The 139786-nt window shown below is 54.8% G+C and overlaps 2 protein-coding genes and 1 long non-coding RNA gene across 6 annotated transcripts in view; 2 read left to right on the top strand and 1 right to left on the bottom strand.

Annotated features, from left to right (window-relative positions):
* LOC118351399 (uncharacterized) overlaps positions 1 to 21164 on the bottom strand; it is a 44380-nt gene extending 23216 nt beyond the window's left edge. Inside the window, exons 1-2 of one of the 2 annotated variants that reach the window (XR_004806834.2) lie at positions 20565 to 21164; positions 19804 to 19892 (exon numbers count right to left, since the gene is read on the bottom strand). This is a non-coding gene — a long non-coding RNA (uncharacterized LOC118351399). Of the gene's footprint in view, positions 1 to 19803; positions 20544 to 20564 lie in introns of those variants that run through there. The other variant, XR_007403448.1, reaches the window with a different exon arrangement.
* Positions 21165 to 22026: 862 nt separating this feature from the next.
* On the top strand, positions 22027 to 40188 carry DUSP8 (dual specificity phosphatase 8). Of its 3 annotated transcripts, none has more exons than XM_049096261.1 (7): positions 22027 to 22136; positions 28438 to 28735; positions 30425 to 30563; positions 35257 to 35423; positions 35947 to 36106; positions 36330 to 36453; positions 36684 to 40188. In XM_049096261.1, exons 2-7 carry the CDS (start codon positions 28547 to 28549, stop codon positions 37738 to 37740), a joined length of 1836 nt encoding a protein of 611 aa, XP_048952218.1. In that variant the 5' UTR covers positions 22027 to 22136; positions 28438 to 28546; the 3' UTR covers positions 37741 to 40188. The 3 variants fall into 3 exon arrangements, with proteins under 3 accessions (XP_048952218.1, XP_025307665.1, XP_025307666.1); XM_025451880.3 differs by having other exon boundaries at positions 28438 to 28777; XM_025451881.3 differs by lacking the exon at positions 22027 to 22136 and adding an exon at positions 22431 to 22586 and having other exon boundaries at positions 28438 to 28777.
* Positions 40189 to 73140: 32952 nt separating this feature from the next.
* MOB2 (MOB kinase activator 2) lies at positions 73141 to 133990 on the top strand. Its single transcript, XM_049096300.1, has 5 exons — positions 73141 to 73166; positions 123810 to 124111; positions 124481 to 124649; positions 132045 to 132169; positions 132938 to 133990. The coding sequence occupies exons 1-5, from the start codon at positions 73156 to 73158 to the stop codon at positions 133246 to 133248; spliced, it is 918 nt and encodes a 305-aa protein (XP_048952257.1). The 5' UTR covers positions 73141 to 73155; the 3' UTR covers positions 133249 to 133990.
* The last annotated feature ends 5796 nt before the right edge of the window (positions 133991 to 139786 follow it).

Genomic DNA, 139786 nt, shown 5'->3' with positions numbered 1-139786 from the left:
GTGTTAGAAATATGGAAAACTGAGGGGGTGGTGGGTAAAGGTGGTATATGGAAATCCTCTGTACTTGTCACTCAATATTTTCTGTAAACATAAAACTCCTTAAAAAATTGCCTGTTATTTTTTTTAAATCGTCACGTGTGTGCACTTGACTCGCCTGAACTAGTCTTCTCTTGTTCACCTGCCATTCATCCCACGGGAAACTTCATTTTACTGGGATCTGGTGCCAAGGCTTCTTGTCCCTCCAATTCGATCATCCTCTGGTGTGAGGCATGTGTCCTACTGCCCTGTGGGGCCCACTTTGCCTGCTAGGGCATCGGTAATGGCTATATTCCCACAAGATATGGAAGGTCATACCCTCAGTGAGGCAGTAGTGGGATCCACTCTGCTCCCCAGTGTCCCCATGTCCTTCCAGAGGTACAGAAGACTCATCCCACTTTTCCTCAGTTGTGTGAGGATAGAGGCAGAGAACCCTCAGGAGGGGGACAGAAACTGCTTTGCACTGTGCTCGGTGACTCTCTGTGGTCAGTCCTTGTCCAGGCCAGGGTTTTGACTCTGTTCCCAACCTCTCATCAAGCCCAAAGGGTCAAGGAAAGCCTAAACCTCATCTATCACCCCATCCATGACCTCTCTGCCTGCAGCTCTTGAAAGGCATGTGGCTGGGAGTCAATGTTGGCAGGAGAGAAGAGATGTTACATATTCAAGGATGCTCTCTTAATCTTACTTCTGGATATAGATGCAATCTTACTTCTGGATATAGATGCAAAAATGCCTAAATAGTAATCAACAGAATCCAACAGTGTATCAAAATAAAAATACAGAATGACCAAGCTGGGTTGCATCCCCAAGCATGCACGGATAGTTCAATATCAGGAACTCCAGGCAAAGCTGCAGACGCAGAGATAGCCACCTTCCCATTGACCAGCAAGCCCTGAGATGAGAGCACAAACCAGACACAGATGCTGCACACTGAATTGTTGGGTTCACTACTTAATCACTATTTAATCAAGGAAAAGGCTAGCTTCATGAGGAACAAGGTGCATCTCTACAGAAATTATCACAAACTTGCTGATTTGGAAGATCCCTTGTCAGGATCAGAATCAGAGGTAGAGACTATAAAGAACAGTGGAAGAAAAGGTCGGAGATTTTCATACCAAGGAGAGCAGTCCAGGCAAAGGTAGATGGTTGGAGGCCAGAGGAAAGAGGCCATCAGCAGGAGGCCGATGCCCAAGGGCATGGCCAAGAGAATTGAGGAGCAGTGACATCTGGTACAGATTTAAATTCTCCTTTTCAGCACAATAATCCTCTTATGCTCACCTCAAGCTTTATAACCATCCTTTCAACAAAGTAACCTTGCATTAGCAATGGTTTGGTAACTGCAGAGAAACCACCCCTTCTCCTGTGGAGCGAAGCTGAGGAGGGGAGCAGACTTGGAAGCTGGACAAAGTAGTTCATGACAAACGGATGGTCTGGGTGGAGACAGGACAAACAGGAACCAGAGACATTTGTGAGGTTTTCAGAAATAACCAAGTGGAGAAGGGATTCCTTGGCGAATACCAAGATGGGGGCTAGATTATTCTTATTTTGATAGTAAAGGAAAGTGTGTTCCCAGAAGGCTGACAAAGGCCTGGGTAAACTGAGGCAATGCAAACATACATACACTTATTCATACTTACAGAAACCAACCAAAATGTCATCTCCAGATGACAAGTCTATGGGAATTATTTTCTTCTTTAAATTTTTACTATTTCCAATAAAGAGCATGGATGATTTTTCAAATCTCAACATGTAAGACCAATGTTGAGAGAGGTCAGGCACAGGTCCATAGGTCACTTGAGGCCAGCAGAGGGCAGGTGACTAGTGCCTGGGGCTCCTGGGGAAACACAGGCATTCTGGAGCTGAGGTTCTAATTATAGAGCCCAATACAAAAGTGGAAGAGGACAAATTTAGGCCACAGAAAGTAGATGGTCACCTGAGACAGTAGGAAGGCACCGGCAAAGAGGAAAAATAGGGCTTGGAAAAACAATATAATCAGTCATAAGGAAGTGACCATGTGCCCAGCATCTCACCTGTCCCGGGCAGGTATATAAGGGGCCCTGGCCCAGGAAGCTCCACACCTGAACACCTCCCCTTGCACCTGCTCCTCTGACCTGCTCCACCCTCCACCCACCAGAACCATGACCTGCTCTGGCTGCTCTGGGGGCTGTGGCTCCAGCTGCTGTGTGCCTGTCTGCTGCTGCAAGCCCGTGTGCTGCTGTGTGCCGGCCTGTCCTTGCTCTAGCTGTGGGTCCTGTGGGGGCTCCAAGGGGGGCTGTGGGTCCTGTGGGGGCTCCAAGGGGGGCTGTGGGTCCTGTGGGGGCTCCAAGGGGGGCTGTGGGTCCTGTGGGGGCTCCAAGGGGGGCTGTGGGTCCTGTGGGGGCTCCAAGGGGGGCTGTGGGTCCTGTGGGGGCTCCCAGTCCTGCTGCTGCAAGCCTGTGTGCTGTTGTGTGCCGGCCTGTCCCTGCTCCAGCTGTGGGTCCTGTGGGGGCTCCAAGGGGGGTTGTGGGTCCTGTGGCTGCTCCCAGTCCTGCTGCTGCAAACCCTGCTGCTGTGAGTCCAGCTGCTGCAAACCCTGCTGCTCCCAGTCCTGCTGCTGCAAGCCCTGCTGCTCCCAGTCCTGCTGCTGCAAACCCTGCTGTTCCCAGTCCAGCTGCTGCAAACCCTGCTGCTGTGAGTCCTGTTGCTGCAAACCCTGCTGCTCCCAGTCCAGCTGCTGCAAACCCTGCTGCTCCCAGTCCTGCTGCTGCAAACCCTGCTGCTGTGAGTCCTGTTGCTGCAAACCCTGCTGCTCCCAGTCCAGCTGCTGTGTCCCTGTTTGCTGCCAGTGCAAGGTCTAAAGCTCTGATCCCCGACTTTGGTTTCTTTCTCAATGTTTGGTGAAACTTGTATTTTTATGGTTTCCCTGAATCAGCACCTTTCACACATCCTCTCCTGAGGTATCCTCAACTTTCTCCAACCTTTCATTCATACACATACCTCCTTCTTTGGCTCATCTCTACCTCTAGGACCTGTCTTTAACCTCCTCACTCAGAAGTGCATTTCCTGTAGATGCCTCTGCTTAGAAGCAGTTGTCCGCTGACTGTTGGAATCAGCCCTTCGGACTTGTGTGGGAGTTGGTTGAGATGCAAGGCCAAGTCCAGGTTTCTGAGTGAAAACCAAGACTGTTTTAATCTGGCTTCTCAGCCAGCAGGAGGCTGGATCTTACAGGGCCACTTCCTACTCCCCTGTGACTCTCTTCTCCCTACAAGGGTTTCCTTCCTTCCTGTGCCTCTAACTTCACCTGTTTAAAATAATAACAATTGAATATCCCTTTAATAAAATTTATTTTGTCTCTGTAAGCCAATGGTATGCTTAGTGCAGTTTTTTCTTTTCAACCTTTTTCCTGTATAGTGACAAGTTAGCAATTTCCTCGTCAATGGGCTTTTGGATGTGCTAACTATGCTGGTACATTCACAAAGAACCATCCATTGACGTCTCTGACCCCAGTGGCTACCAAATATCTTCACCCTCTCTGCTCCCAGGATAAGAGGGCTCAGACTTGGAGGAGTGGGTGTGGATATCTGCCACAGGAGGTCCAGATGCATAGCAGGTGCTGGGTGCTGACAACCATCTGAGCAGGGACTAGGTGTGTGTGTCCAGGTCAGTAAGAGATGGGCAACCTCCCCTCTCCTCTCTCCTCCCAGGTACCTTACAGATCACTGGTCCCTGGGAGGACCCTGGAGCAGACCAAGGTCAGGGAGAGGAAGCATAAAGCATCAGGATGCCCTTTCCCCTTGGGCTACTGTCCACCTTTGATACAAATACAAAATTAGGATTTTAGAATTTAAACCAAAGTCACCAGAAAGCTATAGCACTGCTCACAGTGCTGAGAGAGAGCAGTCTCCCCCAGGAGAGGTGAGATCAGCCTGACACATTTGGGAGAGTCTGAAGCTCTTTCACATTGACATACATGTTGAGACTATTCTCAGAACCTATAACATACACATGTTTTAGAAACTATGCCATTTCTAGGGAGGATGTTCTCCAGCCAATTAAACGCTACATGAAAACACAGAGGCCAGAATCACTGGTGAGCAGTAAATTCCAATAAAACATACAGCAAAATCTAAATGACTGTTGATAATGGGTTGGAGAAATCCGGCATGCCCTGGAAGAAAGGATCCTTGTGATAAAAAAAAAAAAATAAAAAAAAATAAAAAAAAAAGACATGATGTAAGAGAAAACGATAAATTAATCCAGAAATAAAATATCAGATTTTTTTTTCAACTACATTTGGGAGGCGAAGTGAGGATAGAAGGGTATACCAGACATCTCGTGTCACCAGGGAACAGGATTATTGTTTGTTTTGTGATGTCAAGAGAATATGGTTTCAGGTATTTGGGCTAAATTTTCAAAAGAGGAATTTTAGAAAACTGGAAGCACAGGGGGCTCGTCTGTATATTCTTACATCTTCACATAAAAACAGACCAGGCAGGGATCCCTGGGTGGCGCAGCGGTTTAGCGCCTGCCTTTGGCCCAGGGCGCGATCCTGGAGACCCGGGATCAAATCCCACGTCGGGCTCCCGGTGCATGGAGCCTGCTTCTCACTCTGCCTGTGTCTCTGCCTCTCTCTTTCTCTATGTGTGACTATCATAAATAAATTAAAAAAAAAAAAAAAAAAAAAAAAAAAAAAAAACAGACCAGGCAGCTAGACAGGAAAACTAAAACTCCATGGTTGAAATTTTTAACAAAATCAGCTGAACCACAAAGTACAAACTCACAAAAGTCACAAGTCCTCTGCGGTATCAGCATCTCTGCGTGAGAAAGCCAATGGAGGCAAAGGGATGTGTGACAGACCTGAGGACAGGGCAGCCTCAGAAGGGCCATGGGTATTTGTCAGAAAGCGTGGCACATGCCTGAGCTCAGCACCTGAACGTGGTAGGCTTTCCCCCCTGCTGTGGTGAGTGGGCGCAGGGGCCCTTGGTGAGTCCTTAGGGCAAGAGAAAGAAATGCTACCCGACAGACCGACAAGTAGCCTACTATTTCAAAATGAGCTAATAAACAATCATAGAAATTTATACAAGGTGAAGGAACAACATAAGTTAGAACAGAATGCTTGAATGAGGTGACACCCCTCATGGGAAAATAAGAGATAGAAAGAAAATCACTCCAGAAATAAAGAGTAAAATGAAGGAAACACAAAGCAAAGAAGAACAACACATTTTAAGGCCAAAAAAAGTGAATGAGATAAAAAGGATTAGAGACAAAATTATGAATACTAAAGATAGGCAAAGAAGATCCCACGTGTAAGCAGAGGTCCGTGGAGAGAAAGCGGAAGATGGGGAGGTCCAGTCACACGATGATGGGATGAGAAAGCACAAATCAATCCAAAAAGATGTGAGGAAGAAGAGGAAAGAAAGACAGGTTTATCCTATATTAAATATAAAGTAAGGTGTATATTTAAACCCAAATGTGCGGCAGCCCAGGTGGCTCAAGGGTTTAGGGCCGCCTTCAGCCCAGGGCATGATCCTGGAGACCTGGGATCGAGTCCCACGTCGGGCTCCCTGCATGGAGCCTGCTTCTCCCTCTGCCTGTGTCTCTGCCTCTCTCTCTCTCCTCTCTGTGTTTCTCATGAATAAATAAATAAAATCTTTTAAAAAATAAAAAAATAAACCCAAGTGTGTCCGGAATTACACTAAATAGAAATGGGCAAAAATATGCTACCTTAAATATAAATATAAAGATTGCTTGACTAGATTTTTTTTGAAATCTAACTACATGCCAATTCAAAAGCCATATTTAACCAGAAAGAGAGGGGTTAAAAAAAAAAAATCAAAGGATGGAGAAAGACATGCATGCAAACAAAGCTGTATCAATAGCAGGAAAAGTAGAACCAAAAGCCCAAAAGAGTTACCAGAGAAAATGAGTATCATCTCCATACACTAAGAGTTCTCACCAATTTAAAATTTGTGTGTACATAATGAAACAGCCTCAAGAAAGAAAGGAAAGCAGACCTGCACAAACTAGGGGGTGAAGTGAACCAAACCATAATCAGAGTGGAAGGCTCTGAGGTTTCTTCTCTGTACTTTATACTCAAACAACAAGAAATATGGGGCAGATGTGGAGGATCTGAGCCCCTCAATTAACAAACTGACCCAGTGTGACTCATGTCAAGTGTTGTGCCACTAACTATAGAATGTGTGCTCCTCCAAGTGCACACAGAGCAGTCACAAAAATTAACCATGGCTGGCCATGAAGCCTCAACGCGCACAGAGAATTTTATAGATCATAGTCATCAGTTAACGGGTCCTCCCAGCTTTATTACTTAAATTTTCTCCTTCATCCTCAGCCCAACCTCACCACCCTCCACACCCAAAGACACCTGTCCCCCTGCATTCTTCTCTTTCACCTCCTATAACTTTGTTCCCATATGTGTGCATACAGTCACGACAAATAGGTAGTATTTTTCCAGCATATATGTTTATTTGTATTCATGAGGGTTATAAAGCTTGTTCTGTTTCTCACTTTTTTTTTAGCAAATTTGAGATTGATTTGTTTTGCTACATAAAAATCCAGTATATTACTTCTTTTTTTAAAATTTATTCATGATAGACAGACAGAGAGAGAGAGAGAGAGAGAAGCAGGCTCCATGCCAGGAGCCCGACGCAGGACTCGATCCCGGGTCTCCAGGATTGCGCCGTGGGCCGAAGACAGACACTAAACCACTGAGCCACCCAAGGATCCCCCAGTATGTTATTTCTGGACACTAAAGTGTATTCCATGCAAACCCCACATTGCAGGAGTTCGTTGCCCTTTGGGGAGTCATGACAGAAAAGCCATGACTAACATCCTTCTTCCTTAGCATCTGTACGAGTGTTTCTCTGGGTGGAATCTGCATGTCAGAGGTGCACGTACGTTCCACCTCACTAAGTGTCACCAGGTTGTATGAGCATTTCTCTGGGGTTACATATGGGGGCAATCCACTTGTCATAAGGGATGGGTATACACCATCTCACTAAATGCTGCTAGTTTCCTTCTCCTCAATGATACAATGATGTGTTGTTTTAATTTGCTTTCCTCTGATCAAAATCAGGGTGAAGATCTCTGTGTTCTTACTGGCCAAGTGTGAGTGCTCTATTCACTGTCTCTGTCCATTCCCTGTTGTTTTGCAGTTCCTTGTACAGTCTGGATATTAACCCCTTAGTGACTGCAAACAGCAAATATCTCCCCCAAAAGTCCAACGACCTTTTCCTTTTGCTCTATAGCAACCTGACTGAGCACATACATATGCAATTCTGATGCAGTCAAATTCAGCATTTTCCTAAGTATTATTTATGCTCTGGAATCATATTTAAGAATTCCTTTCCAAAAAAAAAAATTCCTTTCCTACCCCTAGCATAATAACCATAACCTCCAGCACTGTCTCCTACACTTTCTATTTTTCCCTTCACTTTTACATATACTTTTAGACCTTAAATCCATTTTAGGGGGTGTAAAATAAGCATATAATTTTAATTTTCTGTATAGAATGAGCCACCTTTCCCATTCATCTTCTTAAAAAGTAGACTTCCCAAAACATGGGCCTCTTATGGGTCCCTGTTCTGTATTTTCATCTATTTATCTGTTCCTGTGCTGGTACCAAACTTTTAACAGATAAGACTTTATTATATGCTTATCATGTATTTAATAATATCTAGCAGACAAACCCTTTTTGCTTATTATTTATAATATCAGTTATTCATGAGCTTTGTACATATATTTTACTTTTATTTTTTCAAAGATTTTATTTATTTATTTATGAGAGACACAGAGAGAGAGAAAGAGAGGGAGAGAGAGAGACAGAGACAGAGACAGAGACACAGGCAGAGGGAGAAGCAGGCTCCGTGCAGGGAGGCTGATGTGGGACTGGATCCCGGGTCTCCAGGATCATGCCCTGGGATGAAGGTGGCACTAAACCGCTGAGCCACCCGGGCTGCCCTGCACATACATTTTAGATCTGTGGAAGAAATTCCCAAATTTAATCCTCTGGGATCCCAACTGGAATTGCATAGACTACATGGACTGATACGGAGAAAACTAATATTTTATAATGCTGTCTTTCTATCCACGAACATGGTTTATTTCTCCATTTATCCAATTTGTTTAGGGCTCTTTTCTGAAAAAAAGGAAGGAAGAAAGAAAGAAAAGAAAGAAAGAAAGAAAGAAAGAAAGAAAGAAAGAAAGAAAGAAAGAAAGAAAGAAAAGAAATTTTTATATTTTCCCCCATAGAGGTTTCAAGCATTCTTTATTGTTTCATTCTTAGATACATAAGATTTTGTTGACATTTTAAGCAACTTTTTTCCTACTAGATTTTCTAATCATTTATGGTGAATAGGAATGCAAGATTAAACCACAATAATACCCTGTTTCATCTGGCACCATTGAACTTGGCAGTGACAAGTGGGGGTGAGGACTAGGGTCTCCCCAGCACTGCTGGAAGTGCTCAGGGTGTAGAGCAGCCCAGTCCCAGGCCCACCACTCCAAAATGCACCAGCAGCTTTAGAAAAGACAGTTGCAGGGTGCTGGAGACAGTGTCCACTAACAGGTAAGGGGATAAGTCAATGACTGTACCTTCAGAAAGAAAACGTGTAAATTAGGGCCTTACCAGTTGCCTAGAGAAATCTCACGTAACCACTGCATTTTGCAAAGGCAGTTTCCAGAAGCAAAAAAGTAGTGCATTACCAATTACTACACTAAGTTTAAAGCATGCAAAATAATGTTTAAAGAATACGCATAAGGATGCCTGGGTGGCTCAGTCAGTGAAGCACCTGCCTTCGGCTCAGGTCATGATCCTGGGGTCCTGGGATCAAGTCCCGCATCGGGCTCCCTGCAGACTACAAGGGTTAATACATTCCAAATTCAAGAATTTACCTAGGGTGGGAGGGAAACAAGATGGGAAGATGCATGGAGAGGGCTTCATCTATTTTTCTAATATCTTCATAATCTGGGCATTTTACATGTTTTTTGATATATTATTGTATATATGCTTTGTACAGTTAAACAATTTTTAATCATGTTAATCATCCCGTTAACATCCCTAGTTAATGGGAATGGGCTGAACTCTTGGGGGTGGATCTCCCTCAAGTCTAGACATGGATTCCATGAGGGGCTGAGCCCAAATGAGTAGCCAACAGCAGCTAACGGACTTTATACTAGGGGCTGGTATCTAGGGACGAAGAGGTACAAACAGGAAGCAGGAAGTGGTGTGTGCCCAGCATCTCACCTGTCCCGGGCAGGTATATAAGGGGCCTTGGCCCAGGAAGCTCCAAACCTGAACACCTTCCCTCTGCACCTGCTCCTCTGACCTGCTCCACCCTCTACCCACCAGAACCATGACCTGCTGTGGCTGCTCTGGGGGCTGTGGCTCCAGCTGCTGTGTGCCTGTCTGCTGCTGCAAGCCCGTGTGCTGCTGTGTGCCGGCCTGTCCCTGCTCCAGCTGTGGGTCCTGCGGGGGCTCCAAGGGGGGCTGTGGGTCCTGTGGGGGCTCCAAGGGGGGCTGTGGGTCATCTTGCTGCCAGTCCAGCTGCTGCAAACCCTGCTGCTGTGAGTCCAGCTGCTGCAAACCCTGCTGCTCCCATTCCTGCTGCTGCAAACCCAGCTGCTGTGAGTCCTGCTGCTCTGTCCCTGTTTGCTGCCAGTGCAAGATCTGATTTTCCATTTTCTCAGGGACTCCTACCAAAGCCAGAGCCATCCCTGATCAGGACCCATGGGTTCCGGCATGACTATCATCTGCCTGTTCCCTGCATCCCTGATCCAGACTCTCCTCCAGCCCAGCACCCTGTCTTCTGCCCTCCTCCCCTGCCCACTGTGAGCATTTCCCTTTGATCTCCTGCCAGAGGATACAGCGGGCACTTGTGTCCAACAATGACTTTCAAAACCCCACCTCCCATCACCTGGAGACCCTCCCCAGCCACCTGCAGAAAAGGCCCATCTCAAGCCCTGCCTGCCTGGCCTCTTCTCCAGTGAGAACATCCGAGCAGGGGCCACACAAGCATTCCTCAGCTCTGCTCACTCTACGGTCACTAATTTCTCAGATATCTGTCCTTGAAGGATCTAATAAAGCCATTGCCCAGAACCCTGTAGCTGTGTGCTGATGAATCTCTGTTTCCATCTCTCTGCTGGGAGGGAGGGGGTGTGCACTGAGGCTAACACCTGCGCCCATGCTTCCCGGACCTGCTAGTAGGCCACTTGACTCCCAGAGCACCTTTGGCAAACGCTGATCTGCTCCGCATCTGCAAACACTTGGAGTGTTTCCCACAGCCAACTAGCTGAGGAACCTTGAGCATATAATTTTTCCTCCCAAAACCTAGGTCCACACCTGTAAAATGGGCTACTGATACAGTACTTTTCTTATAGGAAATGCACAGTAAAGCAGCCATAGGAAATGGACTCATTATGGTGGCCAGCTGGGTAAGTTCTGGCACATACCTCCTGGCTCCATGCTAAGCTGAGGTGGGCATGCCCTGTTGTCTTTCCTGAAGCAATCTGACCAAAATGAAATCACCTCTAACCATTCCCTGTGTGGATCTGGTGCTGTGCTAAGCACTTTGTGTGTATCACTGCACCAAATGCTCAAAGTAGCACTGGTCTTTGACGTTGGACCACTGACAGTTTTCAGGGGCTCCCCACCTTCTTTTTACCCCACAGACGAGCAGCCAATAAGAAAGCCCATTGCCACCGGCAGGGAAGTTCAAACCATTCCAGGTTCAGCTTGTATAGGAACCCAAAGCCTAGAGCTACCCCTAACCATGGTAAAAACCAAAGCACATTCCCTCTCTTCACTAAAGTCATTCCAAACCAGCTTGGTGCCTGCCCGGTTAACCTGGCGGCTCATTCTGACAATAATAAACCCTTTCCTATACTCTTGGTGTATCTAGTGTCATCAGTCTGGTATCTGTGCCAATTTGGGGCAGAGAATTGATCCTGACCCCCATGGGGCAGCCACAAGATAGGAATACATTGTCCACAGTTCCACTGTAGAGAGCGACAGAGCCAGGATGAAAACCATGCAGTCCAGTTCCAAGCCACCCTCCCAACCCCTGAACCATGAAGGTTTTTGATGATGTGTTAAAGTCAAGAGAGCAAACTCTGTGCTTCCAAAGGGATTGCCATATTTATGGAAGGTCAATGATCCCACTGCAGCAACTAGAAAAGGCTAAATTAGTTTCAAAACCCATAGAGTAAAAGACACAGTAAATTGTATGTTGTGTGTATTTTACTGCAATTTGGAGAAAGTGGAATACATATATAATATTAGGGCACTGTGGCATCAATGAGGACCAGAGAAAACAAGTCTCAGAAGGGAAAGCTCTCTGAAAGGAACACAGGATCAACCACCATGTTTTCTTCCTTTGGGGAATTAGCCACTTCTGTGTGTGGGCTGATCATCAGGTGTGACCCAGAAGGAGGGATGCTCCTAGGAGAAAGAAAACCCACAGAACTGTTGCAATCACACCAGGGCTGGTGTAGAAAATTGGGACATTTGCTAAGTTCCAGGACTATGAGAGGCACAAAACGAGACCCAAGGATTCTAAAGACAAAGTGAAATCTCCTTATGGTCCTTAGCACATGATGTCCTTCTAGAGAAAAAGGTTTCTGCCTCAGACACAAGACAAACATCTTCTAAGACATTTTCCAAATTCTGAAGCTGACTGAGTAGAAAACTAAAGAGCTAAGCTCAAAATATTTGAGGAAAAGAACAGAGTTCTCCACAGCCTTGTAGCACTAAGGAGATAGAGGCTCTTAATCAAACACCAAGAAAGCCACACCCAGAAGACTCACAAAAGCGCAATGAGCCCAAACCCAGACCAGTCTCCACTGGACTGGAGTGTTCAATTTCTTGCCCTACCTGGATAAGACAGGAAAGGCCAAGTGCCCCATTGAAAGATATCAACTAGACCCTCCATTGCCCTTTTATACAAATAATGGTCATACAAGAAAATGATATAATATTTTTCCAGAATTGTTGAAAACCATGAATCTACAGATTCAAGAAGCTCAGGAAACTAACAGCAGAATGAATAAATAGGAAACCACACAGAGGCATAACATAGTAATATTTCCAAACACCAAAGACCAACAGAAAAATTTAAAAGCCACAGGAGAAAAAGAAAACATTATCTTTGAAGGAACAACTATAAGAGTGACAGTTGATTTTTAAATGGAAGTGATAGGGATCCCTGCGTGGCTCAGTGGTTTAACGCCTGCCTTCAGCCCAGGGTGTGATCCAGGAGTCCCAGGATTGAGTCCCATGTCAGGCTCCCTGCATGGAGCCTGCTTCTCCCTCTGCCTGTGTCTCAGCCTCTCTCTCCCTCTGTGTCTCGAATGAATGAATAAATAAATAAATAAATAAATAAATAAATAAATAAATAAATAAATGTGATAGACGACAGAAGACATGGAATGGCATCTTACAGTGCAGAAAGGAAAAATAAAAACATCCACGTATCTGGGATTTTACATCTAATAAAATGCAACTGAAATAGAGTTGCTTTCAGATGAGAGACATTATCACCAAAAGACCTATAGGACAAGAAATATGAAAGAAAGTTCTTCAGGGTGAAGGAAAAGAGCCCCATGAGGAAACAGAACTTCAGAAAGAATAGCGAGCATTGGAAATTGTAAATATGTTGGTAAGTGTTAAAGATTATAGGGGATCCCTGGGTGGTGCAGCAGTTTGGCGCCTGCCTTTGGCCCAGGGCGCAATCCTGGAGACCCGGGATCGAATCCCACGTCAGGCTCCCCATGCATGGAGCCTGTTTCTCCCTCTGCCTATGTCTCTGCCTCTCTCTCTCTCTCTCTCTGTGATTATCATAAAAAATAAATTTAAAAAAAAAGATTATATTAATGTCCTGTAAGATTTTTACCATTTTTGGAAGTAAAATGCAGGGGAACAAATGGAATTAAACAGTTGTAAGGTTCTTGCCTTGTTCAGGAAGTCACAAGAGTATTAATCGATAGTATATTATAAAAAGTCAAGAATATAAAATGTAATATCTGAGATAACCACAAAAGAATAATACATGAATATATAACTCAACACCTAATAGAAGAGAGAAATTGAATAAAAAAGAGTAGTTGAATACAAAAGAAAGCAAGAGGGGCACCTGGGTGGTTCAGTGGTTGAACATCCACCTTCGATTCAGGTGGTGATCCTGGGGTCTTGGGACCAAGTTCTGCATTGGGCTCCCTGCAGAGAGCCTGCTTCTCCCTCTGTCTGTCTCTGCCCCTCTCTCTGGGTCTCTCATGAATAAATAATTAAAAAAAAAAAAGACAAGAAAAAAAGAGGAAACAGAACAGGTGGAAGAAATAGAAACTAAAATACCTGTTAATAAACATGAGTGGAGTCCATGGTTAGAGGCAGTGTGGCAGCAGGATGGAGGGCTAAAACAAGCCACCCTAGTAGTGCCATGATTGCTGCCAGGGCCCCTACATGACAGGGGTCCAGAAGAGCTCCAGATCCCCATGGAAAAAGCAGAACTGCACCCTTTCCTGACAGCCACAGCCAGGACCATCCCTGAGGGCAATGACCACCTCACACGAAGTCCTGAGACAGATCTACAGAGAGGGATTGGAGAGGAACCAGCCAGCCCTCTTGGTCAACAGACTGAGCAATGGTGGTGGTCTGGGTGCTCAGAGGCTGACAAAAGGTCATGCTTTCACAGGTGTTGGCCACAAGCAGGCATCTCCCGCAATCCACTCTGCAGACTTGTTATTGGGATTTCTGTTTAATGACCATGGTACGGCCAACCCGGAGAGACATCTCCAAGGCTGATAAAATCCCACAGATACCACAGGAGGAGCTATTCCAAGCCTGAGGGCTGAGGCTGCTCTGGACTGGCCATATCAGGAACAGCCTGGCAGCCCAAGGGCAGACTCCTCATCTGACAGCGATCAATGAGCTGTTAAGGAACCTTTCACCTTGTTTGCACCTAGAGGTCCTGTGCTCCTGGAAGCTGGCAGGCTCTGGGATCTAAAATGCCCTGGATAAAGATAGATATCCACCCCCTCCAAAAAAAAACCCAGTGAGTCTCCTTAGTGTTACAAAAACCATAGACAGGAGTAACAAATGCTCCCCAAAGTGACCTGGCCACACTACATGGTAGAGGTTATTAAAACAGCAGACCTCCCAAGATAAAATAAGTGAGAAAAGCACCCAGAAATTTGGGCCATATATAGAGCTATGGGAAGCCCCAAAGGGGTACTAAGGCACCTCTGAAACAAAAGGGCTGCCACAAAGCAAGATCCCCATGGAGGTCGAGTGCTCTCTGCCAGAGGAACTGAGAGCCAGTATTTGCCTGAGAACAAATCCCTCTTTTGGCACCCCTACTACCTGACCCATACCCCTGTATCCTGATTGATGGCTTTCAGGGGAAGGGGGATTAGTATGGGGTTAAGCTCTCTTTGCTGCAAGGAGGACCAAGGTCTCATGGTCCAGCCAAGTGTAGAATGAGGCCAGGGGCTGCAAATCTTTATAGCTGTTTCAAATATAATACTTAGGTGAGCCACCCAACGGTAGTTCAGGGAGATGCCAGGAGGATAGCTTTGTGGCCAGGCACTGAGAACAGGTAATTCAGACTGGAAAACTATAAAATAGTCTCCTTAAAGTTGGTCAACAGAATGGATATCCTCTGTACGGGACTCAGCTTGCTACCCTCCCATATCTGCTGGCCCCTTCTCCAGCCCTGGACCCTGGCCTTGCTTCCAGAGAGGGCCAGTCTTATGTTTGACTTTCATCATGCCTTTAGCAACACGAGCCCCAGGAGGTTCTGCATGCCGCTCCAACTTCGCCGAACCCACAGAAGCTCTGGCTCCTCCAGTGGCCTCCTAGAAGAGCTAATTTAACACACAGCAGAAAAGTTCAGGGAAGTAAGTTCCCCGTGAAGTGAACTTGAACTTTTGTGGGAACAGAAGACAGAAGGATTAAGAGTTCTCCTTTCTTCCTCTGTGAAGACTGCTGTGAGATGCATTGTCTCCATAAGGCCTCCCTGGAGATGACTTTCATAGACAAGCAACCAGCTGCAACTTCTTCCCCCCCTCACTGAGGCCTCCTTGGATCAACCTTTCAACAGCACACTTGCATTAAGCTTTGCCTCTAGCTGCTTTCTATGCAACTCAGGCTAAGATTCTTACCATCACCGTGTACATTTGACATTATGATGGGGGATCCCAGCCAATGCAATACGACAAGGAAAAGAAATGGGCCATGTCAGGTTTGGAAAAAAATTAATGTGGTGATCCACAGCAGTACGACAGTCTACCTAGAAAGTCCATATAGTTGATAGGGAATCTGGTGGAACTAATGAGGGAATTCAGAAAGGCTAAATCAAAACATGCATACAGGGGGATCCCTGAGTGGCTCAGAGGTTTGGTGCCTGCCTTCGTCCCAGGCTGTGATCCTGGGGTCCCGGGATCAAGTCCCATATCGGGCTTCCTGCATGGAGCCCCCATATCGGGCTTCCTGCATGGAGCCCCCATATCGGGCTCCCTGCATGGAGCCTGCTTCTCCCTCTGCGTCTCTCTCTCTCTCTCTCTCTGTCATGAATAAATAAATAAAATCTTTATTTAAAAAAACATGCATACAGACAAGTGAAAACAAATCAGAAACTACAATTTTTACAAAGGGCCCTTCCCAACAGCAACAGGAATTATAAGGTAAGTAGGAATACATGTTACAGGCATGGATAAGACGTCTGGAGAAAGTTGTAAAGCAATATGGAAGAACATTTAAAAGCTAAACAAAGAGCATGGATGAGAAGAGCTATGGTGTTCTCCAGGTAACCTATCAATTCAATGCAGCTGCTATCAGAATACCAAATGTTGACAAGAATTATAAAAAATTGAGCTTTCATAACCTGCTGGTGGGTGATTATTATATCCCCACTTTGAAAGCAATTTAGCAATGTCCAGAAAGCTAAAGGCAGATATATCCTATAACCTGATGATCCTATAACCCACATCTGGGCACACACCTCAGAGAAATCTGGCCCAAGAGCACTGGGGCAGTATCACTCAAAGGCAAATGGCAGTTTCTTTAAGTCAAACCTACACCCACTGAGTGACCCAGGGGTCATATTCCCGGGGCATTTACTCTAGACATATGAAAACTTATGTTAACACAAAAATCTGCATGTGAATGTTTATAACATTCATTATCTTCAAAAACTATAAACAACTCAAATTTTCTTCAGCAAGTGACTAGGTACACTGTGTTTTAAATTTGCCATCAAATACATACTAGCAGAGGCACCTGGGTGGCTCAGTGGTTGAGTATCTGCCTGGATCCCTAGGCCCTAGGATCCGGTCCTGCATCAGGTTCCCCTTAGGGAACCTGCTTCTCCCTCTGCCTGTGTCTCTGCCTCTCTCTCTGTGTCTCTCATGAATAAATAAATAAAATATTAAAAAAAAATACTTCCCAGCAGTAAAAAGGAATGAGCTATTGATACACCCAACAACCTGATCAAACTCAAAGGCAATAGGAGTCTCAAAGCTTATATACTGCATGATTCCATTCCTCTCTTGCTTCCAAAAGACTAAACTATGCTGATGGGGACAGACCTGTGGTTGCCAAGGGGTAGGAGCGGGAGGAGGATGTCACCATAAAGGAACAGTATGAGGGATACTCTTAGGATGACAGAGCCATTCTGTATCCTGATTATTGTGATGGTACTTGAGTCTACACAGGTAGATTCAAGAAACCCTCAAGATCCAATTTTCTTGCGACATTGGGAAATTGGAACCCTTGCACGTTATTGGTGGAAATATAAAACAGTATGGCTGCTGTGGGAACAGTTCAGTGGTTTCTCAGAAGTTACACATACATGTCACATGATCTGGTAATTCCGTGTCTGGGTATATCCCCCAAGAGAGTGGAAAACAGAGCCTCATATACATACTCGTACACTATCGTTCACAGCAGCGTTATTCACAATAGACAAAAGGTAGAAATAACCCAAGTGTCCGCCGAACAACGAATGGTTAAACAAAATGTGATCCGTCCACACGATGGAACCTTATTCAGCTTTAAACAGGAAGGAGATTCTAACAAATGCTATAACACGGATGAAACCCAATGACATGATGCTCAGTGACAGAAGCCAGACATGAAGGACAAATATTGCAGGATTCCATCCACGAATCCTCGAGGAGCCAAATTCATAGAGATGGAAAACAGAATGGTGGGGGCCAGAGGCTGGGGGAGGGACAATGGAGTCTAGCAGTTAGTGGGGAACAGAGTTTCAGTTTGGAAAGATGAATAAGTTCTGCAAATGGATGGTGGTGATGGCTGCACAATGTATATGTACATAATGCCACTGAACTGTACATTTATAAATGGCTAAAATAGCCATTTTTATATTGTACATATTGTACCACAGTAAAGAAGTCAAAGAGTCAATGTTACTATGTGATAATTTTAGAAATTAAATAAAATGCAAAAACAAAAATCAAATATTGAATGTGCATACAAATCTCCTGAACTTGTTAAAACACAGATTCTGGCTTAGCAGGCTTTTTTTGGGGGGGTGGGGGGAGCTGCTGAGAGCCTGCATTTCTAACACAGCCCCAGGTGGTGCTGACACAGCTGGTGGGGAGGACCATGAGTTACACAGTGCTAGGAGACGTCCACCAGAATGCTCACCGCTACTCTGCCACATGTAGAAAAACTTGCAAATGAAATGTCCGTCAGTAGAGGAATGGCTAAGTAATGGGTCTGTTCATTCAATGCAGAGCCATTCAGCAGCTAAAATGGATGGGGTAGGCTCACCCGCATTGGCAAGGATAAACAGGCTGGAATATGAAAAAAAAAGCAAATTGAGGGAGAAATGTTGTGCCATGATACTTAATATACATAAATATTTAAAAGCACACGAGAAGATCAGGTGCTGTACCCAAGACCTATACACAGGGTTCAGTGATAAAGACAGAAGCAGGAAGACATCCACCAGTCTGAGCAACAGCTGCCTCTGGACGTGGACACAGGACAGGAGAGACCCAGGGAGCCACCAGCAAGGGGACTGTTGTTTTTTTCTAATCTGAAGCAAACCCAGGAAACTGCCAACACGGTTGGGTCTAGGAGCTAGGCGTTTGTTATACCATCCTCTGTGTTTGTCAGTTTTCTTCAAATATCATGATTAAAACCCAGGGAATAAAATAATGTTTAATGTATTGTGAAAAACATAAAGAAGGATGCTGCTCACTGCGTTGTAGTAGCCAAAATACGGAAATCATCGGCCATATAAATAGAGAAAATCCATTCGAGTCTCACCATACATCCATAAGATGCAACACTGCACAGGCATTTATCACCTGGTTGTGGGAGAGCAGGACCCTGGATGAAATCTCAAAAGCACTTCCTGGAGTGGGAGCAGCCAACAAAAAATAATTAACACCGCTGGCTTCCATCTCTGTGAACTGGGTGCCGGGTGAGGAGGTGAGGGGACAACTGGCTGGAGAGGGTGAGGGACCTTCCTGGGGTGAGGGGAATGCTCTAGGCCTTGGGCGGATAGCGATGACAGGTGCCTGCAGAGCCCACCCGCTGAGACGTGCACTGTTACCAATATTGTTAACAATGAGGACTCAGAGAAAGTCGGGTTGTGGGAAGAGTAATGTCACGGACACACGTTTACTGTGAGTCATTGGCTGAGACGCGGAGTTGCAAACCATCGAGAAGAAGTGGACCTTGCTTTTCTTTTTGCCGAGAGGAGGCTGCGTGAAGGAAAGTCCACCCCGAGCGTCTTCCCCGCGGCGGGTCGGGCGCAGGCGGGCGGCAGAGGGCGCGCACGGACCGTCCGGCTGCGCCCGCACCTGCACCTGCTGGGCCCCGAGCGCGGTCGCCCCGGACGCTGCCCGGCGCCTGCAGATCCTGCTCCACAGCTGGGGGCGCGGGCCCCGGGGCGGCGATCTCCCGCGGGGAGCCAGGGCCCAGAGGGCCGCCGGGCTTGGACCTGGCCCCGCCTGACACGGCGGCCACTGTGGACCCCGCGCAGGCTTCCCCAAGCCGTCCCTGCCGCTCCACGTCTCCTAGACGCCGGCGTCTCAGCGCCCAGGAGGCCGGCCCTCTGGGGGAGCCCAGCGGGAGGGGCCAGAATTCAGCCCCGGGGCCTGGAAAGAACCTAGGGCAGGGCTAGCGGCTTTGGAGAGTCACAGTATCTCCCTACCCACTGCCCCACTGTTGCAAAAGTCCAGGTTTTAAATGCTCCTTTGCACGAGAAATGACAAGATTGTCAAGTAATTGTGGCCCAAACATACTTCCCTCGCCAGCAACAGTCCCGGAAAGCTAGAGGCCACCCCCATCCACTCACCTACTAGAGTTTCCAGAAGGAAGAGAGGACACCATCGCCTGCTCCTCAGTTTACTGCCACCTGCTCAGGCCTAGCTAGGAGCTGCCCAGGGCACAACCGGAGTTCTTTGGAGCCATTGGCACTCGCCTGACCACATCTGGGCCGGGCAGAAGAGGAGCCCCCTTGGACACCTTCTGCCTTCCTCCTCAACTGGGCTCATCCTGGGTCTAGCCTCGGAGCAAGCCCAGCTCATCAATCTCAAGACTGACAACCTCCCATGTCCTGCCAGTCCCAGACCTTCTGGACCTTTCCATGCTCTCCAGGGGCCTCATGTGTCCCCTCCAGCCATCTGGCCCCATCTGAGGCTCAGCCTGAGTCCTCCTGTCCCCTCCCAGGGCCCAGCACTTTTCAGACTTGGAGTGAGCCCAAACACAGCAAGGCCCCACTGCATCCCCCACGCAGCACTGACCTGGCCATGCATCTGGGTTGGACATTCCCCACAGCTCAGGATCGGCCTCTGGAAGACCTCTCTTCTCAGCAGATTCCAGAGGATTCTGGCTAAGGGCAGAGAAAGAGGAAGGACCTGAAGCCACCCCAGCTCCAGCCCCAAATAGCCCCTGGGTTACCAGTGCGTCCTTCCAGGTCAGGCCCAGGTGATTGTTTGTCCCTGGTGCTGGCTCTTTGCCAGGAACACGCTCTCCCCCTACACACACAGCTACCCCCACATTCCTCAGGCCAGCCAGGAAGGAGGCCTCAGGCCCTTGCTAAACACCTACTCTGTAAAGCTCTGAGGCTGCAAGAGGCCCAGCCTGCTCTCTCAGGAACAGGAATGAGGATCAGCAAAGGGGCCCTCCAGACACCCACCCCCAGCGCCCTCCTGCAGTGATGCCCTCCTGCACGCCCACACAGTGCTCTGGGTCCTGAGGGCTCATCTTGGCCCAAGCCAGTTGCACCTGCTTCATTTTCTGTGACCCTTCATTCAACCAGGGATGCCAAAAGTGGTCCCAGGCTCCCTCCCTTTGTGGGAAGGAGCTGCACTTCCTGAAGGCCAAAGCGCCTTTCAGAGCCCCAGGGTGGCCCTGGGAGACTTGCCAAGGCTAGGGGGCTCCAGGCTGGAGGAAAGATGGCCCTCACTCTCCAGCAGGCAGCCTTGGGTGGGGGTGGGGTGGGGCTGGTTAGAAACAGCTGTGGTGTCTGGTCACACCTTCCCCCTCCCTCAAAAATAATTACCTTTGAAGGCTCCCATCAACTGTCAACTCCCTGGCAAGGATCTTTGTCCTCCATCTCAGAACTAACTCCCCAGTGCCCAGCACAGGGCCTGGCCCCAGAAGGTGCTCAGTAAGGACTGGATGAACCTGGAGATGTGTATCCTCCTGGGTCTCCTGGTCCTAGCTCCCTGACTGCCCCCAGGTCTAGGGAGGGTTCAGGTCTTTCCTGCCTAGGGCGGGGTTGGGGGATGGGGGTGGGGGGAGTGAGGGGGGGTCCCTCCTGCACCCAGGGTGCCTCCACAGCCTCCAGCCATTGCTTGCATGCCACCTCCTGGGGTGGCCTCCAGACGGCCCACCACCTTGTTTCCGGCCCAACCCTGCTCAAGGGGTAATTACCTAGGTCCCCCCACCCCCAACGCGCCCTCTGGACTCCCTGCACCCTGGCCTCCAGCGCGACTTTCCCCACCGTGGGGGGGGGGGGGGGCGGGGACAGACCCTCAACAGCCTTCTTTGTGTGGGGAGGGGAGGAGAACACGCAGGGTGCACCCCATGAGCGCTGTTCTCCCTGGAAGCACCAGGGGCCAGAGGTGACCCGGTGGGGCCAGGGGTCAGCGCTGCACTGGGGACCCCCTCGCCGGACTCCAGGAGGTGTGTGACCCCACACGAGCCATCCCGCCTCCGAGCTCCCCATCTGCTGCCCAGCGCAGTGGAAACCCAGGTTCCCAGCCCCGGGGTCGTGGAGGCGCCGGCGTAGGTGCCGCAGGTGAGGTGCTCGCCGGGCCCAGCTCGCCGCGGGGTCCCCGGCCCGCAGGCCCCGCGCAAACAAAGGCTGTGGGCCGGGGGAGGCGGCGCCAGCTCCGGCCGCGGCGGGGGAGGGGGGAGGGACCCTCGCGCCAGGACCCGTTCGGCCGGCCCCTCCTCGGGCGTGAGTGCCGCGACGCCCGGCGTCCCCGGCTGTGGGCTCGGCGCCGGGGCTGGGAAGGCTTCCCGGAGGCGGGGGCCCCGGCGGCGCGGGAGGGACGCTATGCGGCGCCTTTAAGAGCCGGTGCCCGGGCGAGGGGCGGAGGGCAGAGGGCGGAGGGCGGAGGCCCGCTCGCCCCCCCCCCCCCCCCCGCTCCTGCCCCCCGCGGCCGCCGCCTCTGATCTGCACCCGCGGCCGGGCTCCGGCTGACGTCACCTGCCCTGGAGCTGCGCGCGCTGATTGGCTGCAGGTGACGTCAGGGCCTTTTTCGCTCGGCATGACCTCATCCCCGCCGGCAGCCCCGCCCTCCGCCCCGGGCCTGTCACTCGCGGCCGAGCGCGGCGGCCCAGCCGGCTCCGCGCCCCCCGCCCGGACGCCGGAGCCCGAGCCGCGCCGGAGCCGCACCGGCCGCGCCCGCCGAGCCCGGGGTGGGATGCGCGCCGCGAGCGCGCGTGCCCGCCCGCAGTGCGCGCGCCCCGGCCCGAGCGAGCGCTCCCCGCGGCGGCGGCGGCGACGGCGGCGACGGCGACGAGGCCCGCGCGCTCCCCCGGCCCCTGCCCCGGCTGCGCGGGCCCCCGCCGGGCCCATGGGCGGCGCCGGTCCCCGTGCGCCCCGGACGCGAGCAGCGGCGAGGTGAGCGGGGGCGCCGAGCGGGGGCGCGGGGACACGCGGGGCGCGGGCGGGGAGCCGGTCCGGTGGGCGCAACGGCGGGAGCGCTGGGGCGGCTGCACCCGGCGGGCGCCCGGGAAGAGGCGGCGGCGGCGGCGGCGGCGGCGGGCCGGAGGGAAGAGGCCCGGTTCAGGGGGACGCGGCGGGCCGGCCCGGGAAGCCCTTCCCCCGCCTCCCACGGCGCCCAGCGGACCCCCGGCCCGGTCCGCGCTGCCCTCGCCAACCCCCGCTTCGCCGCCTTTCTCCTCGAAATTCTTTCTTATTTTGTGGGGGGAAGGGCATGCAGTAAGCACCCCGGACCTGGGCCCTCTGCGCAGACCTGTACGGACCTCAGCTAGAGCCCCAGACTTCCCAGGCTGCCCCCCACCGCACCAGGGAGGCCCCAGATCGGACGGTCGTTCCTGCCCCCGCAGGGTAGGGATGCAGGCCCTGACCAAAGGAGCGGAGGGTTTGGGCCTGTGGGAGGCTTAGGAAAGGGCCCATTCCGAGCTCGGTGGGGAGGAGCTGCAGACCCCTGTCCCCTGTGTGTTCAGGCCGCCACCGGTACCCCCACCTCAGGGTGCTCAGCTGGCCTCTGCAGAATAAAGACCATCCGCCAGCCTGCTGCAGAGGCAGCAGCGGGTGCTGGGGGAGGGGCTGGCACTGCCAGGCTGAGTGCAAGCAGCCTGCCTCAGCCTATCTGCCCACCTTGGTGGGGAGGGGTACCCCAGTGTCTGGCCTTGAAGGGAGGGGGCCACAATGGGCCCAGCTCCCATCAGGTCACCGCGACTGGGAGAATTTGCCTCCTGACTTCCCACTGCAAAAATGGACTGGCTTCTGCAGGGGGGAGTTGGGGGCCTGGGTGCTTCAGTGATTGCGGGGTGCAAGGGGCAGTCCATGCGGCAGAGGAGAGAAGTGGCAGGGTCTACGGTGATGCCCAAAGTGTCATGGTGCAGCCTGGGGTGGAGGTGGGGGTGCTGCAGATCAGGGGAGCAGCATTCTGCTGTGCCCCCTGCCCCTGGGAGTCTGAGCGGAGGTCTGTGGGTCCAGACACTGCCCTCTGCCTCCCTCAGACCTTCTTGCTGGGAGGGCAGCTCAGGAAATGAGTGTAGCATCCAGTACACCCCCCCCCCCCCACCTCCTGCTCAGGGAGGACAGATGTCCCAGGAATTCACTCCTCAGATGCTTAATAAGCACCTGCCCGGTAGGACAGATCATGTGACTAGGAGCTGGGAGTTCATCCTGAATACCTCCTGCTGCAGTCAGCCAAGGGCTCCGGAGAGCTGCTGGGCAGGTTCTAGTTCCCAACAACCCCCACCCCGTTCCCCCCCTGCTGCCCTCAGCCCTTGGGAGGGCTCCTGTGCCCCCGAGGCTGCCTCCAGGAACGAAGGCTTCCATGCAATGGATGCAGAAGGATGCTTGAAGGCATCCTCTGCTCCAGAAACCTACCCAGCATCCTCTCCTCTCCAGCTGAGGCTGACCTTGGAGCCCAGATGTTTCTGCTGCACGGACAGAGGGCCCAAGGGGCCTTGGAAGCCAGGGGGTATCCTGGCTGCATCTCCAGAGGGTGCAGCTCAGAGGGAAAGCAGATGAAGGAGCCAAACCATGGCAAGAGGGACATGGGTCAGACTCTGACCACCAGAACTGCACAGGCTGAGTCCACTTCTGCCTGGACCGCTCCAGGCAATGACCATAGATATCCCGGAATGGCCCACATGTGTAGCATGGGGGGACAGTGACCAGAGTCCTGCAGGTCAGTAGGGCTAGCACAAGCCAGGCAGGAACAGAGGAAACCTAGATCTGTAGGGTCCTGAGGGACCCACACGCTGAGACCTACTGCAAGCTCTACCCAGACCCCTGTGAACTGAGGGGGCAGGGCCCCACCCCATTGTCTCCCAGGCCCATGGCCTCCACACCAAGTCAGCCCTACTTGGCCTTGCTATCAGTCCCTCTGGGACCAGGTAAAGGCCAACTTGGGTCCTGTTCCCTGCAGCCCAGGGAGATGAGGGGGCAGGAGTGAGAGCATCTAGGGGTCCCTGATGAAAGCAGAGGAGGGGAAAAATGAGCTGAGTGGGTGAGAGCTATCTACCAGCCTATCTCCTGGCTTCATTGTGCAGCAGTTTTTGACTCCAGAGGTACCCCTGGGTCACAGTGAGCTGGACATCGCAGCATAGTGGGGGCCCCCTGCCAGCTCTTCTCGAGGGTCTACCTATGAGTGCCAGGCACCACTCGGGCTGGAGACACCAAGGCCCACCCATGGCTGACAGTCCTGACCGTTGTCTCTGGAGGTAGTGAGTTCCCCGTCAGTAGGTGCTGAGCAGAAGGCCTTGGTGAAGATGCTATCCATTGGGAGTTTTTAGGCCACGCATGTCCCTTGCTCAGGGACAAAGATGTGCCCCATGGAGGCCCTGAGAGCCAACAATGTAGAGAGATTGTGGGGCTGGCCCCTGGGGTTTGAGTGTCCTGGGATTTGAGGGGATTTGGCCCCCAGAGGGTGAGGATGAGTGCACCCAGTGGCCACATGTACCAGCACACATGTCTGCCTTGTGAGTAGTTGCATGAGGGGATGGGGTGGCTTGTGGGAAAGAGGTGAGCAGACAGGGTTCAGACAGGGTGCAGAAGGGCATGTCACAGCACAGGCTGCCCTGTGTATGTGGCCTTGCAGGGCAAGGGGAGCTGCTTGCCGCCTGCTGGGTGGTGCCCAGCCTGGTGGGGAGGGGCCTCCAGTCTTCGGAACTGCCAAGTCTCCCTAGCCACGACCCCTTTGATGGGGGTGTCTGTAGTTGTGCCTCCATCCCACCGGCACCGAGACTCTAGAATAGCAGGTGATGGATACCGTTTCCCCTCAGTTCCCAAGAATGGGTTCTGGATTGAGCCTGGAGAGGGTCCCTGAAGTCAGAGAGGCCTGAGACAATATCTGTTTTCTCTGTGCCCACCAGGCCTGTTCTAGCCCCACTCATCTGCTCAAGACTGTCCTAAGCTTCCCTAGCCCTACTGGAGCTCTGGGCCCAGATCCATCCCACTGCAGGCAAGGGCCTATCCCAGGAGCTTTAGGCTCCTGGAGTCCCCAGTGGGTGAGGATGCACTCCCAGGATGCCCGCTTAGGGCAAGAGGTCTCGTGCAGGAAGTGCACTCCGGCCAGACCTTGGCCACTTGGAGAAGGCTTCCCCGGAGGTGGGAGTGAGGGGGGCTGTGCGCACAGGTGCCCAAGGCAAGGAAGGTTAGGACCAGGCTGAGCAGGGGTGGGGTTGGTGGGGGTACTGAAGGAATGTCACACCTGGGCTTTGGGGCTTATGTGGACTTGGCCCAGGGTTATCCCAGGTCCCAGCTACTGGGCACCTGCAGGAAGCAAGGGGTGGGCCCTGCCGTCCTGCAGAGCCAGCCGGCTCTGTGGCTGTGCCGCAGGAGCGGTGGTTGCCTGGCACCTCTGTGGTTGCCATGGCAACGACGGAGGTGCTAACTTGCTAATGAGTCCCCCTCGGCTGCAAATAACAATACTATAGCGGTTAATATGGCTGAGCTGCAGAGTTCCTTGGGGGAGGTGGGGCTGAGACCAGGTACCGGGCCCTGGAACCTCGCTGCCCACCCTTCCAGCCCCCTGCCCCTGTCCTGGAGCCCTGCAGCCTGGCTGGGCTCATCCCTACCCTCCTCCCCTCTTGAGCCTGCCTCCCTGCCTGTCCTACAGCCTGGATTCCCATCTGTGGAGGGTGCACCCCTCCCCACCCCAACTCCTCTCCTGTCCAGTTAAGGACCTGAGGGCAGTGTTTGCGCCCAGTGGCTGCAGGGAGGGCAGAGGATCTCTCCTAGCCCCTTCCCTTGTCCCTGCCTCTGGCATTTGTTGCTTCAGGTGGAAACGATCTGTCCTCACCTGAAGGATGAGGACACTGAGTGCCCCTCTGCCCCGCTGCAGGTAGCTGTCTCAGGGACCGGCCTTGGAGCTGGGCTCCTAGTCACACATCCAAGAGGCTTGTGGGGGATGTGGAGAGGGTTCTGCTAGCTGTGGCCTGTCTGCCACACCACAGACACGGGTTAGAACTCAGAACAGTTCATTCAGGAATTGAATCAGGGACCCCTCAGCAGATGAGCACCCTCTGGCAGGTGGGACTCCCCTCCACCAACAGGCAGGACCTCCCCAGCTGGTGAACACTCCCCCTCAGCTTGTGGGGTATCCCTTTTGAGGATGAGGGACAGCTGCTCCAGCTGCACTCCCAGGCCTTACCCCCACAGTGGAGGAGCCCGGGGAGCAGGGTGTCTGTGGATGGGATCCTCGGGCCCTGCCCACTGACGAGGGCCATCCCAAGCACTTCCCTTTGGGCCAACTCCCGTGGCTCAGCCCAAGGCTGCCCTTGGACTTGGTCTACACCTGCCTTGCGCCTAGTTCTCTGTGAACTCCGCCATCCCTTCCACCAGCCTGGGAGCTCGCCTGAGGAATGAGCACCAACATCACTGAAATGGGACAGTGTCCTGGAGGGGGGCTCCCCGGGGGGGGGCTCCCCCAACACCATCTGCAGCTGCAGCTTGGGGGCTTGCTGCAGGGCTCCCCCTCCGCCATCTGACCACCAGCCTCTCCCGTGTCTGAGCTAGGTGGGGGTGTGGTGGAGGGAAGACCCCAAATGAGTGGCAGTGGTAGAGGCCTTGGGGCCTGTCCAGTCTTTGTGGTGTCACCTGAGGCTGATCCCACTCCTACCGCAAGCCTCAGTCTCCCCATCTTTAAAGTAAACTTGCCCTCATACTGTGTGCCTCATGGTGGGCTGTGAGGCTAGGTGAGCCTAAGAAAGGCCAGTCCTGGGGCACCTGAGTGGCTTAGTGGTTGAGCATCTGCCTTTGGTCAGGTCATGGTCCTGAGTCCTGGGAGCGAGTACTGCATCGGATTCTCTGTGGAGAGCCTGCTTCTCCCTCTGCCTATGTCTCTGCCTCTCTGTGTCTCTCATGAGTAAATAAATAATTAAGAAAAAAAAAAAAAAAAAAGGAAGAGGGCAGCCCCGGTGGCCCAGCGGTTTAGCGCCGCCTTCAGCCCAGGGCGTGATCCTGGAGACCCTGGATCGAGTCCCACATCGGGCTCTCTGCAGGGAGCCTGCTTCTCCCTCTGCCTGTGTTTCTGCCTCTCTCTCTTTCTCTCTCTCTCTCTGTGTGTGTCTCTATGAATAAATAAATAAAATATTTAAAAAATAAAAATAAAATAAAGAAAAAAAAAAGAAAGAAAAGAATGGCTAGTCCTGGCAGGTGGCAGGGCAGGTGGGTCCTGGCAGGTGGGGTGGGAGTGCGAGGTATGTGGCAGAGGCTTGGCACCAAATCTGCAGGAGGGGGTCTCTGCGCCGGGATCTGGGGTCCCCACATCCCCATCTATCTCCTACTTCCTCCAAGAGGAAGAGTCCTATAAATGGGTTACCTACTTAGACTTTCATCCTCAGATGCCACCCATACCACCCCGTCCTGGGACCTACAAGTCCTTAGAAGGCTTCCCCTAGACCTTGGGCTTTCACTGTGCCTGAAACACCCTGCCACACTGCCACCTCTATTCTGTGAGCGTGTGACACGCTCCTGCAGGGAGACTGGTGCTGGCCCCAGACCCTTTTTGCAGCTGGCATTACTGGGACAATGGCAGGAGCGTAGGAGCCCAGCCTCCACTCCCAAGACCCCTCCAGCACCCTGCCTGGGCACCTGCCCCTTCCTATGGGTCCAGTTATCTGCTTCTGGAGCACTGGTACTGGGCAGGGCTGGAGAGGGGGTTGTGTTGGGGCAGGGGGCAGGCTCTGGATCCCTGCCTTGCCCAGAGTTCTGGAGATTAAGAAGATGTGCAGGCCAGAGAGGGAGAAGTTTGCATCCCGGCAATGGGATGACAGAAGCCTTGGGGGCAGGATGAATGTTCTGGATTGAGTGAGGGCCCGTGAACCCAAGGGCCCAGGAGAGGGGTTCTCAGGCCTGTCCTGCACATCCAGCCCAGTCCAAGCCCTGAGACCCTTGCTGTGTCCCACTGAGAGGCTGTCACCATGACCTGCACAGTCCAGAGCTGAATGGGACCATTCCAGATCATTCTCCTGGTCCAAGGGCCACAGAGCCCACCCTGCTTGCCTCAGATGCTAGGGGACTTTACTTTCACAGGGCCAGAGGGGCTGCCGACTTACCCCAAGGGAGGAAGGGCCCCCATGGGTGCATGTCAGGCTCAAACATTCTGTTGCCCTCAGGTCCCAGCATGAGTCCTTCTGAGGTTGGCCTGCCGGGGGAGCTGGCCGGGTGCCCACCTTGGGGGCCTGCACCACTGCTGACCATCTGCCTCTCCCTGCAGGTCTGGCACCATGCCCGGTCCCTCCAAACTGTAGGCCACATCCCTGGCCTTCGGAGCAGCCCCTGTGCACTGCAGGGCTCACCCCCTCCCCACTGCCCACTGCCCCACCATGGCTGGGGACCGGCTCCCTCGGAAGGTGATGGATGCCAAGAAGCTGGCCAGCCTCCTGCGGGGCGGACCTGGGGGACCATTGGTCATCGACAGCCGCTCTTTTGTGGAGTACAACAGCTGGCACGTGCTCAGCTCTGTCAACATCTGCTGCTCCAAGCTGGTGAAGCGGCGGCTGCAGCAGGGCAAGGTGACCATCGCCGAGCTCATCCAGCCAGCCGTGCGCGGCCAGGTACCTGGCCCCTGCCACCCACGCCCTGTCCCCTGTCCCCACCCAGACACCCATCACTTCCAGGGGCGAGGGCAGAGTTCCTCGGCCAGGTACACAGACGGGGGCTCTCAGCTGGGGCAGCCTCCGCCTCCTCTGCCCTCAAACCCAAACTGAGCTCTTTGGGTCAGAATGTTCTAAGCCGTTCCATTCCTCGGGCCTTGTAGGCAGCCCCCACCCCTCTCCCTGAGCTTCATCTTAGGGTGGACAGATGCCCCTCCCCAGGGAGACCCCCCCCCCCCCCGGGCTGATACCCTCTCCCCAGATACAATCCATCACCCCTCCCCCCCAGAGGCTGCTGACCCTATGTGGGTCCTTGCCACCTAAGATGGGGCCATGTCCTTGGGGTCCAGATCAGGACTCAGAGAGGGGTGCAGCAGGGCAGCGAACCATGGTGGCAGCCATGGTGGCAGCTGGTCAGGCGCACACTGATGGCTGCGAGAACCCAGAGGAACACAGGAGGGGGGCCAAGAGGCTTATGCTGAGCCGCGTGTGCCCAGCCCCCCCCTCCAGTTCTTTCCCCTAGAGTTCGGAGTGACCCAGAATTCTCTCTATGCCTCCCCCCTCCACCGCCCCAGATCATCCCAGGTCACCTGCAATGGAGCCAGGAGCACTGGGAGGGACCACTGGCCTGGTGACCTGGGGAGGCAGGGTACCTCTAGGCACGGGTCAGGGGGCGGGGGGGGGTGGCATGCCCAGCAGCTCAGAGCTATGAGAGGGTGTTGGTCACAGGCCTTGGGCCAGCAGAGCTGGGTGTGAGGACCCAGGTGGTACAGCCGCTTGTGGGGAGTCCCCCCCCTCCCAAGGCCAGAACCAGCTCCCTGCAGCCTTGATGAGGGGAATCCGGTGATTAATCACCCCCAGCGAGGACTCCCTGCCAGAGTGCAATCCCATTGGCTGCTGGTGACATCATCCAGCCCAGGGCTGGCGGCTCAGCTGGCTTAGGGGCCGAGTGTGCTTGGGGGGCAGGGCATTAACCACTCCGAGCAAAAGCTGCTCAGCATCTGGTCCCAAGGCTGGGAGGAGGGCAGTGGAACCCCAACCTCTAGCTGCCTCCTGAATTATAGGGGCTCTTGCCGCAGCCCCCACTTTGCCCATCACTGGCTAGGGGATTGCCCAGACCCAAAGGCACCCCACCCTCAGGAGCCTCTAAACACGCCTCCCCGTGACCCTGGGGACAGTTTTCCCTTTGCCTCCAGACACCCTGACAGAGTCTGTACATTCCTGTCACTGTGGCCACCTGCACCTGTCCCCGAGAACACTGTCACATTCACCTGCACATCCTTCACATGAGCCTGGCCCACCCTGGATGCCCACCCCGTCTGTTCCCTTAGCTGGGGTGACTGCACACAAGGGTGCAGCATGGAGATGAGCACCTCCCCCTGTTTCCTCCTGCTCTGAGAGCCTCCCTGTGTGTCTGTGGGTACTTAGCCCCATCCAGGTGTGAGCCAGGAGGTGGATAGGTGAAAGTCTGCCCTCCCTGTGAGGCAGCAAGGCAGGGATAACCCCTCCCCGCCAGAGCCTGCCCAGTAGCAGAGGGTGGCAGGAGGGGGCAGGGGGCATCCAGCAGATGCCCAGCAGTGCCCTGACCTCTGCCCTCACGGCCCCCAGGTGGAGGCCGCAGAGCCACAGGACGTGGTAGTGTATGACCAGAGCACACGGGACGCCAGCGTGCTGGCCGCGGACAGTTTCCTCTCCATCCTGCTCAGCAAGCTGGACGGCTGCTTCGACAGCGTGGCCATCCTCACGGGTGAGCTCCAGACACACCTCGGGCAGAGGCTCTGGGGTGTCCTCTCCTCACTGTAAGCCTAGCTGCGGGGGCACCTGGGGAGTCAGGGCTCTGGACCCACCTCTGCTCTCTTCTCTGAGCCCAGAGACCAGCAGGTACTAGGGCAGTGTCTGGAGCTAGGGGTGCCATCTCAGTAACCAGAGCTCTTTGCAGCCCCATCGTCCCCTCCCTGGGCCCCCACAGTTCAGAACCCCCCCCCAACATGGGCCCGCCCCTCCACTGGCAGGGGAGGAGGGACGGGTCTAGGCAAGGATGTGTCTCTGCCCCTCCAGCTGTTGGGAAGGGGAGTCACAGTCCCAATCTGAGCAGAACTGGTCCAGGACAGGGTGCCTCTGAACGCTGCAGCTGGCAGAGTGCCTGACCCCTGATTGGGGGCCAGCAGAGGTTCCTATAGGGCTGGCTGTTCCCCGAAAACAGCCCAGCCATCCTGGAGGCTGGGAAACCCACCCCCCCCCCCCCCCCCCCGCCATACGCATATGAGTGCCTCTCACACACACACACACACACACACACACGCACAGGCTCCACAGTGGTTCTGGATGATTCCGTCCTCCTGTAGGCAGGGGCTGGGCACCTCTGTAGAATCCACCTCCCCCAGGCAGCCCAGGACCCAGGGCTGGGTTGAGCTGGCCTGTCCCAGGGAGGTGCACCCTCCCTGCCCAGGTCTGGGGCCTCTGGGTGCCAGGGGCCACTGCAGGTGAGCAGAGGATGGAGAGGGCTGATGAGGGTGCCATCTCTACCCTCACACAGCTGATAGGACTCTTCTGTGCATTCAGCACATGTGCCCTGAGCAGCCCCTGTGTGTGGGCACCCTGTGGGGTAGTCCGTGGGCACTGGGTTGGCCCCCTGGCACTGGTGTCCAGTGGGAGCACAGACCTTCACCACTGCCCAGGGGAAGTTTTGGGGAGAACCTACCCAAGGCTTTAGTTGGGCTGTTCTGGGCTGACCTCTAGGAGGAAGCACCCCTTGAGCTCACCCCAAGGGCTTCTTGGTGGGTCTGCAGTGTATGCAGGTGTGCGCGCTGCCATCTACACCTGTGTCTGGGTCTACACAGTCCGAGGGCATCTGCATCTGTGTGTGGCTCTGGGATGCTGGTGATCCGTGCTTGTGCGTATGTGTCCCACCTCGGCGACCCCCAATTTGTGTGGGTAGGATGTGGGTTTATGTGCATGTGTGTGAACTCTGGGACCAGAAGCCACAGAATTGCAGACTGCCCCCTGAGCTGTTTGGGGGCTGAGTGGGTAGGGAGAAGACAGAGAGGGCACAGAGGTCTGGGCTTTTTGGCAGGTGTCCTGGGCAGAACAGGAGCCCAGCTGGGAACCCAGCGTGTATGTTCACACCTGCGCATGTCAATGTGCCTGTGCGTGCGTGCATGCGTGCGTGTGCATGCGTGCGTGTGCATGCGTGCGTGTGCATGCGCGTGCTCTGTAGTCAGGAGTGGGAGTCCCCAGGCCTCCTGGGAGTCTTGAGAAGCAGGTCCAGGGCAGTGCCCTCCCTCCCTTACTATCAGGCCTCCCAGGAAAGCCTCCAACCTCTCATGTCAGTCTCCTCTGAAGCCGGGGGGCCCCTCACCCAGCAGGCAGGGCGGACGCCGAGGCTGGGATGTGCCACGAGGGCTCACCAGGGACCTGGCTGTGCCCTACTTGGCTGGCTGAACCCTTGGGGCGGCCACCTGCTCTTTCTCCCCTGCCTGCCCCTGCTTTCCTGGGGGCCAGGTGAGGCCCAAGTCCTGACCCACCGTGGTGTGAGTGAGACGGGCTCCTGGTGGCACCAAGCAGGCCCCGGGCTGGGGGGCAGCATCAGAGCCTGGCCCACAGCTCCCACCAGAGGCAAGCACAGCTGCGGGACCGGTGGGAATGGGAAGGCAAGGCTGGGGCGAGGCGGTCAGAGGGCCGCTGCCCAGCCACAAGGGGAAGTGACCTGTCCAGGGGGATGGGGCTCAGCAGAGGCCAGAAAGGGGGCACCCCCCTCGGTGGGTGGGGCGCAGGAGGATGGCGGGGCGATCCCTCTCGGGGAGACCGCGGCGGCTTGCGGAGGCAGGGGAGAGGCAGGAGAGGGCCGCGGGGCAGGCGCGCTGGGGTCCGGAACCCGCTGCCGGGACCGCTGCCCCCCCCCGCCCCCCACAGCGGCTCGGCGGTGACGTCCGGCGGGGCGGGGACGGAAAGGGAGCCTGGCCCTTTAAGCGGCGGGCGGCCCTCGCCCGGGTGCGCGTTGCTGCGGAATGCGGGCTGGTGGTGTCGCCGCGCCGGGTCGGTGGGTCCCCGCGGCCCGACCCCGCACGCGCCGCCCTCGGACCCTGGCCGGAGACCGCGGCGGGAGCGCCCCGTGCGCGGAGGGTGCGCGGAGGGCGCGCGGAGGGCGCGCGGGGTGGGGGTAGGGGGCGTGCGCAGGTGCGGACCCTGCGGGGGGCGCGGGCGCGGGGGCGGGGGCGGGCCGCGGCGGTACCGGGGCTGCGAGGCGCGCCGCCCAACCAGGGGCTGGAGAGCGCGCGGGGGAGCCGCGGGCGGGGGCACTGGCGGGGCCCGGGGCCCGCGGAGTCGGGGGACGGTGGACGCGCTGCGTCCTGGGCATGGGCTTTTGTGCGAATCCGGGATTCCATTGTGTGGCGCAGAGCCGGGAAGCGGTGAGGCAGAGGGAGGTGGGCATCCCTCCTGCCCTTGGGGAGGCCTCGGGGTGGGGGCGCCCCTGCTGCCAGTAGTGCCAGCACCTGGGAGGGTCCAGGCCTGCTGCCACTGACCCAGCCAAGGGTGGCCGTCTCCTGCGCCCCAGAACCTGGGAGGGTCCTGAAATCACGGGAGGGGCAGGGCCTCGGGCTCTGCTGCCCTTGGCATCCATGGGGCAGTTATCAGGTTGGGGGCACTCCTGTGGGGCTTTACCTGAGGAGTTGCGGTCAAATCTGGTGTGTCTGCACCTGTCCAGAGATCCCCCTTTGTGGGGGAGGTTCCTGGTGGAATACAGCCCCCCACCCTTCACCTTAGGCCACCCAGAGAGCAAGGGAGGCATAGGGTAGAGATGAGTCTTTGGAGAGGTCCTGCCGACCTTGCCCCTCCTGGGGTAGGGGGGGCTCTCCTTCAGGAGGAACATCCAGGGAACCCCTGGCTCTGACTGGTAAACAGGAGCCCTGCCCCAGCACCCCGGTCAGCTTTCTCCTGTGAACCGGGTTGTCAGTGATGCCGACAATCACCCACGTCTCCCTATCCAGCCAGCAGGTTGCCAAGATAGGGAAAGCTTCTCCTTCACTGCTGGTGCCTCCCCTCCCTCAGCTGGAGGTTCCACATCACCATGCCCCCTGCCAAAGTCAAGCCTCCATTGGGAGCCACAGAGCACACATGGCAGGCACTCCGATTGGCAGTTTATACAAACTGGCCATTGAGCTGGGCCAGGGGTGAAGGCTGAGGGCACCAGGTATCTCTGTCCTGGGAAACCAGCCAGGGTCTGGCACCAGCTGTTTCTGCAGCCCAGGAAAGAGCACTGGGGGTCTCGTGGCCTGGGACCCATACCCTCACTCTCCTTCTGTGGCACGTCAGACGAGGCCCCCGTCCATCTGTACTCTGTAATGGATCAGTCCACTGAGAGCAGGGAATGTCCACGGGGTTGTGTCGCCGAAAGTGTGGTTAACTCCAGGGTGGCGACCAGGTAGTCTCATCTCACCCCTTACCCCAGGAGCTGGCGATCACCCAGCTGTGGGTGTGGGCAGGTCAGCTCCCAGTGTGTCTGCATGGGCATCATTTCCCTTGAGACTCACAACTGTGCTATGTGGCAGGCAGGATGCAGAAACAGGCCAGGGTGTGATGAGCTCTGCCTGTGGCCACTCACTGAGTCAGGGAGAAACTAGGGATTCCCACCTGGGTCTTTCAGGGCCAGTGGAGATGCTCCCTCCACTGACCTATGGCCCAGGATGTGAATGTGGTAGGAAGGCAGCGCACATGCCAGGCACGTGTAGGACGTGCGCCCGCTGCGTGCCCTGCTTGCTCACAGTCCCGGGGGTTCCCAGCTCTTAGTCCATCCTCTGGTGCTGTCTTCTGGGCAGAATGGAGCCCTAACTAGGGCACAGGTGCCCCCGCGGGCCATGCCAATTCCAGTAGGTGATGTCATGCCCAGGGGGGAGGAGGGCCCCTTGGAAGCCCTTGCCTGCTGGTCCTGGCACCCAAGCTTGGCCTGGGGCCTCCAGCCAAGTAGAGTCAGGGAGGGATTGCATCAGCCCAGGGGGAGAGGCAGGAAGGCCCAGGCTGGCTTCCAGCCATGGGCACGGAAGATCCACACCATCAACAGGAGCCTGCAATAGCGTCTGAACTCACCCTTGCCTGGGTCCTGCACGTGCTAGGCTGGCCTGCCACCTTGACCCCACATTTATGGGCATCACAGCAGCGTCCCCAGGGGGGCCAGCTCCTAATTAGCCTGGGGAGGAATGTGGGCGTAGGGGCAGGCTGTATATGGGCACAGCACACGCCTCGACTTAGTGAGAGCAGCCCTCCAGCACCTAGCACTGACACCAGGTGCCCAGGCCAGAGGCTCACCTGCTGGCATCACTTTGGGCTGGGAGTCCAGGCTGGGTGTGGCTGAGATGTAGGGGTGGTCGGGTGCCCTGGGCTCTTTCTCGTACCCCAGCAGGCTGACCGCCTGACCCACGTCTCCTCTGCTCCTCCTTCTGCAGGGGGCTTTGCCACCTTCTCCTCCTGCTTCCCTGGCCTCTGTGAGGGCAAGCCTGCTGCCCTGCTGCCCATGAGCCTCTCCCAGCCCTGCCTGCCTGTGCCCAGTGTGGGCCTGACCCGCATCCTGCCTCACCTCTACCTGGGCTCTCAGAAAGATGTCCTGAACAAGGTGTGTGGGCTTGGCCGGGAAAGGTGGCAGGAGCGCAGGTGCAGCTCCTGGGCTGGTTGGGGTGGGGGGGGCGGTGCGGGGGCAGGGCGCAGAAAGGAGCTGAAAGCCAATGAGGGGATGAGTGAGCATGGTGTGGGAGAAGACTAGGTTGAGGGCAGGAGATCGCAAGGGGGCTGGGTAGGACCAGAGTAGGGCTGGGTGGAGAAGCAGCTCCCAGCCCCTTAGGCGGTGGAGCCCACATGCCAAACTGCTGATGTCACTGGGCCCCTGGCCAGCTCAGAAAGAATCCCGTGTTTTAAAATTGTGATGAGGGAAGAGGGTAAAGCCACCGCCCAGGCAGCCATAAAATTCCTGGGAGCCTACCTCAGGCTGTGGGCGGCGCCAGCAGAGACCAGCATCCAGACCCCGCTCTGGAGGCTCCAGAGGCTCTGAGCTCCCAGGTGGAAGTGGGAGGGGCTCCTGGAGCCAGGCTTCCACCTCCAGGGCACCCCTGTCCAACCTGTCCCCTCCCCCGTCTCTCCAGGACCTGATGACCCAGAATGGAATAAGCTATGTCCTCAATGCCAGCAACTCCTGCCCCAAGCCGGACTTCATCTGTGAGAGCCGCTTCATGCGCATTCCCATCAACGACAACTACTGCGAAAAGCTGCTGCCCTGGCTGGACAAGTCCATTGAGTTCATCGGTGAGGGGGGCGCCCTCCTGCCCGTGTCCTCGGGGGTGGGGGGGTGGGGAGGTCTCGTGGAGGAGGGTGTGCAGGAGGCAGGGGAGAAGCACTGTGACCATCGGCGCTTGGGCCTCAGACAGAGCTGGGATGGTGGGCGGGAGGGCAGGAAGGTCCCCTACCTGGGTTAGGGAAGGGCTGCGCAACCGGAGCGCTCATCTGGCCCCATGGCTCCTGCCTCCAGATAAAGCTAAGCTGTCCAGCTGCCAAGTCATCGTCCACTGTCTGGCTGGCATCTCCCGCTCTGCCACCATCGCCATCGCGTACATCATGAAGACCATGGGCATGTCCTCTGACGATGCCTACAGGTAGCCTCTCCCTTCTTCCTGGGCTCAGAAGTGGAAGGCTGGAAGCAGCCCTTGCCGTCCCCTCTCCACCCACGAGAGCAGCAGAATGGACCTGGCCGGGAGGGGGAGGCAGGCGCTGGCTCCAGCACTCTCTGGTGTGCACACCCGCTGTGTGCCCCAGCACAGCAGGGGGAGCTGGGGAGAGGGGGAGACAGGCAGGGAGCCTGTCCAACGCAGCCGCCTTCCCCCAGGTTCGTGAAGGACCGGCGCCCATCCATCTCTCCCAACTTCAACTTCCTGGGCCAGCTGCTGGAGTATGAGCGCAGCCTGAAGCTGCTGGCTGCCCTGCAGGGGGACGGGGCGTCCCACCCGGGGACCCCCGAGCCCCTCCCAGGCCCCGCCGCCCCGCTGCCGCCGCCGCCACCACCTACCTCAGAGAGCGCTGCCACCGGGAGCGCGGCGGCCAGTGCGGCCAGGGAGGGCGCGCCTGGCACCGGCGGGGAGCTGCCCGCGCCTGCCCCGGCCCCGGCCACCAGCGCGCTGCAGCAGGGCCTGCGTGGCCTGCACCTGTCCTCCGACCGCCTCCAGGACACCAACCGCCTGAAGCGCTCTTTCTCCCTGGACATCAAGTCGGCCTATGCCCCCAGCCGGCGGCCCGACGACCCGGGGCCCCCCGACCCCGGCGAGGCCCCCAAGCTCTGCAAGCTGGACAGCCCGTCGGGGGGCGCGCTGGGCCTGCCCTCGCCGGGCCCCGACAGCCCGGACGCGGTGCCGGAGACGCGCCCGCGCCTCCGCCGGCGGCCCCGGCCTCCCGCCGGCTCCCCGGCGCGCTCCCCGGCGCACGGGCTCGGCCTGAACTTCGGTGACGCCGCCCGGCAGACTCCGCGGCTCGGCCTCTCGGCCCTGTCGGCCCCTGGGCTGCCTGGCCCCGGCCAGCCCGTCGGCCCCGGGAGCTGGGCGCCGCCGCTCGACTCCCCCGGCACGCCGTCGCCCGACGGGCCCTGGTGCTTCAGCCCCGAGGGGGCGCAGGGCGCGGGCGGCGCGCGGTTTGCGCCCTTCGGCCGGGCGGGCGCTCAGGGCGCGGGGGGCGGCGACCTGCGGCGGCGGGAGGCGGCGAGGGCCGAGGCCCGGGACGCGCGGACCGGCTGGCCCGACGAGCCGGCCCCGGAGACGCAGTTCAAGCGCCGAAGCTGCCAGATGGAGTTCGAGGAGGGCATGGTGGAGGGGCGCGCGCGGGGTGAGGAGCTGGCCGCCCTGGGCAAGCAGGCCAGCTTCTCGGGCAGCGTGGAGGTCATCGAGGTGTCCTGACGGCGGCCAGGGACCGGCGCCCGGCGCTCCGCTGCCCTCGGCTCCTGGCCTGGGTCGCCAGCAGCCGGCCCGCTATAAATATATATTATATATAATGCAAAGAAAGGTAAATGGTTTTACTGCGATTTTTATCGAGAAGTAAATATTTCAATTTTTTATTTATTTAAGCTGTTCATTCTGGCAATGATTTGGCAACAGTGCGGGCGGTCCTCGGAGCTCTATTTTTACTGTCTGGTATTTAAACTGAAACACACGTTTCTAAGCAATATGAGGCCACCTTCAGCCCCAAGCTGGGGTGCCAGGCCTGGGGTCCCCTCCCTTCTCCCCCCCTCCCAGGAAACACTGCTGACCGTTGCAAAGAGGCTGCCGAGCTTTCGTGCACTTTTTACATAAGAAAAAGGGGAAAAAAGGAGAAAAAAACTTTGCCACAAACTGAGCCGCAGAACCTCCCTGCCCCTCCCTGCTCCTCCCTGCCCCCTCCTCTCCATTCCTCCTCCTCTGCTCCTTTCTTGGGCTCTGCACCAAAGTCTAGGTGGGGGACATGTCCCAGGAGCTGGGGTGTAGCCGAGGCGGCTCTGCCAGCTGGAGGCACCCCCAACCCCTGCCCTCTGCCTCCCCCGCCCCCCACCCCGCCCCATTGCCCGGTTGGTATAGACTGGCTTTGGGCCTGGAGAGGCTAGAGTATTCGGAGCAGGCTGGGGATAGGACAGGATAGGGGCTCCATGAGGGGGCTCTTGAGTGTCAGCTGCCGTGGGTCCCCAGGGCAGGGATGGAGGCGAAATGCCTCCCACTCCTGCCTGAGACCAGGGCCAGTTTCTTGGGTTCAGCGAGGCTGTTCCGTGGAGGCTGCTCCTCCTCCTCTACTCGGGGGTGCTGCTCCGCACCACCTACCAGGTGAGGGAAAGAGGAGAGGCACCAGGCCCCAGTGGGTATGAGGCAGGAGGAGCTGGGCTAGCCAGTGCTGTCTCCACTGGTCAGAGGGCAGATGCATTTAGAGTCTGGTTCTGGGCTCTTCCCCCACTGGCCCCAGGCCAAACTTGGAATTCAGGTATGTTCCTACAGGTGGAGGGCCTCCACCAGGAGCTGGCTGCCTTGCCGACTGAGGAGGTAGTTAAGCACCTGTCAGACCCTTATGCTTCCAGGAGATGGGGGTCCTTAGCTTTGGGAGAGCCGTCTCCAAACAAAGACCCCTGATATGGGCAGGTGCAGGTGTCCCCCCCCACCTGCCCCAGCCCCAAGGGGTCCTTGAAGAAGAGCACTCCTATACTCCCCTGGGGAGCTCTCGCCTCTGAAGCCTCCCTAGTATCTTCAAGTGATATGCCAGGTGGCCTGTTGGCCCGGGTGGGCTGGCCTGGCACTAAAGCAGGGAAAAGCCACAGCTGCACCTGCCCCACACCCTCTTGGGTCACTGGGACCCATGGCTTTTGGAGGCAGGAGATGTCCCCCAACCCTCAGATGTCCTAGTGTCTAGTGGAGGGGGGGGTGACTGGTCGCCTCGGGAAGAGGCCAGGGGCTTGGCAGGAGGGGCAGCTGGGCGAACTGAGTCTTCAGGCAGCTGCCCTGTGGCTGTTTCTTCTGTTTGTTCTGTTGACCTGCAGCCCCGTGCACCTGTCATCCCTCCTTTAAGCAAAAGTCCTCTTCCTGTTCCCTCTGTCCCCACCCCATTTCCCAAGAAAATAAGCTATCATTGTTGTGTTTGCAATCTATGGATTAGAGGTTTAAGTATTTATTATTGGTTAATTATTATTATGATTGATTATGTAAACTTGCCTTCTGTCTGTCTATCGCGTTGGGTTTCTGAGGTGACCCTGGGTGTGGAGGATGCACTGGTCCCCACCTCCGCGCCCCACCCCTGTGCTGTCCAGGAGACAGTGGTCTGGGGCCACTGGTTGGGCCCAAAACTCTGGAGGCAGGTCCCACAGCCCCCGTTCTTCCCCTCTCTCTGCCCTCTGCCCTTTCTCTAGGGCCGCCAGCATCTCTTGTAACTTAGGTCTTGGAGTGGGGGGGCTCTTGCTCTTGAGGCACTGGTCACCCCAAAGTGAGCAGCTGCAATGTGTGGGGAGGTCCTGTCTTGGCCACCCCTCTCTTGTCCTGGGGGGACTGGGCCCTGGCACGCATCCCTCCCCGGTCACTTCCACACACTGCCTGAGGTGAGGCAGGGGCCAGGCCCTAGCCCTCTCCAAGTCTCTCAGTCCTCCTCCCACCTCCCTGGCCCTGGCATTGGGGGTCATCCCAGAATGGACCCCGCCCCCTCCTAATATTTGCTGGAAAGTCCAGCGGAGGAGAGGTGGCAGGTCCCCCGCATGGCTCCCAGTCTCTCTGGACTGGGCAGCCCGCCCCCACCTCAGAACCCTTCCCCCAGTGCGGCCACACTCTGCTCCCTGTCCTGTCCCCTTCTTTTGTATTTGGAAACAACGTGTTGTAATAAATCCTGAGATGGATGTTTTCTCCATGCCTCTGGCTGCGTCTTTCTTCAGGCGGGTTGAGTGGTTGGAGTGGAGAGCGCGGGGCAGTGGTCCTGGAGGTTCCTAAGGCCAGGAGACTGGGGCATTGGGCCCAAAAGACCAATTTCCCCAGGATTCGCTGCCTCAGAGCCCAAGAGCAGGGTGGGCAGGATGGGGGTGCAGTGCTGAGGAAGGGGCCCTGTTTGTTGCTACCTGCTAGTGAAAAATTTAAAAACTTACAACTATGCCCAGTAAGAACTTGGTTTTGCCCCTCAACCCTTCCCCATCCCACTACCGGGTGTAAGTCCTGCAGACGAACGTGTGTGCCTGTGTGTGTGTGTGTGTGTGCCACGACAGCCTTCCCTTCCAACAGAATTTGGGGTCTAGCTACAGAGTGTTTGCAACTAGCTTTTCAATTATTTAAATTACTTGTTGAAGGAATCCACGTGCGTGCTACAAGGACCACAGGCACACGAGAGTATCTGGTGGAAGGCACTGGGGTGACTCACCCGTTTTTGTGGGTTCCTCTCCCTGGGGTCAGTGCAAGTGATGGGCTCCAGCGCCCCCCCCACCCCCCAGGGGCTTAGATTAGTCCTCCGGAATGCAGTTACAGCCGCAGCTCTGAGCATTCAGATAATGCTCTCCTGGGACAGATTTTCAGACATGACTCCTCTGGGTCACTCCAACGCTTGCCTGGCTGTTACTATAACGACAGCTTCTGTGTACTGGGCTCACTATGTGCTAGGCACTACTCCAGGCATCCTGGCATTTCCCAGGAAAAGATCTCCCAGGCTCAGGGGTGGGGTTGGGGTGGGGTGGGGTGGGGTGGGGCAGGGCAGGGGGGGGGCGGGACTGAAGGACAGGTCTGTGCCCTCAGCCCCATGGCCCTCTGGCTAACACAGCACTAGCCCTCGAAGAGGGTCTGACCCTTCTTAGAGGTTTGGCCTGCTTATTCCTAGGGACACTTCCCTAGTTCCAAGCTGCTGGTAGCCCAAACCAGGAACACAGGCCAGACCTATGTGTGTGTGTGCATGTGAGCACATATACACCGGATTGCGCACAAGCATGCAGGATGTGCATGTTTCAGGAGGCTGGAAGAGATGAGAAAGCAGGAGATGGGGAAAGCTGAAGGGCTCAGCTGGCCCCTCTCTGGGGGGGCTGTGGGAGGAGGCAGGGTCCTTGAATCCAGCATCCCTAGGAGCCCTCAAGAGGCCGAAAACTAGAAGCACAGGGCTGTCCTAAAGCAAGGCTATTTTTAGCTCAAGAACATCTATTTATAACTCTGGCAGCCCCTTGGAGTCCATAAAACTGGGGACTGGAAGAAAGCTGATGGCTGTCTCAAGCAGCCCACAGTGCCTCCTGCTCCCTAAGGAGGCAGGGTGATGGCACCTCTCCCAGGATGACCCGCTGGGGCTCATAAGGACAAAGGACCCAAGTGGGGTGGAAAGATGCCAGCTACCAAGTCGACCAGGCTCCTGGAGGTCAACTGGCCCAAGGGCTGAACAGAGCAAGTAGCCAGGCACACCTGGGCACTGTAGGCTGGCCTCCACCTGCTCTGGACCACATGGTCTGGTGCCTGCCGCAAGGGGTCTTCTGCAAACACTGGGCATCCTGCCTGCTTCTGCCTCTCACTCCTCTGCCCTCCTTGGTCAAAAGCTTTAGGGTCTTGATAGGTCTCGGAAGGGTGAGTGCATTGTCGGTAAAGGGTTGCTCTGTGTTGGTCTCGCCTGTGGGTAATGATGCTATCGACTGGGGATGCCCGAAGCCCCCACCAGGGCCTGTACCACAGCTGGTGGCCACTACAGGCATTTCCCCATGGGAGCCGGTGTCATGGCAGGACCGGCGCTGGTGGTCCATCCTACATTACAGGACACACTTTAGCACCAGCCATCAGGGAACTTGGAGGAAGCTTTACTGCTCATGGCTCCTGGAGGAGACAGCAAAGTCGCAGATAGAGAGGGAGGCTGCATGGACCTTGGTCTCTGACTTTTGGGGGTTGGGGGTGGGGGCTGGGTTTTCTAGAGTGGTTCGTTATCAAGTCACTGAGGACTTTCTAGAACAGAACTGCCTGGGTGGGGCAGCCTGGCTCTTTATCCAGTCCAGTAGCTGGCAATGTGTTTATTTGAGATGGATGTCTTTGAAGTGAATGTCTCAGCAATCAAAAGCTTAATGTCATGCAGTTACATTAAGAATCAAAAAAGCTAATCCTCAGGCACTTATACTCCAGGGCTGGCTGGCTGGCTGGCTGGCTGGGTGGGTATAAGGGGTTGATAGATGGGGGATTAGGGAGTGGCTGTGTGAATAGTGGTATATGGATGGGTGGGTGAGATGGGTGGATGGATGGGGAGATGGTTGAGTGTGTAGATGTGTGGATAGACGAGTAAATGGGAGGCTGGCTGGGTGGTTAGTGGTCGGATGGGTAGGTAGATTGGTGGACAGGAGATTGATGGATGGGTAAATGGGAGGAAGGCAGGGAGGGAGGGAGAGAAAGAAGATGGATAAGTAGTAACATATTACAGGGTGCACTTCTGCTGGTCTACCTTACGTTGAAGCTGTGTGCCTGCCTCCATTCTACCACTGGTCTGTATGCAGACACCTAGTCCCTGCTTATAGAAGATGGTCAGTAAATGTTCAATGTATAAAGCACAGGCTCAGAGCTGGGCACCACTGCAGAGACCCAGTTCAATCCTCTCCAGGACCCAAGGAGGTGCTAAAAGAGTGACAACAGGCCCAAAATGGAGTCACCTGTGCTAAGCCCCCCACCAGCAATCCAAGACTAATCACCTAATCTAACTGCAGTTCCAGCCTCTCCCAGAGGTGGACTCAGTCTGGAATTTCCTGGTCAGCACCAGTGAGGTCATCTGCTGGATAAGATCCCTGCCTTCCCTAAGGGAAGGTGACCTTCCTGAAACAATCCACTCTTTTAGCTTCCTTGTCCCCTCCCCCACTTCTGCCTATATAAACCTTTCATTCTGTACCACTCCCCAGAGCTTCTTTCTGCCTGCTAGGTGGGATATTGCCCAATTCACAAATCTTTAAATAAAGCCAATTAAATTTTCAAAATTTTTTCAGTTGAATTTTGTTTTTTAACAAGAGGAACTGACTTTCCAACATCCCTCAGAGTCAGGGCAGAGTTGGGGTGGGCTCAATGCCTGACTCTGGGCTCTGCTCATCCCAGCTGAGCAGTCTGCGGAGGTATCATGGAATGGGCCAGCCAGAGTGGCCCCTCAGGCCCCTTCCAGCTCCAACCTAAAGGGGCTTAGCAGGGGAAGCATGAAGCCGCTGGCTCTCAGGAAGGCTTGGGGTGAGGGAGTTGGCCTCTGAAAACCAGGTTGGATTTGGAGAACTGGGACATATGTAGAGAGGGGACACTGTACCAGGGCCACAGAGAAAGGGTGGAGGTGGGGCTGAACACCTCCGGGCCAGGCAGAAGCTGATGACCTCTGCAAGGTGAGGTCCAGTGAGAGGGGGAGTACACAGCTCTGAAAGGCAGAGATGGGGCAAGGGGTTCCTCTGTTCTGCCAAAAAGTAGTCCTTCCTGAGGAGCCATGGAGCCTCCAAGGATCTGAAAAAAACGCAAACTGGCAGTTCGGTGTCCCATTCTGCAGAAAGGGGCACAGGGTTGGCTGGGTCCTGGGCATACAGGCTGATTGCCAGCAGAGTGTCACAGAGGTGCCTTGTGCAGATGGCATGAGCCCTCGGGAAAGGAACCTTTCTCTCCCGGGGAAGAGGGCTCCTTGAGCCAACCCCCCAGGGTAGTCTCATCCCTTTGTCAGGGGGCAGGGGTCTAGGCTGGCAAGGCTGCCCTGGGGTCTGTTCCTGGCCATTGTGGGGTCCCTAGACATAGGGTCATCTCTGAATGAGTGGCCAGGCCCTGAAGATGGTGCTGTTAGCTTAATGAAGGTGAGGGGAAGGGAGCGGTTCCTCCTCCACTCCCCAGGATAAAACCAGAGCTAGTGTTGGTCAGGCAGGAAGGCACCAGGCTGAGATGTGGGGGCCAGTGCCCAGACCTCTGAGGAGTTCTTGGTGGGCTGGGGGAAGAACTGCTCCCTCTCCCAAATACACACAGGCCACAGGGCAGGGTGATGCCAGGGGTAGATCTTTGCCAAGCAGGCAGGTGCCTGGGGAGCCCCTCCAGCCTTTCAAAGCTGAGCAAACCTTCCAACAACCCAGTTCCTGGTTCCTGGGGAACACCAGGAGAGGGGCTGGGAGTGGGGTGGTCTCAGGAGAGTAAGGGGTGGGTGGAGAGGGGCTCCCTGAAGTCAGATGGATGGAGCCAGAGCAGATTGGGATTTGGGTGAGGGACCTTCATTCCAGAGGAAAAGAGGCAGAGGCCACCATGTGCAGCCCTCCCTAGCCGGGTGGAAGCCTTCTCCCTGGCTCTTTGCAAATAGCAACGAGGAGACCAGAGCAGCAAAGGCCCTTCCTCAGGGCAGCCCAGCAGGGACACTTCTGGGAGCAGAGGGAAAGCTGCCCCTTCCTTTCTATACACACCCCCACCAGCCGGCCCCCCAGTCTTAAATTAGGGGGCTTCCTCCCCTGACCCCCATCCTGTGCTCTCGGTTCTTCTGCTGCATCTGAGCCCCAGCCAATTGGCAATCTGCTGGACAGTCAGCCGAGCGCCAGCACACACACCTGGTCACCCAGGACCCAGAAGGCCAGGTAGCTGACCCAGCGGGGATGCTGGCACCCTTGGCATAGGGCCCGAGAAGCCAGACTCGGCCTGACGCAATTGGCGGACCTTCCTATAAATAGCCAAGGAGAGCTCGAAATAGAAGTGGGAGCAGAGGAGGGGGAGGAGCTGGACTCCTGGAGCGGTGGCCGGAGAGAGCGCCCCCCCCCCCCCCCCCCCCCCCCCCCCCCCCCGCTAACGGAGTGTTTGCACACAGAAACGGCGGCAGAGGAAGGGTGAAGTCAGAACCTTACCGGCCTGGTGCGGGTGGTTGGGGTGGGCGGAGTGACCGAGCCAGGGGGCTGTCTCCTGACAGAGAAGGGTGGGGACTTGAGCCTGCCCTTGCTCCCCACCTGTGTCCCAGGTGGCAGGGACCTGGGGACCTCTTGGTGCCCAGCAGGGATGAGATTCCGTGCCTCTCCTTCCTCACCCCTTCCGACTTTAGCCCCTGGCACAGGAGCCCCCTCCAACATCCCTCACACACAACTCCCAGGCTGGGCAGAAAGCCCCCCCCCCCCCCCCCCCGCAAAGCCCCACAGGACGGTCCTCTGGGCTCAGAGGCCCTGGGATTTCCCAAAGGCAGGCTGCAGCTGATGGGATGGCCCTGAGCAGAGGAGGAAGTTTTTCTCTCTTCCACCTATTTATCTGGGGGCCTGGGGGCTTAGTCCAGGCTGGACAGGGCTGAGTCCCCACAGGCAGGGGCGGGGGTGGCAGAGGTGCAAGCCCAGAGCCTCCTCCCTGCACCCCTCGCCCCTCCCCATGATTTCCTTCTGGGTTCCCACCGGGGGACACTCCCCGCAGGCACCCGCCCCTCTCTGCTCCTGATCTGTCCGTGGTCAGCTTTGGGGACAGATGGGCAGGCTGGCGTCCTGGCGGCGGGCTTTAGGGGGTGTTGAGGACGCAGCTGCTAAGCCCCTCCCCGCGAGTCAGCCCTGACGGGTACCGCAGCAGGGCAGGGGCCCGGCCCGAGGGCGGAGTGCGGGAGGGTCGCTCGGCCCCCACCTCTCCGCGCAGGTGGTTGGCTGCCCCGCCCTCCCCGGAGCCGAGGCCCCAGCTGGAGCTGGAGGCAGCCTCTCCGCCTGCGGGGCAGGGGTGCGGTCGGCGGGCGCGGGCGGGGCCCCGCGAGGGGCGGGGACGTCGGGGCAGGTACGGGGGCACCCCGGGCCCCGGAGCCCGGGCGGGAGCCGCCGGCCTCTGCGCTTCCCAAGAAGCACCCCCGCCGCGCTGCGATCCCAGAGGCCAGCCGCGGGCTCCAAGGGTCGGGAGGTCGGGCGCGGTGGGTGCGCCCGCGGCTCGCGATGAGCTCACGCCGGGAAGGGCCGCGCCCGCCCCCGGACGCCCGCCTGCCGGCCCGCCTGCCGCCCTTCATCCTCCGAGCGCCGCGCCCGCGCTCCCGGGCGCCCTCCCCGCCGCGCGCCCCCGTCCGGCCCGGAGCGGAGGGCGGGAGCGCTGACACCGGCTCCGCGGCTGAGCCCGAGGCCATCGCGCCGGTAGCCCGCGCCCCGCATCCCGGTCCTGGCCCCGGGGGCCGCAGAGCCGCTGGGCAGGGCGGGCCGAGCGGCCCTCGGGGGCGGCCCTGGGCGGGGGGCGGGGGGCGCGTTCCTTTGGGCCTCGGGCTCCCCTCTGGCCCCGTCGGCCACCCCGCCCCAGCCCCGGGAGCCACCAGGCCCACAGCAGCCCGGCAGCGCCATCTGCTGCCCGCGCCCGCCGAGGGGCAGCCAGTTCGAGGCGGAGTAGCCCCAGCCCTGGCGGGGCGCGTTGGGGTCTCCCGCGGTCCTGAGCCCCATGGCTCCCACCTGCCCCTCTCTGAGGCCCTCCCCTTGGCCCTTCGGAGGCCTCAATTGCCCGAGACCCGCCTCCAGGCCCCACAGGAAGGTCAGCCACACCCAGGGCTTCAGGGACGCTGCAGACACTGGCCCCAGGTCTATCTCCAGACTGCATCCTTGACCTTCAGACCCGGAAATCCCATACTGCTGGGTGCCATCTACAGTCTAGCTGATCTCAACACCTCTCACTGTTATCTCAGCTCCGCACCTTCACTGCCCCTTTCCCTGCCCCTTTCACCCCTGCAGCCCCAGTAAGCAGTACTGGCTACTGTTCTGGAGCCCTCCCCTCCCCTCTCATCTGGATGCTTCCTCTGCTTCACCCCCACCCCCTATTCTGGAGGACCTGTCGACAAAGCACCCTCTTTTTCTCTTCCTGGCCCCAGCAGCTCCACCCAGGAGCTCCCTGCCATCTGTGAAGGGGCAGTGCAGCTGGGAGAGAATATCCCTGGCTTACTTTCCTGCTCCTACCTTTTGTGAATTTTTTTCAATTTACTCACTACTGTAGCACCCCTGGTGCTGGGGATCCACACAAGATAGATCCCTCATCCCCAAAGTTTCCCCTGGCCCCCCAGTACAATGGAAGATGAGTGGTGGAGGCCACGTGACATGCCACCACGGTGACATCAGTGGCTCCTGTGACAGGGTATGTGCAAGAAATGCTGCTACTTGAAGGAAGTAGTGCCTGGAGGAAGGGGGCTTTTGACAGAGGCCTTGAGGGATGAGTAGGAGTTCTCTAAAAGGAAGGGCATTGCAGATAGAAGGAACAGCATATGCAAGTCCTGTAATGTGAGAGAATCTACTAGTTCAGGCCACATAACTCATTTATTGACCAGGCATCTACCCTGGGCCCCCGTGCTCTTTAGAGTACAGAGTGGGGTTAGTGCAGGAAGAAGGATGGGGCTGGGTAGCCCCTGAGGATTGTATTCTGTCCTGAGGGTAAACAGAACAGACTGGTCCAACACCTCAGAAAGGGTTGCTGGGGGCTGGCTGCTGGGTGTGAGGGTAGAGGGAGGGGAGACTCATGGTTCTCCTACTGGGTGGAGGTGGTGGGAGGGGTGGTGAGCACATGCCAAGGGGCAATTCCTAACCCAGTTGGTCATTGACTTCCTGCCCCGAGATATGGTGACCCTGGGGCTTGGGTCCTCAAGGAGCATCCTGCAGGGTCTCCACCTGCTGCCTGCCAGGTACTCTCTACACCTTCTACACGGGGGGGGGGGGGGGGGGGGGGGGGGGGGGGGGGGGCAGCAGAGGGCCTCACCTTCATCGGAAAGGATGGTTCTGAGGGTTGTGGGTAGGGCTATGAGGGGCTAGATGGGGTGGGGAGGAGCGCTGGTACTGCCTACCAGGCACTGGGACACAGGGTCCTGGGTTGGTGGGGGAAATCCCGCCAGTCTTGTTTCCTCCTTGTGCTGGGGCTCCTCTGCACCGGGTTCTCCAGTCCCACCCCTCCAAGCCAGCTCTGGCTGCTGAGAGAGGACCCTGCTGGGGTCAGGGCACCCCCATCCCCTGAAGGCAGGGTGGAGGCAGGACCCCCAGGGAGGCAGGATTTCCCCCAGGAGGAGAGGCAGGTGGGTGGGACCCCCTGATCCCCCTCCCTGGAAGCCAGGCGAGGGCCAGACCCCTGGAAGGCAGGCAGGAGCCAGCACTCCTGGGAGGTGGGGCGGGGCTAGGAACCCCGGGGGCGGGGCAGAGGCAGGAAGCTGGGCCTGATAGGGCACCTTGTGCGCCCCACCACCCTCTGCAGGCTCACACCTTCCCACCTTCCTGATTCCCCTTTCTGTGCTCAGGTCTAGAATGGGGGTCCCAGGGCCAGGGCAAGGCTAGAGTGAGGCAAGAGAGGCAGCTAGGCGGTCACTGTGACCCAGAGAGTGAGCGCCTCCTCACTTTTTGGCCCTGCCTGAGCCTCCCTTGTGGATCCCCTGGGGTTCCAGCCCCGAGCTGGGGGCCAGGGTGTCCTTTCACTAGCATGTAGTCATTGACACTCCTGCTGGGATTGACCAGCGCTGGGAGGAGCTGGAAACCTTGAGCAAACGCTCACATGCTCATCTTTTTTCGAAAAATTGAGAGAGCAGGGCCTGGGGTCCTAGGCAGCAATGGTCAGAGGGAGATCACCTTGGTCTTGGAGGCCCTTTGCTAATGAGACATGTGAAAACTTATATGGAAGTACACACCTTCATGAAGTCATTTCTTTTTTCTTTTTTTTTTTTAAGATTTTATTTATTTATTTGACAGTGAGTACAGGCAGGTGGGGTGTCAGTCGGTGGAAAGGGGAGAAGCAGGCCCCCTGCTGAATGGGCAGCTGGATGTGGACCTCAATCCCAAGACTCTGGGATCATGACCTGAGCTGAAGGCCAATGCTTCACTGACTGAACACCCCAGATGCCCCCATGAAGTGATTTCTTACTGACGTGGGCTGGATGGCAGAGCAAATAATAAAATGCAAAACGTCCTCTTCTGTGGGAGAGAAGCTAGCCGGACATTCAGGGCCATGGAGTTATGGGACGGACTTCCCGCAATTTCTCTTCTGCTTCGAAGGGTCCAGGGAGAGGGTGTTCCTCTGGGCAGTGAAGGCCCAGAGGTAATGGAGGTTAGAAATGCCATTGAAAATCCCAAGTAGAGAGTCAAGTGAGTGGAACCCCAAGAGGCTGAGAACAGAAGGGAAAATCCAAGGTCTGCATTGGTGATTCATTCCTAAGAAAGAAGCTCGACTACCACCTTGGAAGCCAGTGTTTCCTTAGTGACAAGTCCCACGTAGATCAATGTAAGTCTTTGGGGAATTACTGAGCCCTGTCTATATCCCAGGGAAAGTGTGTCATATGTGTTGTGGGTCATGTCTAAGGAACCACCCCTGGCATGGGTTGAATTGTGTGCCCCAAGAGGATATGTGAGAGTCCTAAAGTACTGTGAAAGTCACCTTATTTGGAAATGGGGTCTTTGCAGAAGTAACCAAGGTAGGCGGGGGTCATAAGGGTGGGCCCTTATCCAACAACTGGTGTCCTGGTGTCCTTATACAGTTTGGATGCAGACACAGAACCCATACACGGAGAAGGCAGTGTGAAGGGGGAAGCAGAGACCACAGTGAGTGAGGTGCCTCCAAGCCAAGGAACACCAGCCGTCCCCAGATAAGCAAATAAGAGCCTCCCCTGGATCTGCTGACACCTCAGTGCAGACTTCCGGCCCCCAGGACTGCAAAGGAAGACATTTCTGTGGTTTTCAGCCACCTGGTTTCTGGTCATTTGTCACAGCAGCCCTAGGGGACTGAGACAGCCTCCCACCCAAATCCCAGTTTGGTTTGTCTAAAGGTTAAGGCTGCGCACACACCAGCCTGAGGTGACGGCCAGGTCACCTGGGTCCGGGGGTTTTGGGGCACAGCCTCTGAACTTTGGCGTGAAAATGAACCTTCAGATGGGAGGAAGCATGATAAGTCATTAATGTGAAAGGTCCTACTCTTCTTCAGACACCAGCCACCGTCAGGTAAGTAAGCAAGGTGGGTTTCTGGAGCAGAGGCATTGCTTGTCCCTGGTTCTCAGGGGACCTCCATTGGCCAGAGCTTTGAGTAGTCATCCGCATGCTCCAGGGAGGGAGGCTTGGAGGAGGAAGGAGCACCTGGTATGCCAGGTGTGACGTGGGTGGGAGACAGTGGGGGTGGTGACCAACCTAGGAGCTGATGCACCTGCCTTCTGGGCCTTCCAGGACTTGCCCTGCACCAGCTTGCTGAGCCACACCTATAAGACAGGGAGCTGAGGGCCCCTACCTGCAGGCTGCACATACAGCAGGAGACTGAAGTGACCCCAGGTGGTATGGATGTCTGGGCCCTGGCCCTAGCTGCTCCATGGACACCAGTCAGCACTGAGGCCAAATGCACCACAGAGGGGCTTCCTGCTCTCTGACAGGGAAAGGAGCCGAAGCCTGGAGGTCTCCAGAGGCAGCTCAGCTGCTGGTGCTTTGGAGGAGCCACTCTGCAGGTTGTTCCCATGGGGGGCCCCGTCCACTGTTTCTCAAGACCCAGGGAGGAGCGCCCCACTGGGAAGTGGGACAGAGTGGGAAGATGGTGGGCTTGGGAGCAGAGGACTCTGGCATCCCACCGCCTGCAGCTTGCTGAGGGACTTTTGGCAGTCTCTGACCCTCTGAGAGCCTCAGGGTCCTGCTGACAGTCGCTCCCCAAATGGTGTGAGGTGTGAGCCACTGAGCGTGCACAAGGCAGCCGGCCCACGACAGGTCTGTGGGAGGGCACCTATGGTGTTAGCCAAAGGCTCAGAAGACCCAATGCTCCAGGAGGGATGGAGGGGCCGCCAACCCTGAAGCTCCCCTGGGACAGGCTTCCCACAGCACACTGCCAGGCTTCTCCAACAATGACACGCTGACCCTGGGTGGGGGTGGGTAGGGATGGAACAGGCTGTCTGAGCACTGCCCTGGCTCACCCTCAGCCTCACCTGGGACCGTACCCAGCACAGGGACTGGCTCAGAGGAGACAGGCAGGCTTTGTTCTCCAGCCTCCAGGGTGCAGAACAGGTGTCACGAGGACTGCCCTGTGCCCAGGGAAGGATGCTCAGCACTGACCCACTCTTGGGCAGGGGCCCGCTGGTGGCGGGGAATAAGCCTGAGGGACAGAGAGAGTCAGTGAAGGGAGGACCCAACAGGGCTCAGCTTCTGTCCCAGGTCAGCCGCTGAACAGAGACTCATCTCTCCCCGGAGTCTTGGCCATGCATCCATCCTTATGCTGGAAGTGTCTCCCTCCACCCCACAACAGAGGACTATTCCTTTGGGGGGAATTCCTGCAGGTCCCTGCCCAGGGCAAAGCACAGTTAGGAAAACCAAGCCCTGTTTCCCAGCCCAAGGACTCCTGGCTGGCAAGCCCCTTGGGATCCTGGCAGGAGGCAGGTGCCTGGTGAGAGGGGAGGTAGAGGACTGGTGCCTACAGTAGTAACAAAGCAACACAAACTTGGTGACTTAAAACAACAGAAATTTATTGTCTTGCAGTTCTGGAGATCAGAAACCCTGAAATCTTTGGTGGGGCAGGGCTGGTTCCTCCCAAGGCTGTGGATGAGGGTGAGGATGGGGCCCAGGCCTCCCCCAGCCTGAAGATGGCTGTCTTCTCCCTGGGTCTCATCTCACAGCCTTCCCTCTGCACTCCTGATTTCTCCTGTTTTATAAGGAGACCCATCATACTGGCTTAGGTACCCACCCTAGCCTCCAGGTCCTCCTCCTGACTGATTTAATCCACAATTACCCTCATTACAAGTAAGGTCCCATTCTGAGGTCATGGGGGCAGGGGAGCAGCCAGCATCCCCTGTCCCTGTCGTTGGTGTTAGTGTCTGACCTAGTATGTATCTTTCTTATTGTTCTTTCATCCCATCTCCTCCCAGCCGCCTGTAAGCTCCACAGGGGCAGAATTTTGTCTGCTTTGTCTACACTGTATTCTGCGCACCTCATGAGGGCCTGGCAAGCAGTCGGCACTCGGTACTTCTTTGCCAAGTGAATGAGGGCATGACGAGAAGGGAGGGCTAATTGAAAATCCTACATTTCCACCTCCCAGCTCAAAGGGATGGCACACACTTCACCTGCAGAGAAGGCCAGTCCTGAGCCCCACCGTCCCAGCCTAAGAGTCAAGAGGGACAGGGCTCCCGTCACTCTTCTACATCGTCTGTGCAGGAGATGGACACTGTGTTGCTGCAAGTTTAGAGACGTGATGATTCCAACGGCTGCTGTCTTCCAGATGTGATGCCCTTCCTGGAGCAAGTCAGCACATGTATGACTCAGCCGTGGCTCATGCAGACACGCCCTGCCTTGTCCCATAAACTGGGAAGCCGAGAGCTCTGTCCTTTTGGCGAGACTGCTGGTATGCCTCCACCTTCATGCCACAGGGTCAGATCATCACTTGTGTTTTCCACACAGCTCAGTCCACACAGACATTGGCTATCCCAGCATGCCTTGGGATTTCACACCACTCCACTGTATGGAGGATGTCCTGCCAGTAGGCCACGAAGCCCAGGATGCTGATAAAACATACGTGCTTGCCAGAGGGTTATTCCCCTTGACTTTAGGAACTCGGACACAGCTGTGTAAAATTTCAGGGGTTTAGTGGTCTGGGAAAGTCATGACATACCCTGCAAAGTCATGACATACCCTGCAAAGAAGACAAGCTTTTATATTTCAATCACCTGGACACCAGGAAGAAGACATACATTGTCCTGAGTGTATCAATGAGGCAGTTGCCTTTTAGCTTCAGATAACAGGGACAGGAAAGAACAGTGACTTAATTGGGATTTTTTTCAATTAAAAGAAGTCCAGAGGCAGGAAGTTCAGGACTGCTGTGGTCGTTTCTGGAACCTCAGTGCTATCTCTATGCTCCATTGTCATCCACATGCCTCATGGTCCAAGATGGCTACAAGATCTTTAGCCATCCCTCGCCTATTCTCAGTAGGAACCAGAAGATTGGACCAGGGCTGGGGGTAGAAAGGAAGGACTTCCTAGGAGCCACACAACCACTTCCACTGGCTACTCTGTCCACATGGGAAGCTGGGAGAAAGTGGAAGGGGGGAGGGTAAGGAAGAAGAAGATGAGAAAAAAGAGTAGGAGAAAGGGCATCACATGCCGTGTGATCTGAACTGTCCATTATGAACTGGGTGACACAGAGCTGTAAAGTGGGGTGTGCCCAGCAATACACCACCATCGAGGGAAAGGCCACTGACTTTGAGCTCAGGAAAAGTGCCATGAGCAGTTAGGTCATAATCCCGATATACCCAGTCATACCTGCCTGCCTCATCACCTTCAGCCTACACCTGTGAACTCGCCAAGTTTCTCATGACACATTTGGCAACATTATTATCCCCATCACATTAGTAAAGACACTGAGTCACAGGGACATCAAACAACTCGTCCAAGTCACCCAGGCAGTGAGTGGACGAGCAGGGATCTGACCCCCAGGCTCTGGAGGGGACGCAGGATTGCTGGCCCACAGTGGCGGCAGGAGAAAGATGGGTGGAGACTGCAGCACTTCCCTGGACCTCCATGTGCAAGGGCACTGGTTAGTGGATGGTCACAACAGGTGGGACCACCTGGAGTTCATATTCCTCGGGAACATGGTTTGGGTCACTGCCCTGGGTGGAGAGGCAGCCGGATGTGCACATTCTTCCCCTCAGAGTCATTACATATTAAGTTAATTCCCTTCTTCTTTCCTTTATCTGGCCTCATTGCTTGATCTCAGGTGGTGGCTGGTGCTAAAGTTTGCAATGGTCCCCCCCCCGCCCCGAGTTTCACGATCATGAAGGCAGTCGAGGGAGAAAAGAGATCTCTGTGGATCCTGGCAATCGCCGATGAGACTCAGGCCCATTAGAAAGGTGTGAGTCGAGCTTAAGGACAGGACGGGCAGGTGCATGATGGTGCACAGAACGCCCCCCTCCCCCTTCGAAGTATAGGTGTGGAGAGAACGGAGTTAGTATAAGCGGCACAATGGGGTGGATCCTGGTGGTGGGTTCCACTCCTGGCCTCCTCCACTGGAATCTCCGCAGGAGTCCTCCCCTTGGCAGGTGGGGTCTGCCTCTTCCTCTAGGAACAGACGGCCTCCTGTTCAACCGCACACAGGGGAATGACCTAGGCTTCCCGGGCCCGGTAGCACCTGCCCCTCTCCGGCATCAGCACCGAGGGGTGTCGGTCCCTGGTGCCCAGCAGAGGCGGCAGCCCGCAGCTAGCAGTGTGGGCTGAGGGAGCTATGTTAGGTGGGACTTCCAGCGGGGCCACATCTTTCTTGCCTCAAGAACTTTAAAGGAAGGCAGCCCGTGCTGGCCGCTGCTCCTCGAAGTCACCCATGTTCGGGTTTGCCTCATTGGCTGTACCCGTGTCCCCAGCCCCCCATGGCTACTAGGGCAGCAGGGGTAACACGGTCCATGAGCTGCTCCTGCTGTGGGGATGGCGGGATGGTGGGGGCTCAGCATCAGCAGGCAGGTCATGGTCAGAGCATGGTCTCAGGGGGCCCCCAGCTCTCCAGGCCATGCTGCCAGCAGCCCTGTGTCCACCCATAAACAGTGTCCATGCTTTTTCTGTTGATGCCCCTGAGGGCATGATTCCTGAGTCCTCCTGAGTCTGGAAAGGAGGCAACATGGCAGCAGGAGACTTGATGGGGACAGGAGTTCTGGGGGAGCTCCTCTAAGAGTGAGGAGGGGACATAGCGGGCGCGGGGCACTGGCAGGTGCAGGGGGACAGTCCAGACCAGGAAACAGTACAGGGTGCAGGGGGCAAGCCCAGAGTGTGTGGGGACATCTTTGGCGTGAGGGGACATCACAAGTGTGAGGGGACATCCTGGGTGTGAGGGGTCATCCCAGGTGTGAGAGGTCAGCCTGCAGTAAAGGGACATCCCGAGTGTGAGGGGTCAGCCCCGTGTGAGGGGTCAGCTTGGGTGTGAGGGGTCAGCCTGGTGTGAGGGGTCAGCCTGGTGTGAGGGGTCAACTCGGGTGTGAGGGGTCAGCCCGGGTGTGAGGGGTGAGCTCGGGTGTGAGGGGTCAGCGCCGTGTGAGGGGTCAGCTCGGGTGTGAGGGGTCAGCCCGGGTGTGAGGGGTCAGCCCGGGTGTGAGGGGTCAGCCCGGGTGTGAGGGGTCAGCTCGGGTGTGAGGGGTCAGCCCGGGTGTGAGGGGTCAGCCCGGGTGTGAGGGGTCAGCTCGGGTGTGAGGGGTCAGCCCCGTGTGAGGGGTCAGCTCGGGTGTGAGGGGTCAGTCCGGGTGTGAGGGGTCAGCTCGGGTGTGAGGGGTCAGCCCGGGTGTGAGGGGTCAGCCCGGGTGTGAGGGGTCAGCCCGGGTGTGAGGGGTCAGCTCCGGTGTGACGGGTCAGCCCCATGTGAGGGGTCAGCCCGGGTGTGAGGGGTCAGCTCGGGTGTGAGGGGTCAGCCCCGTGTGAGGGGTCAGCCCGGTGTGAGGAGCCATCCCGGGTTGAGGGGTCAGCCCGGGTGTGAGGGAACAGCCAGGAGGAGGGGCGAAGGGGAGGGGGATGGAAGGAGGAGGGGCGAAGGATCCCTGCAGGGCCGGTGGGGCCCCAGAGGCCTCGGGGACTACGTTTCCCGGCGGGTGGCGCGCTACCGCGTCACTTCCGGCGGCGCCCGTGGCGCGCGTGTGGGAGTGTGCGAGTGAGTGTTTACTTCCGGCCGCCGCCGCCGCCGCGGGCTGAGGGCCGAGCGTGTCGGGCGGCGGGCCCCGAGCAGCCATGGACTGGCTCATGGGGTGAGTCGGGCGGCCGGGCGGGCGGGCCGGGGCGGCGGCGGGGGGCGCGGGGCGCGCTGCGGGCGGCACGGGTCCAGGGCGTGGGGCCGGGGCGGAGCGGGCTGGGCGGGCGAGGGGCGTCTCCTCGGGGCCGGGGGTCGCGGTCGCGGTCGCGGTCGCGGACGGGAGCCGCCGGGAGCGGGGCCGGGCGGCCTGTGCGGGACGCGCCCCCGCCCGAGCCTCTGGTGTCGGGGCCGCGGGGTGGGGGCGGACGGCGGCCGCCGTGGCCGGGCGCCGCGGGGAAGCGGCTCCGCGGGAGGGAACTTTGCCGCCGGCCGGGAACGGCTGCGCGGAGCGAGGAGAAGCCGGCCGGCCGGGTGTCCTGGCGCGGCGCGGGGCCCGGGGGCGGGCGCGGGGAGGCCGCGGTGCGGGCGGCGGGCCGGAGGTGGAGAAGGAAGGGCGCCTCGGCCGGCTGGCCCTGCGCTGCGCGGTGCGTGCGGCGCCCTGGAGACGAGGGCGGCGAGGTGAACGTCACGGCCGCGGAAAGTTCTCCGACGGCAGTGCCCTGTGCAAGAAACTTTTCTGATTTTGAGGAACGGGGAGGGCAGGCGCTTCTCCCTCTCTGCTTAGCTCTCGTTGTCATCGCCCGTGGCCCGGGGCTGGGGGAAGTCCTGAAAGGCCGGGGCAGGGTCTCCCGCGTTTCCTTTCTGGGTCCGGGGGCTGCTGCGGGTGGCAGGGCGGAGGAGGGTGCCGTCAGGATCACGGAGGAGATGGGTGAGGCCCGTCCTGGCCCGCGGCGGCGGGGGTGGGGGTGGCTGGAGGCCCGTGAGAGGGACACCAGGGGAGATGAGCCCGCGAGGGCCGGGCGGATCCAGAGCGTGGCAGGGGCCGGCCTGGAGCCGGGGCGCAGAGGACCACCAGCTGGGCTGCCTCCCGGGAGAGGCTGACTGCCTGCCCAGCTCCGTGTTAGCTGTGTGACTTGAGGGGACCACTGCCCCTCCCCAGACCCGCTCCTTTAAAGTCTTCTGTGAGATGCAGTTTGTAGTGCATGTGCTGTAGGACTCTGGAAGGGTAAACCGAGGTAAGTCGCGGAAAGCACCTTGAACAGCGCTTGGTATTTGGTGAGCGTTGGCCACCGTTGGTGCGGAGGTAGGTTTTAGAGGAGGCCTTTGTAACCCACAGGCACCGAGCGTTGAGGGCAGGCAGCTGTGTTTGCTTTATTTCTGAATGGCAGAGGCTTTCTGCATTTATTGGGAGGGACTCCCTGGGAGGCCAGGCCACCTGGCCACCTGGCCTCCCAGGGAGTCTGTTTGAGGGAAGTAGACTACTGATCGGTGGGTTGAATTCACGCTGCTTTGTTCCAGAAGACCGGGGTTGTTGAGAAGGCAGCCGATTGTTATTTTTGTCTGTGTGTGATGAGCATGTGTTCCTGTCCACGAGAAGCAGGTATTCTGTGCTGAAACCTGACTAGCATGCAGTCTTTTAAACTGACTGGGTTCTGTGCTTCGTGGACTTCCCTGTCATTGTGAGTATTCAGAAATGAACCCCACAGTTAGGCTGACCAGGGACTGGTTGTCGAGGCCTTCATCAAGACTTTGGGAAGCAGGCAGTCGTCTGGGTGAGGTTGGTGGAGCACTCACCTCCTGGGTCCCACGCTGAGGATGCTGGTCCAGGTGCTAGAGGAAGACAGCTCTGAAAGGGACACCGCCTGGAACTGCTGCTTCCGTGAGCCCCAGAGACGGAAGGAGTCTTTACTGTGCCTGGCTGTAAAATAGGCAGCTCTAAGGACACTAGAGATCTCAAAAGATGGATTACATGTGTTTGGTTATCCTTGTGTACGTATTTGTGAATTTAGTGCATTGCCCATTGGACATTGTGAATTATGAATTAACAGTTCCTTAATCCTGAATCCCCCGCCCTTTGTAAACAAAAGTGATATGATTTCAGTTGTCACATAGGGATGTTCCTCCAGAGCTTGTTTTCGAGGTGTTACCATAGGACGTGAGAGCTGGGAGGGCCCGTGTGCTCTGTTCCTCCCACATGTTTACTGGGCATCTGCTGTGGTTGGGGGGGGGCGCTGAGGCCTCGACTTTCCAGCTGCAGAGTGAGCCAACAGCAGTGACCCCAGCTGGCCCTCCCTCTGGTCCTGCCCTCCTTGAGGATAGCCAGCCAGTGGCAGGTGAAGAGGGAGCTCCTCCTGCCAGGCACCTTTTGTGTGCTCTGTGCCGGGGCTTTAGTGAGCCATTAACCCTTTAACTGGTTTTCAACCTGGAAGAATTGAGGAAGTGTTATTCTTGACTATTTCTTGATATTTTTATTAATTCACACTGTTCATTATCAACCAGGTAGTTTGGAATACAGTTCTCTTTTTATGTTTTAAACTTATTTTTTTCCTTTTTTTTTTTTTAAAGAAAGAGTTTCTCTGTATTGGTTCATCTCAGGTGACAAAGTATGGACGGGCTGTAGTAGCAAACGCGGTTCCCGCCTCCTCTGCGGACAGCTATTGCAAGCAGAGCAGCGAATGGACGCACTTCCCTGTCACGGAAAGTGCTTTGCTGAGTAACACGAGCGGCCTTATCTGAGGAAAGGGAGGTCTTGCAGGAAACCTGCCGGGGGAAGCCAAGAATAACTCCAGCATGTTACAGCTTGCTGTTGGAGTTTGCTGGGACTTATTTGGAGAAAAATTTTATGATGTGTAGCATGTATCCATGTGTTTTATTGTATGTTTCTTTTGCTCGGCATGGTGAAAATTGGTGTACAGTAATTTCTCTTTCTTTTTGTAAAGAGTAGGTTTTTTTTAAAGACTTTATTTATTCATGAGAAACACAGAGAGAGGCATAGACATAGGTAGGGGGTTAAGCAGGCTCCCTGTGGAGAACCCGATGTGGGACTTGATCCCAGGACCCCAGGATCATGACCTGAGCTGAAGGTAGATGCTCAACCACTGAGCCACCCAGGCGTCCTATAAAGAGTAATTCCTAGCTTGAAAAAGGGTCACCATTTGTTTGGCCATCTCTTTGGTCCTTGGCCATCTTCATTCTGGACAGCTGATGACAGGATGGCGCCCTTGTCGCTGGAAAGGAAGTGAGCCCCAGAAGAGATGCTGCATGAGCAACATCAGATTTCCCCGTGCTCTGAGACCGCGCGAGGTGCCCCATGGCTCAGTGTGTGGTGGTGTGGGGGAAGCTTTTGTCTTATCCTAACTGACGGTGACAGGCATTTGTGAGCAGACGATAAAAGTGCAGTTTCATTTTTACCCAACAGACAGCTCAGTCCTAAAGTTTCCAAGCATCTGGGAATGTAGAAGAGGAAATGTACCTCCTCCCACTTCTGAGTCAGGGAGGGGGTTGGGGGTGGGTGCAGATCAGCCCTCCTACTGGTCCTGGGTGGGGCCCACAGGGGGTAGTTTGCAGGGCCACGCCCTCCCTGCGCCCTCTAGCCTGGGCCTGCAGCCAGGGCAGGAGCAGGCACACACCAGCCCCCTTCCTGGGGCTGCTGTTGCCCTGCTGCTCTTGAAGCAGAGATGAGCTGGGTGAGGTGTGTAACTGAGAGCTCCCCAGCTCTGGCCAGAGACCCGCCCCTGGGGTTGGCAGCTTAGTGTGGAGCGTGATGGAAGTTGGCACTCTTGGTCAGCAGGCAGATCTTTCTAAGTGGCCACAGGGCTTTCTGGCCTGTCTGGCTTTGCCTTCAGGAATCTTGAGCTCAGTCGAAGGAGATAGAATCCTGTGCGTATGTACCTGTGCAGGGATTTTGTGGGGGCGTTGATGACTTTTTCTTTGCACTTTGCATCTGACTAACCCTACCAGGAGGACACCCCGAATGAACTTGCTTGAGTCTCCAGACTTTTTTTTTAACAGCCTTGTTGGGGTGTAACTTACATACCATAAAGTTTACTTGTTTTAAGTATAACAATTAGGTGACTTAGTGAAATTGCAGAGTTTTGTAGCCATCAGCACAGTTTAACTTGCGGATATTGCCGTCACCCTGAAGGAGCCTGGTGACCATCAGTAGTCACTTCCTGTCCCATCCCTGGGTTGTTACTGGTTGCCTTTCTCTCAGTCTCCATTCACCTATTCTGGGCATTTCATACACATGGAATCCAATATGGGGTCATTTGTGACCAATTCATTTAGTGTAATGTTTTAAAAATGTGTTCAGACTGTGCATGTGTCAACCCTAAACCCTTTTCCTTGCCAGATGATATTCCACAGTATAGAGATATGCATGCTTTGCTTCTCTGTTGGTGTCTGGATTGTTCCCTCTTTTTGCCAATCATGAGTGATGCTGCTGTGACCCAGCCTTCTTGGACAGTGAGCTGGACCACTTTCTCAGCTGAGGGGACCATCAGGTCCTGACTGCCTTCACAGTCTGTTGTGGGCCTGGCCCTGTGCTTCCAAGATGGAGAAGACACAGTTTCTGCTTTCTCAGGCTGGCGCAGAAGGGCCTCGGACATGGGGGATGGAGCGTAGCAGAGTAAATGAGGGGGAGCTGGAAGTGGGGAGCCCAGGCTGGCAGGGTGGCTCAGAGCAGGGGTGCTCAGGAAGCTCATATGGGAAGATGCATAGAATTTTCCACGTAAGAAAGAAGAAAGATTGTGACCCAGGCCTGAGCAAAGGTGTGGAGGCATATGTGGCAAAAGCGTCCTCCAGCTGGCACCCCCTCAGAAGCTGTGATTGCAGAACACTTCCAGGGACACCTGCGGGCCTGGTCTGCCCAGGCGCTTGCCCGGGGCTGATCTGCACTCACATTCCCTTTAAAGAGAACAGCAGGCCACATGGACCCCTTTGTGAGACAAACCCTGTGCACCTGGGAGCTCTCAGCAGCACCTCATTTCTCATTTGTCCCCCTGCTTGGGGTGTCCTCTGGTAGCCTGGTGCACGCAGAGCGTCCTGGAAGTTGTGTGTCTGGTCAGACATAGGATGTGAATTCATGAGAGGTGTTGCAGAAATGCTTTGCCGGGAAGTGGGAGGTGGGGCGGGAGGTGTTGCTGGCCTTGGGCAGGGCTTCCGAGATACCTACATGCCCCTGAGGGCCGCCCTTGTCTGTGCCCTGCCTTTGGCCTCCAGACATCCCGGTGTGTGTGTCGGGGAGTGCCAGACCTTGTCAGCAGCTAGCCACGGCTTGGGAGGGGTTCTCTGTGTACAGCTGGGCCATTGTTGGCTCTAAGCAGCCTGTAGGAGGGAGCTGTGACCTCTGTTGTGGCCATGGCGTTTGGGATGATGGGTGTTGGAGGCCTTGGTGGGGGATGCCTGTTGACAGCATTTCCATTGTCCCGGCATTTCCTGCATTGCCCTTGAAATGGTCCTGGAAACTCAGACATGGCCAAACCCGCGCTCTTGTTTTTGTCATGAACGTGCTCATGGGGCAAGGGAGGTACTCAGTGAGGCGCGCTCTGCATTTTTTGGGGCACCTGGACACTGGGAGCGAGTCAGGACACTGGCCTTGGTCTCTGCTGCTGGCTGGGTGTGCCTTTCCTCCTGCTGGCCTGGCCGGAACAGGAGGTGGTGGGTGCTGTTCCTGTCCGACTTGGCGGGACTGCCTCCCATTCTTTGTCTCCCCATGTTTGTTTTTCTTTCTGTACAGGATTTCTCCTGGCTGGGGCACACCCGTCGGCATTGTGTGTCGCTCTGTAGAACAGTGCCTGGGAACATGGAAGGAGGAGCAATCAAAACCAAGGAGTGAACTGTGGAAGCTTAGAAGAGGAGGGGAAGTGGGGATGGGTGGGGTGTCCAGGCCACATGGAAGCTGGGGTACTGTTCATGCATGGAACCGTGTGTGGCTTTGGGTTGTGGCCACATTCACATTGTCACATTTCACATTCTGGTTCCTTTCTCTCTGAAGATAGTTTCCTTTGCTAGCTTGAAAGAGCTGATAATGCAGTTGCTGGGGTGGGACATTCATTCTGTTCCTTCCTGTAGCTCTTCCTTGGTACGTCTCAGGTATAGCATGGTGTATAGACATGAGGTAAAACTTATCACACCTGTTTGTTTGGAATGTTGCTGCTACATTGGGTAATGGTGGCAATTTTTTATTTTAATTGAGCATTTCTGTAGCGATTTTTTGGTTAGTGTTAATGGAGCATTTTTTAAAAAAGATTTTTATTTATTTGAGAGCAAGAGAGAGCGAGAGTGCTGGCATATGCATAAGCAGGGGGTAGGGGTTGAAGGAGAAGCGGACTCCACTGGGCAGGGAGCCTGAGGTGGGATTTGATCCCAGGACCCTGGGATCATGACTTGAGCTAAAGGCAGAGCTTTACACACTGAGCCACCCAGACACACCTAATTGAGCATTTCTGTATAGGGTGAGGGGAGGGAGCTGCTCCCACAGGGGCATGCACCTTCTCTTCGAAACAGCAGGCTGACATTGGAAAGCAGGGATGTATGGCGTCTTTCCCCTTAGGTGTAAGAAACCTTTCCCCTCCAGCCTTTGTACCAGGCTGGCCCTGGGCTAGCCGATTATTCTCTCTGAGAGCATGACACCTCTGGAGTCCACTGTGTCAGGGCTTGGGCTGCATTGCCCACACCTGGCAGAGTGGTCAGCTCCTACTTCATTGGCTGTGAGAGAGAGCCCCCCCCCCACCCCCCAAAGGCTTGCTGATTCGACTCCCAGCAGTACTGTGGGCGGTTTAGCCAGGTTGTAGGTGTGTGCCCCACATCCAGTCCTGGGGTCCACTGTATTTGGCCCTACTGTGCCAGATAAATGTGTTTCTCTTCTAGGGCCTGTCTTAGCAGTTTCTCAGCTTGGGCTTTGGGTGGTGTCTGTTGCTGTGACATGAACCCCAGAACTTAGTGGGTCCAAACAAGGACCACCACCTCTCACAACTGAGTGGATGGGTGGGAGCCTCAGTTTCCCAATATGGCCTCTCTGCACGTGGACTCTGGAGCAGGGTTCTTAAACTTTGTGGTCTCAAACCCCCCCTTATATGCTTAAAAATTATTGGGTTTATATGTGTTACAGCTATCAATGTTTATCATATTAGAAATTAAAATCAAGAAATTTATAAAAATATTCGTTAATTCATTTAAAAAGAATAATAAACCCAGCATATGTTAGCATAACATTTTTTCGATGAAAATAATTATATTTTATGGAATAAAAAATGTGACAATATTGGTCTTTTTTACAAATCTTGTGAGCTGGATCTTTATATCTGCTTCTGGGTTCATTGTGTTGTGATCTTACAAGTCATGTAACTTCTGGAAAGCTCTGCTGCGCTTGGGTGAGAGAATGGGAGAGGCGAGTACCATCTTCATGTTGTTAGGAGAAGAGCTGTTAGGAGAAGAGCGTTAACCTTGGCCCCCAGGCCACATTTCAGGCGCCATGACAAGGGCTCTCTGTGGCCTTGCTCCAGGAGCAGAACCACCGCGGAAGCTGTTGGAAGATGAGTGTCACCTCTGATATGCTGTGTTGGTCGGACAAGTCACAGAGCCACCCAGATATGGTGGGAAGGAACAGACTCTCCCTCTCAAAGGAGGGGTCTCCCATGTAGGGAAGGGGCGGTGTCTGGCATCCCCATCTGCAGACCAAGGGATGTGGGTGGGAACATGGGGTCTGTTATTACTGGGAACCCAGGTGTCCATAACAGCTCAGAGCCTTTCCTTCAGGTGGCAGGTGAAGTCTGTCAGGAAAAGGTGTGCAGGTGGACTCCTCTGCACAGAAGTGATTAGGACAACATGGCTCAGGGACAGACGGCTTCAGGGGTGAATCCTGACTCTGCAGCTTCATTAGGGCTCCCTGAGCCTCAATTTTCTTATCGGCAAGGCAACACAGCCCCAGTAGTCCCCTTCCTAGCAGTGGTTGGGGGATTTTGTGAGGTGTCCACAGGTAGTGTGGGTGTGCCCTGGAGGGGTGTTGTGGAGAACCCCCCCCACCCCCCCTTCTGAGACAGGCCTTATCACCAGCCTGGTCTGAGAACTTCTTTCTGTGCTGGAAATTTGGAAATTCCTTCTTGGAAGCCGGGGGTGGGGTGGGAGTCCTCTCTCTCCTGCCCGCCCCCCACCAAGGGCTCGCTGTGGTGTGTGGCCTGTGTGCATAGCACCTGCAGTAGCAGCCAGCTCCAGGCAGGGCCAGGTGTGTGCAAGATACATCCCTCTTGTCATCCTACTGCCTTCCCTCACATGTCCTCACTGAGAACCTCCCAGCACCTGCCGCCCTACATGCCACCTGGTCACTGTCAGCTCTGCTTGTTCTCGAAGAGCTGCTTTTATGTGCAGGTAGGTAGCCCTGCTGTCCTGGTCCCTAAGGAGAACCCAGTCTGACGGCCACACCATCCTGGGTAGCAAGGTTGGCACCCAGAGCCTAGCCCAGGGCTTTTGTGTCAGATCTGGCTCTGAGGGTGACTGTGGGCAGAGGCAGGTGTTCTGAGGCTTGGTGCTCTCTAGAGGCTGCTTGACCCCATCCCCAGGTAGACAGTGCCTTCCATCTGGGCCTGCCCATTCCCAGAGCTGTGGGGCCCGAGCTGGTAGCATGTCATCATGCCAGGCTTGCCTTCCCCAGCCAGATGTCAGCACCTCTGTAGAGACAACCCCAGTGTGGTCGGAAGGCACTGGTGCAGCACCGTTGGCTCTCCCGCCTCCACCTTTGTGCTGGGAGGTTGCAGGCCTTGTGTTTCGTGCCCTGTGTGTGTCCTGATGCCGTTGCAAGACGCCCGCATGGGAGGCTGCAGCACCAAGTGGCAAAGGCGCTGCTGCCCTTGTCGTGGAAGATGTAGGGCTGTGGCTACTTATTTCCTGTGGTCTGCCGCCTTCTTAAGTTTGAGGGTGTTCTGGGTGCTGAAAGGGGAGGCTGAGAGGGTGCTGGCCTGTGGGGGGCACAGCTGGCCCTGCCCTGGCCTTGCTGAGACTGGCTCTTTATCAGCTCCCATTAGCTTCTCCTAGAGCCTGCACCCACCTCAGTCATCTTGCCTCTCCTTCCTGTCCCTCCCTCACAACTGTTTTGCTGAAATATTTTTCCTGTAGCAAAGCTCCGTCTTTCCTTCTATTGCCTCTGTGCTGGGAGCAACTACACTCAGGGCCCTCAGCACACAGACCTGCTTTCTTACCCCACGTACCTTCTTGGGCTCAGGCACCTGGCCTGGGCCAGCTGCTGCTCCCCACTGCTCCTGTACTGTCCCACAGCCGAGACCCTGCCTCCTTGCCCTCACTTGTCTCTACCCCACTGCCTTTCGTTTCCTTCCCTCAGCACTTCCCGCCGTTCTTCTCTTTTCCCCTGCATCTGGGCCTGGGTGGGCCAGGCAGTGTCAGGGCAAGGCAGCAGGTTCAGAGGCAGAGGTGGTGCCTGGTGCCCCCTGCCTGTCCGAGACAACTGCTTTGGCATGAACCTCATGTGCACATGGAGCTATCCAATCCTGAGGGAGCAGTGCCCCGGTGCCCTGTTCTCCATCAGCTTGGCCCTCTGGCTGGGGGAGCAGTTGCCCCGAGCCCTACTTCAGGATGCCAGCATCACTTTTCACTTTGGTTTTATTTCCCACTTCAGCTTGCTAAGGCAGCAGCGAGCCATATATACGAGTTGAGGAGCTGAGGTTAGACTTGCCTATGAACCTGGGTGGCCATTTCTCCCAGCCGCTTCTCCACCTGCTGAATGAAGATGCAGGCCCTGACCTGTGAGGATCCCAGGCCGTTTATGAGAAGGCAGGGGCTTTCTTGGTGCTTGACCCAGAAAGGACTGTCCCCTTCTCTCTGTTTGCCCCTCCCTGGGCAGGCCTCTGAGGAGTCTTAGGACACTGGCCTCAACCGGATGCTTTAGTTGCTGTTGAGCAGGTGATTTGGCGAGAACCAGGGCCCTGTCGTTGACACTCCATGGAGTGGAGACTGTGTTCCCTTGTTGAAGACACGTGGCCGGTCGGTGCAGGACATGGAGCCAACAGTAGGTCTCATCCTTGTGGGCCCCCAGACCCCATGCTAAGGGCCCACTGGCTCGGTCCAGCCTGCCTGGTAGGCTCTGGCTTCTGCACGCCACATAGTCCCTTTGGCCTGTTCTGTGGGTTCCTTGGGAACTGCGGGGTCATGGAGAGGAGCATAGAGGATAACCCCTCCAAGACAGAGGAGGGTGGGCCATATCACCCAGTCCCAGCTGCTCATTAAATAGGTGCTTCTAAAACAAATATGCCTCCAGGCTGTGGCTGTTTGTATTTCAAGGCTGCTCCCTACCTGGGAGACTGCTTCCCCCTTACTGTCAGCCTGAGGTACTGAGACAGCTGGGGAGAGACAGGGTGGAGTGGGGAGTGGGGCTGAGTGGGAGTTGCTTCCTGCGCTGCAGACAGACTGCCCTCGGCCGCATGTCCTTGAGGGACACCTGGAGGGCCCAGTGTCCCTCCAGAGACAGAGCTAGACTCTCCAATGTCAGTAGCACCTGCTTGGCAGAGCACTGGCCCATTGTATTCCCACTTGTAGGCTGCTTTGACCCAGGGATGCCTTGAGGGGGGCAGGTTGTCTGGGAGGCTTGGGGATGCCCCCAGCCCATTCAGCAGCAAGTGAATATCAGCGCTGGCTTCTCAGCCTGAAGCTAGGCTTCTGAATGAAAAGGAAGGGAAGAACGTGGAGAACAGACTGCTGGTCCTCAGAGGGGAGGGGAAGCAGGGATAGGGATTAGGGAGTGCATTTGTGATGAGCATGGGGCGATGCATGGAAGTGTGTGGTCACTAGATTGCACCTGAAACTAGCAGTACACCGTAGGCTGAGATTGCAGTAAAAACTTAAAAAAAAAAAGCCCTCAGGCTACAGGCTTCAGAGCACACAGCCTTCCCCTGTGACAGCTGCATAGTGGCCTTAGGAGCCCCAGCCACCAGCCCCAGGCAGGCCTCTCCTTTGAGTCACTTCACCCCTTCAGCCACCCTGTCTGCTTAACCCTGGCTCCTTAAAGCAGAGAACCCTTTGATAGGTTCACAAGGACTGTCTCCAGTTCAAAGAAGGGGAGCATCAGCATAGTACTCCCCAGTAGGGGAGGGTGGTGGAGGTACCCAGGAGGTGATGTATAGTCAGTCACCCCTCCCTTCCCCAGGTCCAGCAGCCCAGAGAGCGCTGCAGGCCAATGATGGGAGACAGACTGCAGCTTCATCTTGGTGGTGCCTTCTTAATTGCTGCTGCAGGCTGGACATTAAGGTGCAGACAGGAGGGGTGGTCCTGGTGCTGACCCTAGTGTGCAGCCTTCCTGAGGTCCTTGTCCTCCTGGGCCTATTTGATTTCTGTAGAAGTGGGAGTGAGCTGTTTTCCTTTCTTTTCTCTCTCTTCCTTTCCTTCCCTCCCCTCCCCTCCCCTCCCCTCCCCTCTCCTCCCTCTCCTCCCCTCTCCTTTCCATTTTATTTATTTATTTATGAGAGACACAGAGGCAGAGACATAGGCAGAGGGAGAAGGAGGTTCCCTGCAGGGAGCCCGATGCAGGACTCGGTCCCAGGACCCTGAGATCATGCGAAACCAAGAGTCAGAGGCTTAGCAGACTGAGCCCCCCAGGCGGCCCATGTAGTTTCTCTTCTTGGGGTAACCATGTGTGGCAGCCCTGCATGGTGCTACAGACATGAGCTAGTAGCACCAACTTAGCCCATGCCCACCGGGCTGTACCTCTGAAGGGTAGGGGACTGACTAACACCCACTTTTGGTTCCCCAGAACCTGGTGCATTGGCACACTCAGGATCTGGTCCCTGCGTGAAGTGAGGGACCCTCTTGTTATTCTCGGCAGCATTCCATGGACTGGGCTCTCAGGGGGTCTCAACCTGGGGTGATCTTACCTGCTGGGGATGTTTTGGTTAGAGACATTGTGAGGGTTTGGTGGGGGCTTCTGATGCCTAGGGGGTAGAGGCAGGGATGCTGCTCAGGATCCTGGAGTGCCTAGATGGCCCCACAGTGGGAATGAGCCAGCCCCAGGTGTCAGTGTTGTTCAGTGGAGCCAGCCTGGGCCTGGCTAACACCATAGAGCTATAGGGCAGGAGCAGCTGTGGCCCTGGTGCAGGGCCGCCCCTGGCCCTGATTGCTGTCCCCAGGGGCTGGTGAGCCTCAGTCCTTTGTGTGTGTGGCTTGGCTGGCAGAGATACCTGCAGAGCCAGGCCAGAGGGGGCCTGTCACAGCTGTGTGGTTGTATTTCCCCAGTGGTTGGGTTTGGATGCGCTGGGGAAATGTGGGATGGGTAAAAGATTTCTGTGTGCTCTGGGGGCCATCTTGGGGGGCTGTGCCCAGAGCCACTAGAGTGGACACCTGTGCCTTTGTGGCTTCTAGTGGCTGTATCCTTTTGAGCCAGTACCGTGATCTCTATGGAGAGTGGTCTTTGAGGCCCAGGGAGGAGAGAGAGCAGTGGGGCGCCCAGTGCAGAGGAGCACTTGGGTGCTGGGCCGGCATGTGGGAAGTGCACAGGAAGGTGAAGGTCCATTTGGATGTCCAGGGAGTCTAAAGGAGCCCAAAATCTTAATTAAAAACACCCTTAAAGAGTTTCCTGAGTATTGAGGTGCTAACACTCATGTACTCTCCCATTGCCTTTTGAGCACTACCGGGGGTTCCTTTGTGGCTCCTGTGGAACTCGGTTTCACAAGTCCATTGTAGAAACATGAAAACACAGGAAATGCAGAAAACAAAAAGTGAGTGATCCCACTACCCAGAGACCGTTACTCTACATTCAAAAGTGACGTCACACTGGATGTGGACTGCCCAGCAATCCGAGGTCCGTGGCAGGAGATGTGGGTGGCTGCCTGTGGATGTGCTGTAGTTCCTATAGTCCTCTGTGGCAGGATGTTTAGGGTGTCTCCTCCTGGCGGAGGGGGGTTTCTGACCATCCTTGTACATCACCATTTGCCATACCCGATATTGGCATTTCCTTGGGTAGAATTCTGCAAGGGGACCGGTGGTCTCTGAGAGCAGGGCCTGGGAGGGTCTTCCTGGAGAGGCTCTGCCAGCTTGCGTTCCTGATCGCGCAGGCATGCCGCTTGCCTCTCTACTTTGTGGCCAGCTGCCTGCGGTACTCTTATGAAAAGAATCTTTGCTGTATTAAGTAAAGAAGGGTGGTTAGTGCTCGAATCCTTGAGGAGGGCTGAAGCTGATGTTCTTGAGCGTTGGGCCCCAGCGTTCTTGGTGAGTCATCTGTCTGCGCTTTGTGTGCAGTGGTCTAGCTTTCTTATGACTGGCCTGAGTTCTGTATACTTTAAGGGTATTAATCCCAAGTATTAAGATTTTAGAGTTTGCTCTTAAAGGAAAAAGAGCAAGATCAAAGTAGGGGAGGTGTTAGGACCAGCCGAAGTGGGACTACCTCCCTCCCCACCCCCCGCTGTGTTTCCTGAGGCTGTTGTTCACTAGCTGAGAGAGTGCACATGCCCCCCTACGGGGACTCAGCAGAGAAGCCCGGAACAGTCCAGGGTGTGCCAGGAGACCAGAGTGGTAGCTGTGAAACAGTGAATGCAGCGGGGTGTAAGGGTGCTCGGGCCGAGAGAGCAGGCCTCAGGCCCTCGGCTTGGCAGCCTGGGAGGGCTGTAGACCAGGACCAGAGCTTGACCCTGTGCTCTACCCATATCCTCCTGGCTAGTCTGTGGGGTGATCTCAGCATTCCATATATTCTTGTACAGCCTTTATCATCGCCCCCCCTCCCCCACATGCGTGCATTACTGGAAGCGTGTGTACCATTTGGTTTGTTCTCTTAGGAAGAAATTCAGTTCACGTTGGTGTCATGAGCTGTTCTGGAGCCCCTTGCTTGCTGAGTGCCTTTTTGGGGCTGCATTTGGTCACTGAGGCTACAGAGACTATTAGGAAGGCAGCAGGGCATGGGAGCAATGTGGAGCACCCAAAACAGGGTATCTCAAAATGCTCCTCAAGGAGTACTCATCCTCTGAGGTGCTAGATGAGTTTGGGACACCCTGGCTGAAGTCTGGGGTCTTCTTGGAAGCTCAGTAGACAGCAGTAGTTTTGGCTCTGAGCAATCCCCAGTGAGATCATTATGTGAATGGTTCACACAGTGGGAGAGTCACCCCCCTCCAGCCCCCTAGCCCTCTTCCCAGATCATCTGCCCATGTCCTCTTGGCTTGTTTGTTGAATGAACAAAGAAGGGCTGAGAAGGAATCTAGGCCACTGATGCTGTCCTCACCCCCTCCCTCGCCACCACCCTGCAGCTGATGATGGGCTGCAGAAAGAAGTCCTCCCAGGAGGCCTGGTATCCTCTCAGCAGGGCTCCCAAAGTGTGTTTACTTCTTGCTATGGATTGTGTGATGTGCCCTCCTGTGCTGGGTGAACCGGGTAGTGGCCCAGGGCAGAAAGTGCGCAGGGCCTGAGGCTACCTGAGCTTTCCTGAGAGTCATTGACATGGCTATGCACCTAAGGACTGTGGCTTCAACAGGAGACCAGAGCCGCCACCTGAGTTTGCCCAGGATAGTGTTCCCTCCCTTCTATAAGAGGAGCATTTTGTGTTGCACTGGCTTTCCCACACCCAGAATAAAATATACTATGAATGCTTCCCCTTCAGGGTGGGCTTCATCTTCTCTCCGCAGACCCTTGGGTAGCCTCTGCCATACATAGTGTGCCGTCCTCTCAGGGAGGAGGCCACACCAGGGCACCCTGCCCCTGCCAGGGTCATGTGTCCTATAGGCACTGCTGTCGGGAAGAGGTACCGGCCAGGAGGCCTGGGAGCTCATGCCCTGTGCTGTCTGCAGGCCAGGTGGTCTTGGGTGTCATGACTGCCCCCTGCACCTCAGCACCCAAGTCCACAGCCCCTGCCCTGCAGGATGGTGTTGGCCAGGACAGAGTTGGTAGCTCAGTGTGGCATGCCTGTGCCTTGCTGTAAGCAAGTTTCCTAGTTTCAGAGACACAGACGTGCTCAAGGCACAGAGTGTGCAGCAGCACCAAGGGCGTGCAGGCATGTGTCCTGTGGTCACCCTGTCACCACACAGGCTGTGTCTGCAGCCTCCCGGAAGCAGGGCATCCGGGCTGAGCTCTGTGTGGTGACAGGCAAGGGGACTTGAGGGGACTCATTTCCGCCTTGGGCTTTGGTCCTGGGAGGCATGTTGGCTCCTGGCTGTCAGAGTGCAGACCCAGGCCTCTCCTCCGCCTGCTAGGGCTTTGAAATGCTTTGTAATTACAATCCTTGTTTTCAAGTGCATTCTATTGTTCCTGCTGGGAAGGCCTCCTACCTTTTTGGCTGAAGAAGTGCTGGGCTCAGCTGAGTTCTGTTGAGAGTTCCTGACATTTATAATTCATGTGAAAATAAATGTGTTGTCTTGCCGTGACCTCGTTGGCTTTACTATACTTCCTCACAGGCCAGCTGAATGTGGCTGTCGTTCTGTGATGGGGACTGGACAGTCGGCCCCGAGGGGTTTCACTCTGTCTTTCGGGGATCTGTGAGCAGGGCTACAGCAGGAGCAGGGCTGCTGCAGGTGGGCTGTGCTTCTTCCTGGGATGGGGGTGGGGGGGGTGGGGGCTTCGCTGTCTGCATCGTTTCCCCTCACCTGTGGTCTCCTCACTGGACTCGCAGTTTTAAGTAGTGTTTGTGGTTTGCTGGCCCCTGAGGTCTGAGCTGTCAACAGGAAGGTGGCAGGTGCCTTTCTTTGCCCAAAGAGTGCCCTCTCTCCTGAGGCTCTGTGTGAGAGCATAACCCATCGCCCTGCTGGTGGAGCTGGTGCCAGAGGTGGCCTTTGTGGACAGAGCTCACATCCGCTTTGCGACTGGCTCCAGGGGCCCGCCCAGCCCGACTCAGACTTCCACCCTAGGGCCTGAGATGGAGGGGGGTGGGCAGGAGGCCTCAGCAGGTGGGTCTGTCCCAGCCAGTGCTAGGGCCCAGATTGCCCCCTCAGGTCTAGGGGAACCCTCAGATAGAGACCTCAGGGGTGTTGCCGTGCTTTTTCAGGGTGGAGCAGCTCTGCTGTATGCTTGTGGTCCTGTACCTGGCATCTGGCCAAGCCCCGGAGGCATTGTTGGAGCTGTACACGGGCCAAGGGGCCTGAGGGGTCCCACTTGCCCATGTCCTCTGCTGTCCCGCATCTGCCTCCTGTTGTGTGCAGCATGCTCCCTGCTCCTGTCAGCATAGCAGAGACACATGGGTCAGCGTTGGTGGCAGGCTCAGTGTGGTCAGAGGCTCAGCCTTTGCTGTTCTGTAGACTAGCTGCAGCCGCCAGCAGCGTGCCTGGGTGCCGTCGTGTCAGGTCCTAAGCTACAGCTAGACCCATGTGTGAGGACCGTGGTACCTTGCTGGCCAGGGTGTGACGTTCTGGCATCTGGCTCCCGGTGGCTCCTGTTCCTGTTGTATCTGCAGTTAGGACAGCATTGGAGGAGCAGGCGCAGCTGTATAGGACTTGGTGGCTGGGGTCTCCACAGTGTCCTGGCCTTGTGCTGATCTGGCAAGGTGGGGACATTGGCTGTACTTTCTCGGCCTCTGGCAGTTGGCACCTCCAGTGCTATAGGTGATGAAGGTGCTGGGCTTGGGCTGGCTATCCCCTGGGGAAGCCACGATAGGACCAGGCAGTAGAAGTGGACTGTATGTAGTATAGGGGCCAGGGCCAGGGCCAGGGCCTATGGGGCTGTGGCCTTTGAGTCTGTTCTCATGGTTTATTTGTTTTTAGAACACTGACTCAGATGTAGGATCAAGATGTGGTACCTGCAGATGTCCCCAGTAGTCCTGTTAGTGCTTTATGCCAATTCTGCTGCAGCTGGGGTCACAGGGTGCTCCTGATAACACAGCAGCTGGGAGAACAGTAATTGTGGGGCCACACTGCCCTCCAGAGTCAGGTGTCCCTGTGGGAGCAGTTCTTTGGACCACTACTATTTTCTATATGTCATTTCTTTCCCAGAAATCTGGGTCCTTTGATTTGTAACACAAATAATAAAATGTCCACTAAAATGACATTTGCAGGAGTCTAGGGTGAAGACTGCACTCTTCAGCCTATATGCCTGGACTGAGAGCCTGTGCTGGGGCAGGCCATGTCCTGGCTGCTTCCGTACCCCATGGTGCTGGCTGCAGGCCTGGTCCAGGGGCCAGTCTAGACTGTAGGACCTCGTCAGGGCCATGGCTTTGTTGGGCTCCCTCCAGGCAGGCCCTGGGGCCATGGGCTCTCCCAGATGCAAGCAGGCACCTAGATGTGGGATTGGGGGCCATACATCCTCATCTTTGAATCCAGTATTCCACAAATCACCGGAGAGCCTATCATGTCACACTTGCTTAAAAGACCCTTTGTCCAAATTTCCCATCCCCCTCTAGCCCCACCCCGGTTCCCGCCCCAGGGGTACCTGTTGCATTACAGCCTGGTCAGCCCTCTGATGTGCCCTCTCCAGCTGAGACCCTGGCCTAGGAAGTCTCCCATCTGCCTGTCTTCCAAAGAAGACCTACAGATGGCCAGCAGGTACGTGCAAAGATATTCATCATCAGGGAAATACAAATCAAAACCACACTGAGCTGTCACCTCACACCTGACAGTGTTGGTGAGAATGGGTCAAAACTGCACCTTTGGTGGGAATGTCAGTTGGTGCAGCCACTATGGAAACAGTGTAGAGGTTCTTCATGAAATTAAAACCAGAGCTACCATATGATCCAGCAGTTTCTCTTCTTGGTATTTATCTAAACGAAATCATGATCCTGAAGACACATCTGTACTCCCACCATCATTCCAGTGTTATTCCTGATGGTCAAGGTATGGAAGCAACTTGTGTGGGTTGACAGAAACATATCTATACACAATGGAATGCCATTCAGCCTTAAAAAGAAGGAAATCCTGTCATTTGTGACAACATGCATGACCTTGAAGGGCATTGTGCTAAGTGAAATAAGCCAGATGGAGAAAGATAAATACCGCCTGGTATCACTTACTGTGGATTCTCAAAAAAGAAAAAATCAAACTCAGGAACAGAGGGCTAGAGTAGTGCCAGGGGCTGGGTAAAATAGGGGGAGGTTGGAAAAAACGCTTATCCTGGCTTTGGCTCTCCTCTTGTTCTTACTGTCCCGGGTCCCTGGACAGCCCCTGAGCAGGATGTAGAGTGGCCCTGCTAGCATGGGGCCTTAGGAAGAAGGTGTGGGGAAGCTGAGTCCACCGACCTGCCCTGCACTCATGACAGCTCAGCTTCACTGTACCCTTGCCAGCCATACATGCCAGCCAGCGTAAATATTTGAAAATCATGATTTCCACATTTGAACCAATATAGAGAATAGGGAGCCCAATGGCAGTGGGCTCCATACCCTCTTTAAGGCTCCTAGAACATTCACAAACTGAAATCTCAATAGGCTTCAGCCAATAGCGGCCATGCAGAGTGTGTTCTTGGCCAAAGTGGAATCAAACCAGAAATCAACGACAAAGAGAAGCCAACTCCCTATATTTAGACATTAGGAGACACATTTCTAAGTAACCAGGTGAACAAAAAATTATTTGTAATGGAAGGGGAAAATATTTTTAGCTGAAAGATAACAAAAACACTACCTGTTGGGACTTGTGGGCTGCAAGTAGACCAGAGAGCAGTTCAGAGCTTCGGAATCACAGATCAGAAAGGAAGGAGTCACCTGTGGAGCAGTGCAAGCCAGAGGATGTGGAGGGCGGTAAGGGCAGGGGGTGCGGAGAGCATGGGAGTGGCAGCTGGTACAACAGAAACTGGATCTTCAGCAGAGTCATCAAGGCCAGAGTTTGATGCTTTGAACAATAGGGATAGAGTGAACATCTCTGGCAAGACTGCTTGAGAGAGAAGAGAGAAGGTCCAGAGAGTCCTTGTAATAAAGCATGCTGGGTCAAGTGGATATCTATATATTTAAAAGAAAACAAAAAACCCGTGGTACATACTACACACCATACAAAGAATAACTGAGCCGGGGAGAGTGTAGATATAGAAGTTCTAGAGCTTGTGCATGCTCATCGAGCACTTCAGATGTGTGGAAGTGAACAACACCTAGATTCTGAAAAAAACAACAAAAAATGTTTTTATTTCTATTACATGTTGAAATGACAGTACTTTGGGCTAAACAGTTATTAAAATTAGTTTCACCTGTTTCCTTTAATGCTTTAATGTGGCTATTAGAAAATCTGAAATTATATACATGACGGCATTTGTGGCTTGTGATATTTCTATTGGACAGCACTGTTCTAGAAGATAACACAGAAGATACTATTCTTGGAGTTTGGTTTAAGAATGGTTTTCCTAAACAGGGCCAGAAGTGCTGATCATAAAGGGAAAGAGAATTTGGTTTACATTAAGACTAAGAAGTTCATCAAAAGATAGCCCTTGGGGGACACCTAGGTGGCTCAGCCATTGAGCAACTGCCTTTGGCTCAGGGTGTGATCCTGGAGTTCTGGGATCGGGTCCTGCATCGGGCTCCCTGCATGGAGCCTGCTTTTCCCTTTGCCTGAGTTTCTGCCTCTCTCCTTCTGAATAAATAAATAAAATCTTAAAAAAAAAAAAAAAAAAAAAGCCCTTGAGTAGTAGAAAGGCCAGTGCCCCAGGTAGATGTGTGGCATGTGCATGTAACACTGATGAAAGGGATGCAGCCAGACCTCGCTGAAGATCAAGAAACAGGCGGGAGACTCCCAGAGTGGGGGATCGCATGTGGCCCCCAGAGTGGGCCACCCCAAGGCTCTGCACCACACACAATAGACCTTGTAGGTCTGGTAATGGTCACATAAGCAGGTGGCACATGAATTGGCTTTTCTTTTAGCCCACTTCCCCTTAATGTGTATGGTGGAGGCCAGGGCGTGTAGGGCCCACCTGGCCAGGCCCTTCCTGCAGTGCTGCTCATCTGCCTTTTGTTTGAATATATTATGATTCTTTAATTTTTAAGGGGGCTGGGGCAGAGAGAGAGGGAGAGAGAACCTCAAACAGGCTCTGCACCCAGGTGGAGCCCAATGTAGGACTTGATCTTACGACTCCGAGATCATGACCTGAGCTGAAATCAAGAATTGGACATTTAATCCACTGTGCCACCCAGGCGCCTCTTATTCTTTTAAATCCTACCTCTTCCTACCTGCCCTGCTTTGGAAGCTATGCACTCATTGTTCCTTTCTCTTAGAGGTTATGTAGGGCACAGACCCTAAACTTGACATATGATGCTAATGAGCTGCTCTGTTCCTCTCTGCATCACCCAGATCTCAGACCCTCCTGCAGTCACCTGCCCTAGGACTCGTGATCTTTCGAGGACGTGCTCATTCACTCAGTATGTTGTAACCTCCCAAGTATTGTCTCTGTTCATATACTTGGTATTTATTTAGATTTGTGCATTTCTCTGATATCCAATTTTTGTAGATTTGCTGCTTTCGTTGCTCCCTTCCATAGCCGGTTTCTCCCTCCTGAAGGACGTCCTCTCCATTTTCTTTCTTCAGTGCCCGGCACTGGTGGGGAGCTCCCCATCTGTGTCAGTCCAAAACCATCTCCAGTTTGCCTTCATTCTTGACAGATGTTTTCACTGCATGGAGCAGTTTTGCTTGGCTTTCTTTCAGCCCGTTTTAGATGTCCATCCACTGGCTTCTGGCTTCTGGTGTTGCTTTGAGAAGCTGGCTGTCAGGTAAACTCTTGCTCCTTTGGAAGTGATCCATTCTCCCACCCCACCTGCTGTTGTTTTGTTTTTATTTACAGCAATTTCAAAGTTAGAGGAGTTGCAAAAATAGTTTCAGTACTTCCTGTATACCTATATATCCCACCCAGATTCCTAGCATCACCCTTAGGTTTGCTCTCTCATTCCCTACCTCTGCTCCGCATCTCTCTCCCCTCCCACCACATATATATTTTTCTTAACCGTTTGATAATGATTTACCCCTTGAACCTCAAATAAGACAGGCTGCACTAGGAGGAGCCTGCTGCCTCTGCCGTACTTAGTATAGCTTAGAAATAGGATCGAAAGTCACTGGATAAGAGCCACAGAGGAGGAAGAAGGCAGAGGTGAGGGCCATGTGGTATCAGGGTAAGAAACAGTATAAGGGCTTGCCAGCCTCTGAGGGCAGGGGCTGGGCGGGGATGGGAGGCCTGGAAGGCTGGGTCTCTGGGGGTCACCGAGCCGGTGTGCCCTCCAAAAGCCCCACTCACATGGTGGCCATGGAGACCAGACCCCGCCCCAGTGGCAGGGAAAAGAGAATGGATGGGACTTGTAAGAGAAGTTTGGCCTCTTGGCTGACTGGGGTCAGAGGCAGAGTAACAACATACAAAGTAGTAGGTATTCTCAAATAAATATATTTGTTGTGTAGTTGTCACAGCCTCGATTTCCTCTGAGAGATTTTTAAAGCCACTTTTATTAATGAAAGTCACTAGGATCCTTGCTTTTCTTGTCTCTGCTACTCAGTAGTATTGTGTTTCAAGCTGTTGAGAAAGAGCATGGGATCTTTGCTGCTCATCTGCAGCCTGCACTCCCTCTTTGTACTACTCACAGCCCCTCCCCTGGTTGTGAGGTTGGGGGTGTCCAACTCTGGGGAGTGCACAGACTGGAAGGAGTTGGTTGGGACTTTCTAGAGCCTGTCTTTGCTCCAGTGAGCTTCCTTCTGCACTGTGACCTTAGGTGAACCTGGGCTCTGGCATCCCTTCCTGAAACAAATCTGTTCTTTTGTCCTGAGGCCCACACGAAGCTCTGCAGTATTCCCCCCACAGATTCTGGAACTCTTGCCGGGCCCCACCAGCAACCTCACTCCTTCTCCCAGGGCAGCATCCCAGTCAATGCCATGGCCTGTCTTCTGTTTCCCCACCACGGTGGCTGAGGCTACCCAGAACAGAAAGGTCCCAGGCTCTAGCCCTAGTCTCTTGCTCTGGTCCCACAGTGTGCTGGGTTCCCTCCAGCCTCTGTTCCTTTCTGTCGGCTTCACTTGCTTGCCATCCCCTTTGGAGACAGGGCAGTGAATTCTTAGGTGTCAAGTCCCAGGGTCTCTGGGGCAGTCCGGAGCAGGTGCCTGGCGGTGTGTGTCCAGTGGGTGCAAAGAGCCCCGTGCATAGGAGCCATCTCAGTCGCCTCTGCTGCTTTCACCTAGCCTCTCATTAACACCCCATGGGAGACAGGCCTGCCTGACCACATCTGTTTTGGAGGGGCCCCCACAAGGGCACAAGGCTCCTGGGTCTGGGGTTAGTGAGAAGAGTCCTGAGACTGCTTTCTTTGTGCACCATGTGTGGAAGTGAGTCATCCAGTCCCCTGCAGAGGCATCTGAGAGGCTGGGGTTTGGGGCAGTAAAGTGGCCACTTGGTGAAGGGAGCTGTGGTTTGTAGTGGGCACTGTGGCAGCTTAGGACACTGGCCTTGCTGCCTCTGGCTTGCTCACCTACCACAGGTGACTAAGGCAACTGCCCTGAGGTCATGTTGCCAGGGAGAGGGAAACAAGTCCTGCTCCCCGTTGGAGCAAATGGACAGATGGATGGACAAGGCCCTGTCTGGCCATTGACCAGCTTCTCCCACATTCCAGGAGGGTAGTGGGCCCAGCAGAAGGGACGTCCTTCTAGGCCATCCTTGCATGGGGTCAGGTCTCTCTTCACAAGAGGTGACTGTTTTGGCAGGGACCATGGGCAGGGAGGGAGTGCAATTCACAACACATCTGGCATCATGAGTCTCTCTTTGTGCTGGCCAGAAAACCTCCCTTTGCAGAGCTCAGCCTTCACGTGGTTCCCACGTGCCACTGAGGTTGGAGCTGGGTACAGGCTGTTGTTTACTTGGTGTCTCGTTTCTCCTCATTGGGTGAGAGGGAGAGAGCAGGTGGTATAGACTCATTGCTGAAGGTCACATCCCAGTGTCCAGGCAGCCTGGAGCGCAGCACTCTGACTAGAGACCTCCTGTCAGTGGCTTGGTTATCCCAAGATATCTCAAATCAGTGTAGGAATGCAGGATAAATGCTTGATTTTTCCCTCTCAGAATTAAGGAGCTGGTTCCCTAGCATCTGCTCAAAGTGGCCGGGAGGGTTTACAATATACATGTTTCAAGAAGAATTCATGAATTAAAACGGTCTTTCCCTTTTAGTCCATTGCAGTCATCCCCCTCACCAGCAGCCACATTGTCCCGTCTCCTACCCCTGTGAGCTCCTGCAGGCTGGTTGTGATTTTTGATGGCTAGGAACCTTGTGGCCTTGGGTAGTGTCACTGCTCTCTGCAGTCAGTGACAACAAGGTCCAGACCTGGAATCTGCCTTATTCTCAAAGGACCCCTGGTTTCTTGTAGTGGGAGATGGCTTTCAGAGACCACATTCCCGGTGCAAGGGTTGGCCCCGTTGCTTTGGGTTGGGCGCTGTTTTTAGGCTTTTTTGGTGAACAGACCATACATGGAAAGACAAGGTGCTGTGGAGTCCCGCTCACCCTTCCCATTCCGAGTGGCCTGGGGCTTTCACATAATCCAATCCATTTCCTAGCCAGCTCTCACTGTCTAGAAATCAAGGTTCTCAACCTGGGTTAGCAGCAGAATTTCCTGTTTAGTTTATCTGCTGTCTGTAACTGGGACGTGAGGCACATGCTGGCGGGACGAGCCCCGCCCCCAGCGGTGCAGTGCTGACGTCAGGGTGGGCGATCCCGGGCCCGTGAGTGTGCCCCTCCTAATCTGCATCCCGCCAGGCAGCCCGCAGCTCCTGTGCCTTTCTGGAGGGGACATTAGCGACTGGTGCAATGGTCGATTTTCTATGCTTCGTGGGCGTGGAATCTTTCTAGTTCTGATGTGTCAGCACAGTTGTCTCATGGCTTCTTGTATTTTCCTCATTGTTAAAACAGTTTTGAAATTGGGGTTACTGTTTTTATCTTGAGGGGCAGATGCCATGGTGCCGTGGCTGTTGCTGCCGCCTCTCAGTGGCCAAGTTGGGTTCACCCACCACCCTTTCCTCTGGACCTCTAAGTAAGTAAAACAAGTTTTCTTGTTTGGTTGGGCTTTTTTAGTTTTGGTGATGTGGGGGGAGCACTTAAAATGTTTTTTTTTTTGTTTTTTTTTTTTTAGTTTCATGCTCTAGAGGCTTCCCCGCTCTTATCTTAAGAGACAGAAGCAGGGATTCCTGGGTGGCGCAGCGGTTTGGCATCTGCCTTTGGCCCAGGGCGTGATCCCGGAGACCCGGGATCGAATCCCACATCGGGCTCCCGGTGCATGGAGCCTGCTTCTCCCTCTCTCTGCCTGTGTCTCTGCCTCTCTCTCTCTCTGTAACTATCATAAATTAAAAAAAAAAAAAAAAAAAAAAAAAGACAGAAGCAGGGCTGGGTTAGCCTGTCTGTGCCATGTCTTCTCTCCTCTCTCCAGGCTCCAGCATGGACAGGAGCTGTGCTTAGCGTCTGTTAGAGGCTCTGTGCTGTTAGACCTTGCTGCATTGGGGCTTGTCCATGCCCCCAGGGCCTGGGGGCTGCCCACTGCCTCCCAGGTTAGGCTCCTCTCCCAGATTGGCCTGCCTGGCTTCCCAGGGCAACTGCTGTCCACCAGAGATTGACTCCCTTTCCTCAGAAAGCCTGTCTGCCCCCACAGCCTGGTGCTGCCCCTCTGTGCGCCTGTCGTATGGATGGCTGGCCTGGTGACTGTGCCTGGCAGCAGCCTGTGCATGACAGGTCAGTAGTTCTTACCGCATCTCCTCAGCAAGGTCAAGAGGACTACTCTGCCCTCCACTCCAGTCCAGGGGTGTGTGCATGGCCTCATCACCAGCACCCAGGCCCAGGCTGGACTCTGGGAAGGAGAATCCCAGGGCTATTGTACTTAGGAGTGAAGAGTGGACTCTGAGTGGCTGTCTCCTGGATGTGGCAGGGTAGCTGTGGGTCATAACCTCCCTGGCTGGGTATTTATTGCATTATACAATAAAATGTACAGAACAAACCGTTGTGTGTTTGCTCTACGATAGTCCTCGTATGTTTCTGCATAAGTGCTCTGAGGACAGCAGCAGAAAGCAGTGTCCTCCTCTGTCTCGTGGCGGCCTTGCAGGGGGGCCACTTGCCCTTGTGGAACGCTGGGTGGGTGTCCCCTTGCTGCCCTGCTGTTGGGTTTTGGCTGGCCCCTCATGTCTCAGCTCCTCCGCCTTTCTCTGCATGAACAATGGTCTAGCTTCCCTCCCTCTTGCTCTCTCGGGGCAGCCGTTGGCACCAAAGCTTCCTCACCTGATGGGGGGCTCTGGGTCAGCAACATCAGAATTTCTGATTGTCTGTGTTGGGGAGAGACCCCAGCAGGATCGCCTGGGTTGGGGGCCAGATTGGGCTGGGTTGGGGGCCATGGGAGAAAGGTGCGGGGGCCTTGGGTCGCGTCCCTTCCCTAAGCTTGTGGTGCTGGAGCTGTGAGATTCCCCACTGATTCAGTTTCTCTCTTAAGTGCCACCACCCGTTGGATCCGGAGAGTTCCAGGGATGGGGAATGCAATCACAGCATAATGCTTGAGGGCCACCATAGGAGCAGGAAGGAAACCCACAGCATCTCGACTGCAGACTGACTGGGAGACTGGGGGTGTTGGGGTATCCATTCCGTAAGACATGTTTTGGAAGAACAACTATCAAGTGAAGTTTTGAATAACTGTCTGGAGCAGAATTGAAAAAGCAGCTCTAAAGAAAGCAAACCTCATTGAAAGTTTATGACTAACTTGTAAAAAACACCGATTCAGTAACACACTTGACTGCATTGTATTTGGAGAGCATTTTCCAATGGTTCTGTTTGTAAACATGGTTTTGTTTTTGTCGATCCTACATTGGCTTCTCAGGACTGTTGCAGAGCTGTGTGTGCTTGCAGCTCCTTCCACCGGGACTAGCCTCTTGAGCAGGAGGGTGTTTCAGGTGTTCCTAAAATACGAAATGTGTGAATTTGTGCCCTATTGGCAGGTAGGACCTTCCAGTAGATGGATCTCAACACGCTGGCTTGGCAAGGCCCTGGGTCCCACTCAGATTTCCCGGAAGATAGCCAGGCACAGCTACAGTGTGTTCCAGAACAGACTTTTGAAACTTTGTGATCGTGAAGTTTATTTTGTAATGTGACTTAGAATGCACTGTGTGTGTGTACCAATGGGGAGTGTGTGTATGTGTGTAACTGAAACAGACTAGTCTGCTGCACATGCCAGTGATCATTTCTGTTTTGTGCTAGTTTTTTTTTTTTTAGGATCTGACCCACCAAGCCAGTTTTACAACCCATATTAGTGGGTTCAGCTTGTAGTTTGAGAAAGTTTCAGAGTACCTTCTATTTTGGAATAAAAAGAAAGTGATATTAAAATCACACATGCAAGGAGATCCATTTAAAATGAGACAATCCGGGATCCCTGGGTGGCGCAGCGGTTTGGCGCCTGCCTTTGGCCCAGGGCGCGATCCCGGAGACCCGGGATCGAATCCCACGTCAGGCTCCCGGTGCATGGAGCCTGCTTCTCCCTCTGCCTATGTCCCTGCCTCTCTCTCCTCTATGTGACTATCATAAAAAAATAAAAATAAAAAAAAAATAAAATGAGACAATCCAGGCTTACTAACGCAGAATTGTTTCCTAACAAAAGAGGACATTTTACTTTAAAGGAGGAGACCAGTGGGGATGATCCTATGAGTGGAGGGTGCTGAGCAGTCGCTGGAGTTCCTGCACAGACCCTTGTGTCACAGCATGGACAGTGTGCACCATCTGTGTGTGAGAGTGTGAGCGTGTATGCGCATGTGTGTAGGCTGTGCACCTGCCATGCATGGGGGCACCCCCTCTTGGGAGGGGTGCCAAGTTAGTGATCATGCTATGCAGCTGATTAGGGTGGGTCAAGCCTCCCCACTGCCACTGAGTGGGGTGTCCTAAAGCCGGTGTTATAGGGAAGGGAATGCACAAGGCACAGCCTCACCCCTGGTTTGGGGTCCTTTGCTCTTGAGGTGCCAGGACCTGAGCTTTTCACTGTAGTCCCCCGAGTGCTGCTGGACTGCAAAGGGCAGGCTGTGGGTTCCCATACCCACAGCTCACCCTGGAGCCTGGGAAGGCCCAGCACCTTCTGCCTGTCATTTCCTCTGCTTCCAGGGACTGAGCGATGAGGGTGTGGTCCTGATCAGAATTAAGAGTCCTTTGAGAAGATGAGGCCCTCACATTGTTTATGCAGGTGTGATTTCGTCATGAACATCAGGTGTCAGTGAATGAGCAAAGGATTTTCCCAAGCAGAACAGCCTTGCCTGGCATCCATCCTTGGGCCATGCCTTTCCCCTGAGCATGTGCGCTGCCTGCCTGGAAGCAGAGGAGCCCCAGGATCTGGCCCTCAGGGCAGAGAAGTCCCTGCAGGCAGCAGCAGGTGGCCGCAGCAACAGAGCCACATCTTTTTCTGCAGTGGTGGCAGCTCTTGCTGTGGGTGGGCTGAGGATGCAGAGGCGTCACTAGGAGGGCATCTGGGGAGCAGGGCAGTCCCAGGCCTCTGCTCGGGTGCAGTGTGAAGGGAGATGAGAGCAGCAGGAAGGCTTAGGTGGAATTGCTCCCATTTCTGCTTTGGTGGGAGATCTTCCCAGGGAGCAGTCGCTTTATTCTCAAAGCTGTGAGAGAACAGAGGAGCTTCTGCTGGGCACTCAGGAGTGAGTCCCTGAGGGGTATCTCAAGAAGTGTCATTTTGGGCTCTTGAGAGGACTCTGGAGGACTTTCACAGGCCTCTTCCTTTTGCACAACTGTGAGCCTCAGCCTCTTAGCTGGCTCTGCCTGTGTCCTGGCTGGACTAGGCTCGCTGCCTCTCTGTGTCTACAGGGGAGCTCCCTGTTTCACTGCAGGCCTTCTTTCAGCAAATACCGTTCATTGGCCTGCTCCACCACAACCATGATGCATCTCCTCCCAGCCCCGTGAGGTCTGCTCCCCCACGAAGGTGCACCCCAAGTCCTCTGGGTCCCGGCCACGCACATGAGCCTTGTGCATGCTGGCGTCTTGCTCCCGGGCCACATCCACAGCACCTTGGCTGGCAGCCTGCTGCTTCGCTGCCTCAACACTAGAGGGACTTCTGTGGCAGAACATTGGTTGTGTCATGGCCTCCAGGGTCCCCTGGGGTTCCACTGCACTGGACTCCAGTGGCAGCTGGTGATTCTGAACCCATCAGGCCCTCACCCCCTGCTCCACTCTGCCCCCACGGGCCTGGCCGCAGCCTACTGACTTCCTGCCTGTCTGCATGGCCAGCTCCCATGCACTTGGGTCTTGGCACCTACTGTTTCCTCCATACCTTTCTTCGGCTTGTCCCTTTACATCACTCAGCTGTCAGTGGTGATGTCCCCTGAGCAGGGACGTTGTCCCTGACCTCTTGCTTCAAGTAAACTCTCCCTCCCTGCCCCAGTTGTCGTTGCCCCTTTCTGCACTGTTGTCTTCTCCATAGCACTTACTAACCAGAGAGTACTAGAGTTTTCCATGTTGTCTCCATCCTTAGAAACATCAGTGTCCAGGGAACAGGCAAGGACATGGGCCACCTGGTGCAGTGGAAGGTAACACGTAGCTGACTTGGCTGTGTTTGTGATACCAGAGCAGGCCAGGCACTGTGTCCAGTGCTTATTACAGTGCAGGTGGAGTGGACGGCAGCTGGCCTGCTGGTCTCCTGCAGCCTTGCCCAGGCCTCATGCTGCTGTGCATCAGCTTGTGGGTGGCTGGGCCAGCAAAGTTCTCTCTCCACTGCCAGGGCCACTGGTCTATGTGCCAGGGCCAGGCCTCTGTGGCGAGTCTTGCTGGCTGAGCTGTCCTGGGCACTCCTGCAGCAGGGGGCAGGTGGATGTTGCTCTCGTGCACTGTGAGCCAACAGTGAGGGGGGTCTTGTCAGGGCCCTTGGGGCCAGGGCTCCATCCCCACTGTGGCTGGGTATGGTGACAACATCCACCTTGAGGCAGAGCTGCAAGCCACAGAGAAGCTGTGTGGACCGTGTTGTAGACAGGGCCTCCCCATGATGTGGAACCCCACAGCGGGGCCCATTGAGGCACGGGCTGCTGGAGGGTCCTTTGGGCTGGGGGTGATCCCGAGGAAGTATGCTTAAAGCAGTGAAGTTTAGGCACTGCAGGGAGGCGAGTTCTGGAGGATCCAGGAGGCATGGGGTGTGGAGAGCAAGGAGGGCATGAGTGGGTGCCTCTTGTGAGGCCAGAGGGACAGGTTTCAAGGTGGCTTCTCAGAGGTGAGGCATGTTTTAAGCACATCAGGAAGCCTTCAGAGGGGCTTAGTGTGGCCCTGTTGTGTTTTCCTATGACCCCTCTGGGTATAGCATGAAGAGGATTGTGTTGCCAGGATCTCATGAAGAAGGCCAGTTAGGACACCTCTCAGAGTCCCAGCAGATGGCAGGACCTGCTTAGGGTGACTGAGGTGGGGATGGAGAGGACAGTGTGGTGGGCACATTTGTTCCTATCTTCCTCAGTGCATGCCTTTAGGGGTTCTCACAGTGACCCCATTTCATGGACGATGAAGCAGGCACAAATGGGGCAAGAAGCTGCCTGAGTTACTGGGAAGTCTGGGTGCTGGAGTTCAGCCTGGCACAGCCATGCCAGAGCCTGCGCCAAGCTCTGCTTGTGTTTGAGAGCAAATTGAGGGAATTGCCATGGGATTCAGGTGAGGGGAGAGATGGTGGTGGCGCATCGCATGGCCAGGAGTGGGCAGGGGGCGGCTTTGTTCCTGAGGCACAGGCGTGCCTGTCCTGGCTGTCCTTTGGGGCATGGTGAATTTGAGGTGCTGTGGTATGTCCGTGTGGTGGAGCAGAGGTACGAGGTTGGCTGAGTGTGCAGCCGGGCCTGGGCAGACCTGGGCAGGGAGGGGGCGGAGAATGGACGGGGAGGGGCAGGTGCAAGGCTGGGCTCCGGTTGAGAGGAGCTGCGGGAAGCAGGAAGGAGCTACGGGGAGCATTGGTCCACGGGGGTTGCACGGGCAGCTATGACAGGTGTCCTTCACTCCCTGGACTACAGCGAAGGGTATGGGGCTCAGGGGAACCTTAGCAAGAGCTGTTTTGGGTGTGTTGGGGGATGGGGACGGGCGCATATGAAATTCCAGAAAGGTCTGGAGGTGGAGCCAGGGTGTGAAGACATGATTTTCAAAAGCTTGGCATGAAGGGCAGAAGTGGGCTAGTTGGGTGGGCTTCCCTGCCAGGCCCTCCTCCCTGGCTCCTTGGTCTTCCTTGCATTCTTGACATCTTTCCTTGTGGCGTGGAGGACTGCGCTGGAAGTAAGCCACCAGCGGTGTTTGCATCGTGCCTGTCTCATGGGGCCATCGGGTGCTCTGGTGCTCGCTTGTCTCATGTAGTGCTTTCCTTCGTTGTAGAGACTGAGAGTCAAGTCTCATATGTGCCCCCTGCAGCAGCAGAGGGGGACTCGACAGCATTCCACCCCTCCCGTGCCCACTTCCTTCTCAGGCACACGAACCCCTAGATCTGGATGCACAGAGTGCACTCTCCTGGTTTTGTTTGTTTGAAAGAAAAATGGGGCGACTGGACTCTGGACCTGGCTTGTGGTGCCACAAGCCCGCACCCCTCCCACCCCCAGCCACCCCACAGGTCACCATTGTCCCCACTGTGGGTGATGGTCAGGTGGTAGTTGTGAGCAGTGTCGTAGGGACCAGCTCAGTTCATTGTCTTTGCTGCCTTTTTTTTTTTTTTTTTTTTACCAGAGGAGTCACTGCTGTCCTCTCCCTTGGTGACACATCCTGTCACATGCACTCTGTTCACTCCTGCCTACTCAGTGGCCAGAGGCCTGCTCTGGTTGGGGGTGCCAGTCTGCTGGCACATGATTCCAGTGTTGCCTGTTTCTTTGTTAGTGGGGCTGAGCCTATTTTTATGTTTTCTTTTTTTTTGTAATTTAAAGATTTTATGTATTTATTCATGAAAGACACAGAGAGAGGCAGAGATACAAACAGAGGGAGAAGCAGGCTCCCTGCGGGGAGCCCAGTGCTGGACTTGATCTCAGGACCCCGGGATCATGCTCTGAGCTGAAGGCAGACGTTCAACCATTGAGCCACCCAGGCGCCCCTATGTTTATGTCTTTGATACCTTTATAAGTTTTCTTCTGCATTGCTCACTGTGGTCTCCAAAGTGCTGTGTTGGGAGGTGTGGTCTCTGCCAAGAAGAGATTTTTCTTATTCATTTCTTTAGCCATGGTCACTGTGTGGAGGTACTCCCCTCTGGGTGACTGGAGGGAGTGTCACAGCCATGGTGAGACCGTGTGAGACCGTGGAAGCAGCCCGTGCTTGGCGCCCTCTGTTTGCACAGCTCTGGCCACTGTACCGAAGGGAGACTTGTTCCCTGCTCATAGCCATGCTTGCCAGAGGCGGCTCCCTTGTCCCCTCCCATCGTGTTAATTAGAAAGAGCACCCCTCCCATGGTGTGTTCAGAGGCCCTGGCACCCTCCTCTCTGGCAGCCAGCCTTCTCGTGCCCGATCAGGTGCCCACATGAGTGCTGTGTCTGCTCACTTGGGACATGCTGGACTTGGGAGGCCGACATTCCCACTTTACAGACTGGAAAAGGAGACCCAGAAAGGTCGAGTAACTGCTGAGCTCCTGAGGCTGGGGGTTGTGCTGCTGGGGGTTGATGTGCCCACTCTCTGCTTTGGAGCCCACTGAGCCCACTCGCCCAGGTCTCTGGGGTGCACTTACATGCCCCTCAAGAAGCAAGCTGATTCCACCTCAGCTACTGCCTTCTAGATCTCTTGACACAGGCTTGAACTGCACACCTGCCACGTTTTGAGCTGTGCAGTGGACAGGATGGGTCCAGACCGTGCAGCCTGCAGTGGGATTTAGTGGGGACTTACTGGGACTTGGAGCAGGACCAGGGTTTGGAGGAGCTGCTGTGAGCTGGAGCCCATGTCCACCAGAGGGCGCAGGTGAGCACGCAGGTGGGCTTCTGGGGTGAGCAGGATCCCAGAGCTGGGGAGAGCCGCTGTGTACCTGTGTTAGTGCTCTTGCTCTGCTGGCCCACGTGCCGCTCTGGTCTGGGCTGCCAGAGGGGCCTGCTGGGTGCCCGCTGGCGCAGTGTCCCTTCCGGTGAGCCTGGAACTGACCAAACGCGTGGTGGAGAGTGCGTGGCGGAATGGCCAGCTTGCCTCCGGAGTGCACACCTGTCCTGAGGACGGGAGGCCTCGGCGTGCTGCCACCAGCAAGGCACCCTGAGAGGCTGGCTTGGCTTACGTGCTCCAACTGCTCCTCCCCCGCAGCCACGGGAATGCCATGTACTCTCAAGTCTGCCAGTGCTGGGTGGCATCAGTGTTTCAGGACTGCATGCTAGGTGCATAAGATCTTTTATTGTCATCACTGGTTCACTTGTGGCCTTGTTTGTATTGGCCTCCCCGCCCTTCCCCCCCCCCCCCCCCCGATTTTGTTTAGGAGATTCTAGGCAGCCTATGGCTGCACCCTGCCTCAGAGCACCTGGCAGGGTGGTGGTCCTCAGGGGAGCATATCCCTTCTGTGCCTGTGTTGGGTTCCCTGCTGGGCTCTGAGCTCTGGTGAGCAGGTGTGTGTGTGCATCCCTGGCCTGGCTGCATGCACATGACTAGCCGTGTCTGGCTCATAATAGGTGCCAGTGTTTGAGTATCTTTCTCAGGGGGCACCAAGAGGAGAGGTCTGCATTTTGCCACTGGGTTGACCTTGAGTTAAGTTCCTCATGAAGGTAGTAACCCTATTGAGCTTACTGTACACTTGAGCCCACTGTCCCATGAGGGCCTGGGGCCAGTGGCCAGGTGACTGCCAGATCAGGAACTCGGCCTGTGGCTGCATCAGGGAGGTGGGGTAGGGACCTCTCTGAGCCACACAAGCCTTCCCCAGGTGCTTTCGAAACTCCATGTAGGTATAGGGTATGGGTAGTGGCAGTTGAAGCTAGTCAGAGAGACCCCATTTTCTGAACAGCCATGTGTGAGCCATACCCTTGCTGTGCAGATGGGAGACTGAGTTAGCAGCCTCAGCCAGGCTCAGGGTTGAGAGTCCCCACTGGTTTGACAGATTAGTGCTTTGCCCTTGGCCTCTGAACACACTGCTATGGGGACAGTGGTATCTCTGGAAGCCTTGGGCCAAAGCTAGAGTATACAACTCATGGCCTTGGACAGGGAACAACACATTGACCATCAAGGTTGAGTCAAGGCTTTCTGATTATTTGGGGATAGGGGCAAAGGGAAGAGTTATCCTGAGGTGCAGGCTGGGAAGTAGGGCTAGGGTTGGGCTACCTGGGAGAGGCTATCAGGGCGCATTCCCTCTGAGGCTGGTCAGCCCTACTGCTGAGTATAGTTGCGTCCAGGTACAGTAAAGACCGCCTCTATGAATCCACCTGAGCTGGGTGGAAAATCCTGCCAACACATGAGTAGAACTGACAGTGCTAGAGACCCTGGGCACAGGACAAGGAAACGGTGTGAGGCCAGTAGCAGCCAGGCTGCTCCTTAGCATGGCTCAGACACCTCACTAGCCCCTCTCGTACACATGGAGAAGTGGCCATGGTCTCACTTGGTAGGTGCCCGTGAGGGTCTTTAGGAAGGGGAGCCGGAGGCCACCTGCCAGCATCCCGGGTTCTGGGTTGCGCTTGGCCCTAGTGCCTAAATAGAATGCATTGGACTTCTGCATGGACCTGCTCCCTCCCCAGCTCCACTGAAGTGAGAGGCAAGGGAAGTGTGGAAGGGCAGAAGCCCTCAGGAACAAAGATGGGGGAATGGGATGACTGATTCTGGTTTTGGAAACTGGGACGGCTGCCTTTAGAATGGGTGCAGACTCAGCGAGCTGCCAGTCATCCTGATGAAGCTCAGAATGGCTCCTGATCGGTGGAGTCTAGGAGCCTCCCAAGGGGTCTTTCAGAAGCAGCTGGACATCCCTGTCCCTCCTAAGGGCCTGAGTCACAGGACTGTGCACTGGGGCCACCATCAGGCAAGGAGAGCCTTGAGAATATCCTGCAGCCATGGTGTTGAGATCCCCCACCCCATTCTCCTGTCTGTCTCCAGGACCCCACCCTCCAGGTAGAAGAATGGGAATCTGAGCAGCCCCAAAGAGAAGGCCTGCAGACACTAACATGGGGGCGTCCCCATGCTCCCTCCAGGGAGTCTGATGGCCCCCAGCAAAGCACATGGGACCATCAATGCGCTCTTTGGTGGACAAAGAGAGTGGACAGCCAGGGGTCCACTTGAGGCACCTTGAGGGATGCCTGAACAAGAGAGGGATCAGACCCAGAAGGAAGAGACTTCTTCCTGTCAGACTTCACACTCTGAGCATAACACCACTCAGCTCCTCAGAGGCTAAAGACTGTGTGCCCCCAAAAGAGTAGATGCACAGAAAAGGAACAACTCAAGAATTAAAAAGAATGCTTGGAAATTAGGAATGCAAGAGCAAATTAAAAGGCCAAGGGATAAGAGGTACAGTTGGGTGCGTTGCCTGCAAGTAGAACAGAAAGTCAGGGATGGACCCCAGGAGAATAAGCATGAGGATGTCTGCACCCAAGCAGAGGAGCTGCGGCAAGAGCAGGAAGCAGGCTTTATCAACGCAGTTTGGCATATTTCCAGAGCTGCGGGCCGTGAGTTCACATACGGTAGGCTTGTCCAGTGCCCTGCACAGGGAGGTCCCCTGTTCCCACAACATTTTGGAACTTCCAGAGAGAGGAACAAGACAAAACAAAACACCAGGAATCCAAACACAAATTCCAACCCAGAAATAAAATAGTCTTCAAGATACTGTCAGAAAAGGATTTCCAACGTGGGTTTCACATCAGACAACCAACCATCTGTCACACTCGAGGTTTAGGATAAAAGTCTTTTCTCACTCCCAGGTTCTGAAAAAAAAAAAAAAGGATTAATTCCATCTACCCCCTTTTTGGAAGTTTCTGAGAAGACCTGGTGCTGAGGGGGAGCAGGTGTGGTCAGAGTCGGGCGCCTCCCAGGGCTGAAGAGCAGGGCTGACGCTTTCCTGCCAGCGTGGCCACAGGAGATCATGGGGTAGGTTGTGAGGGCACTTCAGGTTCCTGTGGGGTTGGATCCTGGCCTCCTGTTCCTAATCTTCCCAATTAATAATTCCTGGCTGCAGGCTTTCTGAAAGCCCCCTTACCTGCATCTGGGTGAGTGGCATTGGCTATTGCTCCTTCCGTCCTGTCCCTTCTTCCTCACTGTGCATACTGCTGGCTTCTGAAGACATGTTTTTGGGAAGAGACAGGAACAGCAGAGGAGGTATACCCACAACCCCGGAGGTCACCGTGAGCTGCTTGTAATGGAAGTCCCCTCAACCCTGGTGGCCGCCCTGTCTTCTCGGCCAGGGATCCCACCAGTGGGTCAGGTCGGCCTGGCACAGCTGAGTGTGTGTAGTCAGTGGTCAGGGGACAGCACCCATACCTGACCCTTCTCAGGGTCATGGGGGCTAGGCTCCTGCTGGCATGTCTCTCCTTTTAGATACTACCCTCCTTGCCATGCTGCTGTCATGTTGTGCCCAGAGAGCCTGTCCTGGGTACTGTCTGGGTCTCTCCTTGGGCCTCGAGGTCACCTGCTGTGTGTGGAGCAGGAATTGGTTCCTCTGGAGTGCGGAGCACAGTCTGCAGTGTGGCCGCCACGACAGGGTGACTCCATTCTGCAGCTGGTGGCTGCTGGGGGGGTCGTCTTCCCATTGTGGCTAGAGCTCCTTTCAGCGCCTCTGGAAGTCCTCGTGTGGCCGTGGCTGTGTCTTTCTGCCCCTTGGGGTTAGTTAGGAGGGGCATTGTCGTGGGGTACCCAGTGTGTGTTTCCCTTTTGGGGAAACTGCTAAATGTTTAGCTGTGCCTCATTTTTTAAAGTCTTTATTGGGTTCTAGGTAATGACTTTTTTTTTGAATTCTAAAAGCAAGATAACTGGACATTTGGGGACATGGAAAGAAAAATCACCTTTTATTAGCATCTTTTTTCTTGGCATTTTCATGTATGATTTTCTCTAAAATTACAGTTTTCCCCCCTTCTGATTATATGGGAAATGCCAATAATTCATAAAATTATAAATGAAATGAAATCCACATGAGATTTCGCAGGAGATATTCCAGGTGACACCTTCCATCACCTTCCAGCGTCCCTGTGCCATGGTCCATCCGTTCTGGCACATGCCCTGTAGACACGTACCACGGCTTACTAACCAGGCCCCTGTGGGCACAGGCTTATTTAGGCAGTTCCCAGCATCTCAGTTTTCAAGCAGGGCTTCATTCTGCTTCCTTATTTGTAAGTTGTTCTGAGTTTGAGTATTGGTGATAAATTCCTAGAAGTAGACTTTCTGGTCACAGGGTCTTCGCATCATGCATTCCGGAACATTTTGTGAGGCAGTCTTTGCACGGGGGTGGGGGTGGGAGGGTGGGGGGAGGTGGGAGGTGCGGGGGAGCCTCCCCAGCATCGGCTGTCCTCGTCCTTGATCAGAAGCAGAAAAAAGTCCTCTTGTCTTCTGTGGGGTTGCTTCTGGGTTAGGGAAATTGATCTTATGTTTATTGACCATTTATAGTTTTTTAAAATTCTCTTTGCCTATTTTTTTGTCTTTGCCCATTATTGCTCTTTTGTGGTGGGGGGGTTGTCATGTTTTTCTTGCTGATTTGCAAGTGTTCTGATTTGCATATTAGGAATTAATTCATGTGGGAGCATGTGTTAACATCACTGCTGATGCTGGACCAAGTTCTCTTGACTGAGGTGGTCGCAGGAAAGGACAGGCCCGTTTCCCACTCCATTGAGCTCCTGTAGACCCAGTGGAACCAGGGGGAAGACTGCAGGGTGGGTGCCTTTTGAGTTTTGGAGGATGAGGATCTTGGGTGACATTTGGGCCAAGGCTTGTAGGAACGAGTGAGGGTCTGTTCCAAGGCTTTTTGAGGCTGAGGACACAGCCAGACAAGGGCTATGGGGTGGCCGTCTGTGTGTCCCCAGGGCCAGGCTGGCATCATGGGCACTGGTGGGGGCACACATCACATGGGGTGTCCATGAGCTTTCACAGCAGATGGGAGTTCTGGGGGGCTTCTGGTTAAGAACGGAGGTGAACAGGCAAGCCCTCTGAGGACTGGGGCTGGGGGCCAGCAGGGTAGCCATGGGGGCCTCAAGCCACTTCCATGCCCAGGAGGTGCCAGGGCAGGAGGCCAGTGTCTCCAGGCCAGTGCGCTATGCTCAATGTCTCCTCCCCATGGCTTCTCTGAGCCTTGCCCTGAGGAATCTGAAGTATGGGCCTTGGCATGTCAGACTCTGGCTTTCCTCTTGATTTCTGGAACTCCCATGCCTGATGCCTTTGTCCTCATCTCCGAGGAGAAAACAGCAGCGGGAAGGGGGAGGGGAAAGGGGAGAGGGAGGGGTTCCTTTTCCCTAGCACAGCCTCAGTCATCCCCTCTGCAGCAGTCAGGGCTGGGACTTGGATGGTGCCTGGCCACAGGGTGGCTGCCGGCAGTGCTCTCGTGTGGACAGAGTTCTGGGGGATTCTGACTCTCCTGCCTTATTAACGGGATAACCCAGGTGCCACTGGCTTTGCTGTGAAGCTCTGGGGCAGCTCGGTGGGACCCTGTGTCCTCCCTAGACCCACAGTACTTCTAAGCTGTGTTGTGCAGGGTTGTGCCCTCACTGGGGCGACCTGTGGGCCTGGGGTGCTGTGGGGGAGAGCTTGTCCCTGTCCCCTGTCCCCCTCCAGCTCTGTGGCCTGTGCCTGTCTTGGGATACCCTCTTCTCTGGAAGCTTCCATCTGTCTCCCGTGATGTAGAAGTGCCCCTCTGGTTCCCTCTGGCACTTTTCTAATACAAGGCTGTTTTTGCTTGTATTTCAGTGTTTGGGGAGAGGGGCAAGCTTCCCCGTGTTTGTACTGAAGTACCTGCAGGGGAACAGGCATGCAGGGCACTGGAAGGGACCAGGCACAGGCAGGATCTCACTGCTCTGCTCCCCTCCCCTGTGGCCTCTGAGCCTCCTTCCTGGACTGAGCCCGGGCTAAATCTTGCAGCCCAGGCTTTTATAGCAGTAGGGAGGGCGGGGCGACATGGTGGGACCCACACTGCCCTATTCTTAGGCAGCCTGGGCTGCGTGCCTGCTGGGCTTGTGGAGGCAGGGAGGTAAAGAGAGGCGGTCACCTATGTCTGCCTTGAGCAGACTGGCCTTCCTGAGCCCATGTACTCTCCTGGGGGAGTTAGTGCTGGTTTTGAACTGTCATGTCTGGCACTCGCCTGGGCCCCTGACGTGGGCCGGGAGGGCTGGGGCACATCGACTTTGCTGCACTAAACACAGGGGTGCTGTTGAATCTGTGGGTCCCAGCCAGCCTGCCACGAGCAGGCCACCTTGCTTATGCCCAGGCCAGCGGGAGCTTGTCTTGGCAGATGCCAGTGTGGGGGTCAGGAGGGAAGACTTGCCAGAGGTGGCTGCCACGTGGCCTGGACGCCCCTGCCCTCTGTGGTCAGCGGTGGCTGGGGGCCAGGCGGGATGACTAGGCAGGCTTCAACAGCCACTTTCATTGTTTGGAGTTTGGCTTGACTTGAACTTGGAACAGGATTTTGGTGGTGTGGTGGTGTATTTCTCTGCTCTCTGGATGTGTGCTAATACCCTGGCGCCCAGCCCTGTGTGGTCCTCAGCCCACCTCCTCCTCCTGTCCAGGCAGCTCTTTCTGCCTGGCCTCAGACCTGCTCCCCGGTGACCTAGTAATCCAGGGCTACCCTGGTGCTGGCTTCCAGGAGAGCACTTGACCTCCAGCCTGACCCCTACATGTCTTCCTCGCCTGCCACCCACGGCTTCTTCCCTGACCACCTCAGGCTGGTTTACAGGGGTATTGGGCAAGTGTGTGAGGAATGCAAGGTGAGCCCTACTGGGTCATGGGCCCAAGCCTGGCCCTAGCCCTGCTCCAACCCCTGTGTTTACATCTTTGCCTTGTCATGGTGGATTTGGTGCCCACTCAGGTGCTAGTATCAGGGTGAGCGTCGGAAGGGGGTCAGGCTGTCCTCTTTTCCATGTGAAGGACGCAGGTATTATGTGTTGGGCGTTTCTCTTCTGTGGTGTCAGGTAGTGGGGCAGCAGTGGTGGGGCAGTGGTGGGTTCGGGGCTTTCTCTCTCTTTGGGTCCTCCCTCTGCTGCTGGGGCTAGGAGGGAGGCAGAGACGCTTGCCCTTGGAAGTTGCAGCTGACTTGCCTCTGAGCCAGCTTCAGGGCCACTTGTGACAAGTCCCCTCTAGGCCAGTGTGGAAATAAGCTTCTCTCCTTTCCAGATATGCCTGTCCTCTCTTGAGGGGTAGGGGGTGTAGCTAAGAGCAAAGGCTCTGGAGCAGGCTTCCTGTGTCAGGTCTGGATTTGCTTTCTGTCTCTGTAGAACGGGGATGTCTAGACACCTGGAGGGCAATTGCAGTGTGCTGAGGGGGGCTGCTTGTGCTGTGGACTTGACTGCTGGCGTCACCCCTAGACAATGTCACCTCTGGTGCCAGAGGGAACAGGAATGGGGTGGGGTCGCTGAGCCCCAGGACTCCAATGGCTTGTTCTTTTCCTTCCTTCCCCTCCTGTGTGCATGGGGCTCCTGGCCCAGTGAGGTCTCAGGGAAGCACATGGAGGCCCTTTCTGCCCAGCTCAGGGTGCGCCAAGTGAGGGCCCATTGGCCTGGCTCATGCTGAGCCACGTCACAAGTCCTGGTGTGCAGGGGCACCTGGCTGCTATGGGTGGGATTGTGCCTCTGTCCTCTGTGTCCTGGACTGTGTGCAGTGGGGACCACTGGCTGCAAGGGACCATGTCAGCCTGTGCTCCAGTGGCTCTCACAGAAAACCTGCCCCGAAGCCACTGCTGCCTCCCAGCCCCAAGTCCACTTCCTCTCCTGTCTCAAGCCTTTGATGGCCATCATGATGAGGGTTCCCTGAGTGCTGTCTGCTTGGTTCCAGCCGAATTTCAGTTGTGTGGCAACTCCAGCTTTCCCTCTTTCTGACCCTGCATGGGTGGTGACCACCTGACATTGGCTCTCCGAGAGAACAGAAGTCTTCTTCAGGTCCCTCCCTAGTCGGTTCCACTAACAGCAGTAGCAACTTCACTTCTGTGGAAAGTTTGCTTACATTCCAGGGGGGAGCCTGATGTGGGTGTGCCTGCTGTCAGGCTGCTGGGCCCCTGGATGCGGCCCTGGGAATGGGGGGCTCACTAGGGCTGGAGGGGTTGCGGAGCTGACACTGCAGGCTGGCTGGTTCTCTGGTGGCTTCTCTTTGGGCCTTACAGGTAGCTGAGTAGGTCGGACCCTCCCCTAATGTGAGCAGAGCCACTCGTGCTTATATAGTAGTTGTGCAGAAAAAGGGGCTGAGAAGAGGTAGCTGCTGCCCCTATACAGACGGGATCACAGACACTCCGTGTGAAAAGTTCATTACCACATCCCACATGGGGAGAGCACAGTTCCAAGTGTGCCTGCGTGTGGCTTTCAGATTACCAGACCACATTGCCAGAACCTGGAAGGGCAGCACACAAGCCCTCACGGTCCTTCCTGTCCACCCCTCCTGATCCAAGATCGTGCACAAGGTGACTGTAACCCTGTAGCGCTCCACTTTGGTGCATGAGTTCCTGCAGTCTCCACTGTGTGGGAATTGTGGTTGGTGTTCCAGGCAGGAGCTCCTGCTTCCTTGCTGGCATGTGATGATGTTTGTGTGTGCACACCTCAGATCAGTGTGATGGGGGCCAGTCAGATCATCCAGGTTGTTGTGTGTATCTGTACTTGTTCCTTGTCGTGGCTGAGCTGTAGCTCCTTCTGCAGATAAGGCACAGTTTGCTTAGCCACCCGCCATTGTTGGACATTCAGGTTGCTTCCCGTGGTTGGTGATCATAAGCAGTGCTGCTGTGAACTGTCCCAGTCCCATCTTCGTCACCCCACACAGGCGGTAGACTTTCTGGGTCACCCAGGGGGTGCACGCATGACCTGGGAGGACTGTGCTGCTCCTGAGGCACCAGCCCCTCCTGCTCCTGCCATCAGTACTGGGCTTCTCTGCAACCTCTTCAGCCCTTGTTAGTACACGGGCCCCCCACCCCGTGGGAGTGGCGCTGCCTTGTGTTTTCCCTGCTGACTGATACTGAGCAGCTGCCCACATGCTTCTCATCCTTCTTTCCTTCTTTGGGGAAGTGTCTTCTCAAATTTACTGTTGAGTTTTAAGAGTGCTTTATCTGTTGTGGATGAAGGTCCTGTGTTGCTCTGCGATTTGCTCATCCTCCCTTCCAGTCTGTGGCTTGACTTTCCATTATTTACTGGAGTCTTCTAAGGCACAGACATCCTTACTTTTGATGACATCTAGCTCGTCCGTTCCGTTGTTGTCTTCTATGGACTGCCCTCTCCTCAACTGGCTTTTCTACATGTGACACTGAGGTCTTGCTCCTGCTGCTTCCTGGAAGACTGTCCAGTCTGGCACATGCCCCTTTCTGTCTGCCATGCGAGCTCCTGGGGGGCCAGGGTCAGGCACGCAGGTTGGGCTGAGCACCTTTCTGTGTCCTTCTCTGGAGCTAGCAGGTGTGCACGTGATGAAGCTGGGAGGCAAGGAGAGAGGAGTTCTGATGCCAGCTGTTTCACTAGGGTTGCTTTTGGGCTTTAAGGATCCATTCTCCAAAACTGTCCTTTGCACCCTCTTGGGACATGGATATGTCACCAGTGGAAACACTTGAGCCAGCCAGGAGCCTGGTTACCAGGTCCCTTATCTTTGCCCAGACATCAGAGCTCATCCAGTTTTTTGAAAGTAGTATTGCTTCTTGTACCAGTTTGACAGAAATGCCAGGAAAGTAGACAAAGGTTAGGGTGAAGTTAGCATTGTCGTGACCCTTCACCTCAGCTGGAAGGCTGTCAGGAGCACGTCCTGGTGCCAGAGGCATGTCATCAAACTCTATCTGAAAGTTGTGTTATAAGCTCCCTGGGAAGATAAGAAGCAGTTCATGGGAGAGTGAGAGTACTTGGGTCCTGGGCTTGTTATGGTCATTAACAAATCTGGTGACACCCTGGTTTCCTGATGTTGGTCCTGGTGTGGTCCCAGGGGGAGTGATGAGTAAACCATGTGCCAGATGCTGTGTGCTAGCAGAGAGTGAGGGGAATGGTGAGGGTTGACTGTGGTGGCATGGGGGAGTGTCTCCAGGAGGTAACGAGTGAGCAGAACCCCACAGGTCAGGAGAAGGAGTCCAGGGAGAGCAGGACACTGCAGCCCCGAGGTGGGCATGAGCTCCTGTGCTTACAGTGTGGTTAGGGGCTGGCGTGGCCCAGCAGTGCTAGGGTCACTGGCTGGGGAGGCGAGGGCAGGAGCCAGTGGCTAGCTACATGTGTGCACACACAACTTACACATCCTGTAGACACAGCTACCCACATACACACGCCTCCATGCTCACACAACTCACATGTACTCATAGGCACACCCTCATATGCTCACATTTATGCACGTATGCACAACTCCGATGCACTCATACAACTCATACATATACATACACTTGTGCACACACATATGCGAATATACACACACACTGTGCTTTGCACACTGTGCTTTGCCTCTTTGGAGATGTCCATGTGTGGGCTGGACAGTCCAGACTCTTAAGAAAAGCAGGAAACGCAGGTGGGTTAACTGCCGGAAAGCTTTCTTTGCCCACTCAATTGGAGGTTTGTGGATAACATTTTTCCATAGGTGCATGTGGCATCTGCCTATTGTAATGTCATTAAGGAGTTTGTGGGGATCTTCTTCATCACTGGTTTTTGGGGTATAAAATGGGTATGAAACTATTTGCTCTGGTCACCTTGCTGGGTTAGGAGGACCTGTTGAGATCGTGTACGTAGGACACCATCCAGGGAGTTCTGGTGTGGAGATGTTCTGCTGCTTTGACTGTGCTCCTTCTGGTAGCCAGCATTAAGCCAGCTGTTCTGGATTTAAAAATAAGATTAATTCTTGTCTCTGGCCTTTCAGACATCTGAGGAGATTTGGGGCTCTCCACCTTGACGTCTCAGTGATGTGAAGGCTTTCTCTTTTCTTCAGAAAGTCCACCTGGGATGCCATTGTGCCCTGAACTGAATACCGTGTCTTCCTTTGTTTCCCAATGAGGTGGGCAGGGTCAGAGGCCTGGAGCACTGGAGAGGATATCCTGCCAGAGGAGCCGCTCTCAGGGGCCATCTCTTCCCACAACCCGGCTCCTTCCTTCCGACAGCCTCCCGAGACACTGGGGACCCTGCTGTTTACGTGCAGTGGTGTCTGTGCCTCTGGCTGATGGTGGGATCTGCCCTGCAGTCTGTAGAGCCAAGGTCTGAGGCAGAATGTTTGTTTTCTGAGATACCCAGCTCTTCTCTTTGTCCTGGAGGTGCCTCCGTTCCTGTGGGCTCTCTGAGAAGAAGGAGGGAGGGAGAGCAGCCTCTCCGGCAGGTCTGGTAAGCGGGTACTTGCTGAAGTCAGCAGTAGCCGTGCTGGGTTTCTTTCTGAGAGTGCTCCGTCCAGGCATGAGGCCTGTGGGGAATGGCTCTGACACCCTGTCCAGGTCCTGGCCAACCTTGGCCGGCGCTGCCCTTGCCCCTCCTGGGGGCAGCACCACCTTGGAAACCTGGAGCAGCAGGATGGCAGGGAGGCAGCTCTGATGCCCACCTTCCCCCAGGTGGCCTGGCAGGGAAGTCGAGCTAGTTGTATGCTTGTCCCCATGGTGGTACAGATGTCTGAGCGTGAGGAGGTACGTGGGACACCTGTGCTCTGGGGAAGTTGGGATGTCAGGCCATCTGTGGGGAGGCTCACCCGCCGTTGGAACCGTGCGGTGTTGGCTGAGCGCATCATTGAGCTCTGGGGGCATGGCCGAGCTGGGCAGCACCTGGATGGCGTAGGAGGGACGGGAGGGTCCTGCATCCTTGTCTTCAGGGCAGGGCCTTGGTACTCAGGGTCATTGGGCTAGGCTGAGGACCTGAGGTGACAGTGCCAGCACAGGTGGTCACCCAGGGCATCTGGGCAGCTCTGTGGCAGCCTGGGTGTGGCCCTGTTAGCTGAGCCCCATGCTCACACCTGCTCCTGCCCTCTGCCTCTCTCATCCTGCCAGCCCAGACCAGACTGGCCCTACTACCTTCTCTATACAAGTCAGGCTTCTGGGCATGGCTCTCCCTCACTCACAGCCTTTGGAGGTTCCCTCAGTCCTCAGGCACAGTGCAAATCTCAACCTCACTGCCTCCTGTGTCTTTAGCTCTCTCCACATGGCTCTCTTAGGGGTAGGATCTCTCCTCTGCACACTCTCCTTTCCAGGCATCTGTGTGTGCTGTTCCCTGCACAGACCTTTCTTTTCCTTGCCCTCCCGACTCCTTAGCCATCAGCCCTCTCCCATCTGGACCCTTCCCCACAGCATGTTGGGGTCGGATACACATATGTGTTTGGGGCTGGGTGAGCCTGCTCACTGCCCCACTCAGAGCTCCACGAGGTGCAAGTGCACCTTTGTTGAGTGAGTGAAGGGCATGAATGCACAAAGCAGTGAGTGTGGGCAGAGCGCCCTCCCCCCAACACACATACCACATGTAAACCATGCGTGCTCCTTGGACAGGCTTCCTGAGGAGGTGGTCTCATTTACCAGGGAGCAGTACTCTACCTGAGGCTGCGTAGCAGTGTGGGGAAGCCAGGCGGACCCGCAACAAGCCCAGTGCCAAAATGTGGTTAAACTCTGCTCTACGTGTGGGGCACCTTCAGCCTGGCTGCATGTCTACTGCCTGTAGTAGGTGTTGGCTCATGGAGAGAGTGCCAGAAAGTCAGAATTACAGTGTTCACATTTCAAAGTCAGATGTCCCCAGGAGCCTGCAATTCACATTGGAGGGTAGGTGGGTGAAGCCATCTCCCCTACATTGGGAAGCAGCACACGTGCTTTCCTGTTCAGGTTGTTCTGCCATTTAAGGGGTGTGCGGACTGCTGGGAGGCTGCTGCTTACTTCTGGACTCTCCCGAGGCTGAGTGTCAGGCCTTCCTCCCTGTGGCCATCACCCAGGGCTCCTGGCCTCCAGGGGAGGACAAGCATTCTTGGTGGCCTGCAAGGCCTCAGCTTGGTGGCAAGCAGAATGTACTTGTGTCTGTGTGCAATGGGAGGATTGGGGTTTTCAGTGGCAGGCAACAAAGTACTGATGGGGTACAGGTCTTCTCCAGAGTGACCACATCAGAAAGACATTTTTTTCTGTCCTCTCTTCTTTATTTAACTCCTAGCTGGTCTGCCTGTCTCAGCACATATTCTTTGTGTGCCTTCATTGTGCCAGGCATGCTCTCCAAGTGTGGAATGTAGCACCAAGGAAGCAGTACGAACCCAAGCCCCCTGAGCTGGCCTTTCCTGGGAGTGGGGAGAGCCATCAATTCACTCCTGTGCAGCTCAGCCCAGCCCGGCACTGGCTGGCGCTCCGTCCATGCTTATGGGAGAGGTGGCGGAAGGGTGGTGCCCACCCAGCACACTCGCTCCCTCCTGGCGCCCACTGCATTTGCAGACAGAATCCCTGTTCTGTTGTGGCTGCCCTGTGTCTCCCATTGTGGGGGGAGCAGTGAGTGTGCACAGTAACTGGCCGGGGTCTGACTGCTGCGGCAGGAGGCATCTGTGTGATGCTGGCTCACTATGGTGGTGTACTTGGGGCACCTGGGCCCTGTCACTCCAGTCCTGCTAGGGTACTGGTGTTGGAGGCAACCTGCAGGAGCCAGGAGAGGAGACAGTCTCCTGGTGGAGCACCTGGAGGAGGCAGGAGCAGCACATAGCTGTGTGGTCCATGTCATAGTGCCTGACCCAGAGCAGGTGTCACAAGCACTTATACTGCCCGGCACTGGGCCTATTGGAGACTGGTTACCTTGGATGGACCATCCACCTGTGCCCAGAGGACTCTAGCCCCCGGGCAGATGCCATGGGTGCCCTTCTGCTGCATTAGCCCTCCCCGGGGCAACATGGTGTCTTATGGATGGGGCTCCCTTCCAGGCAGGTCCATGTGTTTAGCGTCATCATCCAGCCCTTGTGTGAGTGAGGGAGCACCAAGCAGCATCCTGGTACAGAAAGAGCAGACTGGAGGGGCCACAGCGGTCCTACAGTGAGAGCCCAGGGGGCTTCAGCCAGGGCAGACCTACCCATTGATGCACTCTATAGATAGCCTTGAGGACCTACAGGTAGGTGGATGTCTCCTGAGGACACAGGAGGGACCATGTAGGAAGGACAGGCGAGTTAGGGTGCCTGTCAGGACAGGTGGAGCGAGGAGGTGTGGTGGGATTTGTCATCCGCTGCTGTGCTGTACGTGAGGCACTGGAGGGGTCCAATCTTGAAGCATTCGTGTGTGTGTGCACATGCACAGCCACGGATCCCTCTCCACAGCCAACGAAGTGACCCCACCCATCACCCCCTTGCAGGCGACCCTGGTATGCCCCTCTCATCATGGATTAGTGACATTTTCCAGCCATTTATAAGTGAAACTCACTTATAAGTATAGACTCGCAGTCCCCTTGGCATGAGTCTGCAATCGCCCATGTGGTTGTGTGTGTCAGGAGGGCGTTCCTCCATGGCATGGTCAGGCCTTGGCTGGCCCATCTGTCCGCCTGCTGGTGGCCATGGGGCTGTTTCTCATGCTGGCTGTCACAGGCAAAGCTGCTCTGAACATACGTGTGCAGGTCTGTGTACAGACTCGCACTTTCTCTTCAGTGGATTGCCTGGGTGGTACGACAGGCGTTATGTTTAACATTTTAAGAAACTGCTGAACCAAGTTGCACAGTGATGGTGCCAGCCGTGTGTGAGAGCCCCGGAGCCTGCTCCTTGTCAGCTCCGGGTGCAGTTCTGCGGTTGGAGCCCATCGAAGGCAGTAAAGCATCGGCTTCAGCAGATGTAGTCCGCCTTTCCTTGGGACCTAATGACCTCCGGCATCTATTTTAATAGGGCAGATTTTGCTTTGTGGTGAGGAAGATCTGCTCAGACCTTTTGCCCATTTTCTCCTGGGATTTGTCTTGTTGAGTCATAGGAGGCATGGAACATTCTAAATGCAAGTCCTATGTCAGGCACATGCTTTCAGAGGGGGTCCCATGGCCTGTGGCTTGTCCCCAGGCAGCTAGCTGGGTGCTGTGGGCTCCCAGGGGGCCTGCTTCTGGCTTCAGAGTCCCCAGGTTCCATTTTGGATAGCCTCTCTTGCCGCATCTTCAGGTTCATTCATCCTTTTTCTGGCTGCATTCACTTGGCTGTTAATCCTACCCAGAGTACTTTTCATTCACAATGTTGTAGTTTCTATGTCCAGAAATTCAGTTTGGATCTTAAAACAAACGTTCTCTGTCTCTCTCGAATGTGCTCAGTATTTCCTCCAGCTTCTGGAACAGATGGGGGATGAGGTTGTGCTGACTTCACGTTGTGTTCTCATTCTGTTATCTGGCCATTTTGGGGGTCTTTTTCAGTCAATTGCTTGACTCTTAGCAATGGAGTACATCTTCCTTCTTCCTTGAAGGCTTGCCATTCCTGACTAGCTGCAAGACCATGTGAGCTATGCCTTTTTTGATGCCACGTGTTTTTGTATGTTTATACCTATTCTTGAGCTGTGTTTCTTGGACTACCTTTGGAAATGATTGATCCTCTTCAGTTCTTGTCCATGTTCTTTGTTTGCTGGAATTATGGGCTCTATTTCATGCAGAGCAAATTCTCCTCACTGCTGATGCAAAACTTCTTATTACTCCTGATACTGTAGGTTAAGTTTTTCCACTCTGGCTCGTGGCAAAGGGACTCCTTTCAGCCCTTCATGAGCCTTGATGACTGTCCCTCTACCCCTCCCAGGTGGCTCATCCCACCCATTGTAGTTCCCTTGAACACACACTCTGGCTGGTACTCAGCCAAGGACACCATGGGGCCCTCAGCACATCCACACAGCTCTCTCCTCTTGGGTGCCCTGCCCCCCAACCTCTGGCTTCTCTAGGCCTCCTCAGATGCCCAGTGGAGACTCCTCAACTCAGGGTCCCACTGGGCCCCTCCCTGTGGTGCAGACTTACCTTGTCTGCTCCTGTCCCCATAGTCACTTGTGCTTTGTTGTCCCATGTCTAGGATCTTGAAAGCTATCACTCCTCTGATCCAGTGTCCTGTTGTTTCAAGCAGGAGGTAGAATCCTGTCCCTGTTACTCCACCTTGACCAGGGCAGATGGCCCCGATTGGAAGTTCTGTTTTTGAGGACCCTCTGGTTTAAAAGGTGTGCATAGTTAGCAAAACTGAGTGAGCTTTGAAACTGCTTTTATTCCCGCAGACTTGCTTTCTTCAGTGTGTAAAAGCCATGGGCACTTTGGTGGCAGAGAAAGGTGGCCCTTAGATTTGGGAGAGCCCTGTTTTCATGTGTTCCTTCGGTGGCCAGCCCAGTGCAGTGTGTGTTTAAGGGGCGGGGTGCACACTGGCTGCTCCTGTGGTCCCACTGAGCTTCCGGCCACATCCCTACCCCCACCCCCGGCCACCCAGTGATCACAGTGCCAAGCCTGGCAGGACAGCCGGACTCCCACCCTGCCACAGCACAGGAGCACCTGCACAAGTCAGGACCGGTGAGTTTCCAGAAGCTCCTGGTGGCCCACACAAAGAGCAAAGACTTGGATTGTTCCCCACCCAGGTCAGAGGAACAACTCCGAGGGTACTTATCTCCTTTGTGCCTTCTCCGGAGGAATAGACGTCCCTACCCAGGCCAATCAGACGTGGGCCTGGGTGTGAGGAAACAGGACACGGCCTCGGTAGTGGAACACTCCCTCCCTCCCTGCCTGGCAGTCTTGGAGAAGTCACAGCAGTCACCAGTAGTTGTTCTTAGACCTTGCTTTAAGAGTACGCCCCAGCTGGGATGCCTGGGTGGCTCAGTGGTTGAGCGTCTCCCTTCAGCTTAGGTCATGATCCTGGAGTCCTGGGATCAAGTCCCACATTGGGCTCCCCACAGGGAGCTTGCTTCTCCCTCTGCCTGTGTCTCTGCCTCTCTGTGTGTCTCTCATGAGTAAATAAATAAACAAAATCTTAAAAAAAAAAAAAAAGTATGCCCCAGCATGCCCCAGCACACTGATGAAGGGTGCCACTAAGTTGGACCACTTAAGCCCAGGTGTTCCTGGGCAGGCCTGTCTCTTGGCTGGAGCCTGGATTCATGTCCAGATTTTAAATGAGTGTGTAGTTCAAAGTGAGGTTTTCGTGGCACGTGGCCCTAAGCCCTGTTTCCGAACTCACACCTTGTATGACCCTAATCTCCCTGTTCTCTGACCTTTACCCCATCCCCTGAGCTACTCTGAAGCAAACTCTGGACATTGTGACAGGAGAGGGCTGCTTTTCCTTAAACAGAGGACATTTTGCTATCATATCAAAGGAGAAGTCCTTTATAACATTAAATATCCAATCCATGTTCATATTTCTCTAGGTTCTTACAACTTTTTTTAGTGTTTGAATTAAAGTAGAATCTGTATGTTGTGGTTTGTTGATACGTTTTATAATTTTCTTTTTATCCTTTTGTTCATTTTTGAAAAAGATTGTTTATTTATTCATGAGAGACACAGAGAGAGTCAGAGATATACACAGAGGGAGAAGCTGCAGAGCTCGATCCTGGGACCCTGGATCATGCCCTGAGCCAAAGGCAGACAGACACTCAACCGCTGAGCCACCCAGACACCCCTCTCTTTATCTGTATGTTTTGAGATAATTATAAATTTACAAGAAATTGCAAGAACAAACAGTACAGAGAATCCAATGTCCTGTTCAACCAGGCCCTAAGTGGTGGCACCCCACACAGCTTGAGTATAAGAGGGTGATGTTGTCACAGCGCTGTTCCCTTTTACTCAGCAAGTTAGTCTCTCAGTCTGCAGGCTCTGCTCCTTCTGTTTCCTCCCTATGGTCACATTGAGGAGACCAGGCCACTTCTCTTATGGTATTTCCGTAGGACACAGGTTAGCACAATTCCTCCCCGTGTCCTGTAAGTTGTCAGCTATCCCAAGACACTAATTGGATTGAATTCTTATTTGGGGGTAAGACTCCTCGTGTGTGTGTGTGTGTGTGTGTGTGTGTGTGTGTACCTCTAGTTGGAGGCTTGGACTCTCAGGCTATCTGTGACTGGCTTGCACACTCCTGACCACTGCCCAGGATCACTCCTTTGTTAGATGTTACAGAGGCCACATCCCAACCTCTCTTCACTGCTCAGATGGAATACTTCCAGAAAGAAAACCTTCCCCTCTTCCACTGACTGGGCACCTCAACGAGTGGGACAAGCGCTACTTCTTTCCTTTCATTTCATACAGATTTGGTGATTTGCCATCCTCCAGAGAGCAACAGTGAAGTGTTTCTGTAAAACATATCATTTGGTTAAGGTTTGAACACCTCTGTGTTTCGACCCATTGGGTCGTTGTCCTTATATTTATGCTTCCACTGCTCCACACGTGGCCAGGGAATGTCTTCAGGCTGGTTCTGAGTCATGGTGACAGTGACCTTCCTGGCCTCAGGCAGCACTGCCATCCTTTCCCACCCATGACTGCAAGATACACACCTGGAATGGGTATTTAGGAGTCTGCCTGGCTGCTACAGGGACAGCTACGTGTAGAGGCTATAGTCTGGACACCAGGCATGCTCTCTACTTCTGAGCCAGTCTTCTTTCTTGGCCATCTCAGTGGACAGAGGTAGAAAAGGTGGGAATGTAGAGGACGCATGTGTCCTTACAGGTACTTCACGTACAGGTCCAGAACCTCCCCTTCATCTATGTCTCCAAACCATGAAGCGTGTTCTCAGCCATACCAACCCCCTGTGCCTAGACCTTGACAACCATACCAACAAGACAAACACAGAAAGTAGAAACCTCACGTGTGGAAGGTTGTGGAGGGTGGACCCTCGTGCACCATCCATTTAGAGGGGATGGAAGCTGGTGCAGCTGCTCTGGAAAACAGTGTGGCGGTTCCTCAAAAAATTGAGAATGGAATGACTGTATGATCCAGGAATTCCCCTTGTAGGTGTTTACCCAGATTCGAGAGCAGGGCCGGGAGTGGAAGCTCCACACCCATGTTCACAGCAGCCGATACATGGGACCCACCCAAGTGTCCATCGACAGACAAGGGGATAAATGTGGGCCATCCACATGCTGGACAGTCACTCAGCCTGAACAAGGAGGGACGTGCTGACACCTGCCACAGCATGGGTGGACCTGGGGGACGTGATGCTGAGTGACACGGGCCAGACACCAAGGGACACATCCTGCAGGATTCTACCCACCTGAGGTTCCTAGAGTCTTCAGATTCACAGGGACAGAGCGTGGAAGGTGGTCACAGGGCCAGGGGAGGGATAGGGGTTAGTGTCTCCTGGGGACAGAGAATGGACAGTGGTCACAGGGCCAGGGGAGAGATGAACTCAGTGTCTCAGGAGGACAGAGTCTCCATTTGAGACAATGGACAGTCCTGGAGACGGATGGTGGGGACGGCTGCACCAATAGTGTGAATGTGTATAGTGGCCCTGAGCTGTGGCTTAGAGACGGTGAAGATGGTACATTTATGTCTATTTTGCCACAATAAAAAAGAAGATTATTAAGAAATGTTGATGTTTTAAATAAATTCAAAATGGATGAAAGATATAAATGTGAGACAAGAATCTACCACAATCCTAGAGGAAAGCACAAGCAGCCTCCTTGACCTTGTAGCAGCTTCTTACCAGACACGTCCCTGGCGGCAAGGGAAACAAAAGCAAAAATGAACTACTGGGATTTCATCAAGATTAAAGCTTCTGCATAGTAAAGGAAACAATCAACAAAGCTAGAAGTCTACGGGATGGGAGAAGATATTTGCAAATGATATACCTGATAAAGGGTTAGTATGTAGAATCTATAACTTACCAAACACCCAAAACACAAATAATCTCGCAAATAAATGGGCAGAAGACATGAACAGACACTTTCCCAAAAACGACATCCAGGTGGCCAACAAACGTGAAAAAATGCTCCACATCACTTGGCATCAGGGAAATACAAATCAAAACCACAGTGAGATCCCACCTCACAACAGTCAGAATGGCTAAAATGAACAAGTCAGGAAACAACAGATGTTGGCGAGGATGCAGAGAAAGGGGAATCCCCTGACTCTGGTGGGAATGCAAGCTGGTGCAGCCACTCTGGAAAACAGTATGGAGGGTCCTCAAAAAGTTAAAATGCAGCACCTGGGTGACTCATTCGGTTAAGCATCTGCTCTAGGCTCAAGTCATGATCTCATCAGGGTCCTGAGATCAAGCCTGACGTTGGTCTCCCTGCTCTGCGGGGAGTCTGCTTCTCCCTCTCCCTCTGCCTGCTGCTCCCCCTGCTTGTGTGCTCATTTGTTCTCTGTGTCAAATGAATAAACAAAAAATCTTAAAAAAAAAAATAAAAAGGTTGGAGCTCCTGGGTAGTTCAGTGGTTGAGTGTCTGCCTTCAGCTCAGGATGTAATCCTGGGGTTCTGGGATCAAGTCTGGCATTAGACTCCCCACAGGGAGCCTGCCTATCCCTCTGCCTGTGTCTCTGCCTTTCTATGTGTCTCTCATGAATAAATAAATAAAATCTTAAAAAAAAAAGTTAAAAATAGAGCTGCCCTAGGACCCAGCAGTTGCACTAGTGAGTTTACCCAAATGATACAAAAATGAAAGTTTGAAGGGGCACCTGCACCCCAGTGTTTATAGCAGCATTATCAACAATAGCTAAACTCTAGAAACAGCCCAGGTGACTACTGACTGATGAATGGATATAGAAGTTGTGGTATATGTATATAGAATGGAATATTACTCAGCCATGAGAAAGAATGAAATCTTGCCATTTACAACAACGTGGATGGAACTAGAGGGTATTATGCTAAGTGAAGTACATCAGTCAGAGAAAAATGCTAGGTGATCTCACTCATATACAGAATGTAAGAAACAAAACAGATGAACATAGGGGAAGCAAAAAAGAGAAGGAAACCATGAAAACCATGAAAGGCTCCAAAGGATAGAGAACAGACAGGGAGGGTGGAGGGAGCTGGGGGAGGGATGGGATGGGAGATGGCGGTTAGGGAGGGCATGTGTAGTGCTGAGCACTGGGTGTGGTGTGCAGGTGACGACGGATCACTGAATTCTGCTCCAGAAACCAGTATTGCACTGTATGCTAACTAGAATTTAAATAAAAATTTGGAAGAAAAAAATAAAAATTTTTTTAAATGTTGAGGTTTTTCTGCAGTTACCTTTGCAAAGTCCCCAGTCCCATGGTCTTCTGGCTGTTGCCCTTTGGTTTCCTCCTGTGAGAAGTCTTGAATATTGCTCCCCTTCCTCCTACACTTGATTTGGAATGATATTTGTTGTTCCTGTTCAATGTTGCTTCTCAAGGTAGAATATCCTTGGTGCTCACAGGTCATCCACGGATGTTCTTAGCACTTTGGCTGTGTCGGAAGTGCCTGGGGAGCTGCTTTACCTACATGCCTGCTTCACTGTAGCGCATCCAGGCCAGTAGGGCTGGGAGGACGCGAGAGCAGCCATTTCGGGTGGGCTCCCAGTTGCTGTTACTGCTATGCTGGAAACAGCTTGAGAAGCAGTGATGTAAATGCAAAGAGGCCTGGTGGTCACCATGGGGCCTGAGCTCCTTATCTGCACCTACTTGCAGGCTTGTTCACCTCTGCGCTGTGTGCAGCCAGGTGATTCTTGGCGGGGGATGGGGGGGTGGGCGGGGGGCGCAGCCCTGGCCTCTGCCCATGTCTCCAGATATTACCAAACATTCCCCAGGGCAGTATCATCCCTAGTTGAGAACTTACACTTGAAAGACACTTTGGGTAAATATGGAGTCTTTGGCTCACGTTTTCTGTCCTTGTGCCTCATTGACCACACAGGGCTATGTCAGCTCAGACCGCCAGAACAGAAGAGCACAGAGAGGCGCCTCAGCACGCCTTTATTCTCACGGTTCTGCAATCTGATGTCAGGGTCCTGGCTAACTGGGATGTTGGTGGGCTGGGGATGGAGATCCCTTTCTCCCCTTTTAGGGTCCCTGATCCCATCGTGGGTCCACCCTTGTGACCTCATCTGCCCCTAATCACCTCCCAGAGGCCACATGTTCAGACACCCTCCCCCTGGCAGGTAGGACCTCTGGAAGGACTGGGAATGGGCACACATGCTGTTGGTAACAGCAGCTTTCCAGCAGAAAGAGTCATTGAGAGTCTGATGAAAATCAGTTTCCCTCTCAAGCTAGTCTTTTTGTGGAAGGGTTTTTAGTATCTTTGGTCCAGTGATTTGATTGTACTTCCATGTGGGTGGTTCTGCTCCAACACGCACTGGTTCAGTGCGTGGTGTCCAGTCTTTCTCCGGTTTCCCTACTGCTTTCCCTAAAATGCTCTTTCTTCCTTTATAAAAACTTTCAGTGTTTTTTAAATTGGTGTATAGTTTACAGACTGTCTAATGCCCATATCTCAAGTGTCCAGGTCGCTGAGTCTTGACATATGTGAACACCCTGTGCTTTACCACCCCAAGCCCAGAAAGTTCCGTCCTCTCCGTTTCCCTGCTGCCTCCCCTCCCAAGAAGATTTTTTTGTCGAAGATTAACCTCACCTTTTCTAGAACTTCATGTAAATGGAACTGTGCGGACCTGCTATTTTCTTTCTGGCATTTTGTTTCTCATCCTGCTGTCTGTGAGGTGGAGCATACGACGAGTCTTATTAGTGATGTTAGGCGTTGGGCCGCTGAGTGGTATTTGTCATAGGAATAGCCCATAACCAGTCTGTCCTTCTGTCGATGGACCTTGGGGTTGTTGGCAGTATTTGGCTATTGTAGTAATGCTGCTGTGAGCATTCTTGTGTCCTTTGTGAGGATGCGTGTTTCGTTTCTCATAGGCAAACACTTAGGCATGGACTTACTGGTTTAGAGCATACATGACACATTCACTTTATGACAAGCTGCCAGCCATTCTCTTGAGTAGTTGTGCTGTTCTCTATCTCATCAGTGGTGTGTCAGTTTTCTTGCTCTGCCTTCTTATTGACGCTTGGGTTCTTTCTGTGTTTAATTTTAGCCAGCGTAGTGGAGTCTCATCAGTGATGGACCTGTGCTGCATTTCCCTACTGACCAGTGATGCTGAGCACTTTCTCTTGTATTTATCTGCTATACCAGTAGCTTCCTTGGTAGAGTGTGCTGTGTGCTGGTCTTTTGCCCCATGGGGCTTTAACAAAGGACCCTGAGGTTGAGATCAAGACTTGGATGCTTAACCGACTGAGCCACCTGGGGGCCTTGGTCTTTTGTCCTTTTTAAAAATTGGGTTGTCTTATTACTGAATTGTTATACTGCTTTATAGAGTCCACATATCTGGCTTTTGCCAGGTATATGTATTATGAATATTTTCTCCCAGTCTGTAGCTTGCCTGTTCATTTTTCTCAATAGTATTTTGAATAGGAGTGTGGGAGGGTGGGTGTTAAATTTTAATGAAATGTTATCAACTCTTCTTTTATGGTTAGTGCTTCATGTGTCCTAAGACATTTTTGCCTACCTTGAGGGCAGCACACGTCTTCTCTGCTGTTAGAAGCATCGTGATTCTGCTTTCACCTTGAGGTCTCTTGTCCATCCTGAATTACCTGTTGTCTGTGCTGTGAGGTAGGGGTTGAGTTTTGTTGTTGTTTTTCTTTGTTCTCCAATTTAGTAGCAGTGTTTATTCAAGAGACTTTCCCTTTCCATGGAATTGACTTACCATCTGTGTTGAGGTCCAATTGACCATGTAAGTGTGGAACTATTCCTGAACTTACTGTTTTACTTACATGGATATAGCTGTTCTTATTGTTAGTAACACAATTTCTTGAATACTATAGGTTTAAAGTAAGTCTTGAAATTAGCAAGTCTTGCAATGTGGTTCTTCTTTTGTAAGGATCATTTAATTATTATGAGGCATTTTGCATTCTCATATACATTTCAGGATTACCCTGTCAATTTCTACGTGCACATTCTGCTGGGATTGTGATAGGCTTGTGCTTTATCTTTGTCCGGTTGGGAAAATTGACGTTCCCAACAGCATCGAGGTTTCTAATCTAGGCTGAGGGTAGATATCTTTATTTATTTCTGTCTTTAATTTTTCTCATTAACGCTTTGTGCTTTTTCCAGTGAGAGGCTCCATATGCTTTTGATGAAATCTGTTCCTCAACTTTAAAAGTTCTGTTGTAAATAACAGTTTATTTTTAAAGATTTTATTTATTAGAGAGCATGAGCGGGGCCGGGAGTAGGGGGGAGTGGTGGAAGGAGAGGGAAAAGCAGACTCCTTGCTGAGCAGGGAGTCGGATGTGGGGGATCATGATCTGAGCCGAAGGCAGGTGCTTGACTGACTGAGCCACCCAGGCTCCCTGACTAAATAAAAGTTTTATAACTTGTGTTTTCTATTTGTTTGTTGCTAGTATATAGGAATAAAATGAATTTTTGTATATTGACCTTGCATCCTGTGATGTTGCTAAATTTACTTATCAGCTATAGCAGACTTTTTGTGCATTTCTAGACCTTTTGGTATATATAGCCATATTATTTCCCAAACAAGATATCCTTTTCCTTCCTGATATTTATACGTTTTATTTCTTACTTTGCCTCATTACCCCAGCTGAGACTCTCAGTGCAGTGCTGAATAGAAATACTGAGAGCAAACATCCCTGCCTGATCCCTGATCTTAAGGGAAGGATGTATAGGCTTTCAGCTGAACATTGGATATTAACTTTAGATTTTCTTTAGAAAAGATATTATTTATTTATTTGAGAGAGAGAGGGAGGGAGGGAGGGGAGAGAGAATCTGAAGCCAACTCTGCACTGAGCACAGAGGCGGACATGGAGCTCGATCCCACAACCACCAGATGGTGACCTGAACTGAAAGGAAGAGTCGGATGCCCTACCATTGAGCCACCCAAACGCCCTGCTATTATTTCATCTGTATATTTGGCAGAGTTCACTCATAAAGTCACCTGCATTTGGCATTTCCTTATATAAAGTTTTTTTTTTATTACAAATCCAAATTTTCTATTCTTGTGTCAGTTTTGGTAACTTATGTTTATAAAAGAAATTGTCTCAGAGACACCTGGGTTGCTCAGTGGTTTGGCACCTGCCTTTGGCCCAGAGTGTGATCTTGGAGCCCTGGGATTGAGTTCCACATCAGGCTCCCTACATGGGGCCTGCTTCTGTCTCTGCCTTTCTTTCTGTGTCTCTCATGAATAAATAAAATCTTTTAAAAAAAAAAGGAAACTGTCTCATTTCTGCTGGCATTCGGTGGTTCACAGCAGTCCCAGTGGTGTGGGACTCAACAGCATTCCCTCATATCCTTCCAGCATCTCTCGACTCGTCAGCACGTCCTGTTCCATGGCTGCCATGGGCCATCTGCACCCCCACACCCTCCCCTTTTTACATCAGTCTGGCTGAGAAATTTATCAGTTCTCTTAAGCTTCTGAAGTTACCTTTGTGTTTAGTTAATTTTTCATTATTTGTCTGTTTTGTTTAATAGATTTCTATTATGATGTCCTTTCTGTTTCCTTTGGGTTTAATATGCCTTTTTTCTAGCTTCTCAAGGTGGCTGTGTAGGTCATTGATTTTAAGCCTTTTTTTTAATGGTTTTTTATTTATTCATGAGACATACAGAGAGAGGCAGAGACATAGGTAGAGGGAGAAGCAGGTTCCCTACAGGGAGCCCTATGTGGGATTCCATCCCAGGACCTGGGGATTGTACCCTGAGCCAAAGGCAGATGCTCAACCACTGAGCCACTCAGGGGTCCCTAAGCCTTTTCTTGTAACATAAGTGTTTATAGTTCTAAATTTTCCCCAAGCCCTGCTTTTTAGCTGTGTTCTATAAACTTTAATGTTAAATTTTTATTACAAACTTCTCTATTTCACTCTTTAATCGGCTAAGTATATCCCATATAATTTCATTCTAGATATTCTATTTTTCAATTCTAGAAATTTCTGTTTTTTGGTATGTCTGTGTCTCTTTTGAGAATTCCAGTCCTTTTGCTCATTATGTTCATTCTTTCCTGTAAATCCTTGAATTGTTTAATGTATTTATTGTTGTAGTTTCAAAGTCTTTGTGACTTCCAGCGTCTTTATTGTGTCTGGGTCTATTTCTGTTGACTCTTACTTTTCCTGGTTATGGGTAACATTTTTTGTTCCTTCACATACCTGTGCGCGTGCGCACATTAGGTACTGTGGTGGCAAGTGCTTTTAAAGCCCTGGGTTTCTTTGTCCTTCCTGAAAGAGTGCTGTGGTTATTTGAGGATGCAGTTCATTGGCTGTTGGTTCAGCAGAAACCCTTTGAGGCTTGCTGGAGCTTGATGAGGGCAGGTCTAGAGAAACCTTCCTGTGGGGCTGCCGTAGCCAGCCGAGGCCCTGGGGAGCCTCAACGGAGTGCACGCAGGGTCTCCTGTGGGAGTGGGGATGTCTGTCTTCTCCCCTCACGACCTCCAGAGCACCCCATGAGCTTATGGTTCCCCATAACTGCTCTTTGCCAGGCCCCATGGAGGGGCTCTGTGAGTCTTCTGCCGAGTGGCCAGCCAGAGGCTTAACTGGTTTTCAGTCCCTTCTTCCTGGAGTCCCTTCTCTAGGCAGCGCAGCCCATCTGGCACCCTGCCCTGCACGTGACAGCAGCCCCAGTTTCAATCCTTGCCTCCATCTGAGACTTCAAGGCCTTTGTGGGCTTCACCTGCCTGTACCCCAGCCTCCAGCCGGCACTGATCGCTGCTCACCCTTGGGCCCCCTACTCTCAGGCACTGTCCTGGGCCGCCAGCAAGTTGTCTAGTTAGTACCTGAAACCTGCTGTTTTGTATATTTCACCCAGTTTGTAGCGGCTGGTGGTGGAGGTCAGCCTGGGACTTGTCACCCCACTGTCATGCAAGTGAATGTCTCTTTGTTCTTTTTTTTTATTTAAAAACACTTTTTCCATCCTTATTTCCTGCCAGTTGGCCTTGTGCTCCTTCTGGGTTAGCCTGCATTTCAGGGGCTCTCGTTTCTCATTCCTATTTTGAGTTCTTTTGCCTCTCCAAATCCTCTTTTAAGTCACTTTATTCCTTAGATTGCCTAATTTGTTGGGTTACAGGTTTCATCTGTTTTGTGTGTGTATCTTTCTGGGGTGTTTGGTTGTTAGTGGGGTGCTCATTCTGTCTTACTCTCTTCTATCTCATTGGACTCGGCCACAAAGCTTTTCCCATTTGCTTTTAAATGAAGCTTGCACTTTCCTGTACCACTAATAAGAATACTGGGCCCCTTGGTTTTGCTGCCTTTACAGGGCAGAGCTCCCTCTGCCGTGGTTTTGTTTTAAAGATTTTATTTATTTATTCATGAGAGACACAGAGAGAGAGGCAGAGAGGGAAGCAGGCTCCATAACTCGATCCCAGGGCTGCGGGATCAGGCCCTGGGCTGAAGGTGGCGCTAAACCACTGGGCCACCCGGGCTGCCGTGATTTTGACTAAGTGATACAGAACCTTGTGGCTCCTCAGAGGTGTCTCCTTGTTGGAGCAGGAGGTTATAGATAAGCCAGGGGAGGAGGCTGGGGTGATCCATGGGTGACGGATCTGTCTGGGGCATTGGGACGAACATGTGCACAACATTATGCAGATGGCGCGCAGAGATGGTGATTTAGGTATGTAGGTGAGCGCACGCACGTCTCCCTGCTCTGTCAGCAAAGAGGACCTAAGAAAGTACCACCCAGCAGCTGGGTGTCAGGTTTTTGTCTTCTCCAATACAAGGGACCAGGGCTTCTGGAGAAGTGGCTGGTTCTGATGCCAGGGAAGGCAGTGGAACAAGGTGAGCCTGGAGTATTCTTCTAGTGCTCCACTGCAGCCCCCACACATTGTGTCCTCCCCTCCTGGAGCCTCCACACCCACCTGCCCGGGTGTGGCCTTCTGGTTAGTGGCTCTACCCTGGGCAGGCAGCAAGCGAGTGGAGTGCCTCAGGTCATGCTGACTCCAGGGTGGCCACGGGAGCACTGTTCTGCCAGGGAGGAGGGGCCCTTTTTGCGCTGCCTCACAGGTGGCTGGAAGTGTCACCAGCTGTGCTGGGCAGAGGCTGCCCTTTGCTGTTGCATGTTAATCTGTCCTTTCAGTGTCTTTGGGGTTGCCCCTGCAGAGTTGGGTTGAACTTGGCCAGATGAGAAGGTCAGCAGGGTGCTTTGTGGGATGTGGCCTTGGAGAGTGGAGGCCAGAGCTGAGCCTGGGCATCTGGGTGCAGCGGCCTGGCAGACCTCTGGCTGTGCTCTGGGCGGGGTGGGGCTTCTCAGTGAGCGTGGGGACAGGCTGTCACTGTCCCTGTGGCCAGAACTAAAACCAGGACTGAGCAGAGCACCATCCTCTTTCAGACCTTTGATTTCTCAGTACTTTGTGGCCTCCTGTGTCTTAGAACAGCTGCAAAGAAGGCTTGGGCACTCAGCTTCTTGCACCCCCACTGGGAGTTCTGGATATTTCTATCGAGGTCTGCCTTCCAGGAGCAGTCTCTGCCCCGTGCCAACTCGTTGCCTGCTCTGGACGTCCTGGGAGCCAGCCAGCCTTCTCTTTCCAAGGCTGTACGAGTGTAGGTGTGCTGCAAGCCCATGCCCATGCCCTGCAGGTGTGTGGCCAGCCCAGGTAGCCCCCCACCCCACCCCCGCCCCTGCCCCTGCTGGTCTCTTGTGTCAGCTGGGCTGGGCTCAGGCGGGGTTGGGGGGGGGCATTGGCCCCGGAGCTCCTGGGGGCAGAGCTGCTGCCTTCTGTGTCAGAGGGGCCACGTGGTACCACCCAAGGGTTGTCTCCTCAGCAGTGGCCTTACCCCACACAGCGCCCGTGAGGCGCCACTTTGAAAAGGCGATTGAGACACTCCCTCATTTAACCAGACTTGGCCAGCCTTCGCCTGTAAAAGGAGCAGCTGTTTTTTTCTGCCAGGCCAGAGCCCTTCTTTCACTCCCTGCCTGTCCTCATTGGCTGGTCTCCTTGGGGGGAGGAGAGAGGGAGGGAGGGAGGAGGGAGCGGCAGTCCAGTGCCGTGGCTCCCACTTTCCCTCCCCGTTTCTGCGCTGCCCCACCATGCTTGGAGATCACAGCAGCCTCCCCACAGACCGAGCTCTGCTCACCCAGCCCCCCAAAACTGGACTCAGCTGCAAAATGGTGCTTCAGGCTGTTGGCAAAGTGCTCAGGTGAATGGGGCAGGGGGTGGTGGGGACTGTCTCACTGTCCCTAGCCCTGCCCAGGGGTCAGCTTGGGGAGGAGTGCTGTGATTGCTACTCTCCCAACAAAGGTCCTGGCTGTATGCAGCTGCTGGCAGGGCGGGGGCCGGGGGAGGGGGGGCTTGATTCGGTCAGGAACTTTGGAGTCAGGTTTTCCCTAAATGCCGGTACTTCCTGTTGCTTATGGGAGGAAGCTCGCCCCTGGAGGGTCTGGTTGAAAAGGCGGCCCAGCAGTGACCCATCTCCCATGGCGGTCCTGCCTTGCCCTCTCCCGTGCCTGCCAGACTGGCAGGGTGTCTGTCCCGTTGTCCCCGGCTGGACAACCGGAAGCTCTCCGTGAGTAGCCTTGTCCAGAGACCTGACGTGGGCTGCAGCTGTCTGCTCAAGGAGGTGCGGGTTGCCAGGAAAGTCATTTCTGACAGCTTTTTAAGTTTCTTTTTCTGACCTGCAGAGGGGTCTAGAGAAACTCATTCCGGGGCCATTTCTGTGTCTGAGGAGAAGCCATGTCAGGTGCTGGGCAGAGCGTGTGGCCTACTGGTGGGAGGGTGCAGGCGTGGGATCAGCTGGCGGCAGCAGTGGGCCGAGCTGGCCGTTAGAGGTGGGCAGGCCTGCTCAGAGCTGTGGGGCTGTGCAGGGCTTAGAAGTGCGGCCAGAGTCAGCATCCCGAGTGTCCCAGCTAGATTGATATGATATCTCACATTCACCTGAGACTTTAGTAGGTCATCATTTTAAAAATGAGAGTAAATGTCTCTTGCTTTTCCAATTCTGTGTTTAAGTGTAACCGAGCTGAGCAGGCCTCTTGCCGGGGGTCTGACAGGTAGCCCAGCCCAGCTGGTGGTGGCTGGCATGGAGGGACCGAGTGCATGTCTGTGCCACCCACCATCTGTGGGCACCTCTGGTTTCTGCCCCTCTCTCCCACAGGGCCCTTCCCCACATCCGGCCACCTGTGTGCCACACGGGGAATTCCGAGCAGAGAGCCAAGCTGTTAGCTGGCCCAAGCTGGCCTTTTATAATGCTAAGGTGTGAGATCTGGAAATGTGGACAAGCTGAGGGTGCTCCCCTCCAGGTCTTTGGTTCACATCAGGGACAAGACCATCACTGGCAATGTGGAGGGCATGGTGGGTGCCTGCATGGGCATGTGCACGCCTGTGTGCATGTGCATGGTGGGAGGGGGCTCTGCAGAAGACAGAGGCTAGCCTGCCCTGGCCGGGCAGCAGCATGCTGCTGTGGGAGACTAGAGGCCCAGGCCCTTCTTATTGGGGAGATCTGAGAGGACTTCACGGTGGAGGTGACTTTGCAGCCCAGGTCACAGGAAGAGTACTTACTCTGCCAATGGAAAAGTGAACGTAAAATTTGTACTCTGAGCAAACACTGTGGCTTGGGTTCTTGGTCAGACCGCATGCAGCAGCACCTGACTCACGTGGACGTTCAGTCAGTGATGTCTGTGTACCTTTCTCAGTCTTCTGTGGCTTTTTCCATCTTGGTGGCTCTCGTTTTGTAGGGGACACAAAGGTTTGTGAAAGCGTGCATTGTTTGGGGGTGTTAACTGCCAGGCAGTTAAACCAAGAAGGAAAATAACCTGTGCGTCCCTCTCCACAGTACCTGGCCAGTTGTAGCCCATGGGGATTTGATGGGAGTCCCCGGGGGGATCTTCCCAGCGTTTGGTTTCCAAAGCTCTGTGACAGGAAGGAGTATAGTGACACCAGGGCACCAGGAGCGGCAAGAACGCAATATATGCAGGGCACCTCACATGTCAGAAGTGGTTTTCAGACCCGCCGCATCAGAAACTTGGGGTTGGGAGTGGTGCTAAGCCCTAGGGTTTTCACTCTGGGGTTGAGGTAGATGTCTGACCCTGCTGGTGGGCCATCTGGGGTGACAGTGCTGTCAGTGCCATCTCTGTGGAACCCGTGCCCTCATCACTGTCCTGGGAAGGTCAGGAGGAGCCTGGACTTGGGGCCCTGTTGCCCCCTGGGGAGTAGGGAGTCCTGTGCGCGTAACCTAGAGGCTGCTCTTGATCCCCAAAGAGCTGCTCTTGGCAAGCCTGGGCTTGGGAGTTCCCTGTTAGTAGGGAGTGATGGGCTGCACCCAGGAAGGTGGGCACCCTGCTCCTGCTTTCTCAGTCCTCAGATGCCCTCCCCACAGGTCCTTCCCTTCTCAGACCACCACCACCAGCACAGGCTCTGTTTCTGTGACGCACTTTCTGTGGGGCCTCTATGCCCGTGGGTCTGCCGTCCATGCATCCATCCATAGGGTCCTCGTAACCTGGCATTTTGCTCTCCATCTCATAGAGCTACCTCCTGCAGGGTCAGGGTCTCACGCTTCTGTCGACTTCCCACGGGGGCCTTCTTCCATCTGCTCGGCCTCCATTCCAGCCAGAACCTCAGCTGTTCTGGGATGCCAGCATCCAGGGAGCACCGCCGGAGTCAGGTTGGGGGACAGCAGACTGAGCAGGGCTCTGAGGAAAGACCGGGGTCTCCACCTGTCCTGCCCATCTCTTCTCCTGGCTCAGCACCTGCTTGCTGCGTACACCTGGCCTCACTCTGTGCCTGGGAGCCAGCGTCCCCTTGCCCCAGCATGGCTTAGGCTGTAAGGAGGCATCCCATGTTCCAAACCTGACATGTACTTACAGCTCCTAGATGGTGGGGCTGTGCCAGCGGGGGCGTTACTGCATCTGCCCATGGGGGCCAGCCCTTGGGGTTGAGCTGACTGCTCACCACATCAGCATGGGCAGTGCTCCCTCAGCTGCAGCCCATCCGCAGGTGCTCCTGGGCAATGGATCCCTTGCAGTGTGTCTGCATCCTTAGGGGAGACACCTCTCCTGTGGCCGACAGACCCTTCCCAGTCTGTCGGGCGGACATCACTCCTACACACTTGGATCACCTTGCTCAGTGTGGATATATTACGTGTCCATGCCAGCTCACACTGAGGGGCCTTCTTGGTGGGACTGTGGTGTAACGTTGGATGGGAAGTGTGTCAGGCCAAGCCGTGGGCAGAGGGACCCTGCTGGGCCTATGCGCAGAGTATGGCTACTCCTGCGGTGGTGGTAAGGTGTGGGGGTGGGGGTGGGGCAAGCAAGGGGTGAGGCTACTGGGTGGGCACCCACCAATGTGAGAGATAGTACAAAAGTGCTATCAGGTGGAGCCTGGGCCCCTCCCAAATGAATGGCCCAGCCTTGAAGCCCACCTGGTAGACCAGGAGCAGTATATAGGAACTTTTGGGGTTCTCTGCATGTGTCTGTGGCCATACTCCTCCCTGAAGTGCCAGCAGGCCCTGTGGCACGCCAAAGCCTTGTGTCCACCTTCGGGTCCCTTCAGAGCAACTCCATGCCTGGGATTCAGCCTATCGCTGCTACTGTGGGGGTTCCAGTGAGCAGTAAGGGGGAGAGCCAGAGAGGAGGAACCCAGCTGTGTGGCTCCCCTGCAGACCTCTAGGCCTTGCCTGAGTAGAGTCTACTCCAGAGCTCAGCGCCTGTGGAGCGGGGGACACAGGGTCTTGTTTTCTCCACCTGTGTGGCCACAGGGACAGGTGTCACATAGCCTGTTCACCTTGAAGCCACAAGGTGTTTTCTGAAATCTCAGGTCCACTGCTGCTGGCAGCAGAGGAATGGGGCTGGGCCAGGGCCAGGGCCAATTTTGCCACCCAGGGGGGCCAAATGGCTTGGCAGGGGATGGGACAGAACTTGGGGTGGGAAGGACCCAGTGTGGCTGGGCTTGTGGGACCACTCTGGCACAGGGGCCCTGGTTTGTACCTTGTCCTGCCACCTGTGGGTCAGTACCCATCATCTGCTGCCTGCCTGTGGGACTGAAGGAAAGGAAACTGACTCCATGCCCAGGCTCCACGGAAGTCTGGGCTGGCAGGCTTGGCAGAAGAGTTGTCCCAAACTGCACCAATGTCCAGGGGTCCCAGGCCAGCCCTGGATGACGGGAACAGGGGAACCAGCTTGGAGAAGTCAAGCTTGGCGGGCCTGGTATGCACCTGTCCACTCAGCCTGTTACAGGAGAACAGATGCGGACAGCAGCAGGGGAGAAGGGTGAGGAGGCTGAGGCCTTCTGACCATACACATCACAGCCCATATCCTCCCGAGGCTGCCCGTCTGACCCTTGGAGAGTTGGCCTAAGGGGGCTTGCAGTGTCCCCTGGTAATGGACTCCCTAGCAGGAGAGTGTCACAGCCTTCCTGAGGCAGCATCCCCAAGCGGGTCTGTGTGAGACTCCAGTGACGTTTTGTGCCAAGGTGGTTCCTGCTGCTGCTCTGCCTGTGGCTGTTCCAGTAACAGCTGCCCCGAGGCTGGTTTTGATGCCTCGTCCTCGCATCACTTGGTACCATGGTTCCTGAATGGCAGGGCAAGGAGGTGGTCAGACAGCCGGCTTTGCAGCTCAGGCCCCCGTGGATGCCCTCCCTACACGTGTGATCATAGGACCCCCTAGACCCAGAGGTCGAGGCCCAGCATGTGGTCCTAGCCAGGTGTGAGTCAGAGTGAGGTGTGGGCAGGTGTGTACATAGAGCACCAGGGAGTGGGTGGGGGTCAGATTGGGCTGGATGCAGAGCAGCGAGTCTGCCCAGCAGATGGATGTTTGGTGGGGCATGGGCAGAGCAGAACTGGCACAGGTGGAAGGTGCATCCTGTGTGCTGGTCCCTCGTGCCAGGGGCTATGGGCACAGGAGCTCTCACAGGCAACTTAAAGCTTTCTGATAGGGTGACATGTGACTCAGTAGTGGAGACCAGAGTCAGGAGAAGAGCAGGGGGCAGGGAGCCAAGCGGCCTGCCCACCGTTTCCTGAGGGAATATCTGAGGGAGTGAGCAGAGCCCTCCCAGGGCCAGTGTTTCCTGTGCATGCTCTTGGGAAGGGTGGGAACCTGGGCCAGGGGACCACAGGGCCCTGAGAAGCATGTGTCCACATTTGTCTCCAGTGAACTTAGCCCCTTGGCTGAGGGACCCCTGAAGTGCTCACTGCAGATGTGTATGTAACAGAGGTTGTTCCAGCCACCCAGGCAGCGCTGGCAGCTCTAGGTCAGGGGTGTCCGTCCCACCCTGTCCCCAGGACACTGTGGCCCTGCGTGGCATTGGCCACTCCCAGTGGTGCTCCAGGAGGCTGAGCACACATCGCCTTTTAAGGAGAAGATTTGCTGAGAAGCTGAGGAAAAACATCTCCCTGGCATTCAGGGAGCATTTTTCCTTCCTGTTTCTCTTAAATAAACCGCTAGCAACTTTTCAAAACAGAAGAAAAGTACAGGGTCAGGGAGCTGCAGAGACCTTTCGCCCCTACTGGACTGGGGCTGGAGGGGTGGGAGGGGTGCACAGGGATCTGGGTGCCCTGAGTCCTTAGGATGGCAGCGTCCAGCTCAGCCACCACTAGGCTGTGCCCCAGCCAAGACCCACGGTACATTCCCAGTTGGGCAGCTGGGCCAGAGACAGAGGCCAGGAGTGAGCTGGTTTGCTTCTTCTTCTGTAGGTGTTGCAGACCTTGAGGACATGAGCAGGTGGGGCCTGGCCAAGTATGCCGGTCCCAAGTCCAGGTCCTCAGCCTGCCTGCCCCCCAGCCCTCTGGCCCTGCCAGCACCCTAACCACAGCCCTCCAAGTTTGCAGGGGGCCAAATGGGGGAAGGTGGCCCCTGGTACCATGGGCTGTGGCTCTCCTGACAGTAGGGCCCGCTGGTTTGCCATGGCAGGGGCATGCTCACTCCCTCCCCTCACCACTACAGAGCAGGATGGGGGGCTCTCAGCAGGTGTCTCCTGGAACTCCGAGGCCTCTAGCTATCTTGTTCTGTCCCCAGGGCAGATGCACACACTTCCCCTGAGGCTCTGTGCCTAGGGCGGGGAGGGCCCTTCTTTGAGAGTTTATAGCCAAAGGTGGCCTTTTCTGGTCAGTAAGACTTCCCAATAGTGTTGATTTTCAGTTTGTTTCCACGAGTCAGTGTGTGCCACTGAAGATTTCACTTGTCCAACTAAGAACCAAGAGGGTCATTCATGCCATTAGGTATTTTCTTTAGTTTCCCAGACTTTCCCCTGGGAACCCAATTCTGAACCTTAAAACGTTGGGGGGTCTCTGCAGGCACAGAAGGATTACAGCAGTGCTCTGAGCAGCTACCCAAACGGCAGGAGGTCCCCTTGTACCTCCACATTGGGCAGTCGCTGCCGGGAGGGTCTGTGTCTGCACGTGACCCTCCATGACGTCCTCTGCTCCAAGGCGCATTTGCCCAGGGTGTGCTCCAGTGGGACATTCGATGACTTATGACAGACCCAGCCTGGGCCGTGTTCCCAGCTGTAGGCTCTGGGCCACTGTGTTGGTCACCCTTCCCTCTTAGGGAACATTCCATCTGGTTTCTTTACCTAGGTTGCACACACCATGGCCGTGGCTCTGGCTTCTGGGAGGCTGGTGGGAGGCTGGTTTGGGGCCCAGGGCTCCCCCACCAAGGAGAGGGCCCTCTCAGCACCAAGAACTTTGATTTATGGGGCTTATTAGCTACCGATGCTCACTAGATTTGAATGAAAACAGACATTTCAAAAATCTGTATTTAGTCCCATAAAAATAGCTATAACAAGATCATTCTGTATGACAGTATATTTTTATGGAAAATAACTATTTTTCTCAGCAAAAAAACTTTTGGTGCAAAGTGGTCACGTGAGCAGATCTCTGTAATGCCTGGTTCATGCTAACCTCTCTGCCCCTGCCCAGAACCTACACCATGTGCTTGGGATGGAGCCCAGGGGAGCAGGACAGGGTTGTGCACGGGAGCCCCAGCTGTCATGCATGGGGGTGCTCTGTGAGGGCAGGTGACTCGATTGGCTGAATTGTCTGCACGAAGGATCAGGAGCTGGGCCAGGGAAGCTCATCTCTGTGTTCCACCTGGCCACCCTGTGGGCCAAGGCAGCTGCCAAGTCATGCGTGGGGGGGGGGGGGGGGTAGAGCCTGACAAGTGTGGCCACAACCCCTCCCCTTCAGTGGGCTCAGAGCCACCTGCCTGTAGTTGGTTCCGGGTTTGGCCCTATGGCATCAGGACTCTGGCCTGTGTCTCTGCATCCCACTCTCCCCTTGTGGTGACAGGATGGCTTGGCTAGTCAGGCCATAGGCCTCTGATAACGGCAGAGGAGGGCACAGACATGGGGCAGCTTCCTTCCACTCCTGGCGCCCAGTGGGAGCAGAATCTCCTGGGGTGTCCCCCTGGCGGGGACAGCCCCACTCCTGTCCTAGGACCTAGCTCGTGGTCCCCATTCCTGTGCTTGTCATGCAGTGACCCTCTGCTCCCTTCTCTCTGGCAGGAAGTCTAAAGCAAAGCCCAATGGAAAGAAGCCTGCTACAGAGGAGAAGAAGATGTACCTGGAACCAGAGTACACCAAGTCCAGAATCACTGACGTCGGCTTTAAGGAGCTGGTGGTACTGCCCCGGGAGATCGACCTGAACGAGTGGCTGGCAAGCAACAGTGCGTGTGGGCACGGGGTGGGGAAGGACACCACAGCTGCTGCCGTTGGTCACTTCCTCGAGGATTTCCCAGAGCTGGTGGCTGGCCCTGCCGTGCACTTAGGGTCTCCCACAACACCAAGACCTGGCATAGGTCCTGGCTGAACCAGGGATGGGCTACCAGTGCTGGGAGTCTCTGTGGTGTGGTTGTGTGGCTGCAAGGCTGGCAGTGCCAAGGTCATGGGAAGGCCATGGCCTGTGGGAGGGGAGGGTGGATCTCACCTCCAGCCGCCGGGCAGACCTGGGGCTCACAGCATGTCTGCCTGCCCCGCCCCTTGCAGAGGGGACTCCATCTAGATGGCCAGTGGCTCTCTGCCCAGTTTGGCGCTGTCCAAACACATGCCAAGCCTGCACGACAGTGGCACACGGCCAGCTTCCAGGGCTGGTGCTCTGCACTGGGATGTGTCTTTCTGGTCTGTGGCATGTGCTGGCTGCCCTGGGGTCCAAGGGAAGAAGCGCTGCACCTCCTGAGCCTTCAGGGCACTGGGGACGTGGAACGATTCTGCAGTGGTGGTGTTCACACCTGGTTCTTCTCTTCTCTCACAGCCACCACAGTTTTTCCACCACGTCAACCTGCAGTACAGCACCATCTCAGAGTTCTGCACGGGGGAGGCATGCCAGACAATGGCCGTGTGCAACACGTGAGTACTGCCTGGCTGCAGCCTGGCACCCTTGCAGGGTCTCCTGGTGGCATGGGGTCCTCCTCAACAGTGTCCTGTGGGGCAGGGACACCAGAGGCTGAGCCCCGTCAGGGGAGGCGCTCAGTGGTGTGGGTCCTGCTGGGGCACGGGGTGAGTTCTCGGGGCTAGGCTGTTTCCACAGTATATGCCTAGGTTGGTTTCCTAGATAGCAGAGCGTCATGAAGCTGCAGGTTCTTCTCTACTTCACTTAGTTGTCCAGTTGAAGGATGGCTTTTCCCCGAGAGCTCCTGCTCTGTGTGGAGGGAGTAAGGAAGGGGATAGGGAGGGACTGGGTGGAGAAAGGCACTGGCTGCCTTCTTCATTGGCTGGGGCCTGGGTGCTGGCCACTCTCTTCCGGAAGCTTGTGCACGTTTGTGTCCTCAGTAGGCAGGCACCCCTAAGGGGCTTTGGGGCACCCTGCATCTCCTGATTGGGGTGCAGGTAGGAGAGCCACCGCACAGCACAGGCTTGCCACTGGCCCCTCATAGCAGATGGAGTGGAAGGCGGCTACAAATAGGAGGCCAAGTGAGTTGGACCTCAACCTGGGGCAGTTGTGACTGACAAGGAGGCACGGAAGCTCCTTTCTCACACCTATTTATCGTTGGGGCTCTAGGTCAGGAGCTGATGCAGGTGCGCATGAGCCGCTGGCCCCTGCTGGTGAATGCACAAATGCATACTATACTGAGTTCACTGCCTGCCCACAGATGCTGTTGGCCAGGCTCCTGGGCACAGACCCAGCTAAGACGTAGGCAAATGGAGCTCTGCCATCACTGAGGGCCCACTGAGGTCCTAACTCTCAGCCTGGCCAGACCCCACTCTTGTGGCCCTGGTATATCACAGCTTAGGGTCTTGTCCCATGGGAGCAAATGTAGACCGCAGCTGGCTCTCCACTCTATCACCCAGGGAAGGGTGGGGCAGGCAAGTTGGGGGGAGGACACTGATGTGTGAGGGAAGTACCCTCAGTAAAGGAAACCACCCAGCAGCAGGATGCTGGAGGTGGGCAGGACAGTATTGTAGAGCTGCCGTGTGTGTGGCATGCTCCAGAGGACACTTGCTGGCTATGTCTGACCCAGTGGTGTCAGAGGTGGCCTGGTGGGTGGGCAGGTTGGGAAGCTGGTTTCTTCTGCTCCCATGTGCCCTTCCGTATCACTGTGTTTGAGAAGAGACTCTGTGAAAGAGCGTAGAGCTGGGTATGAGACTGGGAATCTTCTCATTCATCTCAACTGCAGCTGCCTTCCCCAGAGTGTTTAGGCTTCCCAGGGCCTGGCCTGCTTTACTGCTTTCCTAGCAGTTGTTGGACATCTAGTCAGTGGAAGAGAAAAAGGTGGGTTTGCCAGAGCTGCATGCTGCCCCAGGATCAGCGTGTCTGCCTAGGGCCCAGACATGGAAACCAGGGGGTCATGTTGGAGTCCCAGAGGGTGATGAGAAAGAGCCACATGGAGAATATGTTTAAAGAGGTAATGGCTGGAAGCTTTCCAAGCTTGGCAGACACAAACCTACATATTCAAGAAGCTGAAAGAACTCCAAGTAGGCCAAGTGATGAGCCCACACACAGACATATAACAAAACTGTGCCAGGAGAAATCCTTCCTAGAGCAAAGCCAGCAGCACCGCGTCCCCCCAGGACACAGGCAGGTGGCCACAGCGCTCATCAGAAGCCTTGGGCCACAAGGAAGCTCTGCCATGTTTTTAAAACTTGGGAAGGAAAGAGCAGTCACCCTGAAGTCGTCCTTCCAGCAAACATATCAGTCAGGGTTGTAGGTGAGATACGGACCTTTCTCAGATGGAGGAAGACCCAGAGCATCCACAGCTGGTAGACCTGCCCCAGAGGAGCCGTCCTGTTGGGCACTTTGAGCCCTGCCCATCTGATGGATCACAGTAGAGGGGACTGTGGCAGGCTGGGCTCTGGGTGCTCCTGCTGGAGTGGCGGGAGGTTGGTGCTGAAAACAGCAGTGTGTGTATTTTATACTCCTGTTGTCAACTTCTAAATAGTTATGTAAATGATGTAGTTGAAGTCATGATTGGCAAACTAAAAGGAAACACTAAAACATAGCTCAAAAGCAGGCAGGAAAGAGGAGTTGTGGGGGACAAGAACCAAAGGGGACAGGTAGTAAATGAAAGATGGTAAACTTAAATTCAGACACACCCGAAATATCCATAAATGTCAGAGGTGTAGATGTGCTGATGGCACAGCTGAGATACAGGGTCTGCCACCAGCCAGACTGACCCCTACATGTGCTGTTTTTCCTATGCATTTGTGCCTTGTAGTAAAATTTCATTGATAAATTAGAAACAGAGATGAACACTAATAACTAGTTGTAAAATGGGACAATTGAATAAGAGGTGAATGTAATCTCTCTCTCTCTCTCTCTGAGAGAGAGAGAGAGCTCTTACTGCACTGCACCACTTTCTTCATGTGATAACATGTGATGATCAAATGCCCACGTGGTATGCTGGAGGACGGGGATGGATGCAGGCAGTAGGATGTGCTGTTTAGTCCTTCTCAGCTTTCTGATACCGTGTCAGGAGGAGGCAGCTGACCATGAGGACCTGAGACCAGGGATTGTGAGACCACACATGACAGGCCTCCGCTTTGCAGGAGAGGGTTTTCAAACTGAGCCAGCTGCACCACAGTCACAGTGACATCTGTAGGTTAAAACGAAAAGGATGGAGGAGATATACCAATAAAGCATCAATCAGAGGAAAACTACAGTGGCTCTATTAACCCCAAACATGGTAGACCTCCGAGTAAAGTAGAGGACAAGGGATAAGGAAGATGGCATATTTACAGAAGAGTCAGTCCAGAAGTATTGATCTTGCACATGTGTGCACTAAGCAGCAGTGTTTACACAAAGTAAGTGGACAGAACTGAGAGAACAGACACAGATCACTGTCAGAGTGGGAGATTTCAGGTCCCTTCTTGGAGGCAGATGGTGCTGGTGGGCAGCAAGTCAGCAAGGACACCAGCCAACTGGGCTCGATGCATGTCACCCTCTGCAGCAAGGGACCCTCTCTCAAGTGCACATGGGTCAGTCACTAAAGTCGGTCGTATCCCACCTCACAAAACAGCCCTTCAAAACTCAGAAGAATCAGAACCGTATTGCGTTCATCATCTGACCATCTGGAATTAGACTAGAATCAGTAACAGAAAGAAAACAGGAAAATCTCCAAACACTTGGAAATGAGCACATTTCTAAATAATCCATGGGTTAGAGAAGAATGAGAAATGTTTGAAAATGAGCACAAATGAAAATGCAGCCTACCTGCCGTGGTGAGATGCAGGCTACAGCAGAGGTTCAAGGGGAATTTATAGGGTTACATGTTTGTTGCAGGAGAAGAATCTCAGGTCAGGGATCTAAGCTGCCACCTGAAGAAACTGGAAAAAGAAGAAGAAAATAAGCCCAAATTGAATGGAAGGAAAGAAATAATAGAGTAGATATCATACAAATGGATTTCTGAAAACCAGAAAATCAGTGAAACCAGAAGCTGGTTTCTTGAAAAGATCAATAAAATTGGTAAGCCTTTAGCAAGATTGACAAACAGAAAAGGTACAGAGTATCTGTATCAGGAATGAAAGGGGTGTCTCTATAAACTCACCAAATACTAAGGAGATATTAAGGAAACATACCTAAAATCCCTATGTATGTAAATTGAACAGTTCAAATGGCCCAATCCCATGGTAAGAGCAAAATACCAAACTTCACTGGAGATGGGCAGCGCAGTACAGCAAGAAACCAGAAGCAGAAGGTATCACGTGGACAGGAAGAACTAGGAGTGCCTCTGTTGTTGTATATAGCATGGTCATCTGTGTAGAAAACCCTGAGCAGTGTCTGCTTGGAGCCCCAAACTAAGAGAACCGCACCACGTACAACAGCCCCACGGATGACGAGATGCTCAGGATGAACTTGGGAAGCTGAGATGCTGGACAGTGGAGCTGAGAGGCACGCACGCACACACGCATGGAGGCATGCTCCACTGGAGGGCGGTGCTCCCAGGTTCATCTGCTCATTTCCTACCGTCTCGGTGAGAAAAGTCAAGCCCACTCTGGCCTGGGCATGGTAAGGCACAGTCACAGATACGGTGACGACAGTGTTGAAGAAAGAGCAGTGAGGCTGGAAGAATCCACTGCCCAATTGTAATCACTGTCCAGCTGCAGTAATCTGGACAGCGTGGTGCTGGCAAATGGACACACACATCAAGGTAACAATACAGAGTCCAGAAATAGGCCTAAGACCCACACAAATGTGGCCCTTTGCTTTGTGACAAAGATGCGAAAAAAATTCAATGCAGAAAGGATAATCTTTTTAACTAACGCTGCTGGAAAAACCAGTCGTCTGTGTGCAAGAAAAGAAAAAAAAAGTGAATCTTGACTGAAACCCCACACTTTATGCCAAAATTTACTAAAACTTTTATTGGAAGAAGACACATTTTCATAACCTTAGCGCTAGGTGAAGAGCTCCTGGCTCGTTGATGTGAAGGAGTCAGTAAATCAGGCATAATCAAGATTTCTAACTTTCGCTGTGAGAAACCATGGGCTAATCATATAACCGAGAAGGGACCAGTGTCCAGGGTGTGTGGGGAACCCTTGCCACTCCTGTGTGAGACCCCGAACGCATCATCAGTGGGCCAGGGCCTGGACACACAGGTGAGCAGATAGGACATAGGAGAGCAGATGACCATTGAGCAGCAGGTGGGGGATAGGGATTCAGACTTTTCTGTGACAGCACCTGCTTCAAATGCCTGGTGCTGGCGAGGATGTGGGTGACAGAGCAGTAGAGGGATGCAGATGGAGGGATGCACTCCAGTCCAGGAGGGTAGGCCCAGCAGTCCGGAGTGCCCACCTTAGAGAATTGAGAGCTTGTGCTCACAGAGAAACCTGCCCAGGAGCATTTATAATAGCCTAAGCCATTATTGTCCCAGACTGGAAATGACCTAGGTGTCTTCCAGCAGGCAAACAGCTGGACACACTGGCACCTGGGTGCTGGAGCTCACCTCAGCAGTAAGGAGGCAGGGACCACGGGCATGCACCCCGAGATGGGCTGGATCACATGGCATTCTCCAGGGGCTATCCCTGCTGTGCTGGGAACGGACTGAGGGCCGGGGTGGGAGGCCGTGGCTGAGAAGGGCAGTGTGAGCTGTGCTTGGCTGTGGGAGGTACCCGGCCATCTGGATGGGTGAAATGCGTGGGACTGCATGCCAGAATGTGTCCTCTTTACTGCGAGATAATTTAGAAATGAAAACCAACAAGAGGAATGTTGAAAGCAGAGCGTCTCATCTTCCAAACAGCTGGGGCAGTCCTCCCCGTCTCTCAGGAGCTGGTCTCTCCGGGCTACACATTGTGGAGACATGTCTCCCGGTTTCTAGTCAACAGTTGTGCTTTCTGACTCTTGGGCACCTGTGGCAGGTGCATCTAACATCATGCCAGGCAGGGGAGTCGGAGCAGGGGTCTGTGACACCTGCCCGGCCACTGGGCCTTGTTCCCTGGATGTCACAGCAGACGAGGGCCTCAGCCTGGCCCCCAGAAGCCAGGCTCCACTTCCAGCATGGGGACTCCACAGGCTGTCCAGAGTGACCCAGAACGTGTCCTCAGGTGACCTGACACACCCTGTGACGTCTGTGTGGTGGAAGGAGGGTCAGGCAAAGCCATCGTGTGTGTGGGGAGGCTGTTAGGGCAGGTGTTTGGACGCGAGCGCCTTGCTGGATTTTTACTTCCTGAGGGCAAGCAGAGAGTTTTGCAAATTCTTCAGGACTTTGTCTTCACTAGCTCCCTTGCCTGATCGCATTCTTGGGCCTTGTGGGGCACATGGCACTGGGCTTGTGCAGCCTGTTGTCCCTGTGGGTGCGTGGCAGTGCCTAGGAGCAGCCCAGGAGCAGGAAGATCTGCCTTCTGCAGACCCACCCCATGCTCCAGCCACACCCCAGACCTTCCACCTCCAAGTGGGCAGGTCTCATGCTGAGGGACAGTTGAGGCCGTGTCCCCTTATTCACTTGGGGCTGGCCTCCTGTTACGGCCCGCCCGTTAATGTGGAGGCCATGCTCTCCTAGTCTTGCCAGCTGACCCCACTCCCTGCCTGTGGCACAAATATGCTAGTGGATGCCCAGGGTGGAGCAGAGCACTTGGTTCCTACTAGGTAGAGGTGGGTTTGCTGGAGCAGAGGCAGTGGCAGTGGAGCTGTCCTGAGGTCACTTGGCCAGGGTCAGGATGGTCATGGGAAATGGGGATCCCCACTGTCCTGAGAGGTGGTAGGAGTGGGTTAGACCTTGTGGCTGTCACCCAGGGGTACTTGGTGAACTCAAGAAATCAAGCAGTGTACTCCTAGCCAGCCTAGGGCCCCTGAGCAAGGTGGGATGTTGAGGTTGGGGAACTTAGTCTAAGCTGATTCTGAGACCAATTAAGTCTGCAAAATGAGGGGTGTGCAGTGCAGGGAGTGCCGCGCAGGGGAGAAGTCCACTTGAAACCTGGGGCCCAAAGGCTGCCCATCACCTGGCTGGACCCAGGGGATGAGAGGGCCAGAGTCCGGGCCATGCGATCACTCACAGGTGCAGCGCCACATCCCTGAGCAGACTATAGACCACCCTCCCCCTGCCTCATCCTCCTTCACCCTCCACCACCCTTTGCCCTCTGCCCTCTTCTGGCTCCAGAGTCCTGTCCTTGGTGAGCCAGCCTGCAGAGCTGCCCTCTGGGAAGGCGGGAGCAGAGAGTGGGGAGGGCAGGGTGGCTGCCAGGTGGGTGCCCACCAGGCACTATGTGTGTTCTGCTGGGGAGAGAAGTGCTGGGGCAGGAGGGCAGTCCAGGCTCACATGGGACTTGCTCGGTCCCATTGCTTAGACTTGCAGAGTGAGAAATCCCGGGTGTCCCTGCTGCTCGCACTGAAGACTGGGCCTCCCACCCCACTGGACCAATGAAGGGCATGTGGCTTCTAGTGGGGGGAGCAGGGGTGTTCCCAGGGGTCGAGGCCCGGCTGACAAGTCACAGCAGTGCCTCTGGAAGAGGTGGGCCAGTAGCGAAGACCGTGCTGTCCGTGCTCCTTCAGATCATACAGAACACGCATCCCCTAAAGGAATGAAACTTGCAGCCACGAGATATAGAAAATGAACGTGCCTTCTGTTGATTTTTGTACCTGGGTTTACATGGCATGCTCTGTCCTGGATGTTGTTCTGAATTTTTGGTGCAGGCAGATCCCTAGTGGGACACAGCTGAGGGGCCCGAGGTGGTGGGAAACAGTGTGTCCTGCCCCTGGAGGCCCTATGAGGGGAAGCCTGGACAGCTGCCACACCTCCATCCCTGGTGGCCAGCCTGAGGCTGGGGCCTGGGTGTCTGCAGGGGCATAGTGACCGGCCTTTTCTGTCCCCACAGACAGTACTACTGGTACGATGAGCGGGGAAAGAAGGTCAAGTGCACTGCTCCCCAGTACGTCGATTTTGTCATGAGCTCCGTGCAGAAGCTGGTGACCGACGAGGATGTGTTCCCCACGAAATATGGTACATCTCTGCTATAGCGCGCTCCTTCTTGCTGGGCAGGCATGGCTGCCGATGGGAAGGGGCCAGGCTTGTGGGGCAGGGTTAGCTGTGTGACCTGGGCTGTAAAGCCAGGCAGATGTGCTCTGGTAGGGGTCAGCCTGGGTCAAGACCCCACCCACCCCAGGCTCTGGGATCTGTGGCCCCTGCCCCCACACACACCCTGTATAGTGGGGCTGTTATAGTCCACCTAACTGGGGGCTTCACAACCAGCAAGCAGTAGCTGTGTTGTCCTGGCCTGGGCAGGTCCTGGTAGGGGCTCTAGGCCAATACAGAGCTACTCTTGGCCAGCAGAGGTACTCGTGCACCTTGGTTCCTGTCCTCTTCTGCTGACTCTGGCCATGTAGAGAGCGCCAAGAGCATCCACCAGGGAAGCCCACGTGACCCCAGGGCTGAGTCCAGACTTTGAGTGACCTGTGGCAGGGCAGCCAGTACAGTCAAGCTGATCATTACTGGTGCAGCTCTTGGGGCCAGGCCTAGGGTGACTGGTCACTCAGGTGCCTGCCAGTGGGCTGCTCTGTGGGGAGGGTGTGGCAGGTGGGAACCCTCCAGGCTGGTCCTGCAGAAAGCACCAAGAGCCTGCAGAGCCGGTCTGGCCCTCTCCTTCCTGATGATGGGAGCTTGGGATTGGGGGTGGTGGGGCATGGGCGTGCTGCATCAGGGCTTAGAGAAGTTGGAGGAGTGTGGTAGGTGAAGCAGAGCACAGGGTGACGCTGTGGACTCTTTCCCTAGGCAGAGAATTCCCCAGCTCCTTTGAGTCTCTGGTGAAGAAGATCTGCAAGTACCTGTTCCACGTGCTGGCACACATCTACTGGTCCCACTTCAAGGAGACCCTGGCCCTTGAGCTCCATGGACACTTGAACACACTCTATGTCCACTTCATCCTCTTCGCCAGGGAGTTCAACTTGCTCGACCCCAAAGAGACCGCCGTCATGGACGACCTCACGGAGGTGCTGTGCAGCGCTGGGGGCCGTGGCGGGGGTGGGGGCGATGGGGCCAGCGGCGGGGGCACGGGGGCACAGAACCACGTGAAGGAGAGGTGAGCCCCAGGCTGGACAGGCGTGCACATGTGCAGAGAGACGGTGGTCCGTGTGCCTGTGTGTGTGTGCACACGTACCGGGCACGCGCGGCGGGAGGTCTGAGAGGTCGCCGCTGCCCCCCCACCTGGCCCGGGCGCGCTAAGTGTGGGCTCTCCAGACGCTGGCAGGCCGTGCGTCGGACTGGCTCCCCGCCGGGCTTTTCCTCTTGGATGGATGAGTGCCGCTTGTCAAGAAGGACCTTTGGATTTCATTCATTCGCTCAACAAACGTTTATGGGCCTGCCAGTCTGAGTTTCCTTCTCCTGTGGGGCTTTCCTTTCTTTGGGCTTCCGCGTGGCCTCTGCCTCCCCTGGGGGCTCTGCTGTGTGGAGAGAAATATACCAGTGAGAGCTGGGGCTCCTTCCCAGGAGGGACATGGGCTCTCGTTGGTTGGTTTCCAGGGTGGGGCTGTTTTAGAGATTCCTCCCCACCGCCCCGCAGACCTCCCTCTCCTGGCCTGGCTTGGATCGCCGCTGTTGGCGGCTCAGAGTGGGTGGGATGGGAGTGTCCCATCTGGATGTCCACAGGGGCCTTGACCCTGTGGCCATGTCCCCCACTCCCCTGCCGCCCACAAGGGCCCCTGGACTAGCTGGGCCTAGGACCGAGGTGCCTGGGCGGGCAGCCTGTGTGGAGACGCAGCTGTTGCCGGAAGGCTGGGTGTCCCCGCTCGGCTCACCTGTTTGGTCGTAATAAAAATAATTCTCTCAGGTCAGCGCCTGTGTGTATCCTCGGCGTCACCGGTGACCTCCGTGCTTGCCACGAGACTGAGGGTGCCCCATCTCCTGCCTACTCCAGTGGCCCCTGCCCACCCCAGGCTAGGCCCTTGCTGCCAGGGTTGACCACAGGCTCCCCTGCAGGACCTTGGGGAGCTGGGAGTGGGATGGGGAGGGACATGCCTGTTTCCTGCATCTTCAGGGAGTCATGATCACTCTGCTCGTCCCACACCCTCCTGTGCAGGTGGCAGGGACCCTGGAGTGTGTGCTGGAGCAGGCTGGGGGTTCCTGGCCAGCCCAGCCCTGGGGGCTCTGCTGTAAGGGTCAGCCCTGGCCTGGGCACTGTGGTGTCTGGGTGGTGAGCCCAGAGGAGAGCTCAGGAGTGCGGTCAGTGCAGGGCCGGGCAGGACGGCACCTAATGTAACCCTGGAGCTGGTATAGGCCCTGTGCAGGCAGAGAAGAGAAGAGTGGGCTCCAGGGGCACTCTACCCTCCTACCCGACATCTTGCCAGGGGATGGCCTTCTCTGGCTGTCATGCTCACCCCACCCCACCCCTAAGTGTGGGGGTCTTTGACTCCTGACTCCGCTCCTATACCCTTCCTACCCCAGCCTTCACCCCACCAGAAAGGTCATCAGTTTCTGCCCTCCTGCCTGTAAGTTCAGCTGTTGCAAAACGTGCTTGTGACCTTCCTCTGCTTTTGGATCCATCAGCAGCCCCAGGGCCTAGCTAAAGACGAGTGCCACCACCCTCAGCTCTGCTTCCCATGACCCGTGGGACCCTTGGGGTCTTGCCAGCTGGTGGCCGCCACCAGGCCTGCCCACCTTCTCTCCACTCCTGGTGATGACTCTTTCTCCTCCTGTCCCTGAGAATGCCCCCCCCCCCCCCCATCTGACAGTCCTGGAGCTTACTGCAAATGCAGATGCACCTGGGGGTACCTTGTCTTCACATTCCGGCCCCTGTTTCTTCTCCAGGGTCCTGCACTCTCTTCCCGACTCCTCCCTGCACCAGAGTACCTCCCCTGCTGGCTGCACACTGGTCAGCTGGGGGCAACTTTAAAATTCTTTGGTGCTTGAACCAATCTCCACCCCATTGACTCAGTCCCTGGACACGGAGGGCAGACATCAGAATTGTTTTAACATGGCTTTAACTTGCACCATTCTAGAAAGTTCCACCTGTATTGTCTGCTGAATTCACGCATGCTCTGAACCACTGGGAAATTTTGCCTGCCCTGCAAGAAGTCTCCTGGGCCCTGCTGTACCCCTCAGGGCCTGCTGCTGTCCCACCGGAGCCCATGCCTTTGTCCCTGTCTGGTCAGGAGCCCAGGTTAGTGGGGAAGCATGCTCCGCTCTGTCCCTCAGTCACTGGACACACCCCATAGCATCCAGACCTTGCCATCCTTTGAGGCCTGACCTCTCCCACTGAGGCTAGCAGATGTTAACTACCAAAGGGTTGGGCTTCTCTGACTGGGCATAGCCCCACTACCCCCCTACTGCTTCCCAAAACCCTGCGGCTGCCTCTGGGGCCAGCAGGAGATCATAGCCCCTCCTGAGCAAGGCCTGGGTCTCATTATGACCTCAGCCTATTGGGCTGTGCCCTGGCCCCTCCCACTGCATCACCCCCAGGTCTTTCTGCTTCTCTAGGCATGCGTGCCCTAAGTAGAGGCCTCAAGAACTTGACCACAGCCTGGGTGTGGGAGCCAGAGGTAGGGCTCTTCCTCGACCTGGGCCCCAGGAACACCTCCTGGGGGAAGGCAGAAGGCAGAGCAGGGCCTGGCTCCACCTGCTCTTCTGCCCAGAATCCCAGGCTGGGGGTAAGGAATAGGCCCTGTGTCCAGTGCTTGTCTGGGAGTGGGGCCTGGCTACTGGGCGTAGGCCTGAAGTGGGAAGGTGGCAAGGCTGGGCCTGAGAGCAGTCCGGGTCCTTGTCACTGGCCAGGGTGGCACTGCCCGTGCCAGGAGGACATGGGGATTTCCAGCTCAAGCTGCTGTATGGAGTCTGAGATTGTGTGTATGTGTGTGTGCGCACGTGCACATGTGAATGACCTCTATATCTGCAGAAAGGTGTCCAGGACACATGGTCATATTTCTTTAACTTAGGAAGGAGTTGTGGAATCCCTGAGCACATGGGGTTCTGGGTACGGCACTGGTCACCGGGCCTCAAAAGGTCTCCCAGGAAGGGGCAGGTAGCCAGGATGGGGGCCAGCCTGCACACCTCTGAGGGTGAGGGCGATGCCCTGTGCTCTCCACCAGCTGGCTAGCTCTTTGCTGCAAGAGCCAGAGCATCATGGCCATCTTGGGCTGTGGAAGAGGAAGGAAATGCTTTTTCCTTCTTGAGCCTCAAGAAGAACCAGCCCTAAAAAAAAAAAAGAACCAGCCCTGCTGACACCTGGATGGTTGCCCCGTGAGATCCACTTCAGATATCTGACTTCCAGAACTGTGAAATAAGCCACGTTTGTGGGGCCCTGCCACAGCGGTGACTGGGAATGAATGCAGACTGTGTTCCCAGGGGTAGGGTGCCCTGCAGCAAATACCTGTGGATGGACCAGTGGCCATGGGCGGAGGCTGGGAGAGTTTTGCAGGGCACAGCAGAAAAAGCCCAGGTGGGACGCTGGATGGCACAGTGGTTAGGCGTCTGCCTTTGGTCCAGAGTGTGTTCCTGGAGTCCCGTGATCAAGTCCCACATTGAGCTCCCTGCATGGAGCCTGCTTCTCTTTCTGCCTATGTCTCTGCCTCCCTCTGTGTCTCTCATGAATAAATAAAATTGAAAAGAAAAGAAAAAACCCAAGTTTTCTGAAGCAGGTGATCGGTAGGAATTATGGGTGTTGAGGATGCCCCTACCAAAAACTCACATGTAAGGAGGAGCTGCGCAGAGGAGAACTGGCAAATTGCCTTGAGGTGTGCCTGAAACCACCACGAGCATCCATCTGTAGAAGCAGGAATGTGTCAGGCACTGCTGGGGAGGGCACAGAGAAGTGAGGACCGTGTCCGTAGGCATGGAGGATAGGGGACCGTCAACCTGCAGTGTCACGTGGTGGAAAGCCCCACCAAGTTCTGCCCCCACGGTTGTTGGAGGGCGGGACTCGGGAGCCATCCACCTGGGTATTCAGCTGAGAAGACTGCCAAGCATGGTGGAAGGTGCAGCCTGGTTTCTTGTTGCTCATAGTGGCGTGGGAGAGGGAAGCCCACTGGAAGGCAGAGCTCTTGAACACGGGGGCCCCTACATGTGGTGAGCCGGAGCTTCTCCGCCCAGCCAAGTGGCAAGAGCCACTAAAACAAGGGGGTTCACTGTCAGGAGAAATGTGCTCTAGGAGAACAAGTCGAGGCTGTAGCTGGACAGCCTTTTGCTAATACCTCAGAAAGATGACCAAGCTCATAGTGTTCAGCCATGCAGGGGGCACTATGAAGAGATTGTGCATGTGACTAGTAGACCCCACATTCATCTCTGCAAATGGCAAAAGAGAAAAGATTTTCTTGGAAGGATCTGGAGGTGTGTCTTGTCTAGTGGAGCAAATGCCCATGATGCACACAGGAGACCCGCACCATCTTCAAGAGTCCTATGCCGCCAGAAACCCTGCCAGCTTGGACTGCAGGGTGCAGAGGGAGGACAAAGTGCAGGGCTGTGGGACACCCGGGCCCTGTGGGCAGGGATGCTGGTGAACCGTCAGCTTCAGCCTTGTGTGGCCTCTCTGCAGACGAGAGCATGGCCCACCGCTGGGAGCCTTGAGCCACACACTTCTTCCCAGGCCTTGACAGTACCTCACAGAGTTGCTTGGCTGGAGTTTGGAATCTCCTGGGACCTGTGATTCCCTCCCTCTTCTCTTGTCTCCCTTCTGGGATGGGGATTCTGTAACTGGCATCCAGGACCTGTACCACCATAGCACTTCTGGTTTCAGTGGTAGCACATGGCAAGGATTTTGCACTCGATGGATCCAAGTCTCAGCTATACCAATTCAGGTGATGTAGGCGACATGTGGGGCTTGATGCATTGCTGCTGAGAGTTTGGGGGACCCTGGTTGGGGTGAGGGTATCTTCCATGGGGGATGGATGTGGAACTTGCTCGAGGGCAGTCTTTGTGGGCCTGACAAATGCTCCCTTCAGATGTCCACACCCTAGTCCCTGGAATCTGTGAACATGGCACCTTACACGGCAGAGGGGAGTTTAAGTTGCAGGTCAGCTTAGCAGGAGATGCAGAGATTACCTAGGCCAGTATAATAATGAGATTTCTTAAAACTGGGGGTGGAAGAAGGAACGGAGAGCTGGCAGGCAGCCAGAGGACACAGCCTGGTGTTCCTAGCCATGAGGGTGGAGGAGAGCCCCACTCCAAGGACGTAGGTGTCTCTGGAAGCTGGGAGGGGCTGGGACACGAATTCTCCCACAGAACCTCCAGAAGGAACCCATGCTGCCAGCACCATGGCTTTAGCCCCATGAGACCCCGTGCTTGACCCCCAAAACTTCAGATGATCATGTGTTTTAAGTCTGTCAATATGTTAGAGCAGTAACAAGAAACTAATACATCTTGAATATGAGCCATGGAACTCTCATAGGGTCATTAGGGGCATGAGGACATGACCTATGGAAGCACTGAGCCCAGGGCCTGACACCAAGGAGTGGGGCAGCACAGCCCTTGGGCTTGCAGCCAGCAGCACAGTCTGTGCCATCCCACTGGAGCCCCAAAGCTGGCACACACTTCTGCCTCCATCCATCCCAGCTGCCTTTCTCCAGCCGTCATCACCATCTCCTCTACTACCCGCTAACCTCTCCCCTGGATGAATCACAGAAGAGATTCGGGTTGATGGTGGGGAGTGGTCTGGATGAAGGAGGGGGAAGTATGAAGGGGAGAAGCCAGCAGAGACGGGGCACCGGACTTGGTGATTCCACCCTTGGTGACCTGGGGTGAGGGCTCTGAGCCACAGGGGGAGGGGAGGGCAGAACCGCCAGGCAACTTGTGTGCTGAGCTCCCTGGTGTCAGAGATGTTGAGCAAGAAGGAAGCTGCCCCCGTGACACCAGCAGTCGCCCCACCTCGCAGCTTAGGAGCCTCTGGGACCCTCTGCCTCCACGGTCAGCAGAGAGCATGGGCAGGGTCTGGGGCAGGCTCTAAGCCCAGCAGAGCACAAGCCCCTGGTGTGTGTCTCCATCCTGCCCCTGCCACCCGCTGGACCTCAGAGCCCCTGAGGGGCCCGGGTCTCACTGCCTTCATCTAGCACCCTCCCGCTGTGACTCTGGTGGATGCACAGCCGTTGATTTGTGCCAGGAGTGGCCGGCACCGAAAACTTGCCAGTACCTGAGACCTGTGTCAGTCCTAAGAGGCCATCCTCTGAGCAGGCGCTAGACCCTCCACCGTATCCTCCTTTGGTTTAAGTACCTGTTCCCATCTCTACCTCCCAGAAAAGCACGAGGACCATTTGGCTTAATGTTCAGCGTAAAGTGCTCAGGAGAGTGTCGTGTTAGTAGACATTCATACCAACAGTTTTTGGCTTCACTTCCCTTGGTTTCCATTTCTTACAACCCAGAGAGAGCTTGGTGTCAGAAGTAGGATTGAAGGGTGTGGCCTTCCTGCTAAATGGGTTTGATGGTGGGCAAGTGCAAGGCTGGTGGGTCTGTTGGGTATACTGATACCTTGTGGGGCTCCCCATCACTGGTCCCTTAAGGCTGACACTGCTGGCATTTACAGAGGGCCAAGTCAAGGGAGATGGTTTGCATGTGTCAGCTGCTGTCTCAGGACAGCAGATGCAGGACCACAGCTCCAGGAGGCTTCTCCCGTGGCCAGCACCCCAAGGACCCCTGGGCCCT

The sequence above is a fragment of the Canis lupus genome, chromosome 18, assembly GCF_003254725.2.
Source record: "Canis lupus dingo isolate Sandy chromosome 18, ASM325472v2, whole genome shotgun sequence".
Classification (NCBI taxonomy): Eukaryota; Metazoa; Chordata; class Mammalia; order Carnivora; family Canidae; genus Canis; species Canis lupus.
The sequence above is the reverse complement of the archived record's forward strand: the minus strand, read 5'-3'. Positions and strand labels throughout refer to the sequence as shown.

Bases quoted from the DNA above. Each gene is read 5' to 3' on its own strand.
- DUSP8 (XM_025451880.3), top strand. From the start codon at position 28,547: ATGGCTGGGGACCGGCTCCCTCGGAAGGTGATGGATGCCAAGAAGCTG. The intron at 35,424-35,946 runs GTGTGTGGGCTT...CCGTCTCTCCAG, and splicing joins AGAAAGATGTCCTGAACAAG to GACCTGATGACCCAGAATGG. The intron at 36,454-36,683 runs GTAGCCTCTCCC...GCCTTCCCCCAG, and splicing joins TCCTCTGACGATGCCTACAG to GTTCGTGAAGGACCGGCGCC.
- MOB2 (XM_049096300.1), top strand. The intron at 124,112-124,480 runs GAACCAGGGATG...GCACCTCCTGAG, and splicing joins ACCTGGCATAGGTCCTGGCT to CCTTCAGGGCACTGGGGACG. The intron at 124,650-132,044 runs GTGAGTACTGCC...CTGTCCCCACAG, and splicing joins ACAATGGCCGTGTGCAACAC to ACAGTACTACTGGTACGATG.